The sequence below is a fragment of the Podarcis melisellensis genome (genome assembly GCF_964234715.1).
Source record: "Podarcis melisellensis genome assembly, chromosome: 1".
NCBI classification, from domain to species: Eukaryota; Metazoa; Chordata; class Lepidosauria; order Squamata; family Lacertidae; genus Podarcis; species Podarcis melisellensis.
Genome location: NC_138528.1, coordinates 5190577 through 5312472, shown reverse-complemented (window position 1 = coordinate 5312472; position 121896 = coordinate 5190577). Strand labels below are relative to the sequence as shown.

Genomic DNA, 121896 nt, shown 5'->3' with positions numbered 1-121896 from the left:
CAGTGGTTAGAGGATGGCCGGCGTGCATTCAAGCGGTGGCTGCAGCGGCCGAATTAGTATTGGAAAGCAGGAAATTGACCTTTGGGGGAGCACTGATAGTGCACAGCCCTCATCAGATAGGCGCAGTACTGACAGGTGCTGCACCCACCTGGATGACGGACAGGCGCCTAGTGCAATATGAAGGGATACTCAGAACTGGAAATGATATAACCATAGGGACAGATAGAAATTTGAATCCAGCGGAATTCCTAAGAGGGGAGCGGCAAGAATGGGAACTCGAGGAGCATGATTGCCTTAAGGATATAGAATTAATGGCCAAAGTTAGGGAAGATCTAAGCGAGGTACCTCTAACGGAAGGGGAAAGATGGTTCGTAGATGGATCTAGTCATGTGAGGGAAGGAAAAAGAAGGTCGGGATACGCAGTGGTCAAGGAAGACGGGGAGACGATAGAGAGTGGGGCCCTCCCTAGCACGTGGTCAGCCCAGAAATGTGAAGTAATGGCGCTAACCCGAGCCCTGGAATTGGCAACCGGGTTAGATGTGACAATCTGGACTGACTCAAGATATGCATGGGGAGTGGTGCATACTTTCGGTCGGACCTGGAGAGAAAGGGGCTTCATAAAGGCGGATGGGAAACAAATTGAACACGTTGCTTTACTCGAGCGGCTACTAGAATCCCTGATGGGACCTCGGAAGATAGGCATTGTGCACATCCTCGCCCACACCAAAGGACACAGTTCGGAGGAACAGGGAAATGCATGGGCTGATCTCCGAGCGCGAGAAGCGGCGGAGGGGGAACCAAGGAAGGAAATATTTAAACAATGTGTCCTGCAAGTACCTGTGATTGACCCGCAGGATGTAAAAGATTTAGTGTTCACTCAAAAGGAGAAAGAATACATGGAAAAGGAGGGATGGGAAAGAAAAGGAGAAAGTTGGGAGACTCCGGAAAAGCAAATGGTCCTTCCAAAATCAACTATGTTAAATATATTGGAGAAAATACATGAAGGAAGTCATTTAGGCACGGAGGGAATGGTGAATTTGGTGAAGTCAGTGTATTGGAGTAGAGACATGTGGCCGATGGCGCACGCCATCGCATGGAAGTGTCTGATATGTCAAAAGGTTAACAAAGCCCGGGCAAGGAAAACTGAAAGGGGTGGGCGGCCTCTAGCGGTATGGCCCTTCCAGAGAGTACAAGTAGATTTTACCGAACTGCCAGAAAGGGGGGGGGGCAGAAGTATTTGTTGATATTTAAAGATCATTTGACAGGTTGGATTGAGGCCTTCCCTAGCCGTAGGGCCACAGCTCAGGTGGTTAGCAAAGCCATTCTGGAACACATTCTTCCTCGGTATGGAATAATAGAAGTCATAGACTCTGATAGGGGAACTCATTTCACCCAAAAAGCAATGCAGGAGGTAATGAGAGCTGTGGGGATTATGTGGAGTTTCCACACGCCCTGGCACCCTGAGAGCAGTGGAAAGGTGGAACGGGCGAATGGGGAAATAAAAAAACATTTGACTAAGTTATATCTTGAAAATGGGCTGCCTTGGACGAAAAATCTCCCTTTGGCACTATTAAGGATGAGGGTAGCTCCCCGAAAAGACACTGGTCTGTCCCCTTTTGAGATGATGATGGGTCACCCATATTTGGTAGTATTAGGAAACCCTCAAATCGAGTTCAGGGATCAGTTTATCAGGAAATATTTGCAGTCACTGTCCCAGTCTCTGTTATCTTTCCACAGACAAGGCATACTAGCACAGCGGCCCCCGCTCCTGGAGCAACAGCACACCTTTCAGCCCGGAGACCTGGTCCTGATAAAGGCTTGGCGGACGGAGAAACTCAGCCCGAGTTGGGAAGGCCCATACCAGGTCCTGCTCACAACCGAATCAGCAGTACGGACCAGAGAGCATGGATGGACCCATTACCACCGGGTGAAAAGAGCTCCACCTGAAAATTGGACAGCAGTGACTAGTCCAAATAATCCGCTGAAAGTTACGCTTACCAAATCAGGAACCGGGATCCAGAAGGGCGCACCTAGACTGTGATGTGTTTGTTTTGTACCTGTGTGTGCTTTTTCGAGTGCTGTTGCTGTCAACATTGCGAAGGGTGTGTGCAGTGTGTGCATTGTACTGAAAGGTGCAGCATCATCTTTATAGAGGACGTTATACTCCAATATTGTGAAGTGAAATTAGGAGGGGAGGTAACGTGCCAATTAGCAGAAACCCCAACGGTGAGGCAAGCTTTAATCTATTTGAACCCCACACATGAAAGGTAACTGGCAAGTATTAGGAATAGTATTAATAGGATGGGCCACTTCATGGGCAACCCAATCGGAACCCCAGTGCACCGAATGCATCCAGACAACCCGAACAGGCAATAAAATCACACAGACCCTAATGTATTATAATATAGCCCCAGAATGTGTTCAACAGTTAGATCCTTGTGTTCACAACCAAACTCAATATTATAGATGTAGGGTAAAAGGAAACAAGACGGAATGCTATGAACCCCTGGCGGTGGGACCCATAACTTCCAGTATATATGTTTACGGATATAAGGGCGGAACCGCTAATCAAGCTGGTGAGGGGAGAAGTATGTTTTCCTTGGCCCAAAACCGACAGGGTTATGTAGCACATAATACAACAAGGGGAGAGGGCAGGATTATGGTCTGTTTTGATGCTTGTATCGCAATAGATAAAGGACAGGGCCCAAATGGAGGGGCAGGGGTCTGGTGTGGAAATCGTGGATGGGAACAATCATATTTACAGGAAAGAAAGTACCTTTTTCAGAGAATAAAAGGAAGCAACGTGGGGGCTGGGGCCGGGGTATATAATTATTGGTACACAGAGGGAGTTAATAAGCAGCCCACCTATAGAGGCCCTGAGGGAATAAATCTCACTAGGGGAGCTGCCTCCACCGACTGCTCCACAGGAAAATGCAACCCAGTATGTCTATGGGCGAGCGAGAGACCTTCTACTTCGCCTAAACTTGTGCACATAGGTATAGGCATTGATGGGACTGGAAAAGATCCTTATGGATATCTCATCATACAAATACACACAACTAAGGTAACGAGACAACCCATATCAGTATTCGAAGATTTTGAGGAAGAAGTACAGCATTTAAATACCCTTCCCCTACCCCCTAAAGCCCATAATATGTTCCTAAGTTTAGCTGAGACTATAGCCAAGGAATTAACGGTGAAAAATTGTTTTGTATGTGGAGGAACAAATATGGGGGATCAGTGGCCATGGGTGGCTCATGAAGTAAACTATACGGAGGTATATAAAACACAAAACAATTACACTTATAAGCATTTGGGTAACGAGGTATGGCAAATCTCTAATCACCTAGTTGGGACAGAATGCTTCACCAGGAACACCAGCCGAATAAATGGAACGCATGTGGGGACACTCCCTTGTATAGGACAATGGGAGGACAAACAGTGGTGGAGTCAAGGGAATAATAATAAAACTTGGCCCTCTCCCCTCGGAAATATTACCAATATGAGCTTTCTCCTAGACCCGGAGAACAGAATGCTAGAATGGAAAACCCCCGATGGGTTTTACTGGGCTTGTGGGAGCTATGCTTACAATAGGTTACCTTTAAATTGGGTCGGCTCATGTGTATTGGCAACCTTAAGACCTAGTTTCTTCCTACTCCCTTTGCATACTAAAGCAAAACTAGGAGTCCCAGTATATGATGAAATAGGACCACGACGAAAACGGGGAATCCATATAGGAAAATGGACAGATACAGAATGGCCCCCAGAGAGAATTATCCAATATTATGGTCCAGCCACTTGGGCAAATGATGGCACAGCCGGATCCTTTGGCAGAGATCCCATCTATTTGCTGAATCGCATTATCCGTTTACAGGCAGTTGTAGAAATAATTACTAATGAAACAGCCGCAGCGTTAACCAAATTAGCTAAGGAAAGTGCTAAAAGCCGAACATATATTATGCAAAACAGGCTTTCTTTGGATTATTTATTAGCAAAAGAAGGCGGGGTTTGTGGAAAATTTAATCTTACTAATTGTTGTATTGAAATAGATGATAGTGGGAAGGTGGTGAAAGACATAGCAGACCGTATGGTAAAGTTAGCACATGTACCGGTCCAGACTTGGGATGGATTAAATTTTAAGGATATGTTTGGTTCATGGTTCCCTAAATTACCTGGTCTGCAGGCCATAGTGGCCCTAATTGGGTTAATTGCGGCAGGATGCGTTTTAATTCCATGCATTTTGCCAATCTTCGTTAGAACTATCAATAATTCTTTGTCCCTCCTAGCAGAACGGAAGGTATCCACATATTTTATGAAGATGCAATATGCCTCAGTACCCACATCAGATGAGGAAGCAGAAATAGCAGCCCAAGAATTATTATGTGAGTTCGAGACAAGATACAAAAAGAGGGGGGATTGTGAGAAGGAGTAAAACAAAGTGTGCCTCGAACTCAGTTGTAAATTCCAGCGTTGGGTTCGGCTGCAGGGGAGCCAGGTCAACAAGATAAGGAAGTAGAAAGAGTCTCTAAATAAGGTTAGGTTTAGAGAGTGTAGAATGGATGATGTATTAGTACCATGTCTTTGATGATTAGATAGATTGTAAGCCAAGCTTCAAATGAAGGGCGGCAGCAATAGGGATAAATACACTTGCCCGTCCATTGTTCGGGGCTCTTCGTACCACCCTGGGACGGGGAGCCCGCCTTTGCAAACGCGTTATAATAAAAGGGAAGTAATAGACCTTATCTCGGTGTCTCCTTGTCTCATTGTAAGTCCACGTAAGAAACTTCTCACACAGGGGTTCTTTGACCTTTCACCTGGGGGAGGTGCGTTATAGGTTTATTTTATTATTGTTTTTATTATCTGTTTTAGGTTTCCATCTTGCATTTTTATGCCGCAAACCGCCCTGAGATTTATGGGTGGTATGTATGCACAGTATGTATGTATGTATAAATAAAATAAAATAAAATTTGTTTGTTCGATTGCAGCAAGCCTGCTGCCAATAAACACGCGGCTGTGGCTTTTCAATTTCTCATGCGTTTTATTATTTGTCAGCCACCTGCGCTTTTTAAATTTATCAACGTCTCTCTCTCTCTCTCTCTCTCTCTCTCTCTCTCCCCCCCCCCCCATCTGGTTGCCATGGCAACGCCGCTTCCTGGCGGGCAAGGCGGGAGGGGGCAGGAAGTAGAATCCCCGCCCGCCCCCGCCCCCGGGCTATCGAGAGAGGCCGGGGACGCCGCGGGGGCGCCTTCAGTCTCGGGCCTCTCTAGGCGTGGGCGGCTGGACGGATGCCTGCCTTGGAGGAGGATAATCACATGAGAGGGTTGGGAGGGAGGGGGGGGGGAAGAATAAGAAAACGGTAACAAGGACTGGCACTTTCCGCTCGCCGTAGCTCAAGCGACGTCTCCGAACCCTGCCCAGCTGCTCCTCTGATTGGCTCGGGGGCCGGTACGGACATGCGCGCTGAGCGGGTCTGAGGCCGGATTGAAAGGGAGCCGGGGAGGGCACCCGGGGGCTCTTAAAGGGGCCGCGCTGCTGAAGGGACTTGAGGGAAAGGCTGTTGCGGGAGCAAGATGGTGAGTAAGTGGGGATCGCTGGGGCGGCGAGGGGAGGCCCCGGCTGGCTCCTTCGCCGCTTCCACATTCCCGGGAAGCTTTGCGCCCTTAGAGTCCGAGGTGGGGTGGCTAAAAACCCCTCCCATGTCCCTGTTGGGGGTCTCCGTCGGGGGGGGGGGAGCTGGAGGGAGAGGACGACATGGCATTTTGAGCAATAAATGTGATTTTTGGCCCAAAAAAATAGATGTGGCGATGGCCTCCCGCTGCAGGGATGGTTTGGTATTTGTTTAAACCGTGTTCCTGTTCGTATCCTGGGGGGAGGGGTGTTGTTCTTACAGGTTTGTTTTGTTTTTGTTCTCATTATCTTTATTTTCTGTTTTTTTTATACGGCGAACTGCCTTGAGATCTTTGGAGGAAGGGCGGTGTGCAAATTTAATAAATAAAACAAGCACAGAAAGTTAAAACTTAAAACAATACATTTTCCCAGACTTCTGGGAAGGCTAGAAAAGACTCCTGTCCCTCAAACGAAAAAAACAAAACTGTGATGCTTCGTTGCAAAGAAAGGGCCAGATTTTAATGTTTTGATGTTGTATTTTAATCTTGTTTTCAAGTTGTATTCATTCAACTTGTTTTTATTCTTGTTTGTTAGCCCCCCTGAGCCTGGCCTTGAATGGGGAGGGCGGGGTATAAATAAAATTTATTATTATTATTAGTATTTTACCCACTTTGCATTTAGTGGGACTGTGCTTGGAAAAGGCGCTGGCCAGGCTGCCTCCCTGCCCCGCACCCTCTTTTTTTGTCTTATTTTTACTGCCCCACCCTGATCCACTCGCCCTCTGGAAATGGCAGAATAGGGGGTGCATTCCAAAGAATGATCTGGATTTGTTTCTCTTTGCCACGCTTAAATGCCATGCCCAAGTGTGTTTTCCTGTACTCCCTAATCCAGGACGAGTATACTTTATGTCTGTACTCACACCAGGAATGTGGATTAAATTTCCCCTCATCACTCACTGCAAGCATGAATAGAGAGGGTGTGGAGATGAGTGGCCGAAAAATGCTTCACTGGTGATAAATCCACATTCTGTGATGTGGAAAGTGCAGCCCTGTGTGTGCCTACTTGGAAGTAAGCCCTACTGAACTCACTCCCACATAGGTCTGTCCAGGATTGCAGCCTGAGTCCTTGTTCTTGTGATGGGAGGGGTTGATGGTAGGACTCTTCCCCCTTAATACAGTGGTATCTCGGGTTACATATGCTTCAGGTTACAGACGCTTCAGGTTACAGACTTTGCTAACCCAGAAATCTTACCTCGGGTTAAGAATTTTGCTTCAGGATGAGAACAGAAATCGTGCTCCGGCGGCACGACAGCAGCGGGAGGCCCCATTAGCTAAAGCGGTGCTTCAGGTTAAGAACAGTTTCAGGTTAAGAATGGACCTCCGGAACGAATTAAGTACTTAACCCGAGGTACCACTGTACATGTTTATTCCTAAAGTGGAGAATGTAATCTGCATTGTCCCAGAATACTTCAACCCAGTTCCCACTAATGGACTCATAGCTGTCCATTGAGGTGCAGGTCAATTCTGTCTCCAGGGCAGCTGTCTACCAGCTCTATTTAGTACGCAGGATGAGACACTCCCTGCCCGCGATCTGCCTCGCCAGAGTGGTGCATGCTCTGGTTATCTCCCGCTTGGACTACTGCAATGCATTCTACGTGGGGCTACCTTTGAAGGTGACCCAGAAACTACAACTAATCCAGAATGCGGCAGCTAGACTAGTGACTGGGGGCGGCCGCCGAGACCATATAACACCGGTCCTAAAAGAGCTACATTGGCTCCCAGTATGTTTCCAAGCACAATTCAAAGTGTTGGTGTTGACCTTTAAAGCCCTAAATGGCCTCAGTCCTGTATACCTGAAGGAGCATCTCCACCCCCATCGTTCTACCCGGACACTGAGGTCCAGCTACGAGGGGCTTCTGGCGGTTCCCTCACTGCAAGAAGCCAAGTTACAGGGAACCAAACAGAGGGCCTTCTCGGTAGTGGCGCCCGCCTTGTGGAATGCCCTCCCACCAGATGTCAAAGAAATAAACAACTATCGGACTTCTAGACGACATCTGAAGGCAGCTCTGTTTAGGGAAGCTTTTAATATTTGATGAATCATTGTATTTTAATATTGTTCCGGAAGCCACCCAGAGTGGCTGGGGAAGCCCAGCCAGATGGGTGGGGTATAAATAATAAATTATTATTATTATTGTTATTATTATGCATACTTGGAAGCTAGTTCTCTTGCCATCAATGGGTCTCCTTCATTTTAACTTCAATCTGGATCAACACCAATTGTGATTTTTCCCTGTGTGTCATTATGCACTTTAGCCCCCCTGGAAAATAATAACATAAAGAGCTGTGAGAGGATGGAATTTTTACTTGGTATATCTTCCAAGGCACACCCTTGCCTCGTCATTCTAATCTGCTTCCGTTAATGGTAAATTTGGAACCAGGCTGGCTGTTGTGTTTGGCTAATCTGGTGTAAAAGCTGGTAGTGTGTATGCATACATCTTAAGTTCCCTTTTGGCTCCTTCTGTCCATCTAATTGATCTCTTGGAGAAAGCTAAAGTAGAACAGTTGCACTTTTCAAAAATGGGATGCCTTCACTTTGGGAAATCCACCCCACCCACGACTGCCTTCTTTCCCCTCTTCCCCCAAACCCACTCATGGAGCCCAGAAAGGGCTGAATCTGCTATCTGCCTCTAGTCTCTTGGGCAGGTTCACACCAGTATAAACACCCTCTTGTTCCTTTTCTGCCCACCCATCACTTTTTATGTTTTATGTTTAACTCTCTGTTCACCTTCCAACCATCATCACGTCTTTGTTACTGTTCTTATTATGAATTTTGTGTTTTTATTTTGTACAGCGGTACTTCGGGTTAAGTACTTAATTCGTTCCGGAGGTCCGTACTTAACCTGAAACTGTTCTTAACCTGAAGCACCACTTTAGCTAATGGGGCCTCCTGCTGCCGCCGTGCTGCCGGAGCGTGATTTCTGTTCTTATCCTGAAGCAAAGTTCTTAACCTGAAGCACTATTTCTGGCTTAGTGGAGTGTGTAACCTGAAGCGTATGTAACCTGAAGTGTATATAACCTGAGGTACCACTGTATTTTTATGGCGTGAATTGCCCTGAGATCTATGGATGAAGAAGGGCAGTATGCATAATAATAATAATAATAATAATAATAATAATAATAATAATAACCATTCTTTGGAAGCAATCAGTGTCAGCTGGTGGGAGGGGGCTGGTGCTTGTGCAGGGAGGGCAGTTCAGTTAGATGGCCTTGGGTCTTGGTCTTGGCACTTTGGAAGCAAAGGAATCTGGCCCATCCCACTCAGCATTGTCTACACTGACTGGCAGCTGCTCTCCAGGGTTTCAGGCAGGGGTCCCTCCCAGCTACACCTGCATGTGCTGGACCTTTCTGTGTGCAAAGCAGATTCTCTGCCAGCTGAGCCACGGCCACATCCCCTTTGTAAGTTTTTCGCTCGCCCTGCCCAACCTCTCTTAAATTCTTAACTCCTTGCGATGCTCAAAAGGCTAGTTCTCAAGGAAATTGGCTTGTGTGCTGAAAGCCTCTTTCAACAGGCTTCAGTTAGACTTTAGAGGCCTTGAGCTGTTTTGTTTGTGAGAGCTCTTAGCCTTAAGTCTGGCTGTGAGTAAAAAAAAAAGAGAAAAGTAGGGCATGTCTGTCTTGCAAAACCTAATCCAGTTTTACTGTCAAGATTTCTGCCTCCTCCCCACCCCAGGAATTAGGTGCTTTGTGGGTTTGCACAGAAGCTGGAGCTCCTCTACTAGATTCCTCACTCCACTGAATAAAAATTATTTTTAGTTCCAGCAAAAGAAACAATGAGATGGTCCCTGCCCCAAACAGCTTACAGTTGAAACAGCAGTGGCAGAAGTGGAGTCCCTCTGCTCCCCACCCCAAAAAACCCTCTGGCATTTAAACAGGTTTAAACCATTGCACAGAAGTCATTCCAAATCCCCACACAGCAGGGAGATGTAAGCTAGAGACTTGCAAATGCCTTTCCTTCTCTTTTCCTTGGCAACAGGGCTGCAGTAAGCTGTTCTGGTGCTTACGGGTGCCTTGCTGGCTCAGGGCTTCCTATGATGAGCAGATGATTTCTGGGTGGTGCAAGTACCTGGAGGCAGCCTATTCAGGGAACTGGGCTGTGCCTCCGCCTGACACAATCGCTGAGCTGCATTTATTTGTGAGTGTAACCGCCAGGAGTACATTTTCACAAAGCTACTTGTAGGAGCAGAGAAGCTCAGGCTGGAATAACGAAGGACGTCTTTTGCGGCAACGATTTGCCTCTTCTCTCCCGTTTCTGCTCTTTGCGGTCCTTCCACTTGCATCAGCTTGGCCTTTCCATGCTGGAAATGACCATCTGAGATGCATTTCACTGCAGAGAGCAAAGGAGTTTGCAGGATAGGTTTTGTTTTGTCTTATCTGTATAGTGTAAGATGAACATTGAGGCAGTGATGTATATCCAGAAACTCTCTGGTGTGGTCTAAGTCCTGGCGGGGACGACGACTTCATCTTGTCCCTTTATTTGCTTATTTTTATATCCGAACTTTCATCCATGGAGGCATACACGATTCTCCCCTTCTCACTTTGTCCTTTTAGAAACCCTATGAGTTGCAACACCTTTGTTGTTGATGTTGTTGTTTAGTCGTTTAGTCGTGTCCGACTCTTCGTGACCCCCTGGACCAGAGCACGCCAGGCACTCCTGTCTTTCACTCCCTCCCGCAGTTTGGTCAAACTCATGCTGGTAGCTTCAAGAACACTGTCCCACCATCTCGTCCTCTGTCGTCCCCTTCTCCTTGTGCCCTCCATCTTTCCCAACATCAGGGTCTTTTCCAGGGAGTCTTCTCTTCTCATGAAGTGGCCAAAGTATTGGAGTCTCAGCTTCACGATCTGTCCTTCCAGTGAGCACTCAGGGCTGATTTCCTTAAGAATGGAGAGGTTTGATCTTCTTGCAGTCCATGGGACTCTCAAGAGTCTCTTCCAGCACCATAATTCAAAAGCATCAATTGTTCAGTGATCAGCCTTCTTTATGGTCCAGCTCTCGCTTCCATACATCACTACTGAGAAAACCATAGCTTTAACTATATGGACCATTGTTGGCAAGGTGATGTCTCTCCTATCTCATCCAGCATCAGTGGCCAACCAGATCACTTCTATTTCTGGACTTTCCCAGTGGCATGAGCAGAAAAGTCCTTTTCCTCAAGTTCTCCGCTTGCAGCAGGAATAGGGAGGCGTGCCTGGACTCCCGACTCCCGCCAGCTAGCATGACCAGTGGTTAAGGGAAAAGAAAACAAACCCGCGCCTGTGGATCGCCGCTTCTGCGCATGCACGTGACGTCATTTTGCGCGTCTGCGCATGCACGAGCTGCGAAACCCGGAAGTAATCCGTTCCGTTACTTCCGGGTCGCCGCGGGACGCAACCTGAAAACGCGCAACCTGAAGCAAACGTAACATGAGGTATGACTGTACTGAGCGGACAGACCAATGTTTGGACTTTGTGCAAGGCTGTTTCTTCTGTTCCCACTGCAGGATCACAGAGCTATGTCCCCACAAAGCATTTCAGAATACAGTGGTACCTTGGGTTAAGAACTTAATTCGTTCTGGAGGTCGGTTCTTAACCTGAAACTGTTCTTAACCTGAAGCACCACTTTAGCTAATGGGGCCTCCTGCTGCCACCATGCCACCGCCGTGTTATTTCTGTTCTCATCCTGAAGCAAAGTTCTTAACCCGAGGTACAATTTCTGGGTTAGCGGAGTCTGTAACCTGAAGCGTCTGTAACCCGAGGTGCCACCGTAGTTACTTGTTTCCTCTTATTAGTTTCTGGGGCTTTGCGCTTGCTCCAGACCTTCCAACAGCTGTGGATCAAAGAGCTGCGGCTGACTTAAATCTCTTAATAAGAATGTCTTATTCATCTCCCTCCTCGTCTCTCCTTCCCTCCCCCCCCCCCCCGCAGAGTGAATCCCTCGTGGTTTGTGACGTGGCCGAAGACCTTGTGGAGAAGCTGAGAAAATTCCGTTTCCGCAAAGAGACGAACAATGCTGCGATTATCAGTAAGACGTCTGCCCACCAGGGTTTCAAGGCCTTGTGCTGGGTTGGGGCGGAGAAGGATCTGCTGAGTAAGAGCAGAGGGCATTGCGGACTCTGCATTTGGCCCAAGGCTCCTTGCACTTTGCTTTCTGAGAGCAGAGTTGAAAGAACTTTTTCATTTGGGTGTCAGCAAAAAAAGAACAACCCCCCCCCCCTGTCCTAGGCAATTTGGAGAGCTGGTTGAGTGGCAACCTTTGTGTCTGCCACAGGTTACCAGCTCTCCTTGTGGATTTGTGAGTCTGCTGAGTGGCCGGAGGCAAGATGCAGGCACTCAGTCCCAACTTTGTATAGCGGGAGAAATGTTGTTGGAAGGTAGTGATCAGTGTTAGAAACTCAAATATGTAAGCTAGGCTGCAAATGGCTCCTTAAACCAAGGTTACGATTGCCAAAGTGGAATGCCAAGATGCCATTTTGGGGCCAGGCGGCTCGAAATTGGGCCCTGAAATTCATTCTGGTTTTACAGATAAAATACAAAATTCTATAGGACATGGTATTAGTGTGTGAAAAGAGCCAAGATTCAAGGATCCCCAGCCAGGTGCTTTCAGGTGGTGGAGAGATCAGGCGCTATATTGGCGCCCGGTCATCTTCACTTGGTCGCAAGTGGCCGATAGCCAGGTGCAAAATGTGCCCGGCGCCTGCCTAATTTCGAATGCTGGCAGTGAGAAGAAGAAGAGAGTTTGGATTTGATATCCCGCCTTTCACTCCCTTTAAGGAGTCTCAAAGCGGCTAACATTCTCCTTTCCCTTCCTCCCCCACAACAAACACTCTGTGGGGTGAGTGGGGCTGAGAGACTTCAGAGAAGTGTGACTGGCCCAGGGTCACCCAGCAGCTACATGTGGAGGAGCGGAGACGCGAATCCGGTTCACCAGATTACGAGTCTACCGCTCTTAACCACTACACCACACTGTACTGAGGTGGGAAGGGGAAGGCACAAGCCAGTAGTGGGCGGAGCAATTGCCTTTGTTCAGTCGGCCAGATTCCAGCCGTTCAAAGATAAGGGGGCTCTCTCACATTTGGTCTGCACACAAACACACATTGTGTCTACAGTGGTACCTCTGGATGCGAACGGGATCCGTTCCGGAGCCCCGTTCGCATCCTGAACAGAACGTAAGACGCGGCTGCGCATGCACGTGACGTCATTTTGAGCATCTGCGCATGTGTGAACGGCAAAACCCGGAAATAACCCGTTCCATTACTGCCGGGTCGCCACGGCACACAACCTGGAAATGCTCAACCTGAAGCATATTTAACCCGAGGTATGACTGTATATAAGCCTCATTCCATGCAAGCAAAAGGTATTCTTGGCTGGAGGACACAAGCCAGCCAAATAGGTTTGGGGACAGGGGGAGGGGCTTGAGGAGAGGGGGTGTGGCTTAGAGGGAGGCCTGAGGGTTGCCTCTGGCCCTGGGGTTCCCCACTTCTGCTGTAGCAACGCAGTAGGGTATTCAACGGCCAACAGAGTCTTGGAGGCAGTTTCTCCAAGTTGTCCCAAATTATGTCAACACCGTAATTAAGCTTCGGGTCTGTCTGTCCAGAGCTGACCTTGTTGGCTTCAGTGGCTCCTCCGTGGAGCCTCTTTTATCATCCTGAGGATCCCTTTACAAAGAAGAAATCGAAAGAGATTACTGCCCTCATGGTTACAAAGATAAGTGGATTTATCACGGCTTATGTTCTTTTCCAAATGTTTCTTCTTTCTCCTGATTCTCCTTCCCTGCCCTGGTGGAGCAAACGTCTCTTAACCACAAGAAACTGCCATCGTGGCATTTGCTATGGGTGGTTTGGTGACGTCGGGCAGTATTTATGTGTGTGTGCATGTCGATGAACTATTTATATCCCACCATAATAAAACACAAGTTACAAGCTAGCTAGCGAAAAAGAAAAGGGGGGGGGGGAATTGCTCAATAGCCACCAGGCAAAAACACATCTAAAAGCACCGTTTTCATCTGGTTCCAAACAGCAAGAATATCTTCCTGAAAAAAAGCAAGTTCTGTAACTTGGGGTACTGTGTCTGAGAAGGCCCAGTCCCTGCAGAAGTGTCCCCCATCTTAAATTTATGCACCTGGTTCTTCCTGCCTAAGTGCAGAACCTTACGTTTGTCCCTACTGAAATTCATTTTGTAACCTTGGGTCCAGTTCTCCAATCTGTTAAGGTCATATTGAATCATAGCTGTCAACTTTTCCCTTTTCTTGTGAGGAATTCTATTCGGAATAAGGGAATTTCCCTTTAAAAAAAGGAAACGTTGACAGCTATGTATTGAATCCTGATTCTATCTTCTGCGGCATTAGCTCCCCCTCCCAGTTTGGTGTCATTTGCAAATTTTATGAGCATCCCCTGTTTTCCTTCATCCAAGTCATTTATAAAGACGTTGAACCACAATGGGCCCAGGACAGAACCCTGTGGCACTCCACTTGCCACCTTTTTTCCAGGATGGTGAGAAACCTTCCCTTGTGGTAAAACAACAGAGCAAAGTCTTAATAAAAGCTTTTATTTTTTATTTTTTTTAAAGCATGTTGTTAATAGCAACCCATGTTGCTAATAGCACACAGTGAGTGCAGGTGGGTCGCCAGTGTTACCTGGTAATCACCCTCTGCCATAAAGACACTCCTTTTCTGATGCTCAACAGCAGGGGTGGGAAACATCGGACCCGGGGGCCACATTCAGCCCTCTTCTAGACCTCTCTCTCTGGCCCTTGGAACTCTTCCCTGGGCCTCATCCCTCGTCAGCCTTGCTTTGCACCCTCCCTAAGTGTTTTTGCCTGGCTAGGATTTGCCCTTGAACTTTGACAATTTCCCTTGCTTGTCTGCATGGAGGACAGAGAAGGGTTTCCAAATGGGTGTGGAAAATAGCCTCTTGTACAAAGGAAAACATACGCACCTGTCGCTCCTCCTCCTTTTGCCTCTGGCCCTGCCAACATCTAGCATTCAGCCCTTGGAACAGTGTCCAGAATCCTCTTGGTGGGTCAGCTGAGAGATGCTCCGAACACTGGCCTGTTAATTGTGCTACTGTTAATTGAATGAATGTATTATTTCAGTCACAGACCAGTTCCAGCTCACATACAAAATCAGGGAAGTCACGAAACACAACAGGGATGCATTTAAATTTGCAGTTCGGTATAACAGGGACAGTACAGATATAGCAGCAATTAAAATATATAAATTAGATCTTACTCACTAAAATATAACCTGAAGTCGTCATTTAAAACCTTAATCGTGATGGTATCACAGCTTGTTCCCTAAGTTTTATGGCAATCGCACAGAATTTGGCCACCTTTAACGTGATCGCTGGATCTTTGTCCTCTACTAGAGATTTTAAACATCGGAGTTCGGACCCATTTGGAGATTTTTACTGTTAATTGGCTACAGCCAGAGAGTAAGGCCGGGCGAGCAGTTTGTAAAAAAAGAAAGCAGTAGAACCATTGACATCAGTGGTCCCAGCTGAGTCGTGTTCATTAATTTCAGTGGGTTCATTTCAATTTCTTTCTCCCTTTTATTATAGTGAAGATCGACAAGGATAAGCAACTGGTGGTTCTGGATGAAGAACATGAGGTTTGTGGATGGTCTATTTATATGGTATGGATTTCGTTTCTTTGCCTCCAGCTACAAACTGCTTCAAAGCTGGGGCTGCAAAGATTTTCTTATTGCTGGATTCCGAAAGTGAACCGCTGCGCCATTTGGAAAGTCGTTTCTTTGTCTGTTTTCCACGCCACGCCACCTCTGCCCTTTGCAGCGCTGGTTCTTGCAGGATGCTCTGAAACCACGCCTGGGTGGTCTTGGCAGAAGTAGCAACGTCGCGCTTGGCATGTGTGTTCAGAACAAACCCCACTGAGTTTAGTGGGCTTTATTTCCTAGCTTTTGCCAACCTGGTGCTGTCCAGATGTTTTGGACTACAACTCCCATCAGCCACAGTATGAGTCGTCCCTGCTGGGTGGAGCTGATGGGAGTTGTAGTCCGAAATATCTGAACAGCACCAGGGATGATTTATTAGATTTATATACTGTTGTAAATAAAAATATGCCCTTTTCCCTTATGGGGTATCCAAGAGCCCATATAGAGACCTTACATAGGTTCCCTATTGGTAGGAGAAAATAACAGAGGCCAACCAGAGAATATTGAGAAGCAAAGCAGCTAGTAAGCTTGATCTTTATTGATCTGTTGCAACAGGGTGCTCCCCTCACCCGCAGGAGAGGAGGAGCACCCCCCAAAATGCTGTGCAAGGGCTTATAAAGACTTTTGAAATGCATTCATCACAGAAGGGGTGTAACCTAAGACCACCCCTCAGATAAGGCAGTCTAAAACAGAACATTTGCATGTTGTTTTCTCCTGTCGCTTTGTTTATTTTCTGTCTGGCAGGTTACTTGATTGGATTTCTTGGGGAGCCTGGCCAGTCTTTTGTAATGATAAGGCTCACACCCTTATTCAAACACAGACATACCCTTAAGACAGGATTTGTGAAGGAAGAGACAATGGGGAGGCTTTTCTATTTTGACCATGCAGAGAAACATTTGCTCAGTTTAGGAATCAAAATGGTTCCAGGTTGGCTTTCCTGTGCTGATCTATGTACGTGTGGTTATGAACGTTGCCATATATCTAAAACCATAAAATTCCTATCACAATACCAGCCTTCATCATAAGATATCAGGGTGGTTCACAGAATTAAATGGGCAAAGGCTCTTTAAGGGAACATGCTTTTATTATTATTATTATTATTATTATTATTATTATTAATATATTTATACCCTGCCCATCTGGCTGGGCTTCCCCAGCCACTCTGGGTCGGCTTCCAACCAAATTTTAAAATACAGTAATATATCAAACATTAAAAGCTTCCCTAGATGTCTTCTAAAAGTTTGGTAGTTGTTGTTCTCTTTGACATCTGGTGGGAGGGCGTTCCACAGGGTGGGTGCCACTACCGAGAAGGCCCTCTGCCTGGTTCCCTGTAACTTGGCTTCTCGCAGGGAGGGAACCGCCAGAAGGCCCTCGGAGCTGGACCTCAGTGTCCGGGTAGAATGATGAGGGTGGAGACACTCCTTCAGGTGTACAGGACCAAGGCCGTTTAGGGCTTTAAAGGTCAGCACCAACACTTTGAATTGTGCTGGGAAACGTACTGGGAGCTAGTGTAGTTTAGTTAACTTAGTTACTGTTATGTATACCATTTTATACAGCTGTTGGATATATCTGTGGATTCCTGTGTGCACAACCCTGTCTCTTGTTCTATTTTTAATTGTACCAGGGCATTTCTCCAGATGAGCTAAAAGACGAGCTGCCAGAGAGGCAACCTCGATATCCTTTTTTTGGCGGCGGCAATATTTTGCTTTAGAAGAACCCATTTCCGGTCTGCATATTGGTGCTTGCAAAAGCCTCAAGGTAGCACACCCGGCTCTGTTTGGCACGTGGGTTTGGCCACGAAACAGGTATACAAATCAATGGCGATTGATTTGATTCCAGGTTCAATCCCCACATGGGGACAGCCCCTGCCTGAAACCTTGGAGAGTGGTCTGCAGCATGTCTGTAAAAGTGCAATTAAAAACCCTACAGCGTCTAGCATGGCGCATTAGGTAAAGGTAACCCTTTACCCTGGATGGTTAAGTCCAGTCAAAGGTGTCTATGGGGTTGTGATGCTCATATCACTTTCAGGCCGAGGGAACCAGCATTTATCCACAGACAGCTTTCCAGGTCATGTGGCCAGCAGGACTAAATCGCTTCTGGCACAACGGGACACAATGCGCTTCTGGTGCAACGGGACACAATGACAGAAACCAGAGTGCACGGAAACACCATTTACCTTCCCGCCACAGCGGTACCTATTTATCTACTTGCACTAGTGTGCTTTCGGACTGCTAGGCTGGCAGGAGCTGGGACAGAGCAATGGGGCTCACCCCATCGTGGGGATTCGAACTACCAACCTTCTGATCGGCAAGCCCAAGAGGCTCAGTGGTTTAGACCACAGCGCCCCCCGTGTCCCTATGGTGTATTACAATTGCTACACTAGGCAGAAAAGCAGTTAAGTGGTCTGCCAAGAACCTCGGCCATTTTCAAGTGGTCCATGGTGTGAGTAGTTTGGGTGCCACTGGCGTAGACAGTTTTAAGATAGGTGGGCCAATGGTCTGGCTTGGTTCTTGCCCACTAGGGGTGAGAGGCTGTCTTTAGAGGGCCCATTATAAGCTAGGTAAGACCTGGGGCCTCAATGGACAAGCAGGATTCGGATGGAAATTGTTGGTGACAAAGGCCAATGGTCAGGATTAGGGGCGCTGTGGGTTAAACCACAGAGCCTAGGACTTGCCGATCAGAAGGTCGGCAGTTCGAATCCCCATGACGGGGTGAGCTCCCATTGCTCTGTCCCTGCTCCTGCCAAACTAGCAGTTCAAAAGCATGCCAGTGCAAGTAGATAAATAGGTACCGCTCCAGCGGGAAGGTAAACGGCGTTTCCGTGCGCTGCTCTGGTTCACCAGAAGCGGCTTAGTCATGCTGGCCACATGACCTGGAAGCTGTACGCCGGCTCCCTCGGCCAATAAAGTGAGATAAGCGCCGCAACCCCAGAGTCAGTCATGACTGGACCTAATGGTCAGGGGTCCCTTTACCTTTACCTAATGCGGTTTTAAACAACCGCAGCCTCACCCCAAGAATCTTGGGAAGTGTAGTTTGTTAAGCATGCTGAGCATTGTTAAGGGGACCCCTCACAGGGCTACAGTTCCCAGAGTGGCTTAACAATGCATCTCTCTTCCAAGGGAGCTCTGGGAATTGTAGCTCTATGGAGGGTAATAGGAGGCCTCCTAACAGATCTCAGCACCTTTAAACTTAACAAATCTTAAATTTGCAGAGGAAAATATTCTCTTGACTTATATACCTAATACATGAAACCTAATAAAGGGAAAATATGAATGGACTGTCCATGCCCTTACCAAGGCAAAAAGATAGGTATTGATGAACTGGAAAGATTTAAATGCAGCTCTCTTCAATGAGTGGATAGAATATATGTACAAACCTGCAACACATGAACAAGCTGTGTACAAATGTGGACTCGCCATGGACAAATTTAACGATATTTGGAATTTGGGTGGCACTGTGGGTTAAACCATAGAGCCTAGGACTTGCCAATCAGAAGGTCCGCGGTTCGAATCCTTGCAACGGGTGAGCTCCCGTTGCTCAGTCCCTGCTCCTGCCAACCTAGCAGTTCGAAAGCACACCAGTGCAGGTAGATAAATAGGTACCGCTCCAGTGGGAAGGTAAACGGCGTTTCCGTGCGCTGCTCTGGTTCGCCAGAAGCGGCTTAGTCCTGCTGGCCACATGACCCAGAAGCTGTACACCGGCTCCCTCGGCCAATAAATCGAGATGAGCGGCGCAACCCCAGAGTCGGCCACGACTGGACCTAATGATCAGGGGTCCCTTTACCTTTATTAGGTTAAGTTTTAGGTTAACTACCGTAACAATCATGTAATGTTTATAGTTTTTTGTTTTTTACACGGGTGTTATTTTGTTTTATTTTCACATTTTCGTTTAACTGGTGCACTTAAAAATTTGTACTTCTTATTTTTTCGTAAAGAATATAACAAGCAAAACTGCATTTCCCAGTGTTCCTTTGGGAGAAGATGTGACTGTTTTAAAGTGGGATGATTCTGCTTTAAATGCATAGTGCGAATGAGACCTCAGGGTGGAAAGCCGGGGGGGGGGCAGGCGGGGAGGCGCTGCTCAGACCAAACAAGGGTCCCTAGGAAGTGCTTTCAACTGTCTGATACTATCATGGCCGCCTTTAGCCAATTTTAGCATTTCATTGATCCGAACATATCAGCCCCAGGTATAAACTGCCCCCCTCACCTGTAAACTCTGCTTAAAAACTCAGCTACACTGAGCACATTGAAACGGGCAGGTTTCAAGATCCTATTACCCAGCCCACTTTCTCCCATTTTCCTTAACTCTGAGAAAACGTTCATCGTCTACAGCTACAAGTACCAGCATGACGACGGGAGAGTCTCTTACCCGCTCTGCTTCATCTTCTCCAGCCCAGTCGGTAAGTCAAGCTCCGGCTGGATGATGGGGGCAGTTTCTCCCATACAAATTCCTGCTCTGCATGACCTTTTGAGGGCCCTTCCAGCTCTCTACAGTTCTGCGAAGCTGCCTGCTGGCCTTCAAGATGGAAACGGCTGATTGCCATAAGGAACAGCAAGTTTCGCTGGGAGCCATGTTTTGATCAGACGGGACACAAACATGTCTTAGGATAGCTCTAAGAACACCACATGGGGGCGAGGTGGTGTTGGTGAAGCTTGTGAATTGCCCTTTTCAGGACCCCCAGGCTCTCAATTTTAAGTGTTTACACTCGCCTTCGTTGTTCCGGCGCCCTCCGGAAATTGTTGTTGGACTACAACTCCCATCGTGCACTGGCAGGGGCTGATGGGAGTTGTAGTCCAACACCCTCTGGAGGGTGCCAGGCCAACAAAGCCTGGCTTAGATTTTGGAGCCCATGAGGTGCAACGCTTAAGAGTGTCATGCTAGCACCTGGTTCAAATCCCCACTGGGTCACGAAGCTCATTGGGTGTGCCCTTAGGCCAGTCATTGGCTTCTCTTAGCCCAGCCTGAAGGAATGGGTTTCTGTGTAGTCAGTTTGAAACCCCCCTTTTCTTCTTTCTCCAAGGGAGCATTTCTAAAATGCATTAACTTGAGCTGTTGAGCAAATGCATAACAAGAACACAGCTGTATAAACAAAGCTCTCTCCTTTATCAGTCACGGCAAAGGATGACCTTGGCTGTTCCAGTGGAGAAGGGATGCCATGTCTGGGTCTTATCTTACCATACTCTGACACACAGACCTAGTCTGGGAACAGTGCCAGAGTGTGTTCTTGGAGTTGGTGACCTCTTGCTCCAAGATAAGAGCATAGGAACAGGAATACCCTTTTATGGTCAGGAGTACAGGAAGGAAAACCCTTTCATGGTTAAGAGTACCGGAGCAGGAACATCTGTGATGTCAACCTGCGTGTACAAGCTGATGTGACTGGATTCCTGGGGAAGGGGGAGAGGGTGCCTGGAGGACATATATACTGCATGAAATCTCTCATTTCTTTGGACTTGCTGTGAACTGACCGCGCAAGTGCCTCACAGTGTCGTCGTGGGGCTTAAATTGGGGGGCGGAAATGGCGTACACCACCTCGAGCTCCTTAGAGGAAATGGTGGGATATAAATGCAATCAATTAATGAATGGAAAGGGGCAACTTGTAAGGGACGAGACTCTGGTGGAGCAGCTTTTGCCAACCAAGTGCCCTCCAGAACTACAATTCCCATCAGCCCAATGGGAGTTGCGGTCCAGAGCATCTGACGGGTGACAGGTTTAGCAGAGCAAGGAGCTGGTAGCGAGTGGGGATTGAAAAGCAGGCAGGCAGTAAAATGGCTGGCCTATTCCATCTGTACCCCTGCCCCGTTCCTCCTGAACAGACTGCCTTAATGCTGGTCTTGCTTTGCTCCTGATCCCGATTCCCTCCCGATAATTGCAGGGTGCAAGCCTGAGCAACAGATGATGTACGCCGGCAGCAAAAATAAGCTCGTACAGACGGCGGAACTTACAAAGGTAAGAGTGGAAGGCGCCCAGAATTTGCTGGGTACGAACTTCTGGCATTGTGGGAAAGGGTTGTGGCTTAATGGGAGGGGGAGCGGAGGCTGCTGACTGACTCCAGCTGCAAAAGCTGAGGCTGCTGAAGACCATCTTGGCTGCGAGTCCTGGAAGATCTGCTTCCTGCTTGCAGGCCTTTTCCCACCTGGCCTGGAGGGCAGGATCTTGACTGAGTCCAGCTGCAAAAGCTGAGGTTGCTGAGCAGAATCTTGAGCTGGGGTGTTGTTTTGGATTCTTTCTTGGGTGCGGGTGCTGTTGTTGTTTTGTATCATTTTCAATCGTGTTGTGATATATATACACAAATTGCTCCTTTTGGTTGCATACAAATGATTGATTTATTGTTCACGGCTACTTTTGTTACGTTGCAGTGACATGTCCCCCCCCCCCCCCATGTTGTAAGCTACCTTGAGCATGGCTTGAACTGTGGAAAGGTGGCGTACAAATGAAATTATGTATGTATGTGTTGACGAGCATCTGCCTTTCGTGCAGAGGGGTCCTTGGTTCAATTCCCGACTCTGGAGAGCTGCTGCCGGTTGGTGTAGCCAGCACTGAGATTGATGGACCAATGGCCTGATTCGTCGTAAGGCAGGCTTCCTATGCTAACTTGATGCTTTCCCCATTGCCTAAACTCTTCTGTCAGTTTTAAATACCGTATTTTCCGCTGTATAGGATGGACCCGACCATAGGACGCACCTTGTTTTAGAGGGTGAGAACAAGAAAAATTCTCCCCCTCTCTGCGCAGCGCCCCTTCAGCAGGAGAAACGGAGGCCCTTCCATTTCTCCTGCCACTTCGCTGAAGGGGCATTGCGCAGAGAGGGGGAGATTTTTTTTGTTTGTTCTCCCCCTCTAAAACAAGGTGCGTTCAAGGTGCGTTCATTCGCCTTCAGTGAAGGCAACCCGAAGCCTCTGGAGCGCGGCAGGAGTTCCCACTGCACTCTGAAGGCTTTGGGTTCTTTCGACCTGCTCTTTGGGGCTGGCGGTGGGGGAAGCCCGGCTTTCCCCCACCGTCAGCCCCAAAGAGCAGGTCGGGGAGCAGCGGAAAGGCTGCGCATAGCCTTCCCGCTGCTCCCCGAGCTTGTGGGGCTGGCGGGGGAAGCCCGGGTCCTCCCCCCCCAGCCCCAGGGACCACACACTTGCTCCATAAGACACACAGACATTACCCCTTAGATTTTAAGAGGAAAAAAGTGTGTTTAATGGAGCAAAAAATACGGTGCTTCCAATATCAGGGCGTGTGTGTGTGTTAATAATAATAATAATAATATCTTTATTGTCATTGCCCCCTCTCGGGGACAACGAAATTACTTGGCTGCTCCATCCACCCAGGTAGGGCACTCCACACAAAATCAAAACAACTATAAAAACACTAATTAAATCAATACAGTATAATGCCGCAAGGAAGATTAGATGACTTTCAAAGTCCAGGCTTCCCATTCAGGGCTGAGATCGCTCTGGAGAAGAAGCTGTTCTTAAGACGGCTCGTTCTTGTCTTCATCGTCTTGTATCTCCGTCCCGACGGCAGGAGCTCGAAGAGACAGTGACCAGGATGCGATGGATCTTTTACTATGTCCAGTGCCTTCCTATGGCACCTTGTGGCATAAATCTGCTCTAAGGTGGAGAGTGGGCAGCCAACAATGCACTCTGCTGCCTTAACAACTCTGCACAACCCCATCCTGTCCTGGGTAGTACAGCTTCCGTACCACACACATAAGCCATAAGTGAGCACGCTCTCAATGGCACAGTGATAGAAGGCAAGCAGCAGTTTCTGCGGAAGATGGTTTTTCCTTAGAATTCTCAAAAAGTACAGTCTCTGCTGCGCCTTCTTCACAAGCCCCCTTGTGAAGTGTGTAATGTGGTGCCCATAAAATTCTGTGCTAAGGGGAAAACTCAACTTTGTAGCCTGTGCGCAGTATACAGATCTGCCCCTATAAATTAGACAAAATTACTCTACTCTGCTAGTTGTGCAGAGAGGCAGAGAACTGGCACTGAGTCACTGTCTCTTTTTGTGCAAGAGATCCTCTGGCATGTGGAAGGAGAGGCATCCTGTGGCTAGCGTCAGACTTCACTGGGCTTCCATTTCCTTTTTTTAAAGGTTATTGGAGTTTATAAAGAAAAATACAAAGATTATTGTCAAGTAGCTCCTTTTTTTTTTGTCCAAACTAAACCATGGATCCCCCGGCAAAAAAGAGATGGAGAAGAGGGGTGGGGGAACTAGAGAGAAAGAAAGAGAGAAGGAGGGAGGGAGGAATAGAAAATGAATTAAAAGACACAGTGGAAGGAGAAGAAAGAGAGAAAAAAGTTAAGAAGTTGGGTTTCCATTTCCAGTTTCATAAGGGCTGGTCACTGAGCTAACATGCGCATGAATGCACAGGTGTGTCGGGATGCTGTGTGCTTTGTGGTTTGAGGGATGGGGACACCCAGGCATGCACACGGGCAGCCCTGCCCGATGGCATCCTTTCACCTCTGGATAACCCTTGTAAGTTTCAGATGGGTTGGGAAGGCGGGCAAGAGAGGGGCACCCGCTCTCGCCTGCCTTCACGCCTATTCAGGGCAGACAGGGACCAGTGCAAGCTGTCTGGCTCACAGTTTTGCAGAGCAAATCTGGTGTGGAGAACTGGATTTATAGCTGTGTGCTCCAGCTTCCAAGGGAGACAAGAATTAGATCAGCCTTCTCTAACCTGGTGCCATCCACATGGTTTGGACCACAGCTCCCCTCTGCTCCAGGCATCTAGGGCAGGGCGAACTAGACTTCCAGCTTATTATACCCTTCAGCTTCCTACTGTGCCCTTAATCCTCTGAGCTGGCCTGTCTCAGGCAGGGTTGTGTTCTCCTGCCTGGTCCTTCCATCGCTCCCCTGAGGAGACTCTTCCTTCCACCCCACCATGTTTTCCATAATCATCCTACTGTGGTTTTGAGTGCAGTAACTAATCTGTACTGTGTGATGGAGCTTCGCTCCCCCCCCATCTTTCCGTTTTACATTAATGCATGAATCAATAGCGGTCTGAGCTGACATCTCTGTCTGCATTCAGAGGAAGCATTAAATAACACCGCAGTCACTAATGCACCCCTCTTCTGCTCCCCTGTTCTTCAGGCAATTCCTAGGGCAGGGCAGCAGCTGCAGCTCTTCTTTTTCTCCCCCTCTGAGAGATCCTGCATAGAATCATAGAATTGGAAGAGACCACCAGGACCATCGAGTCCAACCCCCTGCCAAGCAGGAAACACCATCAGAGCACTCCTGACATATGGTTGTCAAGCCTCTGCTTAAAGACCTCCAAAGAAGGAGACTCCACCACACTCCTTGGCAGCAAATTCCACTGTCAAACAGCTCTTACTGTCAGGAAGTTCTTCCTAATGTTTAGGTGGAATCTTCTTTCTTGTAGTTTGGATCCATTGCTCCGTGTCCGCCTCTCTGGAGCAGCAGAAAACAACCTTTCTCCCTCCTCTATGTGACATCCTTTTATATATTTGAACATGGCTATCATATCACCCCTTAACCTCCTCTTCTCCAGGCTAAACATGCCCAGCTCCCTTAGCCGTTCCTCATAAGGCATCGTTTCCAGGCCTTTGACCATTTTGGTTGCCCTCCTCTGGACACGTTCCAGTTTGTCAGTGTCCTTCTTGAACTGTGGTGCCCAGAACTGGACACAGTACTCCAGGTGCAGATCAGGGGTGGGTGACTCTCAGGCCAGCGGGCCAGTCTTGACCCACCCACAGGGTCCAAGTTGGCCTGGGAGGCTTATTCTTTCAAACCACACGGCCCAACAGCAGACGTCTCTGGATTAAGTATCAGGGATGTGCTCAGTGTTTGTCATTGGCCTCCCTCTGTCTCGAGAGACAATGGAGTGTGCCTCCGAGGGTGAAAGTCGAACCTCTGTGTTAGCAGCACCGAAGTGACGTCCCTGGGACACAAGCCTGGGCAGGGTGTAAGGAGGTCCTGGGCTGACCAGATAAAGAGGAGAAGAAGAGTTTGGATTTGATATCCCGCTTTATCACTACCTTAAGGAGTTTGGGGAAGATAGACTAAAGGATTCCGCCCAAGGCCTGATACCGCCAAAGTTGTGACGTTTTGCTGCGGGAAAAGCAAACCTGCCAACACGGGAATTCCTTTCTGGCCCTTCAACAGCGACCTTGACGTAGCAGCGTCAGCGTACCTGTGGAGAAAAGGTTAACCTGCAAAAGAAGTCTTAACTGAGGGTGGGTAGGGTGGGAGAAGCTCTGGAGCCAACTGACGGTTCCCAGGTAAGATCCTCCCCCAGTTGTGTGGGCAGGGTGGTCCCTCCCCCTACCTGGCCTGATCACCTTGGCAACGCCTCCCCAGGCAGGGTTGGATAACTGGCTGAGGTAGGCGGAGACCTCCAGGTATCCCACCTGGGGAAGGCGAAGCCAAACCTGTGCTAATGGTGCTGCATAGGGTCCAGGGGGCTGCGCGCGACCACGCAAAGGGTGCCCCCATTTAATGTGGGGAGCGGTCACTACATAAACAAGACACAAAGAAGAAGAAGAAGAAGAAGAAGTAGTAGTAGTAGTAGTAGTAGTAGTTTGGATTTGATATCCCGCTTTATCACTACCCGAAGGAGTCTCAAAGCGGCTAACAATCTCCTTTCCCTTCCTCCCCCCCAACAAACACTCTGTGAGGTGAGTGGGGCTGAGAGACTTCAAAGAAGTGTGACTGGCCCAAGGTCACCCAGCAGCTGCAGGTGGAGGAGAGGAGACGCGAACCCCGTTCCCCAGATTGCAAGACTACTGCTCTTAACCACTACACCACACTGGCTCTCACTGATGGGGTCCAAAGGAAAGCAGCACAAGACATTTGGCACCAGCTTGGCTGCAGGAGTTGCCAGGAGGAGGCACTCTACTCTAGATTTACTCCTGAGCCTTTTTATTCTCCTGAAGGGAAGCCAGTGTTTTCTTTCTCTTATATTGGCTGCTTTCCCAGGTTAATGAACCCCACCTGCCCCTCACTTCCCTCTGCAGCATGTGCAGGAATTGCCTTCTTGACTGTTGGACCAACTCTTGGTCTCGTCCGCTCAATCCTGTCTTCGCATGCAGGTGAAGTCCCAAGTCACCGAGGGTTTGAGACCCATCGGCTTCCCTCACCCGGTTTAGCAGGCCAATCAAATCTGTTCCTGGGGTGTGTTGTCACATGCTGACAGCTTACCAAAGCGTTCTGCCTGTGCAAAGGTTTCACTGTTGTTTAGTCGTTTAGTCGTGTCCGACTCTTCGTGACCCCATGGACCAGAGCACGCCAGGCACTCCTGTCTTCCACTGCCTCCCGCAGCTTGGTCAAACTCATACTGGTAGCTTCGAGAACACTGTCCCACCGTCTCGTCCTCTGTCGTCCCCTTCTCCTTGTGCCCTCCATCTTTCCCAACATCAGGGTCTTTTCCAGGGACTCTTCTCTTCTCATGAGGTGGCCAAAGTACTGGAGCCTCAGCTTCATGATCTGTCTTTCCAGTGAGCACTCAGGGCTGATTTCCTTAAGAATGGATAGGTTGGATCTTCTTGCAGTCCATGGGACTCTCCAGAGTCTCCTCCAGCACCACAATTCAAAAGCATCCATTCTTTGGCAATCAGCCTTCTTTATGGTCCAGCTCTCACTTCCATACATCACTACTGGGAAAACCATAGCTTTAACTATACGGACCTTTGTTGGCAAGGTGGTGTCTCTGCTTTTTAAGATGCTGTCTAGGTTTGCCATCGCCTTTCTCCCAAGGAGCAGGCGTCTTTTAATTTCGTGACTGCTGTCACCATCTGCAGTGATCATGGAACCCAAGAGAGTAAAATCTCTCATTGCCTCACATGGAGGCAGTTTCAATGTTAGGAAAACATAATTTAAGACACAGATAAAAGTTCCTGGAAGCTTTAAAGAGGGTTCCAGATTTTTTTCTTTAGTGTGTAGGAGTGCCACTCTAGGTGTCAGCTGGAGGTGCAAATAAAGGGAGGAAGTTGCAGGCTGTAATTTCCGCATGAGGAAAGCGCGCACACACACACACACGTCAGCACACACGCTGACAACAAGGTTGGAAGTAAGACAATGTGTGCTGCTGATACTGTGAGTTTTGCTGTGTCGGGATTGTTAATTACTGGACTGAGATTATACCGTGCTGGAGAGAGAAAGAGGGTATGTACCGCATTTTTCGCTCTATAAGACACACTTTTTCCCTTCTAAAAAGTAAGGGAAAATGTGTGTGCATCTTATGGAGCGAATGCAGGCTGCGCGGCTAAAGAAGCCAGAACAGGGAGAGAGAGCGCTGCGCAGCGCTCCGTCTTGCTGTTCTAGCTTCGGGGTTAGCTGCGCAAAGCCTCCAGAAGGCAGCAGGATGAAGGCACTCCGCTGCCCTCCGGAGGCTTCACGGGCTGTCCCAGAAGCCCCCGCAGGGCACGGGGATGAAGGCTCCCTGTGCCCTGCGGAGGCTTCGCGCAAAGCTATCCCAGCGGCTATCCCAGAAGCCAGAACAGCAAGAGGCTATCCCAGAAGCCAGATCCCTCTTCCTGTTCTGGCTTCTGGGTTTCAGAATTCCCCCCCCCCCTTATTTCCTCCCCCCTAAACTAGGTGCGCCCTATCAACTGGTGCGTCCTATAGAGCGAAAAATACGGTAAATAGCCTGTATATGATAGTAACAGAAATGCCTGTGCAACCAGTCAAGCAATAAAGAAGCTCTTGACTGTGAATTTGAGTATGACTCCTGTCCTTGTCCTCTGCCTCCGGGGAAAACTCTGCTACAAACAGTAAGAAGTGGTTTTAGCGAGGTGCCACCAAACAAGCTGAAAAGCGCAGCAGAATTGTGTGGGCGGTAACCTCTAATATTCTCTTACGTTATATTGGCCAAGACCATAGTTGCTAACACAATACTTTTTCTTTTTCTCCCCCCCCCCCCTCTTTTTATACTTAAAGGTATTTGAAATCAGGAACACAGAAGACCTCACTGAGGAGTGGCTTCATGAGAAGCTTGGCTTCTTCCATTGAAAGACTCTTTAAGCATTCCAGCCTGGTGTGAACTGGAACCAGACACGGCGACTCCTCCGACTCCTCCTTTTTAGACCCACAAAGGATGCACTGTATTTATAGTCGTTTCCTGCAGTGTGTGTATGTATGTACATATATATTTTTGTGCGTGCAAAGTTTATACAAGTGTGGGGAGATGCGGCAGTTCCTGCGTAACCAAACTTTGCCCAAGGGGTCGTTTTCCCTTCCCTCTCTTTATTAACGGTTTTAAAAGGGAACAGCTCTCCTGCAGGGGCAATTCCACCTCCCCTCCCTCTTGTGACTAATATTTCTATATGGCTTAATCTGGAACTCGTAACTGTGACAGGTAATGTGGCACAGTCTCCCTCCCAGGAATGCTTCTTGCGCAAGCCCCGCTTAAGATGAATGGGACCCTCTGTATCGCTCTTGCTTGTGTCCGTGGGATCTCTTTGCAGGATCTTCCCAGTCAAATGCGTAGCCTTTTCTTCCCCCTTCGCCCGAGCTGCAGAGGCATCCTTGTTGGACAGAAACTGGACACTTAATGGCTTGTATGTGAAAACAGCATTTTTCTTAAGTGACTTGAATCTTCTAGACATAAAAGGGTTTAGAACCAATCTCAAATGCAATTTTTCTGAAGTATTAATCACACCCTCGCTTCTTCAGTTTTTCAGAATGGACCGCTTCCTTTCCTCTTTAAAATTTCAACGATATTCTTAGTTGATCTTGCGTCAACGTAATTCCATTTCGGGTCAAAGGTTTGAGCCGTCTATTTTTCTTCTCTCTGTGTGTAGTAGATAGTCCCTCTTTTTTTCTTTTACTAGTCCAAATGGAAGTAGATTTCTTAAAAATAATAATCAAAAAATCCGTAAGGGCTCAGTAACACTCTAGTGAACATCCATTCCTTAAGTCTTTATACGCAGTTTTTATTAACTGTTCTCTTGTCTTTTTTATACAAGCACTTCTCTGTGTGCCTTTTCTTTTTTTACATTTCTTTATCTCTCCATTGATTGTAAGAGAATCTTATGCTGCCAGTTTTTAAACACTAGACTTGATACACACCGGCCGACTCTGCCTAAAAGAAGAGGCCACGCGGTGTCTGATCAATTTCATCTGCCGGGGCAGATTCTGTGGCTGCTATTGCCACGATTTAAAGCGGGGTGCTTTGCCTGGTGAAAACCCAAAAAGATCCACGAAAACAAACCCTGCTCCTTAGTATTTGAATGTCCAGCACATCTCTGCTCTGGGCTCCGTGACCCACGGACAGGACTGTGTAATACATGCTGCGATTCTGCAGGTAGCACACATTCAGAATTCCGCTTGCAGAATTCCTGACCTGTTCCTCTTTCAAGCTAGTCACACTCCCACCTTGGTGCTCTCCAAATGTTTCAGCCTATTGCTCCCCTTAAGCCTAAAACCGGCTAGCTCGGCGGTCAGGGGTGATTGGAGTGGCAGTCCCAATAGCACTTGGAGGGCACCATGTTGGGGAAGGAATGCCCCTTGCAGCTGCAAAGGCGAGCGTGTCGGAAGCATGTGGGGCAGTGCTGGCTTGCCTCTTTGAGAACAGTGAGGGAGAAGCCGAGGGTATTGGTCCCCTGCACATTTCCTTCCTTTCCTCCTAGGGTTGAGTCAATTGTGCGCAGGTCACAGCAGCCCACCTTTGTCGGCGCACAACTTGAATTGCCTGGGTGCAGGACTCGGCGCTTGAACTTTTAATCGCCCTGCCTGCGGGAGGGGTTGGCAACAGAGAACACTGGCCTGGCTTGCCGGGGCGTTTTCCCTGTCTGTGCTGTACGGCCTTGACCTGCTCTTCTTAAGGTCTGGGATGAGCAACCATTCTCAGGCCACTGACGGGAGGTATATCAGCTCCCTTCCAGCTGATCCAGCTCTATACCTGGGGGCAGGTGTTGCTGAACGCAAATCAGCGCTTGCTTTAAGGCTGTCCCCGCTACCCTGTCTGCGCTTGGGGACTAGCTTAAAGCGCTTCCCTTTGCAGCAAGCAATGGGTTGGTAGGAGGGAAAGAATCTACATTGTACAGGTTCCTTTAAGCTTTTTTGCTCTTGCTCGCTTGAAGGAGAAGGCCCTGCCCATCAGCTGACATCACCAGCTATGTCATCGGATGGGTAAATTGGGGACTGTTTGGGGAAAATGAGCTCATCAGCCAGAGTCACCCTGCTGGCTGGAGGTTCTCCACCCCTTGACTACAATTCCCATCATCCCCTCCCCGTTGGCCACATTGGCTGGGGGCCAACACCTTCAGGGCCACAGGTTTGCCATCTCTGTTCCACTCGGTGCAACTCCCCTGCAAGCACTTCGCACCATTTCTGGAGCAGCGTTCTCCTGCATGGCAGAGGGCATCAATAGATCTCTCTTGGTGACACAAAAATGTGAAATCTCTCGTTGACTTCTGGGAGCAAACTGGCTTTTCACCTTTGGTTTGAGACGGCAGGAAACTCTTTTGCCTAGCGTTGCTAAAAACTAGGCAGGGCCACGAGTAGATGGATCTGGGTCGGGGGTTGCCAGGCAGCAATCTCCTCTGTTTCCAGGGGTAGCAGGAAACTCAATAGTCTTGGATTTAGCCCACGGGCCATAAAACTGCTTACCCCTGCTTTGGAGAATGGAGGAGCTGCCCTTCTCTTGCACCTTCCTGGAACCTTGCCCAGCTTGGCAAGATAATCAGGCAGTTAAGTTGCTGTTGGGTTTGAGCCCCTTCTGGGCTGCCTAATCCTGCAAGTTTTTGAGCTTGTGCAGCAGCTGATGTTTCATCTGAGCTGTCAAAACACTTGAGAGCAGTTGACACTGGTGATAAAAACGAAGCCTGGTATTTTCCTTTCTCTTTAACGTTTAGGAGACCTTATTGTCCTTTTCGTAAATGGCATTATTCTAAAGTGTTGTGCTGAGCATCTTTCTTTCCTCCTTCTTTTTTTACTTTTAGACTAAATGACAATCGTCTAACTTGGTTCAATTTGGAATATTCATTCCAGCCTTGGATTTTTAGTTTTTGCATACCTATTATCAACCGTGTTAAGAAAGACCAACACACAAACACACAATTGGGGCAGGGCAGGGAAAACAGTCGACATTCCCATAAGAAAACTATAATTTTTCTAACGGAGTAAATAAATTAACCTTTCTATTGACAGCGTGCCCTTTTTAATACGGTAGTAGTTTAGGATTCCTCTTTGCTAGAGATTAACCGAGTCTGCAAAAATTACACTTTTTAATAGTATTTCGATTTATAAACTTGGAAAAGATTTATTGAGGAAGCATTGCCTAAAGCTGCCCTGAGTTCCCCTGGTGGAAGAGCATGGTATAAATGCAAATAAATAATAAAGAGAAGTTTCCATGGGAAAAAACCAAAATGTGTCATGGAAGTTCTCATTCTCAAATTGAAAAGCAGGCTGTAAATACCTGAAATAAATCTTGTATGCTCTGAAGGAGTGATACGCTGGTTTTCTTTATTTGATGATGTGAAGCGAACACAAAGGATGGATAAGCTTGTATTTGCAGAATGCAAAAGTCCTCTGCAAAATTATTGGTGGGTCAGTGGGGCCCTGGTGTGGGTTGAGGGAATTTGCAAGAGGTGTCCCCAGCAGACCAAGGTTGGGGGCTTCACACAAGCACATTTAGTACCAGAAACTTGGAGCTAAACTGGCCATTTCCAAGTGGATTCTGCTTTTTGGCCTTGTGAAGCAGTTGGCCTCTGATCGTCTTGGGTCTCCACAATCCATGTCCTAACTGCTCATTTATCTTAAAAAGCAGAGACATCACCTTGCCAACAAAGGTCCATATAGTTAAATCTATGGTTTTGCCAGTAGTGATGTATGGAAGTGAGAGCTGGACCATCAAGAAGGCTGATCGCCGAAGAATTGATGCTTTTGAATAATGGTGCTGGACTCCTGAGAGTCCCATGGACTGCAAGAAGATCCAACCTATCCATTCTGAAGGAAATCAGCCCTGAGTGCTCACTGGAAGGACAGATCCTGAAGCTGAGGCTCCAAGACTTTGGCCACCTCAGGAGAAGAGAAGACTCCCTGGAAAAGACCCTGATGATGGGAAAGATGGAGGGCACATGGAGAAGGGGACGACAGAGGATGAGATGGTTGGACAGTGTTCTCAAAGCTACCAGCATGAGTTTGACCAAACTGTGGGAGGCGGTGGAAGACAGGAGTGCCTGGCGTGCTCTGGTCCAGGGGGTCACGAAGAGTCGGACACGACTAAATGACTAAACAACAACAAACTGCTCATTTTAATCTACCATCTCTGTTCTCTGATAACCTTCGTCAAATTCCTTCCACACACACCCCTTTGGTTTTTTGCTAGGTAGCAAGAAGTACCATATTTTTCCGTGTATAAGACTATATATTTTTTAGTTTAAAATTGGGGGTTATCTTACACACGGATAGTGCATATGGGGGATTTCTTTATTTGGAGCCCCCCAAAATAGGGGTTGTGTTATACATGGGGGAGTGTTATACATAGAAAATATGGTACATTTTGTTACTGGTACCAAATCTTGGGTTTAGTTTGCAGTGACTTTTTCATGGGGCAACAACCCCAGTTCTTCCTTAAACCTTGGGCTGTTTTCTGTAATTCAAAGCTGAAGAGCGTCTGTAAAAAGAAATGAAAATATAACCTTCCAATGGCCTGAGAAATTTTGGCAAGAGGTGTGTGTTGTGCTGCTGAGAGCTCCTTGGATCTGCATTTTGTGTGGAATGGGGTTGTTTTGGGAAGTAACTGAGGGATGCTGTAGACTTTCATCTTAACCTTTGGCTTGGAATCAATTTGATTCCCTCCCCCTTTCTTTTTTCCTTTCTCCTTCTGTGTTGGAACTCCTATTTGGGGACTTCCCTGGCTTTTTTCTGGCCCATGTAGGACCAGTCTGGATAGTTGGCCTTGGTGAAGACTTGACATTTTCATTCCCGAAAAAGTTTTTGATTGAGTTCCACTGAAATGAGGCTGCATTTTAATGTTTTAATGTTGTATTTTAATTTTGTTTTTTAAGCTGTATTCCAATCAATTGTTTTTATATCTGGTGTTAGCCGCCCTGAGCCCAGTCTTGGCTGGGGAGGGTGGGGTATAAATTATTATTATTATTATTATTAACCCCGTTTCTAAGATCAGGAGTAATGTGGAGGATTGCAGTCTCCTCCTGCCCTACTTTTCTTTCCCTTAAATTAATTAATTTCCATCCATTCCCAGTGCAACCTTAACCATTCTTTGAAAGGTGTGAGGGTTTTTTGTTTGTTTGTTTTGCTATGATGAGAAACCATAGAATCATAGACTTTTAGAGTTGGAAGGGACCCCAAGGCTCATCTAGTCCAACCCCCTGAGATGCAGGAATCTCAACTAGGTCATCCATGACAGATGGCCATCCAACTTCTGCCTACAAAACCTCCAAGGACGCAGTCTGCCACCCCAGACTGCCAAACAGCTCTTACCACCAGAAAGTTCTTCCTGATGTTTAGTTGGAATCTCCTTGTAACTTGAAGCCATTCGTTCGAGTCCTACCCTCCAGAGCCTAGTTAAGGCTAAGTGGAATTCTCGACCTGGGTTTGAATGTGTGGAATCCTACTTAAAATTGCTGTTTTCCATTGCTTCCTCCGCCTCCCGTTCACTGATCCCCAGTTTGCCTTGTTTCCCAGCCTGCTCGGAAAACGTTTCGACCTAGAAACATCAAAGTTGTGATGCAGATCAATAGACAGCATCGAACTACTGGCATGTTGCAAACGAAGTGTGGTGTGCAAACTGGCTACTTGCAATGCGGTTGTGCTAGTTTCCGAAAGTCTGTTTAGGGCAGGCTTTTGAGTTCATATACTGGGGATATGGCATAGCATATTTTTTAAGGGTTTGTACATAAAAGGGGCAGGGTTCCTCTCCCGCAGGGGTTATTCAATTTATACATTGCTCCCCTCTTTAAAATAAGAAGTCCCAAAGTGATTTACAACCAACATGAAACAAAGTCAATTAAAATACACATGAATGTTATCAAAAATAAAATTTAACCATATCATATAATTGGTGCTGAAATGAGGGCAAGGGCTGGTGCCAGTCAAGTCTCCTTGGGGAGAACATTCCTTAAATGGGCTATTGCAGAGGAGGCCATAGCTCTGTGGCAGAGGGTCTGACTCTGTATACGGCAGCATCCTGTGGCTCATTCTCTCATCACCACCTTCTGGACCTGCGGAAGAAGCAGGTGGTTTGGGGCCTCGAGTGATGGTATGGTATGGGGAAGAGACTGCATAGGCCAACCCCGTGAGATGCAGGAATCTCAACTAGATACGTGAAGGTGACCCGGAAACTACAACTAATCCAGAATGCGGAAGCTAGACTGGTGACTGGGAGCGGCTGCCGAGACCACATAACACCAGTCCTGAAAGACCTACACTGGCTCCCAGTACGATTCCGGGCACAATTCAAAGTGTTGGTGCTGACCTTGAAAGCCCTAAACAGCCCTTGGTCCAGTATACCTGAAGGAGCGTCTCCACCCCCATCGTTCTGCCCGGACGCTGAGGTCCAGCGCTGAGGGCCTTCTGGCGGTTCCCTCCCTGTGAGAAGCCAAGTTACAGGGAACCAGGCAGAGGGCCTTCTCGGTAGTGGCGCCCGCCCTGTGGAACGCCCTCCCACCAGATGTCAAAGAGAAAAATAACTACCAGACTTTTAGAAGACATCTGAAGGCAGCCCTCTTTAGGGAAGCTTTTAATGTTTAATAGACTATTGTATTTTAATATTCTGTTATAGGTTATTGTATTTTAGTGTTTTGTTGGAAGCCACCCAGAGTGGCTGGGGAAACCCAGCCAGATGGGCGGGGTATAAATAAATAAATAAATAAATATTTATTTATTTATTTATTTATTTATTTATTTATTTATTTATTTATTTACAAGACCTAGACTTTTGAGATTCCAGGATGAGGCCATCTCTGCTGTGACTCAGGCTGGCATCTGGTTTCTCCCCTGGCATCTGCAAGTCCTTTGATCCAGGGCTGCATTTGACACAGTGGCCTCTGCGGCAGTCAAGACTTTGGGTCCGCCCTTTAGAGAAATTCTAGGTGAAGTCCAAATTGGCTGTCACTTTCCCAGGAAAGTAAGCTTGGGAGTCACACTGGGAAGGGGGAAGTCGTCCCTGTGTGCTGGGGGAGTGAAAAAGGCAGTGGGGGGAGTGCTCCTGCCTTGCTTTCCTGCAAGAATCGGGTGGGCTCCTGTAAGAATAGGATGCTGGACCCAGGGCCGCATTTAGGTTTGATGAGGACGTGAGTGGCGCTGTGGGTTAAACCACAGAGCCTAGGACTTGCTGATCAGAAGGTCGGCGGTTCAAATCCCCACGACGGGGTGAGCTCCCGTTGCTCGGTACCTGCCAGTGGCGTAGCGTGGCTTGTCAGCACCCGGGGCAAGGCAAGTAATTTGCGCCCCCTAACCCGTGAATTTGCGCTCCCTAACCTGTGGATTTGCGCCCCCTAACCTGTGGATTTGCGCCCCCTAACCCTAACCCCCAGATGTTGCGCCCGGTGCGGCCGGCCCCCCCTGCACCCCCCACGCTACGCCACTGGTCCCAGCTCCTGCCAAACTAGCAGTTCGAAAGCACATCAAAGATAAATAGGAACCGCTCTGGCGGGAAGGTACCGTATTTTTCGCACGATTGGACGCACCGGACCATTGGACGCAGCTAGTTTTTTGGGCGGGAAATAAAGGGGAAAAAAATTCCCTTTATTTCCCCCCCAAAAGCAGGTCAGGGAAACCAAACCAGGTCGAGGAACAGAGGGATAGTGGTGCTGCGCCTCCCTACTGTCCCCCGAGCTTGTGGGGCTGGCTGATGTCTGCCTGGCGCGCGGGGCGCTCTGCTTCAGCGGGCCCCATCCGCCAGGCAGCAGGCTGCTATCCGCAGCGTGGGGATCCCTGCGGGGAACTCCTGCAAGGCTCCCCACGCTGCGGATGTGTTCCTGAAGCACCGGGCGCTCTGCTTTCAGGGCGCCCGACGCTCCGGGAAGCAGGCTGATATCCTCAGCCTAGACACAGCTAGCGGAGCGCTGCATTAATCCCGAAGCTTGGGGCGTGCGGAGCTCAGCGCGCCCCAAGCTTCTGGGTGCCGGCAAGGTCTAGACGGCTAGCGGAGACCTTGCTGGCACCCAGAAGCTTGGGGCGCGCTGAGCTCCGCACGCCCCAAGCTTCGGGATTAATGCAGCGCTCCGCTAGCCGTGGGAGAGCTGGGTCTCCCACGGCTAGCGGATAGCTTCCTGAAGCCTGGAGAGCGAGAGGGGTCGGTGTGCACCGACCCCTCTCCCTCTCCAGGCTTCAGCGAAAGCCTGCATTCGCTCCATAGGACGCACACACATTTTCCCTTGCTTTTTAGGAGGGAAAAAGTGCGTCCTATGGTGCGAAAAATACGGTAAACACCGTTTTCGTGCGCTGCTCTGGTTCGCCAAAAGCAGCTTAGTCATGCTGGCCACATGACCCGGAAGCTGTACACTGGCTCCCTCGGCCAATAAAGTGAGATGAGCGCCGCAACCTCAGAGTCGTCCACAACTGGACCTAACAGTCAGGGGTCCCTTTTCCTTTTAAGCTACTGAAGGTAATGAGGCCCTTGATATGTCCACCTATGTCAACAACAACATCAAATTGTTGCTGTTTTTTGTATTGAATATATGCAATATGGTAAAACCTAATAGGTATCTCAAGCCATTTGTCCGTGTTGCCATGCAATGGGGGGGAAATCCCTGGATGTACGGTACATTTCCAAAATATAAGATAAAAAACAAATAAAATGAAACCTACATACAGTAACTGTGTTTTGTGTTGTGTAGGCTCCTATGATGTAAGTCATGGGCCCCGCCTGCTAGCCTGCTCCCTAAAATATCACTGGTTTGCTCCTTTCTATATACAGGGTGCCTACATTCTGCATGGACTGGTTGCATGCAAACATGTGCAAATGGCTCGAGATACCTATTAGGTCCATAAGTTACCATACAGCATATATTCAACACCGAAGACAGCGCACAACTTGTTGTTGAGAAAGGACAGCTGGACATAAAAAGGGCCCCGTTACTTCCAGTAGCTTAGGGCCGCACTGAACCTCAATCCGGCCCTGGTCGTGAGAAACGGGGACAGCAGAACAAAAGCGTGTCCGGGCGGCGCTGCAGTTCCGGCGCCGGCCGCCAGTGGCCGCTGCGGGGCGCCTTCGAGGGAGGCGCGGGGAGGCAGGCGCCGGGTGCTGTCACCGTGGCCCGCGCGTGCGCAGTGGCGCTCCCCTCTCGCCGTCGCTGCCCGGGCTCTTGGCGGCCGCCCTGAATGATCCGGCCCGGCATCCCCCGCGCGCCGCTCGGCCGGGGCCTCGTCTTCCGCCGCCGCCGCCGCCGCCGCCGCCATGGCCTTCACGTTCGCCGCCTTCTGCTACATGCTGGCGCTGCTCCTCACCGCCGCGCTCATCTTCTTCGCCATCTGGCATGTGAGTGGACGGGGGGGGAGGGGGCTGTGGAGGTGGGGGGGGGGTCCGTGGGGAGAGAGGGGGGGCTGTGTGAGGGGCAGCCATGGGGGAAAAGGGGGCTGGGGTTTTTTTGCATGAGGGGTCCATGGGGTGAGGGGGACTCCTCATGCGGGCAGGGAAACGGGGCTGTGAAGGTTAGGGGGGGTCCGTGGGGAGAGAGAGGGGGGTTGTGTTAGGGGGCAGCCATGGGGGAAAGGGGAGCTGGGGGTGTTTGCATGGGAGGGGGTCCATGGGTCGAGGGGGCTCATGAGGGGAGGGAGGGGGCTATGTTAGGGGGCAGCCACGGGTAATGGGGGGCTGAAGTGGTTGCATAGGGGCTCTATGGGTCGAGGGGGGCAGGGAAATGGGGCTGTGAAGGTTAGGGGGGTCCGTGGGGAGAGAGGGGGGTCTCCTCATGAGGGGAGGGAGGGGGCTATGTTAGGGGGCAGCCATGGGGGTGTTTGCATGGGGGGTCTGTGGGTCGAGGGGGGCAGGGAAATGAGGCTGTGAAGGTTAGGGGCGTCCGTGGGGAGAGAGGGGGGTCTCCTCATGAGGGGAGGGAGGGGTCTCTGTGTTGGGTGCTGCCATGGGGGAAAGGGGAGCTGGGGTGTTCGCATGGGAGGGTCTATGGGTCGAGGGGGCAGGGAAATGGGGCTGTGAAGGTTAGGGGCGTCCGTGGGGAGAGAGAGGGGGTCTCCTCACGAGGGGAGAGAGGGGTTGTGCTAGGGGGCAGCCATGGGGGAAAGGGGAGCTGGGGGTGTTTGCATGGGAGGGGGTCCATGGGTCGAGGGGGCTCATGAGGGGAGGGAGGGGGCTGTGTTAGGGGGCAGCCATGGGGAATGGGGGGCTGGGGTTTTCTGCATGAGGGGGTCCATGGGGTGAGGGGGGCACCTCATGTAGGCCGGGAAATGGGGCTGTGAAGGTTAGGGGGGTCTGTGGGGAGAGAAAGAGAGGAGGGTCTCCTCATGAGGGGAGAGAGGGGTTGTGTTAGGGGGCAGCCATGGGGGTGTTTGCATGGGGGGTCTATGGGTCGAGGGGGCAGGGAAATGGGGTTGTGGAGGTTAGGGAAGTTGGAGAGGGGTCCGTGGGGAGCTCCTCATTAGGGGACAGCCATGGGGGAATGGGGGGCTGGGGATTTTCTGCATGAGGGGTCCATGGAGTGAGGGGGACTCCTCATGCGGGCAAGGAAATGGGGCTGTGAAGGTTAGGTTAGGGGTGTCCGTGGGGTGAGAGGGGGCTGTGTTAGGGGGCAGCCATGGGGAAAGGGGAACTGGGGGTGTTTGCATGGGAGGGGGTCCATGGGTCTAGGGGGTTCATGAGGGGAGGGAGGGGGCTTTGTTAGGGGGCAGCCATGGGGAATGGGGGGCTGGGGTAGTTGCATGGGGGTCTATGGGTCGAGGGGGGCAGGGAAATAGGGCTGTGGAAGTTAGGGAAGTTGGGCAGGGGTCCGTGGGGTGAGAGGGGGGCTTCTTATGAGGGGGCTGGGGTTTTTTTTGCATGAGGGGTCCATGGGGTGAGGGGGACTCTTCATGCAGGCAGGGAAATGGGGCTGTGAAGGTTAGGGGGGTCTGTGGGGAGAGAGGGAGGGGTTGTGTTAGGGGGCAGCCATGGGGATGTTTGCATGGGGGGGGTCTATGGGTCGAGGGGGGCAGGGAAATGGGCCTGTGGAGGTTAGGGCAGTTGGGGAGGGGTCTGTGTTAGGAGGCAGCCATGGGGGAAAAGGGGGCTGGGGTTTTTTGCATGAGGGGGTGCATGGGGTGAGGGGGACTCCTCATACAGGCAGGGAAATGGGGCTGTGAAGGTTAGGGGGTCCATGGGGAGAGAGAGGGGGGCTCCTCATGAGGGGAGGGAGGGGGCTGTGTTAGGGGGCAGCCATGGGGAATGGGGGGTGGCGGTGGTTGCATGGGGGGTGTATGGGGTTAGGGGGGCTCCTCGTGAAGGGAGGGAGCGGCTATGTGTTGGGGTTGAGGAGGAGCAAAGTAGGGTCCTCACGGGATAGAGCTTGGTGTGTGTTGGGGGGAAATAAACGGGTCTATGATCCATGGGGTGAGGGAGACGGGGGGGGGCGCAGCTTGGGTTTGGGGGTGAAGTGGGAAGGAGGAAGGGCATTCTGGGTGTTTGCATTAGTGGTTGACCCATAGCATTGCATAGGGAATCCGTGGGGCTTAGCAGGCGAGAGCTACGTGTGTGTGGGGGGGGGGATAGGTGCTCCTCCCGGGGAGGGACAAGGCAAGTGGACTTATAAGTGGTATGTATTTGGGGGTGAGGAGATAAGAGAGGGGAAAGTGGGGTGCGTGGGTGATTGCATGAACTTATGAAGTGATTTCAGAGGGGTTCTGGGTGGGGAGAGAGTGCCAGAGATGGATGCATATTTGGTGGGGGGGGGGAATAGGACCTGTTCGCAGGTGGTAAAAGGAAGGAGTTGTTGTGGGGCACTGAAGTGGTGGGTTCGAGGTATTTGGGTCAACCAGGAGTTGCCAAACCAGAATCTTGTGGCAATTTGCTGTTCTATTTCTCTCCTAATACTCCATCCCTGGGGTGAATTAACGTGACTTTGCCCAGGTATTAGCAAAAGGGAGATGGCTTTTTTTGTTGCCCATCAGAAGTGAGCTTGCTCAGGAGGTTGGAGCCTGATAGAACAAAGGGCACTTTCCTCCCAGACCTCCCCCCCCCCTTCTTCCAGTTACTACCAACTTCTTGACACGACTGCAAAATCTGCTTCCCTTCAGCAAATGTTTGGCTGGGGTTACACTGTGCAGAACTGGGAAGCGTTAACTAAGTAGCATCAGGATAAAATGTGTCCATGTGGCTGGGTCATGAGAGTGCTACGAAATAGCCGTACTGTTTTTAGGAATCTTTTGCCTATAGAATAGATGTCGTTATCGTATTTCACTGGACTAGCTAATTGTGTCAAGGAGCGTTGCCTGCTTCCAAGTTAAAGGAGAGCTTGTGCTTTCCCTCTCCTCTTTAGCCCCAGAAACCGGATGAAGAAACCTGTGAACTGAGCTATCTTGCGCAGGTCAGGGAGTGTTTTTGTGGCGACAGGAAATGTCTCTTGAGTTCTTTAACATTGTGTCCAGACTCTGCCTAGCTGTTCCATACATTTAAAGAGACTAGCTGGCTGGGATCTAACCCTTGGGAGGGTTTCCTGTAAATTTGAAACTAGGATTTTGTCACTTCAGGGCGTGGTGCTTTTGAACAGGGAAACATTCCATTTGAGCTGTTCTCACCCTACTGTCCAACTGTTCTAATTTTATTTTAGATTATAGCTTTTGATGAGCTGAAGACCGACTACAAGAATCCCATAGACCAGTGTAATACACTCAACCCTGTAAGTTTACGTGAGAGAGATCTCCTTGCATTCATTCTTAGCCAGGTTTTTCGTAATTAATATTGACTTACGATGCATTAGTAAAATGTTGCTTGATAATATGTAATAGATCTAAGATTTCTTGGCAGATTTCTTTCTCTTTTCCTCTAAGCTTGAAGTTCTGACTTGCTTGTCTGCTGGTGATCTTGTCAGCTGTCATACTAACATTCTTTCAATCTGCTTTTTACATTTTCGGTACAAAGACAGTTGAAAAGGTTAAAAAGATTAAGAGAGTCAAAATTGCATTAAAGGTGTGTACTGCTTTTTAGTTTAATGTTTTAATGCCACTCTCTACTTTTCATTTTGTTAGGAACATCTGTATTATTTCTGTTGATTTCTTTTTGTTCGGTGTGCTTGCTCATTTGTCTGTCTTGTCTATTCAGGGGTTGTAATAACTTCATGGACTTTGTGCGTTGTGAGTTGGCTTGCTTAATAAGAGATGGGGAAAACTGTTACATGCTTAAATTCTTCTATAACTAAGCCAGGCTGGCAAGAATCCAATAGATTTGACACTTGTTGTTTAACGAGGAAAATGCCAGGTTTCCTCTCAACCAGAGTTTGCAAATCTAGTTCAAAACATGGCTTCAAACTGTGGTTCTGATGTGGACCCTGTTTAGTGTTGGTGCAGATCACAAAACCATAATTATGGGAATGCACGTTGGGGAGTCGGGGGACTGGAATACAGGAGCGTGCTATTCCAAGTCCGGCCCCTTGATATATTTTTTTCATACATGGGGTTGTGTCCAGTGCCAGTCCTCCTCAGAGTAAACCCACTGAAATTAAGACAAGACTAATTTATGTCCATTAAGCTCAGTGGGTGTCCTCTCAGTTGGGCTTGCATCGGGTACAGCCCAGGGTTTGTAGTAGCTGCTGTTACATTTGCACCAGACCTTAGTGAGAGGCGTAGTCCATGTTCTTTAAAAGATTTTCAGTTTAAACCAGAGCTGGATAACCTGCAGTCTGTGGACTCCTAATTTGAGGTGGCCCTTCCTCGCGTGGGATTTAATCCCTACATTTTGTGATTTAGGAGAAATTGTTGCCACAGCCTCAGGAGATGTTACTGACACTGCTGTTAGCTGTTGGAACAGGCTGCACTGTTTAAATAGAGAGCAAAAGATGGCCGGCACTCATTTTATATATGTAGCATTTCAACTGTACATGTACTTGCTTAGCAGATTCGAGAGCTAAAATAAATGAAACAACTTCTCAGGTGTTAACCTCTGCCTTCACTCAAAGTGTTTCCCTTTTGCCTTCAGCTACTCCATTAATCAGGGGTGCTTGAGAAAGTTGGGGGGAAACAACATTCAGCGAGAGCCGAAATTGAGAATCTCTGGTCCTCCAGATGTGTTTGGGCTCCATCTCCTATCAGCCCCAGCCAGAATGGCCATTGGGCAGGGATCCTGATGTAAGCAGAAGCCAAGCAGCACCTGGAGGGCAATGGGGTTTTACACCTCCAGCTAGATGATTTTTCAGTATTGCCCTGCTAGCTTTGAGCCAGTGGGTGTCAGTGCTGAATGTAAACCGATCAGCTAGAATCAGGTTATGGGCTGTATGGGTACAACTGCTAGAAGCTGTTTCCACAAAGCAGATACGTGGAATTGAGAGAATGTCGCAAGCTTGGATAGTGGTTGCGCATGGAACAGTTTACCCTGCTCGGTCATCTCTCATTTGATTTGGGAGGGTGAGAAAATGTTCAGTACATGTATGCATTCCCTTATCACAGACTTTTAATCAAAAAGATTCTACCATATGCATGTTGGACAACTATGTTTTAAATATACAGGTGAGAGTCTGCAGACTTTCTTGTGACTAAAGAGCGTACTTATAAATGCTTTCCTCCCAATAGGGATGCAATAGGTTTAAAGGAATTGCAGGACTCTTAAAAGCAGGAATAACGTGCAAGATTAGGAAATGGCCAGCAAGTTGACAATAATTTTAGCCACAAACTGGTCTAGTTTTTAATGCTTTGTGGCTGAATGCTAGTAATAACTTTCGTGTTTGGGTCTCCTATTGCTTAGCAGGCAGACAGCTGGAATATCAACCTGTATTTGGGGACATGCAAATTTGAATAGTCTGTGTTAACTGCAGTGCTTCCTCCTTTCATACTGCATACAACAATGACTGCAAGTTCAGACAGAGTGAGGAATATCAGATCAACAGCAGTATCTGTTACCATCTGTGGTTGATGGTTTCCAGTTTTTGTTGGCTACAAACTGTTGTCTATGATAACAGGCTCCCATATAAACAGGGTACACTGTCTTCGTAGGTTTTCACTGGAAAGCATGATGGTTAAGAAGTGAATATATTAGAAATGTAAATTGCTTTTCGTAGAACGTAAGAAATGGGCCTCCTATTAAGTTGATTCTAGGCACTGTTTGTTCCCTTTTGCACAGCAGGATTTGTGCAGTTTATATTTGTGTACATTGTTTATGTTAGAGTATTGGTCCTATCTCTGCACAATTATTTGTAAAGGAAAAAAATGCTTTTTAAAGAAAACATTTGGTTTATAACAACCACAGCATTTTAGAGTTCCAGGATTTAGACAACTAGTAGTACACAGCTTCACCTGAATAGTTTGGGACATCCAAAATTTGTAGAAATGGAGCAATAGAAGGTTAGCAAGGAACTGTGCAGTTGTTAAGTCTTGGTTTAAATACAGAAATTCTCAGGATTTTATGTAAGTTTCTAGTCCTCATAATTTGGAGATGTAACTGAGGGAGCCTGAAAGTGAAATTTTCTAAAACCACAGAGTACAGAAAGCAAACAGAGTTCAGAATTGCTTCTTAATCAGCTAAATTGATTTTGAAGGGAGAAGTTCATTGATGAATTTCAAGGAAATAAAACTTAGTTGAGTGAGTGTCCACCTTACTTGATTAAACAATGCAATGGGCAAGACTTGAGATCTCTGTGTCCACCCCAAATAAAATATAAAAGAAATACCAAACATCCTCCTCTTTTGCTGTATTAGACTTGCACAATTTCCACCATTCCCGACAATTGGGCTGATGGGAGTTATCTCAAACAGTTGGAGGGCACCTGGTTAGGTAGCTGAAATCCCACCTGTAAATTGTGGTTTGGATGTAGCTCACTAGAGGTAAGCAGAAATCGTTTGGAGGGTTGCTGTAAGGCCATCTGCCAGTCTAATATGAAGACAGGTGGGCATTGCCTGTGGAAAATCTAACTTTCCCTGGGATGTAAGTTGTAAAATGGAAGATATATACGAGTCCTCAGTTTAAGTGATGACCCTCTCGAAAATATGCAAACTTGCCTTTTTTATTCTCATACCGCAGATTGTATAAATGGTATTCAATGTGAGCAGTGACCAGTTTTATGCAAATTGTACTAAGTATTGTTTGCACGTTTTACACACTCATGACACAGTACGTTGAAACTATTATGTTGGCTTCTCTTGTCTAACGCTGGCTTTGCTTATTGCCCCTTACTTTTCCTTTTGATGCAGTACACCCCCTGTCACTGTAATGCAAGTAAGATACACTAAATGTGGAAGCAGAACTGCCTTGACTTGTGTGTCTTCCTTTGCAGCTTGTGCTTCCGGAGTACCTCATCCACGCTTTCTTCTGTGTTATGTTTCTGTGTGCAACAGAATGGCTCACGCTGGGTCTCAATATGCCGTTGTTGGCTTACCATATTTGGAGGTAATGCTGGGCATGGCTCAGTCTCAATTTATTCATGGAAAAGCACTTCTTACTGTACGGTTTGATGTAGACTTCCTGTGGAAATTAAGCCTGCGGAGGAATTGGGTTAACGATGCAGCTGAAGCCTTTTTCTCATACGATTGTCGAAGAATGAATAATACAACAGCCAAAGCTGTTCAGTGTGTATGTTGCACATCGATTGGGCTCTGGAAGTCTTGGCCTTAATCTAAAGCAAAACAAGTTTCCACTTCTTATTGTTGGGAGAGAGGAAATCAGAAAAGGAGGCAAGCTTGGATCTAAATTAAATCTTCAGTGTCCTACATGGTTCTCTGCTATTTCCATGACTTCTGTTTGCAAAGTAGAGGGAGATTCCTTTTTCTGATACTTAAAGCACATGGGTAAGGCCTTAACTTAAGAAGATAAACTCTGTAGTTCTGCCTTGAGTCTGCTTTCACCTTCATAAATGTGTAAAGAGCTGTCCAAGAATTCATCTAGTCCAGTGCTCTGTCTGCAATGGTAGGCAGTTGGATAGAGAGTAGGATGGAGATAACCCATCTGCTGCTTGTCCCTACTATCTAGTATGTTGTACTTAGCTGTTGCAGATGAATGCAGTGTACAATTATACCTCGGGTTGAATATGTTCGAGTTGCGCTCCGTGGCAACCCAGAAGTAACGGAGCGTGTTACTTCCGGGTTTCGCTGCTTGCGCATGCGCAGATGCTCAAAATGACGTCATGCGCAGAAGCGGCGAAAAGCAGCGCATGCATGCGCAGACGTGCCATCGCTAGTTACGTTTCCTTCTGGATGCGAACGAGGCTCCGGACCGGATCCCGTTCGCATCCCGAGGTACCACTGTATATACTGTTAGTATCCTGCTTTTTTTGCAAGGGACATTTTATTTTTCACTGTGAAACCAATAACAAAAACAAGTCAAGATCAGAGGAATCAGGTCAGTAGCTAGTTGTTGAAGCTGAAATGTCTGGCACCACCTCCTTCGGTGCGATCTAGATATGTCAGCATTGCAGTGGATCACAGGGAATGTTTTGGTTAGGCTGGATTTTGTCATGCACTTCACTAAACTGGTGCAATTCCTTTAGGCTTAGGCTTCTTCTAGGCTGCCTTGGGCTCCATACTGGAGGAAAGGTGGAATGCAAGTCTAACAAATCAATACATTTTGATAAGTGGAAGGTGGAAGGAGGTGAAGAGAGATCTTCCAATTCCATGAATGCAGCTGCATTTTTATTTCTTCTCATTGCTGAATGTCTGAATACCAAAATTTCTTTCCTTGTACCTTTTAAAAATGCAAATTTGTTTTTCCAGGTATATGAGCAGGCCTGTAATGAGCGGCCCAGGACTCTATGATCCTACAACCATCATGAACGCAGATATTTTAGCATATTGCCAGAAGGAAGGATGGTGCAAACTAGCATTCTACCTTCTATCTTTTTTTTACTACCTATATGGGTAAGTCACAAATTTCATTATTATTTTTTGTTGCAGAACTTTTCATACTGTCTTTTCCAGCAACTCAAGGCGCTTGACGATTTAGGAAAGTAAGATAAGCATGATACAGAATTTCTTATTAAGTATCAGTAGTTGGGTTTTTAAAAATTACTAAAAGCCCAGGCATCTCATATGTGTCTCAAGGTTATCCAGAATTCATCTCATGACCTGCCTCCTTTTCAGCAGGGGGCGGGTGGAGTTCCATAATTGGATTAGTGTGACTGAGAAGGCCTTGCCCAGAGTCTGCATGAGAGATGCCTCTTAATAAGCTGTGGCCTGGAACAGGGCCTTGCCACTAGATCCCAAAAGGCAGAGCAGCTCTTAACTAGAAAGCAAATCCCTACCATTTAGATGCATTTTCTGAAATTGCTATCTGACGTGGAATTTGAGTTGTACGAAACTTCATTCTTTTAAAAAAGTGCCATGCTCTTCAGATAGTTTGTTGCTTTAAAATGTAAGCAAAGTAAAGTTGTGCACAACGGTTGCTTAAATTGCCAGGAAAGCATGTTTTTGCTACTGCCACTTGAGTTTGTCTATTAGAACTGTACTAGACCTCGACAAAAGAGACAAGTTTGCCAACCAGAGGCACCAAGTTGTGAACGTCTGTGGTTTTTGTGTTGAGGGCACCAGGCAATAAATAACCTGCAAGCACTCCGTTTTTAATAAGAGTGAGTGCCAGCAGCAGTAACAACTGTGTGCAGATACCTACTTCCCTTGTGGTTGCACCAGTGAGTATCTGGCTCTGGCTTATGGTGGTACATAATGAGCTCAGTGGTAAAGGCTGGAAACAGAAGGTACTCCTAGTATGCAACAAAGCAGAAATATTTCTGCTAAATTTAATAGATATGTATATATTACTCTGTTTATCCTTCTTCCAACAGCATGATTTATGTCTTGGTGAGCTCTTAAAAGATGGCATCCAGCAGACTTGGTTCCAGCGAAGTGCATGCAGAAAAGCCACAAGACGAAAGGATTGTTTTCAAAGAAGAATCTAGTATCAAGATTTAGCAGTGGAATCTGACGATCACAGTTGCAACTGGTGGGGGGAAAGATGACTCCTCCATCTTCTTCTCCTGCCCCTTTAAATTGTGCCCATACTTTAATACTCATGGAAAGATGTTTTCATTTTCTAAATTTTACTGGGATGTTTAAAGTGATGAAAATCACATATAAATTAATGTAAAGCGGTTACCTCTGGCTTTGGACAGTTTTGACCCTGCACTCCATAAGGAACAGCCCATTCCCTCAATTATAATAGTGTTAATTGCTGTCCTTAGTATAATAGAATTTTGTTTTTGTTCAATTGACTTCGTAGTGGATCATTTGGGTTGTGGACTGCCATCTAGCTGTCACCTGTAGGTACCAAGTGCTCCTGAAAGACTGAATGCTTTTCTGTATGTTATCTCTTAGGTAACCTCTGTGTGTCTTATAGATGAATACATGACAACAACTGCAGGAAGAATTGTAGTTCTATTTTTTACCGTTTGGATATTACCTCCTTATAATGTGCATGGCTCAAACTTCCCATATTTACGGCAAACATTGAATGTCCCTTGCTTTAATTTTCTACACTAAGTGGATATGGTAGGGGAAGAGGGGATTACTGGTGAAGAGTACATATTAAAACCACCCTATATATAAAAAAAAATACCTTGTGTAGCGGTCTCAAATTACCATACAACCTGGGTCAAGCGTGGTAATAAAAATAGTTTGTGAGTTTGCAGGTAGAATTGCATACAATTTGAGACACTTGTTCAACGAGTTTGGGTGAATATCCCTGCTGTTCCTTAGTGCAATACAATAAAAACTTCAAAGACGGATAAAACTTTATTTTCTTCTACTGCTTTGGCTTTTTCAAAGTGCTTTGGAACTGCTGACTTTAGCCAGCCGCTACTAGGTAATACCGTTCTAGTTTTAAAGGTAAAGCAATTGCTTGAAAAAGGACACCTTCTGCTAAACAGCAAAGGTGATTAGAAGCTAGACCAATGCCCTTCGGGGGCAGCAGGTCAGTTTCTATTGGATTCTTGCAAAGCCAGACTTCTGGCCTGATCCTGGAAAATACTGTGTCTGTTCTTAGGCAGGAGCAGGGACAAGCTAGGTTTTTACTATAAGAGATTCCAAGTATGGAGTCTTGGTTTGTAAAGCAAAACACTTTGGATCTTTAGAGGGGAAGTCAATCACACCAGACTGAAACTGGTCACTCCTTCTGTTGAGCATCTTCTGCCTATTGCTGGTGGAAGTCAACTCTGCCTCAAGAGCTGCTGAGAGGTTCATGCTCCTTGGAACAAAGGACTTCAAGAGCACAACGGAGCTGCTTTTTATTCACAAACAGGTCGGTTTTATACCTGTTATAGGTCCAAGGAAGACAGCCATGAGCATTGCCGACCTAAGTCCATAGGGGTGGATGAAATAAGAATGGAAATTAAGAAATTTCAGCCAGTCCTTACCTCATATTCCAAGTTTTCAAGATCTTGTAAAACATTTTCTGCTTGCGTTGTACAGCTATGAAACTTGATTTTAAAATGAATTCAGTGCATCAGGATACCAAGAAGCTGCAGGTTCTTATACTGACAGCTGTGCAGTTTTAATTTGGCATATTCAAATCCATCATTATCTATTGGCGACGAGTGTCACATGCTTGCTTAGATTATGTTCAGTTGTTCCTGCATCTCTCGCTTTAGTATTTGCTGAAGGATCTGAAATTGTGCCTGTCATCGCTTTAATGGCATGCAGTGTCCATAGCAGTATGTTCACGTAAAAAAGATTACCTATTACTTTCTGTGTTGTGACTGATATTTTACATGATCTTTATACAGCTGGCAGCCATATTAGCTCCTTTTAGTACGTGTGCTTTTAAAACAGCAAACGAGGTTTTTGCCCATGATGTGTGCGTAGCATTTGTTTTCCACAACTTCCTCTAGGAGAGAAACATTAAATTTGTGTACAAGATACTGATGCTGTCACCAAACTGCCTCTGCCTCTCTTAAAATATGTCGGCTTTAATTCAAAGCTTGCTTTGTGGTCCTTTTTACATACAGTGGTACCTCAGGTTAAGTACTTAATTCGTTCCGGGGGTCCACTCTTAACCTGAAACTGTTCTTAACCTGAAGCACCACTTTAGCTAATGGGACCTCCTGCTGCTGCCGCACCGCCGGAGCACGATTTCTGTTCTCATCCTGGAACAAAGTTCTTACCCTGAAGCACTATTTCTGGGTTAGCGGAGTCTGTAACCTGAAGCGTATGTAATCTGAAGCGTATGTAACCCGAGGTACCACTGTATAAGGTACTAGCGTGTGAGTGTAGGAGAAACTGCAGAGAGGTGTGAATCTCTTTATAATATACAGGTATCCCATAAACAATATACAGGTATCCCATAAACAAGGGACGCGGGTGGCACTGTGGGTTAAACCACAGAGCCTAGGGCTTGCTGATCAGAAGGTCAGCGGTTCGAATCCTTGCGACAGGGTGAGCTCCTGTTGCTCGGTCCCTGCTCCTGCCAACGTAGCAGTTCGAAAGCACGTCAAAGTGCAAGTAGATAAATAGGTACTGCTCCAGCGGGAAGGTTAACGGTGTTTCCGTGCGCTGCTCTAGTTCGCCAGAAGCGGCTTTGTCATGCTGGCCACATGACCCGGAAGCTCTATGCCGGCTCCCTCGGCCAATAAAGCGAGATGAGCGCTGCAACCCCAGAGTCGGTCACGACTGGACCTAATGGTCAGGGGTCTCTTTACCTTTACCTGTCCCATAAACATGGGATAGAGATAATGGCTCCTCAGCTCTGATATCTCCTGGGTTTTTTTTATTGGCTTTTGTTTTTTTTGAAGGTCAGGTAGCAGTTTATGGGAAAGAACTCTTGAGACCCTCGAAATCGACTGCCAGTCAGAGTAGACAGCAATGGACCAGGTGGATGGATATACAGTACGACCTGCATATGTAGGTATCTCTGAGGCTGAAACAAAAAAAAGCACCTCCACTTCTACAGAGGCTTCCAAAGGCGCAGCCCATCCAAGCTAACATCAACCAGGGTTGCTGCCTAAGCTTACCTTCGATACGGCTGACTACATCAAATAGATCAATATTGCCCTTGATGATTTTAGACTGGGGGAAATTCAAATGGAACAGGAGGTACTTCTGGTTTGACAGGTACCAGCTGGTTTTTAGAAAGCCTCCATAGCAGTAAATTGTTTCAGGATAGGGGATCACTGGGGGGCAAGTCAGATTAGGCAATCATGCAAGCTTGGAGGACGATCACTTTAATACACACTGTTTCCTAGCAGTTACGGGAACAGCCACAGGTTTCTAGAGAAGTGAACAGGAAAGTAAGGTGCAAGCTTGCAGGGGCAGTATTTAGTGCAATATTTGTTCAAACCTCGTGGGAGAGAGACATTTGGAAAGGCAGCCCATGTTAAAGACATCATCCAGAATGCCAGCTGTTGTGGGTGTGTCCTAGGACATAGCAGGAAACCTTTTGACGCACCCTAAAGTTTAAAAATGCGGGATTCTGTTTTCTTCTGTAGGGCTTCCCACAAACCAGGGAGATGCAAGAACAGAGAACAAACATGTCCTACCAAAGCACAGAAAAGATGTGGGATGGAGAGTTAAAAATATGAACAGAAGGTTTGAAACTAATCATATTTATTGTGAATTCAACCACATATTGAGAATATTACGTTTCAGGAATCCATCGACAAATGTACCCTTTAAAACGCGAATTTATGCTGTGAAAACATTATAGTATTGCTCTTGCTCTCAGAGAACCCTCACAGCTTACATTTGTTGTATTTTGCATCAGACAGCTTGCCAGGTAGATAGTGCCAGGATAACTTGACTAATTAAGTTTCAATGAGACGTTGGAGACAGGTGCGTTTTCACCTGCATGCACCAAGCAAAGGCAATTGCAGCATGGTCATGTAAGAAGCAGCTCAGTTCCACTGCCGCTGTTTTATCGTGATACTGATCTTGCTGTTGCACCTTCTGTTGCTAGATGGACAGCCAGAGTCTCTTGAAAATCATGCAGGTAGTTGTATTGCTGCAAGGGAAAGCAGGGTGGATAAGCTGCAGCACCTGTTCTCTAATCACAGATGCTAAAATGAGTAGAGGACAGTTGTGAAAGGTGGTTGTGAGTATAGATTTCTGAAAGCCCAAAGGAAGTACTCCTGACTCCCTACCAATCCACTTTTTAGCTGTCAAGCAGATCCCCTTCCTTTCTCAGGTTCCTCAAAGTGTTGTCTGTTGGGAGTGCAGGTACCTAGAGTCTCTTTCAATTTCTCCTCCCTCCCAGCTGAACTTCCTAAGAGAGACCAGGTCCAGGATCCTCCTAATCTGCTCACATGTCCTTGATTTTTTGCAGTCCATTAAAAGGCAAGCTCCCTGAATAAGAGGACAGTGGGAGATGCTGGGTAGGATTCACTAAACCAGCACCATCAGCAGAAGCCTGGTGCAAGGACTTCCATTTGTGCAACAGGAATTTCCCACCCTCTCACCTTGAAATTGGCTTCAAGGGGGTCCAGTGAACAACCCACAGAACAGCACATGGGGGAGGATAGGAAAGGGGGGGCGGTTGTTCCGTCTGGGAAGCTGCAAGGCTTGCACAGATGGAATGACTGGAAGAGCACAATGTTGAATTCCACCTAAGAATAATAATAATAATAATAATAATAATAATAATAATAATAATAATAATAATGCTCTGTAAATATTCAGGGCTTATCCACACTTTTGCTTGTCTTGTATCTAGAAAGCCTGTTTTCTGTAAGGGCAATGCAGGATTCTGGTATGGCCTTGTGGTCAAGAGCAGAAATGGTGAATTACGGATACTGTCACCAGCAGCACTGATATCCTGCTTTAACTCTTAGAAAGCCAGGAAAGATTTTCAGTGCCAAACAAAACACTGCCTTTACTCAGCTGTTGCCCTTTAACTTGTCCTCCCACTGCCAAGCCGGCCCATCATGGCCTTCCCTCATACCTTTATGGTTTGTATAGCTCCTGAACCTCTCAAGTCTCGCAGGCTGTCTATGGCCTGCTGTGGGCCTATTGTGTCAGATATCTGAAGCAGGAGACAAGCTGCTACTGTAAAAAAAAGAAAAAGAAAAAAATCCAGGAGATTTTCTGCTTAAGGAAACCAGTTGTATTTAGTGAGGAGGCAGAACCTGCTTGAAAGCCTGAGTGAATAATCCTAATAGTAATAGTAACGATGATGAGGATGTTATAATTTCTACCTTGCCCATCTGCCTGGGTTGCCCCAGCCACTCTGGGCAGCATCCAAAATATAAAAACACAGTGAGACATCAAACATTTTAAACTTATACAGGGCTGCCTTCAGATGTCTTCTAATAGTCATGTAGTTGTTTATCTCCTTTTCATCTGATGGGAGGGCATTCCACAGGGCAGGCGCCCTCTGCCTGGTTCCCTGTAACTTCACATTAATATGTTTTAAGATTGCAAATCCTATATGCGTTTACCTGGGAGCAAGTCCAACTGAACTCAGGGGAGATTACTTCCGATTATATATGCCAGGGATTATGCTGCATGTGAAGGATGAGCAACATCTGGCTGTCCAGATGTGGCCAATTGTTAGGAATGGAGGGAGTTGTAGTCCCAACATCTGGAGAGCTGTATGTTCTCCATTCCTGCTGTACATGCTCAGAGCACATTTTCTTGTGAAGCATTCCTTACACTTGTTGAGGCTGAAGCTAAGAGAGTGGCTTGCTTAAGGAACCCCAGGGAAGTCACAGCTGAGCTACAGGACAGCACAGAAATATCATATTATGCCTTCTGCATTTCATGACCTTTGTCACCAGTGGGTATATAACCTGCGAGCTGAGAATAACTGGTCATGAAAGCTTCTTCCATAATACATCTGTATTTCAGGTGCCACAACAATCTTTGAGCTTTAAAGCAAGGACTTCTAGCTCCAATCTCATACTGTTCGCCATGACACAGGTCTTGCAACGGAGTTCCACTTCCCTCTTTTTATTGCCCATCTTGGCTCTTTATGGGCACCTCAGTAATAAAAAGAAAAGATTAATAGGTCTCGCAACTTGCAGGAAAAAAATTGTGCTCTGCCAATGATGCTCTTCTTCCAGAGTTGTTGTTTTTATACCTAGGGAGTAGAAGGCCTGGAGAATTCCTCCAACTCAACTGTGAAAGAGCCTTTTACATCTGCAAAGATGTGTCTGAGACTACTGGTGGAGAAAACTGTGTAACATACTAGAGGACATAGGTTCACCATCAGATGGATTTATGCAGGAAAATGACAATATTAAACTAATTAATGCTTTTAGAAAAAGTATTTACTTACTGAGACAGGATCTTCCAAGCCCTCCATAACAGCTGAAAGTGGGGAAAAAAGGATTGGGCATTTTTTTCTTCAAAAACAGAACAAGTGCAGTGGTACCTGGGGTTACATATGCTTCAGGTTACATACCCTTCAGGTTACAGACTCCGCTAACCCAGAAATAGTGCTTCAGGTTAAGAACTTTGCTTCAGGATGAGAACAGAAATTGTGCTCTGGCGGCACGGCAGCAGCAGGAGGCCCCATTAGCTAAAGTGGTCTTCAGGTTAAGAACAGTTTCAGGTTAAGAACGGACATCTGGAACGAATTAAGTACTTAACCCGAGGTACTACTGTACATTGTGATAGTATCAAGAGTCACAACGAACCAGCTCTGTCTTGTTCCAGAAAAAGGTTTCCAATCTGATATTGAGAGGTAGTATCCTTAACACAGCCACCCCAAACCTGGTACAGTTCAGATGTTTGGGCATTTGACTTTCATCAGCATCAGGTTGGGGAAAGCTGCCCTGACATAGGCTTGTTAAGTGTAGCTCTGTGTTTCTTGAGCTCCCCTTCAAAAGCCCAGTCCTAGCCTATGATAACTGTATAACGGCTCTCCAGTTTTCTTATAATGAACCCTTATTGTTGCATAGGACAGAAGCTTCTCTGTGGCACCATTTTTTCAAGCTAAGCGAATCTGGGTGCCACATGGGAGAGTGCTGGAAATCTTTTGAATGCTGCCTTTAAGCTTCTTACACTTTGCACTTCAATCGGGAGAAAGCCGCACTCGCAGAGCTCAGGCGATGCTGGATTTCGCCAAAGAAGACAAAGAAGAAGAAGCTTCTTAGAGCAAAGGCAGGATAAAATATAATTACTAAGAGTCTAAAATCAAATCTTGGGAATGGCACACATCTTCCTTCACAAGCTCACTGATGATAATAATAATAATAATAATAATAATAATAATAATAATAATAATAATAATAATACCTTTATTGCCAATGTACAACCTGTGTACACCCAATCTCATTGCATTCTGTGTGCTTGTCACACAACACACACAACACACCAACCCCAAAAGTCAGTTGCACTATATTATTTTCTGTTCAGCAGTCTAACAGTCCATGGATAGAAACTGTTTTTTAGCCTGTTGGTACGACTGATTATACTTCTATATCTCCTGCCCGAGGGTAGAAGATTAAAGAGGTGCTGGCCAGGGTGTTAATTGTCCCTGAGAATTCTTCTTGCACTTTTCCCTAAAGCAGGGGTCAGCAAACTTTTTCAGCAGGGGACGAGTCCACTGTACCTCAGACCTTGTGGGAGGCCAGACTATATTTTTTTTTTGGGGGGGGGAATGAACGACTTCCTATGCCCCACAACTAACCCAGAGATGTATTTTAAATGAAAGCACACCTTCTACTCATGTAAAAACACCAGGCAGGCCCCACAAATAACCCAGAGATGCATTTTAAACAAAAGGACACATTTACTCATGTAAAAATACGCTGATTTCTGGACCATCCATGGGCCAGATTTAGAAGGCAATTGGGCCGGATCTGGCCCCCGGGCCTTAGTTTGCCTACCCATGCCCTAAAGCATTCAGTTGTAGGATTTTCTTGATTTAGGAAGATTCTCTAGGATGAGGCACATCTGCATTTTATTTTGTCCCACCTACATGGAAACAGTGGCAACATTTTTAGGGGGTGGCAGAAGCTGGGAGGCAAATTTCTGAACTGTGGTGTTAGCAGGAAACTAAGGTGGATGTATGCAGGTTGTGACCATCTTTACTTGTGGAGAGAGGACAAAAGACCTGGCGCACTGGAACTCACTGTATTAAGGTTTTCCGGTCGCCTTCGAGGCAGCTCCTCAGTTCCTTTAGAATCAGGCAGCATTTGGCTATGTCTGGAGTGTCTCCATCAGGTATAGGGTGATGATGCACAGCAATCCCTTGGCTCTGATAAGCCTCTAGGAGGTGTGGGACACGGTACTTTGAAAGCTCTCCTCTGGTACAAAGGACAAAGACATCCTGCACCCCGTAGCTCTTCAGTTCATCTGCAAAGGAACGAAGCTGTTCGCCTTGTTAAAATGCTACATGAAACCATAAAAGCCTTGCGAATCCTAACTCAGAAAGCAATTCAAATTGACTTTACAACAAGGAATTTGTGTGTTCCATGACCTGATTATTAGGCAAACCACGGTTGCTCGCCTAATAAAGCTCGCCTAATTTTAGTAACTGAAATTGCAGCACGGCCCTGGAATTTGATACTCTGGCAGGGTGGAATTAGTGCTCGGCTCAGGATACAAGGAAAATAAATGTTCCAAGGAGAGCAACAACATTTAATAATTTATTAACTAATTTTTTAAAAAAATGATAAATAAAAAGGTGTCCCCAATTAGACACTAAATTCTTAAAATGCTTAAATCATTTTTTTAATTGTAATTTTTAAAAATTAAAATGTAAAAACAATTCATTTAAAATAAAAATCTTAAATCATTCTTAAAGCAATAACGTTATACAAACTGCAGGTGGCAAATGCCATCTTAAGAGCTATTCTCTCAAGTGAAAGGGAAGAGGAAATGTCTCTTCTGGAACACTTTATCAGGAAAGATGTTACACAAAGAAGGGGGAAAGGAAAATTAAGAACACCAAAAATGCTTATCCCAGAATCCTATGCCAGTTGCAAGGCATAAGAAAAGGTAAACATGGAGCAACCAGGCGTTGAAGGAAGGCTGAAAGATCCCCAGGGCACTGATATATAATTACCTATATCTTTCTGAAGGCTTCTTCTAATACTTTTGAATCGGCAACCTAAAATGATGCAGTGTGGATGCATGAAATAACATATCAAGTACTGCTAGAAATATAACAAGTATTTGTTAAATACAAGACATCTCTGTCTATTTACCACCAACAGACCACCTTATTCAGTTATGTTTCATTTTACCTCCCATGGAGTGACATAGACAGATTAATGTGAGGTGGGGTAAGTTAAGATTTTCCCTCTATCAAATGAATGAGCTTTTAAATAGGTTTTTAAGCTGCTATTGCATACCTGGTAGTGAGCAAATTCCCAGAAATTGGGAATAGGTTGGTGATAGGGCTAACCTATAGAAAGAAACAAAGTTAAAAACCTTTACAATGGCATGCAAATTTGCAATCAGCAAGCTCTCTTTACAACTACAGGTCTGCTACATCGTCAGCAGGAGAAGAGTTTAAAATCTAGCTCACAATTTCTCTAGATGTCCTTTTAATTGCACATGCATAGTTTGTGCTCATGATGCTATCGGGGTGGTTACATGTGACCCCATTTTCAACACTGCTTGAGCCTGCAACAGTTCTGGGGACGGTCACACTGCTTCATTTCCAGCCTATCACACAACATCCTGCTGAAAACCTGTAACATTTTATATCCCAGAAGTTTTAGCTGATCTTTGTCCCAGTATTGTTGTGCAATAATGTGGAAGGATTGGGGAAGCCAGGCTGACAAGAGGAGGAATGAACACGGGGAGGAATGCTGCGAGAACAAACGCCATGGTGCATCTGCAGCAGTGAACCGGCTGCCTTCATCTGCCCCAACTGCAACAAAACATGTCTCTCCCGCATCAGTCTCTACAGCCACAGCAGATGCTGTAACTCTCCAACCATTTGACTTCACCCTCAAAGGCGCACTCCTCCATTGTCTCCCGAGACAGATGAATGCCAACAACAAATTGAGGAAGCACCACAGAACAAGCTAAAGCAGAATAACACACCCACCCCAACTTGTTGTTGTTGGCATCTGTCTGTCTCAAGAGACAATGGTGTGTGCCTCGGGGTGAATTCATTAGCGGTACTGAAGTTGTCCTCTCCGAGGTGCAGTGTGTACAGACGACAAGACACACACCCCAGACTCACTGATGTGGTCCAAAGGAAAAGAGAGCAAAATGTTTGGCACCAGCTTGGCTGCAGGAGTTGCTGGAAGGAGGCGTACAAGGTTTCCTGGGGACTCCATTTTGGGCTTGTGTAGGGTTTACTCCTTAGCCTTTTCTTCTCCCGAAGATATCCCATAAGGCAGCAGAGGTTTAGGACCAGTGTTTCCTTTCTCTTATATGGGCTACTTTCACAGATTAATGAGCCCCACCTGCCCCTCACTTCCCTCTGCAGCATGTGCAGAAACCCACTCCTGGTCTCGTCCGCTCAATCTGCCAGAGCCTGTCTTCGCATGCAGGGGAAGTCCCTAACTCACTGTGGGTGTGAGACCCATTGGCTACCGTCACCTGGTTTAGCTAGCCAGACGAAGTTGTTCCCAAGGTGTGGCCGCTGTCTCATACTGACAGTTTCCAGGAGCTACAGGCGAGAGCTGAGTGCAAGGTGCACGGGAACAAAGGTGGACAAACTGCCCCAGAATGAGCACAACTAAGGTAAAGGTAAAGGGACCCCTGACCACTAGGTTCAGTTGTGACCGACTCTGGGGTTGCAGCGCTCATCTCACTTTATTGGCTGAGGGAGCCGGCGTCCAGCTTCCGGGTCATGTGGCCAGCATGACTAAGCCGCTTCTGGCGAACCAGAGCAGTGCACGGAAATGCCGTTTACCTTCCCGTCGGAGCGGTACCTATTTATCTGCTTGCACTTTTGACGTGCTTTCGAACTGCTAGGTTGGCAGGGGCTGGGACCAAGCAACGGGAGCTCACCCCGTTGCGGGGATTCGAACCACTGACCTTCTGATCTGCAAGTCCTAGGCTCTGTGGTTTAACCCACAGCCCCACCCGCATCCCATAATGAGTGCAACTATCCCTCCCCTAACACACCATATGAAGAAAATTAAGAAAGCTATGAAACGTGGTGTTATGTAGTGAAGTTCCCCCTGGGCCGGCAGGGGGATACTGTAGATAGTTTTCACTCAGGTCTGTAGATAGTTTTCACTCAGGTCCACGTCAGTTATTTTAGGTGGGAAACTCTGGGTTGTTGTTGCTACAATGTTGACAGCCGGCTGCCTATAAAAGCAGGCTGGCTGAGCTGTTTGCTGTTCCAGCTTACAAAATAAAGAGCTGCTTTGGAGACATCGCTGTGTTGTCTGCCATGTCTACCCACTGTTCTACACGTGGCTAGTGGCAAGAATGCTAAACTGCTCCAAAGGAATTCTGGAAGGGATCCCCTGAGGAAATTTGGACCTACCAGGATACTTGAAAGGGTACCTGCTCTTCCTCCGAGGGTTCTTCGTCCGATGAGTCGAACTCGTTTGCCTGCATTGCAAGATTTTACAACATCAGCCCACTTACTGCACACACGACACCTCGGGGTACAAATCAACTACTCCTTCCCGCACGTCTATTGCTCATTCTGGCTGGCCAGGAAATGTGTCATGAAAGGCTACAGATAACTGGCTGCCATCTGCTAAAATTAGGATTGTAACCTGTCCAGCTGTTGGTGTTTCTAAATGCCTTGACCAGAATTGTGGTGTGTTTTTTTTACATATCTACCTTTATTGTGGCATTTAGTCTAGTGACATGTCCTCCAGCATTTAAGCTGAAAATAAGGACCCAGTGTCATCACAGGGTGATGGGTGAGGCAGGTCCAGGCCCAATGAGCAGCAGGGGGAAATGGGTAGAGTCGTTTCAGGGAGCAGGAGATCTTCAGGCATCAGAGGGTGATGGAGCAAAGATTTAGGGTGGCCATGGGGTCTACTGTAAAGAGGACTGTCCTATATATTGGTTTTAATGTATCTATGTGGGGTTTATTGCCTGCTTGGTTGTAAGTTACTTTGGGTTGCTCTGGGCTAAAGCAATTAAGAAATTTAAGTCATAATAATAATAATGATATATGAAGTGCTGTTTGGTTTAAAGCAGGCATGGCCAAACTTGGCCCTCCAGCTATTTTGGGACTACAGCTCCCATCATCCCTAGCTAACAGGACCAGTGGTCAGGGATGATGGGAATTGTAGTCCCAAAACAGCTGGAGTTTGGCCATGCCTGGTAAAGATAAAGAACTCTAAGAAGGAAGATCACCATGTGCCTTGAAGTTGCAGACTGATGGACAGCAGAACAAACAGGTTCCTTGGGTCACTCACCCAGTTTACCCCCACTAGGATAAAAGGTTACAGTTTCTCCATTTAATTATACTGTCGACTTTCAGATGTTGCAACTGTACATTTAAATGGCCATGTGCAAATGTTACGCGTGCCCTCGTCCTATTTTTATTTGGCATTGCGTAAGTGGCCACCCTCCAAATGTAATTGGTGGCACTGCAAGGTGATATAAGAGCGGAGAGACGAGGCCACGAAGGGAAGGGATATATCCAGCCTCATATAACCAACATTTGTTGTTGTTGGTTAGTCGTTTAGTCGTGTCCGACTCTTTGTGACCCCCTGGACCAGAGCACGCCAGGTACTCCTGTCTTCCACTGCCTCCCGCAGTTGGTCAAACTCATGCTGGTAACCTCGAAAACACTATCCAACCATCTCGTCCTCTGTCGTCCCCTTCTCCTTGTGCCCTCCATCTTTCCCAACATCAGGGTCTTTTCCAGGGAGTCTTCTCTTCTCATGAGGTGGCCAAAGTCTTGGAGCCTCAGCTTCAGGATCTGTCCTTCCAGTGAGCACTCAAGGCTGATTTCCTTCAGAATGGAGAGGTTTGATCTTCTTGCAGTCCATGGGACTCTCAAGAGTCTCCTCCAGCACCAGAATTCAAAAGCATCAATTCTTCGGCGATCAGCCTTTTTTATGGTCCCGCTCTCACTTCCATACATCACTACTGGGAAAACCACAGCTTTAACTATATGGACCTTTGTTGGCAAGGTGACGTCTCTGCTTTTTAAGATGCTGTCTAGGTTTGTCATTGCTTTTCTCCCAAGTAGCAGGCGTCTCTTAATTTCGTGGCTGCTGTCGCCATCTGCAGTGATCATGGAGCTGAAGAAAGTAAAATCTCTCACTGCCTCCATTTCTTCCACTTCTATTTGCCAGGAGGTGATGGGACCAGTGGCCATGATCTTTGTTTTTTTGATGTTGAGCCTCACACTTAAGGCTAATTAATGGATGATGGGGTTAAGACCATGGAATAAGCTATCCTGCCAACCTTCGCTAGATCACTTCCCCTCACCTTGAAAGTAATAAAGCTCTTGGGTCTCCCACTTTCCACCTTTGTATGCTTTGTTGTTGTTATTTAGTCGTGTCCGACTCTTTGTGACCCCATGGACCAGAGAACGCCAGGCACCTCTGTCCTCCACTGCCTCCCGCAGTTTGGTCAAACTCATGCTGGTAACCTCGAAAACACTATCCAACCATCTTTATTATTATTATTATTATTATTAGGGATTGAGTAGTTCCCCTGATTATTCCTCCTGCACGAGCCATAAATCTGTGTTGAAGGCATGGAGTGGATTGTGTTAATGATATATAAAACTGAGCACCTGCATACTGTATCATGCATTTCATATAACTACCCCAACCCTGACTTTAATATTAAATGCTTTAATTGTTTTTTGTGGGTTTGCTCTTTTACATGTAAACCTCCCTGGAGAATTCTACCCACGAGCACAATAGAAAATGCTGCAATAATAACAATTAATAATACAGTAATAGCAGTTCCTGCAGAAATGGTTATAGCAAAAATAAATCCCTTTACCAAAGCGGGTTTTTTTTGGCCACCATCCTCCCGGAGGTCATGCGTTGGGCACCCCCCCTTAGTTTCTGCTTTCCTAGAAGTGCCAATAATTTGTGGGTCTTGGGAGCTACAATCTTATAAATTGGGTAGAGTGCTTTTAATGCATCCCTAACGTGGGTTTTTTTAGGTTCCTTACGTGGGTTTTTGTTTACCTGTTTACTTGCAAATCACTCTGGGTCGCCTTGGACAATATAAAGCGACCGACAAATGTAATAAATAAATAATATATATGTGTTATATATATATATATATATATATATATATATATATATATATATTTGCTTTCGTAGATTTTCACGGGTACAGGAATGCAGGTTTTGGTGTCCTCGGGTGTCTTCCCGTGTAAAAGTTGGGGTGTCTAGGCGACGTTTCGACGAGGTCTCACTCGTCATCTTCAGGCTGGTGCTTTCGGCTTCTTGTTACTGGAACAGAGCAGGATCTCAGTGTTTGAGTTCCTATAAATACTGTTGAGGGGGTGTGGTGTATAGCCTCCAATGTTCTGGGCAGAGAGGAAGTTCCCAGGCTAGTGTGCCTTTTCTTCTTTTGTTCCTTAATTACTTGAGGGATATCTTGAGTGATTTCTTGAGTGATATCCTGAGTACCACTAATCCACACCTAATGACCCACCTAAGTGGTACTCAGGATATCACTCAAGAAATCACTCAAGATATCCCTCAAGTAATTAAGGAACAAAAGAAGAAAAGGCACACTAGCCTGGGAACTTCCTCTCTGCCCAGAACATTGGAGGCTATACACCACACCCCCTCAACAGTATTTATAGGAACTCAAACACTGAGATCCTGCTCTGTTCCAGTAACAAGAAGCCGAAAGCACCAGCCTGAAGATGACGAGTGAGACCTCGTCGAAACGTCGCCTAGACACCCCAACTTTTACACGGGAAGACACCCGAGGACACCAAAACCTGCATATATATATATATATATATATATATATATATATATATATATATAAATTTATAATAATATTATACACACACACTATTTATTACATATAAATATAGGTCCCACAAGCCTGTGAGGGGCGCATTAACACTGAATAATTTTTGCCTTCTGTCTCCTTTCCCTCCCTACCCCCCTTAATTTCCAATGTGCCGGGTAACGCTGAGGTAAGTTCACTCTGCACATGCTCAGAGGCACCCTTAAAGCGGACGGCGTGGTACGGGGAGGCGGGGAGAGGCTGAGAAGAAAGGGATCCCATTCGCCCCGCGCTCAGTCCGTCACAAGAGAACGAGGTGGGGGCAAAGCCCCTTTTTCCCGCCCAAAATACAGAAAACGGCGCAGGATTGGCAGTTCCCCTCCCGCTCTCCTGCGTTGCTAGGATACAGCCTCCCCTCACCTCAGCTGCGCGGACTCGCGCCATCCTCTCTGCTGAAAAAACAAATAAACCGCCGCCGGCCGCCAACGGTTTCGAAAGAGAGAGCTCGCGCCGCAGCCGAGAACGCGGATTGGCCCTTTTTTCTACCGTCCCTTTGCCGGCGGCCTATCAGCCGGCGGGGAATAAACAAAGCTCCCGCCTTGCTAAGGCATCTTGGAAGGACGCTTCTTATTGGACAGTGGCTTTGAAGAACCCGCCCCCGCCTGCTCTTAACTCAAAGCGGTTTACAAGTATAAAATAATAATAATAATAATAATAATAATAATAATAATAATAATAATTATTATTATTATTATTATTTATTTGTACCCCGCCCATTTGGCTGGGTTTCTCCTTTCTTGCAACTTGAATAATAAATATTATAATAATATTATAATAATAAATTTTATTTATACCCCGCCCTCCCAGGCCAGAGCTGGGGAACACCAGTAAAATTACAGTAAAAACATAATAGGGGAAAAAACCAATTTAAAATACAGGTTAAAATGCAATCTAAAACAACCAAAAACGAAAAGATAACAGCACATAATTAAAATCCACAATGAAACAATTTCGGTTTTTCACATTAAGTATCAGTGAATTTTTTTTCTTTAAAAGGTAGTCACAGCATCACATTAAAATTCCATAAAAATTAAAAATATACATTTCATTATGTCATATTTTTCTATGATTTCTCATAATTCAGTTGCAGAATCAGTTGCTGTTGTGAAATGCACTTGATTTTACGAGACAGTTTCAGGCCCCTTGCTAGCACAGAGGATCTAAGATATAAATAAGGCAATGTGTTAATTCCATGTTTTTATGAATAAGGGATTTATTCCTTGGAGTGCTCCCCTCCTTTCGTCAATAGACAACTCAGCCCTATACATGCTTACTCAGAATTAAGCCTCGTTGAGTTCAACAGAGCTTACTCCCTTGTCAGTGGGTACAGGACTGTGAGGGAAAAAAGGGAGTTTTAGTAAAACACGATTGCAGCAGTAGAGGGCACCCTTGCTTTATAAATGCAAAACGCTCTCTTAAAAAAATCTGCTTTGTACAAATATGTTTGTTAGCATCACATTATGCACTTGCAAAATAATAATGTGATCAATAAAGCACCACTGACGGTTAGCCTTTTGCACATCATGTACTTGAAATGCAGGGTGTAAAAACTGGAATGGTTCATGCATACCTATATGAGCCTGTTTGTTTCCTCCTTTGTTAAAAAAATGTTACTAGAATCAGCATGTGAGAGTTTGAAGGGACACCCAGCGGTCATCTAGCCCAACCCTCTGCCATGCAGGAAACTCAGCTAAAGTTTATTATTATTATTAAAGCATCCAGGACAGATGGCCATCTAAAAACCTCTGCTTAAAAACATCCAAGGAAGGAGAGTCCACTACCTCCTGAAGGAGACTGGCGAACAGCCTTTCCTGTCAGAAAGCTTTTTCGTATGTTTACTCCCCTTTCTTGCAACTTGAATAATAAATATTATAATAATAAATTTTATTTATACCCCGCCCTCCCGGGCCAGAGCCGGGGAACACCAGTAAAATTACAGTAAAAACATAATAGGGAAAAAAATTCCAATTTTAAATAAAGGTTAAAATGCAATTTAAAAAGCAGCCTCATTTTAGTAGTAGCCCATAAATCAAAACAAAAAGGGGAGGGAAACATAAGGGTCAGACTGAGTCCAAACCAAAGGCCAGGTGGAACAGCTCCATCTTGCAGGCCCTGCAGAAAGATGTCAAGTCCTGCAGGGCCCTTGTCTCTTGTGACAGAGCATCCAAACAAGTCGGGGCCAGTACTGAAAAGGCCCTGGCTCTAGTTGAGACCAATCGAACCACCTTGCAACTTGGAACCTCCAGAATGTTGTCATTTGTGGACCTTAAGGTCCTCTGCGGGGCATACCAGGAGAGGCAGTCCCATAGGTACGTGGGTCCTAGGGCTTATATCACATTTAGCTGGTGATATAGTACAATGCTAAAAACCAGATATCACCCAGCCCTACACCACCTTAGCCCATATCCAAAGTCAGAACTGTTGCAATTATTTTAAAAAACTTGTAAAATCAGTTGAAGCCATTGGTTCGAGTCCTACCTTCCAGATCAGGAGAAAACAAGCTGGTTCCCTCCTCCATGGGACAGCCCTTGAGATATTGGAAGATGGGTATCATATCTCCTCTCAGTCTCTTTTTCCCCATGTTAAACATACCCAGCTCCCTCAACTGTTCCTCATAGGGCTTGGTTTCCAGACCCTTGACCAGGGGTCAGCAAACCTTTTCAGCAGAGGGCCGGTCCACTGTCCCTCAGATCTTGTGGAGAGCCGGACTATATTTTGAAGGGGGGGAAATGAACAAATTCCTATGCCCCACAAATAACCCAGAGATGCATTTTAATTAAAACACACATTCGACTCATGTAAAAACATGCTGATTCCCGGACCGTCCACAGGCCAGATTTAGAAGGTGATTGGGCCGGATCCGGCCCCCGGGCCTTAGTTTGCTTATCCATGATCTTGACTGTCTTCCTCTGCTCACACAGAATCGGCAAAATCTCACCCAAAATTGCTGCCGATGGAGGGAGAATTTCTCTGTCATGGTGGATGGAACAGGGCGGCACAGTGTGATGCAGCAGCAAAAAAGGCTAATGTTATTCTAGGCTGCATCAACTGAAGTCTAGTGTCCAGATCAAGGGAAATAATAGTACCACTCTATTCTGCCTTGGTCAGACCACACCTGGAATACTGCGTCCAGTTCTGGGTGTTGTAGTTTCTGTTGTGCCTACTAGATCAATGCCACCTTCTAAAACCAAGCACTCCAGTAATGGCGGTTCAGAGGCTTCTAGCATTAGTGTATAAACACTTGATTGATTGATTGATTGACTGGCTTTTCTTATATGCTGTTTTCCCAGAACTTGTTGTTGTTGCTGTTTATTCGTTTAGTCGTGTCCGACTCTTTGTGACCCCCTGGACCAGAGCACACCAGGCACTCCTGTCTTCCACTGCCTCCTGCAGTTTGGTCAAACTCATGTTTGTAGCTTTGAGAACACTGTCCCACCATCTCATCCTCTGTCGTCCCCTTCTCCTTGTGCCCTCCATCTTTCCCAAATCAGGGTCTTTTCCAGGGAGTCTCCTCTTCTCATGAGGTGGCCAAAATCTTGGAGCCTCAGCTTCAGGATCTGTCCTTCCAGTGAGCACTCAGGGCTGATTTCCTTCAGAATGGAGAGGTTTGATCTTCTTGCAGTCCATGGGACTCTCAAGAGTCTCCTCCAGCACCATAATTCAAAAGCATCAATTCTTCGGCGATCAACCTTCTGTATGGTCAAGCTCTCACTTCTGTACATCACTACTGGGAAAACCATAGTTATAACCAGAACTAGTTGTGTCCAAAGCAGCTTACTGCAAACATTCAAAACATTCAAAGAGAGAACATTGAAAACGCAAATATACAAAATGCAGAGCATGTCAGTAAATTCAAAGTAACCAAAAAACAACAACACTTGCATGCAGTCTGTCTCTCTTCAAGTGTCTTTGGCGCCTGCGTTGCCAATGGAAATAGTTTGGGCTACCGAAATGGTTAACAATACCATAATCCCAAGTCAGCAAGCATAAAATCGACTTGAGCTGTGGATGTGATTCCCCAGTTTGCAAGACTTTTCCGAAAGGAGTGAAAAAACCATCCATTCTGGCCACCCAAGGGAGGGAGGGAAGGCGAAAGAGAAACAAAAAAACGATAGGATGATCTGAAGTGTTTTTAAGGACACGTGCTTTAAGAATCTGTTTGAAATAGTTGAGCTATAATGTGCTTAAACCCAGGGCTGAAAATTGTGTGCAAAGTTATTTTCAGAGAAGAGACGAGTGAAGTATTTGGAAACAGAAAGGCTTTAAAATGATACCCTCCGCAAATATCTGAGAGATCACAAATAATGCACAAAAGACATGTTGTAAAGAAAGCTCAGAGAAGGCACTGGCAGGTTCTGCTTTGTGGTTCATAAATCACAATCCTGTTCTCCATCCTTCTTGCCTCTGAGGTCAGCTTTGATTCCCAAGCCCCAAATCCCAAAGGATGGCCGATCCTTCTGTTGGCAAGTCTGCATCTTCATTCCCCCAGGCTGACTCTGCCAGTCCTGCTGTCACCATGACCCATTCTTATCTTAATCTCTTTTACTGCCTTAGGTTGCTTCTTCCTGGAGCCATAGGGAAATATAGAGCCAGGGCTGAGATGGGGGGGGGGGGAGGAAGGCAGGGGGTGCCCCAGAGAAGACAATTGCAAGCAGATTAATTCCCAGAGATGCTTATCAAGCAAGGTCATCTGCAGTAAGGGCTCTTCCACCTTCATGGGGACCCCGCTGGCTTTGTGCATTCATCAGCAGGTGAGACATTAGACCCCTTTTCAAATACAAATCGTATGTTCCAAACCTGTTTGTCTTTTTTTGGGGGTTGGTGGAATCATACAGCTTCCATTTGCACTATTGAAGAATACTCCCTTTCTTTCCTAAGCGTGCTAGGCTATTATTATAATTTGTTCAATATAATTATTATTCATTAGACTTCTACACCACCCTTCCTCACAAGCTCTCAGGGCGGTTCGCAGGATAAAACACAAGGTAAAAACACAAGTTAATAGTTAAAACAGAAACAATAACGCCCCCTTTCCACAAATGCATTTAAAAGCTGCAGAATATTCTTATATTTCTCCCGTCCCATCCCAAATAACCCCAGCATTTATTAATTTCTATGCTTATCCTAAGTCTACAACAATATTAATCAGCCCAAGGCTTGGTTGAAGAGGAATGTTTTTGCCTGGTGCCTAATGATATATAATGAAGGCGCCAGGTGAGCCTGCCTGGGGAGAGCATTCCATGAACAGGGAGCCACTACAGTAAAGGCCCCGTTCTTGTGTTGCCACCCTCCGAACCTCTCATGGAGGAGGCACACAAAGAAGGGTCTCCGATGGTGAACACAGAGTCCAGGTAGGTTAGTAAGGGGAAAGGGAGTCCTTGTGGTATTGTGGTCCTGAGTCATTTTTTCTTTTTAAAATAATTTTTAAATTAAATTTTCTGTTTAACAATTTAAAATACTCATTTTAACATCCTTATAATATCAGTGACTTCCATTCTTCTCTTTCCATGGTTCATTTTACATAGCATGAATCCCTGCATATTTTACAAAAACGAAACCGTTCAGTATTCAATTATTACATCGATCTAAACTTATTTACACTGTTGAATTTATCTTAATGCTGCCAATGTTATCAGGTGTGCACAATTTCCCTCCATATGTTCAATAAACATTTTCCAATCTTCTCTAAACGTATGTTCTTCCCGCTCTCTTATTCCATATGTCAAGTCTGCAGGCTGTGCATATTCTGTCAACTTAAGTTGCCATACTTCTTTAGTTGGGACCTCGCTCGTTTTCCATTTTGGGGCTAACAAAACGCGGGCCGCAGTAGTAGCATACATAGATAACCTTTTGTGACACCTGGGAATTTCAGTCTGCATTATCCCCAACGAAAAGGACTCTGGTTTTTTTGTGGGGTTTTTTTTTTTTTTTGAGAAGTACTTTAAAAGTGAGGCATGGTGGTGGAAAAAGGAAGTATCTGTGGGATTGAGTGTGGGTATGTATGAGTCTTTTTAAGGATTGTATAAAAAGTATGTTTGTAATATGTATTAATGTTGAATTATTTTAATAATAAAATAGCTGTGTTTAAAAAAATAAAAAATAAAACATTTTTTTCAATTCATTGTGGATTTCCCCCCAATACTCTTACCTTTTTTTTGGTCCTGAGTCATTTAAGACTTTACAGGTCAAAACCAGCACTAGGATACAACCCCCACCCCCTGCCACAAATAAAACCTTGGGGGGGGGGACTTAGCAAAATATCAGATTAAAAACATAAGACGAGCCTTCTGCTAATAGCCACTGGCAGAGGAAGGGGGGTGCGGTGGGTGCGGTCTGCCCCAGTGTCATCCCTGGGTTGTGTGTGTGTGTGTGTGACATTGCCACACTGCCCCCCATGGATGCTCACCGCAAGCGGCACCCACTGGGACGCTCGCCACTCGCGGCACCCCCCTGGGACTCTCATCACAGCTGGCACCCCTGGGACACTCGCCGCGGGTGGCACCCCCTGGGATGATCACCGCTTGCCATGGGCGGTGCCCCTGCGGGCAGCTAGCCCGGCCGCAGTGGTGGCTAGCTGCCCCCGGGTGCACAGCATGTGTGCCGCTCCAGTTGCCGGAGCAGCTAGCTCCACCTCTGCCAATAATAATAATAATAATAATAATAATAATAATAATAATAATAAATTATTATTTATACCCCGCCCATCTGGCTGGGTTTCCCCAGCCACTCTGGGCGGCTTCCAACAAAACACTAAAATATAAAAACCTATTAAACATTAAAAGCTTCCCTAAACAGGGCTACCTTTAGATGTCTTCTGAAAGTTTGGTAGTTATTCTTCTCTTTGACATCTGGTTAGAGGGCGTTCCACAGGGTGGGTGCCACCACCAAGAAGGCCCTCTGCCTGGTTCCCTGTAACTTGGCTTCTCGCAGCGAGGGAACCGCCAGAAGGCCCTTGGAGCTGGACCTCAGTGTCCGGGCTGAACGATGGATAGCCTATCTAGTTCAACATCCTGTCCTCACAGTGGCTGAGCAGTTGCCTGTGGGAAACCAGCAAGCAGGATCTGAGCACAGGGGTCCCCAAACTAAGGTCCGCGGGCCGGATAAGGCCTGAGGGACTCGTTTATCCAGACCGCAGCGACCCCCGCTGCCGCCGCCTGCTCTTATCGGCGCTGCGCTACATGGCTGCCCATTTCTGGGTCAGAGGAGCACCGGAAATTGCTTGTGCGCATGCGCAAGTGTTATTTCTGCTGCACATCCGGGTTGGAGGAGGCCCGTGCACATGCGCAGAAGCGAGTTCCGGTGCTCCTCCGACCCGGAAGTGCACCAGAAAGAGGGTGTGCGCACGTGTATGGGCACGCGCTCCCCTGCCCTTTGGCCCACCGCGCGATCGGCGCTGGAGACACTGGCCCGAGGCATGGTAAATGTGCTGACCCCTGCACTAGAGTAACTCACCCTTCCTGTGGTTTCCAGCAACTGATTTTCAGAAGTGTCGCTGTCTCCAGCTGCGAAGACAAAGCAAAGCCATAGTGGCTCATAGCCCTTGACTGAGCTAGTTGGAATAATAATAATAATAATAATAATAATAATAATAATTTATTTGTACCCCACCCATCTGGCTGGGTTTCCCCAGCCACTCTGGGCAGCTTCCACAGAGACCAAAAATACACTAAAATACCACACATTAAAAACTTAACTGAACAGGGCTGCCTTAAGATGTCTTCTGAATGTCAGGTAGTTTTTTATTGCCTTGACATCTGATGGGAGGGCGTTCCAAAGGGCGGGCGCCACCACCAAGAAGGCCCTCTGCCTGTTTCCCTGTAGCTTTGCTTCTCGCAATGAGGGAACCGCCAGAAGGCCCTCAGTGCTGGACCTCAGCGTCTGGGCAGAACGATGGGGGTGGAGACGCTCCTTCAGGTATACTGGACCGAGGCCGTTTAGAGCTTTCAAGGTCACCACCAACACTTTGAATTATGCTTGGAAACGTACTGGGAGCCAATGTAGGTCTTTCAAGACCGGTGTTATGTGGTCTCGGCGGCCGCTCCCAGTCACCAGTAATGGCTTGACCCAGAACAAAACAGTTCTCCTACGCCTGGAGAGCTTTACTGAAAAGCCTTGACCAAAAGGGTGTGCGCACACCCCGCTAGATGGTGCCCGACTCCATTCTCCGCAGCCTCATGCTGGAAGCGGGACGGATCTTCGTTTAACGTTATTGCAATTAAGCTTTTGCCACCATTTCCCCCCGGGTGCCGTGTCATTCAGACCACGCTCACATAGACTGTGCAGCCCCTTTTCACTCGGCAGACACCAAACAGAAGAAGACAGGGACAGGGAGAGAGCGGCAAACAATAAGCCAGCCATGATAAAAGGCCTCCTTCCATTTACAGCTTTCTAAGAAGTGGGAAACAGCTTTATGTCACTTTCCTGGCAAAAGACCCAGGAAGCCTCTTCGTTAATGAGCGAAACGCCTCTTGTCCCTTGAAGCTTGGCTCTGGTTTTGCAATGACAGAAGACAGGCCCAGGGGGAACTCCACAGGGAAATTCCACCATATTAATTATCCTTCTTATCGCTGGTGTATTATGGCGAGTGTTCCGTCCCCCCCCAAAATATATACAGTGGTAAAGGTAAAGGTAAAGGGACCCCTGACCTTTAGGTTCAGTCGTGGCCGACTCTGGGGTTGCGGCGCTCATCTCACTTTATTGGCCGAGGGAGCCGGCGTACAGCTTCCAGGTCATGTGGCCAGCATGACTAAGCCGCTTCTGGCGAACCAGAGCAGTGCACGGAAACGCCGTTTACCTTCCTGCTGGAGCAGTACCTATTTATCTACTTGTACTTTTGTGCTTTCAAACTGCTAGGTTGCAGGAGCAGGGACAACAGGAGCTCACCCCGTGATGGGGATTTGAACCGCTGACCTTCTGATCCTAGGCTCTGCGGTTTAACCCACAGCGCCACCCACGTCCCATATATACAGTGGTACCTCGGGTTAAGTACTTAATTCGTTCCGCAGGTCCGTTCTTAACCTGAAACTGTTCTTAACCTGAAGCACCACTTTAGCTAATGGGGCCTCCCGCTGCCGCCGCGCCGCTGGAGCACAATTTCTGTTCTTATCCTGAAGCAAAGTTCTTAACCTGAAGCACTATTTCTGGGTTAGTGGAGTCTGTAACCTAAAGCGTATGTAACCTGAAGTGTATGTAACCTGAGGTACCACTGTATAGCTATGGGGCCACTTAATTAATCCCCCTACAGTGGGATGGCTGAGGAAAGAGAGACCCCTAGCACTTTGCCAAAAGAGACAGCCATGGAGCTTTCCTTGCGGGTGCTAAATGAGGGAAATGTAACAGGATCACCGGATCACAGAATTGTCGGGTTGGAAAGGGGCCAAGGGGTCATCTAGTCCAACCCTCTGCAAACGCAGGATGACGTGGAAAGGAAAGCGAACTGCTGGAAGAAGGAGACCACACAACTCTCACAATGGGGGTGCAAAAGTTTCGATTGCACGGAAAGAGACACTGAAGGCCACTGACCTGGTTTGAAATTCTCTTTTGGAGGATCAAATTCATGGAGGAAAGGCTATCAATAGCTACTAGCCAGGCTGGCAATGCTCTGCCTGTTATGTATTGAAGTTCTCATCCTGGGCCAGCAGGGGGATACTGTGGATAGTAATGCAGATAAGTGATTGAAAGTGATATTCAGTGATTGGATAGTTTTAGAAAATTGTTACAGTTACGTTGTACTGGAGCTCTATATAAGCAGGCTGAATGAACCCTTCAGTTCAGTTCTGTTCTGGCCTGTGAAGTGTTCTGGTCATTTGAAGTGGCATCATAGTGCTTTAAATGTATTCCAGTGTCGGTATACATTCAACAATGTCAAAGCAATGATTCTTCAACATCAACTTCGTTGGACTGGTCATGTTGTGTGGATGCCTGATGATCGTCTTCCAAAGCAACTACAGTGGTACCTCTGGTTATATACTTAATTCGTTCCAGAGGTCCGTTCTTAACCTGAAACTGTTCTTAACCTGAAGCACCACTTTAGCTAATGGGGCCTCCTGCTGCCACTGTGCAGCCGCCGCCCGATTTCTGTTCTCATCCTGAAGCAAAGTTCTTAACCTGAGGTACTATTTCTGGGTTAGCGGAGTCTGTAACCTGAAGCGTCTGTAACCCGAGGTACCACTGTACTCTATTCCAAACTTTAAAATGGAACGCGTAATGCTGGTGGTCAACAAAAGAGGTTAAAAGACTGTCTCAAGGCAAATCTTTAAAAATGTAGTATAAACACCGACAACTGGGAAACACTGGCCTGCGAGCGCTCCAGCTGGAGAACAGCCTTTACCAAAGGTGTCATGGGTTTTGAAGACACTCGAACTCAGGACTCAAGGGAGAAACGTGCTAAGAGGAAGGCATGCTTGGCAAATCCACACCATGATCAACTCCTGCCTTGAAACCTACGTCTCCACTGTGGAAAGACGTGTGGATCCAGAATTGGCCTCCACAGTCATTTACGGACTCATTGTTAAAACCGTGTTTATGGAAGAGAATCTTACTCAGCTACGAGTGATCGCCAGAGAAGACGACGTTGTCTACGTCTACTGCTTTGGATATCGAACGAGAATGAGTGGAAAGTGTGTGGCCTTGGGCAGAAAACGGGGTCTGGCAGCCACACGTTCTTCCCCTCCTCGGGTGTGATGATTAGGATGAAAGATTTCCCGCCTGGAAACTGCAGCCGAGAGAGATACATGGACTGCATGCCGCATCTTTCAACAAAGAACATGGCTTCCAGCGTCGGCCAAGCCTTGAAACCCACCCCTTTGGAAAAAAGACATCTGCAGACTCCCAAGGGGGTGGCAGTTCAAATCTCTCTTTACGCAGCCATTTCATGCTGTCAAATCAATGGGTGCTTTAAAAAATGAAAATAAAAATTACATTTTTTTAAATAAAATTTTTTATTAAGGTTTCCACAAAATTAAACATAACAAACAAGACAAAAGAACACAATAACAAACAATAAACAATAAGAATACAAAGGTCAAACAAAAATATATAAATTCAACTCTTAATTTCATGTAGCTTACTTTCCCGACTTCCTCACACCTCCCTTTTCTGTGTTCCAATTTCCAAATTACAGTAGTTTCAGCAAATTCTTCCACTATTTTGACTGGTTTTAATATTACTTAATTTCTTTTAAATTAACCATTACCACTGCTATCCACTTATCTTCTAATCCCCATCCTTGGTTAAATTTTGCTATATTTCTTTACTTGTTACTAAAAAACATCTTTTCACATGTCTTTCAACTTTGTCACTAATGCCACATTATCTCAATATCCTGCATCACTTTAACACTCAAATAATTTACAATGTTGTTGCATTTTAATGGGATGGGTGAGCCACAGCTGTTGGCTGTTCTGTTATGGTTTAAAGGTCCGCACCTACCAAGCACTGTAATTATCACAATTTCCCCCGCACAGATTGGGCTTATACCTGCCAAGGCCTCTTTGCACCTTACACAAGGGCTGTTCTGGGTAGGGTTAATATTTATACAGCACTGTCTTGGAAACACTTTGCAAGCACTCCTTTGTTATGCAGCCATGAAACAGGTGAAGGAGGCAACATGAGAGAAGTCTGATGTAGAATATTACAGAATATTATTCATCTGAGCAGCTGAAGACATTACAAAAAAAGCAAGATACATAGAACAAAACAAAACACACCACACAGTTAAAGTAATTACAGTACTGGAACCAGGCAAGAGGTTGCTTCCATGAAGAATTTGACTTCGCATCTCCACAAACTTTTCTCCTTAAAATTGCCATTCTAAAGGCAAAACAGGCCACTTTTTCAGAAGTGCAAAGAGACTTGTCCCCTGGTAAAAAGTCAATCAGATACCCAATTGGTGTCTCAGTTTGGAAATTTAAATTAAAAGAAGATTTCAAATCCTTTTTGATTCAGCACACCAGTAAGCAGTGGGGTAAAATCTTCAGGTTCATTACTTCCACTTTGGCAAACTCTCTCTAGAGGTTTATAAAACGATGTCTGGCAGGGAGAAAGTGGATCGTGAAAAGTTTTCTCTCTCATAATACTAGAATTCATGGGCATTTAAGGAAGCTGAGTGCTGGAAGACTCAGGACAGATAAAATGAAGTCTCTACCCATGAGATCTGTGAGGGAAGCTGCCCCCAGAAAAAAAAGTGTTTTGGGGAACTATAGTACTGCACCTGCTTTGATAGAAAACCTATCTGTGAAGAGGTATAAAAACTGCAAAAAGAGTGTGTAGAAGGATGCTGTTATACTCAGAAAGTACGGTGGTACCTTGGTTCTCAAACTTAATCCATTCCGGAAGTCCATTCCAAAACCAAAGCGTTCCAAAACCTTTCCCATAGGAAGTAATGCAAAATGGATTAATCCGTTCCAGATTTTTAAAAACAACCCCTAAAACAGCAATTGAACACGAATTTTACTATCTAACGAGACCATTGATCCATAAAATGAAAGCAATAAATATACTGTACTATAAAATAAATAAGACACTATTGTAGATGATAAAAATTAAAATTAAGTTTTTTTTCTTACCTGCACTGATGGCAGTCATTGTTTGGATGGGAGGCTTTTATCCTTTTCCTCAGTCACACAATCAATCAATCAATCAATCAATCAGTAGCTGGACTGGGTTCCACACAGTCACAAAAACAAATGTACCGAAAAAGCCTCAGAAACAAAAACGCAAAATAAATAGCAAAAACAAAGGAGCCAAACTCAATCTGCTCCGGAAGTCCGTTTGACTTCCGAAATGTTCGAAAAATAAGGCGCAGCTTCTGATTGGTGCAGGCGCCCTGGAAACAATAGCCAACAGGATGTTTGGCTTCTGTTATGTACTGAGTTGCATAGGATCCAGAATGCAGCAGTCTGATTGGTCCAAGAACAATAGGATTCAGAATGCAGCAGTCTGATTGGTCCTAGAACAATAGGATTCAGAATGCAGCAGTCTGATTGGTCCAAGAACAATAGGATCCAAAATGCAGCAGTCTGATAGGTCCAAGAAGAATAGGATTCAGAATGCAGCAGTCTGACTGGTCCAAGAACAATAGGATTCCGAATGCAGCAGTCTGACTGGTCCAAGAACAATAGGATTCAGAATGCAGCAGTCTGATTGGTCCAAGAACAATAGGATTCAGAATGCAGCAGTCTGACTGGTCCAAGAACAATAGATTCAGAATGCAGCAGTCTGATTGGTCCACAGGAGCCACCCAATCCAGCTCCAAGTGGAAGTGAATCCGCAACCTGATTGGCCTACAGGAGCATCCTGGAATTATCCAATCACATGGGGCCCATCGTGTAAATAATGTATATAAAGCAGACATTCTGGGGGAACCTCCATTCCTTCTCACCACTATGAGCTGAATAAAGAGCATGAAATCCACTCTCGACTCCGAGTAAATGTCAGCTCCCGAAAAACATTTGAAAATTGGAACACTTACTTCTGCATTTTCAGCATTTCGGAACCAAGGCGTTTGAGTACCAAGGCACCCCTGTGTTATGAATACAGGAAAAGTTCAGCCTTGAGCTCGCCTTGAGAACGTCCTGATAATGCAGGCATGCTTTTCCACTGAGAACACGGCTTAATTTCGATGCACGCCGAAAGCCAAGGGCAGGGAAGGCCTCTCTAGAAGACTGTGTAATTTAATAAGCCTGCGGAACCCACTTTTGTTCACCAGCAGCCACTGGACCAAGTCCCCTCGAACACCACCATACTGCTCAACTGTCTCGTTTTAAGCTTGACACCCCAGATTTACAGAAGTCGCCTTGGCATCTGATCCTAATCCCAGATGTTCTCTTTCGGTTCCCATGCTTCCGCTGCACCAGAACGCAGGCCCCAAAGACGCAACTTTTTGGTCCGGCACTGTGGTGCCAGTCAGTAGGCTCACACCAGAGCGTGGGACCAAGAAGTGGACCAAAAAGACGTGCCCATTTAGTTTGCCCCCAAGCACTGCCCACTCTCCTTCCTCCTTCCGCCCCGGCTTTCCAGTCAACGTACTTCTGGAAGCTGGCACTGCCTTTTTTCTGATGCCCCCACTGCTATGGAAGAGATCTGCAAGAGGCTGAGGATAGCTCAGTCAGCAGAACACAAGACTCTCAATCTTAGCAAGAGTAATAAAAAGAAATTTAGGGGATTTTAATTTAATTCTAAATTATATACCGGAAATGTGGGCCAAAAATATATATGGATGTATCGTGCCATATTGGAAGCAAAAAAACTTGTCTTGATGAATTGGAAGAGCCGCAAAAAGATCCCATTGAGCACATGGATTGACAATATGAACAGACTAGTTACCTACGAACGAATTGCATATTGATGCAAATTAAGAACAGATAAATACGAAGAAATCTGGAAGGAATACTGTTATGTACTGAAGTTCTCACCCTGGGCCAGCAGGGGGATACTGTAGATAGTTATGCAAATGAAGGATCGAAAGTGACGTTCAGTGATTGGATAGTTTGTATGCAAATGAAGGATCGAAAGTGACATTCAGTGATTGGATAGTTTTAGAAAGTTGCAACAGTTACGCTGTTCTGGAGCTCTATATAAGCAGGCTGACTGAGCTCTTCAGTTCAGTTCTATTCTGGCCTCTGAATAAGCAAGAGCTGTTGAAGAATCGCTGTGTCGTCTGATATGTTCACCCACAACTTAACAAATACTTAAGTGATAAGGCGGAAAGTGGTGGGAAGTAGGGGGAGGAGAGGTGGGGAAATATTGTTAAAAAGGTGTAGTTACAGGTATATCAGTACTCAAATCTGAATTGTTAAATTGTGTTATTAGTGTTATTGTGGTTTTTGTTGTATATTTTTGTTGTTGTTTGTATTGAAAAAATGATTAAATATTTTTTTTAAAAAAGACTCTTAATCTCAGGGCTGAGGGTTTGAGCCCCACATTGGGCAAAAGATTCCTGCATTGCAGTGGGTTGGACTGGGTGACCCTTGCGGTCATAGCTGTCAACTTTTCCCTTTTCTTGCGAGGAATCCTATTCGGAATAAGGGAATTTCCCTTTAAAAAAGGGAAACATTGGCAGCTATGCTTGTGGTCCCCTTCCAACGCTACAACTCTGTGATCTATGAAACAGGTGGACCCAAGTTTTTCAGAAGTCCTTAAACACCTTTGACGGACCATTCTTGAGAAACTTTGTCGCATTTGCGGGAAGAATGCCACAATACTATGCTATGGAGTTTGTCTGCTTTTTTGAAATATGTTCTGGGTTTTTTTTTGTAACGCTGATTTTTATTTGTTCAAAAAAAACATTCTATTTCATCTTCGTGGTTTAAGCTGCTTTTGATGGCCTCTGCATAGAAAAGCAGCGTAGATTTTCTTTGAAAATTAAATAAATAAACAGTCCATTTTTAATAATAATAATAATTTTAAAAATCATGTAGTGATTAGAGTGTCAAACTGGGACCTGCGAGAGATCAGGGTTGGGTTCTCTACTTGGCCGTGAAGCTGACCGGGTGACCTTTGGCCAGTTACTGCCTCTCTCAGCCTATCCTACCTCGCAGGGTTATTGTGGGGAATTAAATGGGGGCGGGAGAACCATGCACCCCCCCTAAGCTCCTTGGAGAAAAAGAGGGCTATAAATGCAATGCAATGCAATAATAAAATAAAATAAAATAAAATAAAATAAAATAAAATAAAACGAAGCAGCTTCCTACGTAAGTGTGGTGGCTTGCACACCTTTTGTTTTGTATTTGGCTCTCTCTTAAGGGACGCGGGTGGTGCTGAGGGTTAAACCACAGAGCCTAGGACTTGCCGATCAGAAGGTCGGCGGTTCGAATCCCTGCGACAGGGTGAGCTCCCGTTGCTTTGTGCCTGCTCCTGCCAACCTAGCAGTTCGAAAGCACCTCAAAGTGCAAGTAGATAAATAGGTACCACTCCGGCGGGAAGGTAAACGGCGTTTCCGTGCGCTGCTCTGGTTCGCCAGAAGCGGCTTAGTCTTGCTGGCCACATGACGCGGAAGCTGTACGCCGGCTCCCTCGGCCAATAAAGCGAGATGAGCGCTGCAACCCCAGTATCGGTCATGACTGGACCTAATGGTCAGGGGTCCCTTTACCTTTACCTAGCCAGAGTGGTGCAGTGGTTAAGAGCGACAGACTCGTAATCTGGGGAACCGGGTTCGCTTCCCTGCTCCTCTACATGCAGCTGCTGGGTAACCTTGGGCTAGTCACACTTCTCTGAAGTCTCTCAGCCCCACTCACCTCACAGAGTGTTTGTTGTGGGGGAGGAAGAGAAAGGAGAATGTTAGCCGCTTTGAGACTCCTTAGGGTAGTGATAATGCGGGATATCAAATCCAAACTACTACTACTACTACTACTCTTCTTCTTCTTCTTCTTCTTCTTCTTCTTCTTCTTCTTCTTCTTCTTCTTCTTCTTCTTCTTCTTCTTCTTGACTCTGAAACATTCCAGAAGAAGTCGCCTCTGTTTCCACAGCTCTTTAGGGACTTATCTCCCCAGGAATACCCAGGAGATTGCTCTCTTAGCTCCAGAGGAGGAAGCCGCCCCCCCCCCGCCCATGACTCACATGCCACTCTCAGCAGATGAGGGCAGTGAAGGGGGAAGCAAACTCCCTGCTTCTGCCAGATCCTCTTCAGAAGAGAGCAACTTGCCAGATTCCTGGTCCTCATGGAGATAACAGCAAGTGGGCAGTTACGTTATCGGCTGTCCACGTTTTTCAAATAAGTGGGCTGCAATTCAAGTCAACACCAGTTGAAAAACCAGTTTAAAAAATGACTGGAGGGTTATGCAGGGAGGAGGAGAAGATGGTGGTCTGGTAAAGTTTTCTGGCAAATATAGACTCAGGCAGGGCCTGAATTTCCCACTGCCCCCCTCAATTACTCCACCCTTCACCTCTCATTTTGCTTTGGGGGTACGCCGGCTCCCTCGGCAAATAAAGCGAGATCCTAGGTCCTTTTTCTTGCCAGAATGTTCTGTGCCATGAAGATGTAAACAAAAATTGCCCTTCTTCCCTTATGGGGTATTCAAGAGCCCATATAGAGTTCTTACATAGGTTCCCTAGTGGTAGGAGAGAATAACAGAGGCCAACCAGAGAATATTGAGAAGCAAAGCAGCTAGTAAGCCTGATCTTTATTGATCTGTTGCAACAGGGTGCTCCCCTCATACGCAGGAGAGAGGAGGAACCCAGAAAAATGGCATGCAAGGCCTTATAAAGACTTTTGAAATTGCCCCCCTGTAGATCAAGACCACCCCCAGAAACATCATACATACATCACAGAAGGGGTGTAACCTAAGACCACCCCTCAGATACGTCACACCTACATCACAGAAAAGGCGGTCTAAAACAGAAATTTGAATGTTGTTTTTCTCCTGTCATTATTTATCTCCTGTCTGGCAGGTTACTTGACTGGATTGCCTGGGGAGCCTGGCCAGTCTTTTCTAATGATAAATACTTAGTTCCTGGGCCAGGTCACAGGCTCACACCTTATTCATACAGTGGTGCCCCGCAAGACGAAGGTGTGATGGCCTGGGATTCCGATTCAGAGGATGAACCAGAGGAATCCCAGCCTGCACAGGAGTCCCCGCCTCCAGGGCCGGCTGAACTGGGGCAAGGCCTAGATGCTGAAGAGCCTGCACCTGTGGCAGAGCATCAGGAGCTGGCCCCAGGTGAAGCCCTTCTGGCCCCAGAGGGGCTTGACGACTCAGTGGCCACAGGTGAGCCTCCTCCAGGGCCCAGTAACCCTTCGGCCTCTCCTGATCTGCAGAGGCTTAGGGCAGAGAGGCAAAGGGAACTGGTTGCCCCCAGGAGGAGTGCTCGCCTTAAGGCCAGAGGAGGCGGGGCTCCTGGGGGCCGGGACCGCCCCCGGCCTTAGAAGAGGATAAAAGCCCAGTCAGCCCGGCCCCAGGTTGCGGGAGCAACGTCGTTGTTGGCTTCGTACCTTCCTGTGTTCCTGATCCCTGCTCGGCCTCCTGTTCCTGTTCATCCGGTGTTCCTGTTCCCTGCTCAGCCTCCTGTTCCAGCGTTCCTGTTCCTCGCCCGGCTCTCTGCCTCGGACCTCGCCCCTCTTCGTGTGGACTCTGCTTACACCCACGGTACCTTACCCCCGGGACCAGCACAGAATGCCTCGCAAGACGAAAAAACCGCTAGACGAAAGGGTTTTCCGTTGTTCGATGCGCTTCGCAAGACGAATTTCCCTATGGGCTTGCTTCGCAAGACGAAAATGTCTTGCGAGTCTTGCGATTTTTTTTTGCTTCCCCCCCTTTTTCTAAGCCGCTAAGCCGCTAATAGCCTTTTAGTCGCTAAGCCGCTAAGCCTTTAATAGCCGCTAATCCGCTAAACCGCTAATAGTGCTAATCCGCTAATAGGGTTGCTTCGCAAGACGAAAAAACAGCTAGACGAAGAGACTCGCGGAACGGATTATTTTCGTCTTGCGAGGCACCACTGTATCTTAAATGTGCCCTTAAGACAGGATTTGTGAGGAAAGAGACAACGGGGAGGTTTCCCACTTTGACCTTGCAGAGAAAACATTTGCTCAGTTTAGGAATCAAAATGGTTCCAGGTCGGTCTTCCTGTGCTGATCTATGTACGTGCTTGGTTGATACGTGTCACGGCCACCCAGGACGGGTCCCAGCTCACCAGAGACCTCACTCCGTTGCAGTTTATTTACAGGAAAAGTTTATTGAAGATTTCTGCTTCTCGTACAGTTCAGCATCGTGGCCGTACGTCTGTCACGTTAGACCGCTGAAGTCCCCTCTGACTCCTCCCCTCTTCCACACCAACTTAATAGCCTGGCTCTAGACCACCTCTTCCTCTCCTTTCTTTTCCGCAGGGTCTTCCTGCCCCCCTGGGTTCCCTCTCTCCGTGACTCGCCTGAGGCTGAATCCTCTGCCGCCTCTTCCCCCCTCCTTCTGGCTTTAGGGCCGGGCTCCTCCCCTGAGCTCTCTCCACTTCCGCGCGCCTCTACGTTTGAACTTGGCGCGCGTACGTTGCTGCTGACCTTTCTTTCGACCGCTACACCACCCCTTGTTCTGCTCTCCACCCTTTCCGGCTGAACACCTTGCTCCAACCCCCTTTCTCTGTTCTCTCCTAATCCTGCTCCCTCCGAGAGGCTGACGACTCCACCCCCTTTTCTCCGTTCCGGCTGAGACGCCTCTTGCTGCGTCTGTCTTCCACTGGGCTCCTCTCCGCTTCTCCCTTCTCCTCCCTTTTGCTTGATTAAGGTAACCCCCTTTTGAGAATCCTCTGACTCGCTGCTCAGACTCGTGGATTCCCTCAGAATTCCGTCATCTTCTTCCTCATCCTTCTGCCCCTCCTCCCACTCGCTCTCCGTCTCCTCTGTCATCTCCTCCTCTCTCCCAGAAACCCTGACATCCATCCCCCCCTCGAAGCCCCCCCTTCCCCCCTCCCGCTCGCCGGGTGCAGGTTGAGGAAAACGTGGTTCTTCCGGGGTCGGTTCAGGATACAAGTTGTCCACTTCAACGTTCTCCTCTGTCATCTCCGTATATGTGTGTTCGAACTCGGGTTCCCCACCCACAGACCTCACAGTCTCTTCCTCCATCACTGCTTCTCCTGGCGCTGCCTGCCAAGGACCTACCATCCATCTCTGACTCCATGCCTCCCTTGGCTGATCCACCCACCAACAAGGGCCTGTCTCCTCCCCCCCCAGTCTCGGATCCCTGGCCGGGCTTGTTTCGGGCGTATGGCCCTCGGGTGAGGAGAAACCCTCGAACGTGCTGTCTGACAAAGTGGGCGTGAAAAGCCAATCATCAAAATACTCCTCGGGCATGGGCTTGTGCGGAAAAAGTGCATGGAACTCCTCCTTCAACAGGGGTTCGTCCAACGCGTAACCCGGCACCCAGCTATTGGCAGAGGCCGGAGTGCCTTCCCTGGCTAGAAAATATTCAACCCCCTCCTCCCCCCATCTCGAGTCCAGTATCTCTGTGACCTCGTTAAGAGGTTCTGGTCTTGGCGATTCCCCCCCCTCAGGCGCCCTCCTACGTGGCTCTGGGAGTGCTCCTGACTCTTGAAACCTGTGTGGGGTTTTGTAGGGAGTGAGCACCGACCTATGAAAGACCGGGTGCACCCTGGAACCCTCCGGAAGGGCTAGACGAAAAGCCACCGGATTGATCTTAGCCTCAACTTGATATGGCCCTAGCTGCCTGTGTCCTAACTTCTTCTTGGCCAATGACCTGGCCGGCATCGCGTGGGCTGCTAACCACACCCAGTCCCCAATCTGGATGTCCTCTCCCGCCCTCCTGTGCTTATCGGCCTGCACCTTATACGCCTGTTTTGCCAGCTCCAGATGTCTCCGCAGCTCCTCGTGCACCTCTTGCAACTCCGCTGCAAACTGGTCGGCATCTTGAGGCCCCCCCCCTCCTGGTGCCGCAAATCTCGGGAAGGTTCTGGGATGACGGCCATTGTTCGCGAAGAAAGGCGTCACCCCGGTGGATGCGTGTTTCGTGTTGTTGTAGGCGAATTCAGCCATCGGCAGATAGTCCACCCACGCCGCAGGTCGCTGGTTGGCGTAGCACCGCAGGTACTGCTGCATGATCGCGTTGACCCTCTCCGCTTGACCGTTGGTTTGTGGATGTCTCGCCGATGTCAGGTTGATTTTGACGTGCAAGATGCCCAGAAGCTTTCGCCAGAAAGTGGAAACAAACTGGCGCCCCCTGTCGGACAAGACGGACTGCGGAAGTCCATGCACTCTGAAGACGTGATCGATGAAGAGCTTTGCGGTCTGTTCTGCCGTCGCCACCTTGGCACAAGGGATGAAATGCGCCATCTTGGTGAACAAGTCCACCACCACTAACACCGCCGTCTTACCTCTGGAGCTGGGCAGGTCCGTAACAAAGTCCAACGCTACCCTCTCCCACGGTTGCTGCGGTGTCTCCAGCGGTTCTAGCAATCCCGCCTGCTTCTGGTGCACTGGTTTGGACCTCTGGCAGATATCACACCTGGCGACGTAGTCCGCCACCTCTCCTCTCATCTGGGGCCACCAAAAGTCTCTAGCCACCAACTCCATCGTCTTCTCTTTGCCGAAATGGCCTGCACTAGGGGCGTCATGCAATTGTTGCAGAACCTTGGCTCGAAGATCGTCGGTGGGCACGTAAAGGGCACCCTTACGAGTCAAAAGTCCATCTTGCAATTGGAACTCATCGTTGTCTCGCGACCCTCCGCGTAGCTCCTCCATCTTGGACTGTGCAAACTGATCCCTTTGCAACGCGCGTCGCACCGCGTCCAGGTCGACTGCGATGGTAGCGCACGTCCACGCCTGCGGTGCGAAAATGTGCTTTGCTGCGATTGGAGCTGCTTCCTCCAAGTATTGCGGCTTTCGGGACAGCGCGTCTGCAATAACATTGGAGTCTCCTGGGATGTATTCTATTTTGAAGTCGAAATCCGCAAAGAACTCCGCCCAGCGCATGTGTCGCTGGGTCTGTAACTTAGCCGTCCGCCAATACTCTAAGTTCTTGTGATCCGTGCGGACTTGCACCGTGTGCTTGGCTCCTATTAAGAAGTGTCGCCACGCTTTGAAAGCTGCATGAATGGCCAACAACTCCCTGTCCCATATGGTATAATTGCGCTCCGTCTTGCTGAGCTTCCGGGAGTAGAACGCACCCGGTCTCCAGTTGCCTTGCGAATCCTCTTGCAAAAGAACGGCCCCAACCGCTCTGTCTGACGCATCGGTCTCTACCCGCATGGGTCTGCCGGGATTCACGTGGAGCAGCTGCTCTTCGGAGGCGAAAAGACCTTTAAGCGTCCGGAAGGACCGCTCCGCTTGTTCGGTCCAGACGAACTTCTTCTTCTTGGAACTGAGGGTGTCAGTGATAGCCGCCGTCGCGTTCGCAAAACCTTTAATAAACTTGCGGTAAAAATTGGCAAAGCCGATGAACCTCTGGACCTCTTTCCGATTTCGAGGGCTTTTCCAGTCCAACAGCGCTTGAACCTTAGCCCTGTCCATGGCCAGTCCCTCGTCGGACAACTTGTAGCCAAGGAAATCAACCTCTCTGACATCAAACTGGCATTTTTCCAACTTGGCGTACAGCCTGTGGTCCTTCAGCCTCTGCAGGACCTCCCTCACGTCCTTATCGTGATCCTCCGACGATTCCGAGAAAATCAGGATATCGTCGAGAAAGCAGACACACTTCTTGTAGAGGAGACCTGCTAGCACGTGGTGCATAAATGCTTGAAAAACGTGGCTGCCATTTTGGAGACCGAAAGGCATGACTCTGTATTCGTATGTGCCCAGAGGGGTGAACATGGCGGTCTTCCACTCATCTCCTTTCCGGATGCGGATGAGATTGTAAGCTCCACGTAGGTCCAGCTTGGTGAAAATCTTGCCCCTCCTGACGGTCGCTAAAAGGTCGTCAATCTTGGGCATGGGGAAAGCTTTGGGCTTAGTCAAGCTGTTTATGAACCTGTAATCCACTATAAGCCTTTTTTGGGGCGTGTTTTTCTTCTTCACAAAGAACACAGGGCTGCCACCCGCTGCTTTAGATTCCTGGATGAAACCTCGCTTGAGGTTATGGTCTATGAACTCCCGAAGCTCTTGCATCTCGTCTTCCGACATGGAGTACAGCTTGGCAGCAGGCAGTCGCGCCCCTGGCACTAAATCAATCGCGCAGTCGTAAGGTCTGTGAGGCGGCAACTTGTCAGCTTCCTTCTCACAGAAAACCTCCAAGAAGTCCTGGTACTTGTGAGGCACTGTTTGCACCATACCCAGATGCAACTGCTGCTCGGCTTCTCCTCCCTGATCGGTCTGAAAGCAATGCTGAGCACAATACGATGAACAAAAGGTGATCTGCCGCTGGTACCACGCAACCGCGGGACTGTGCCTCTCCAGCCAACTCATGCCTAACACGATGGGTGTGTCCGATAAGTGGGTGACATTGAAACTAATAAGTTCTCGATGGTTGCCAATCTGCATCATCATGGGAGGGGTTTGCTGCACCACTTGCCCCCCCAGCAACTTCCTGCCGTCTACCGTGACCACGTTTAGAGGCGTCGTTGCAGGCAGGAGCGCCATGTTGTGCTGCTTAACGAACTGCAGTCCCACGAAGTCGGCGTTGCTTCCCGAATCGATCGTTATTGGAACCTCGAGGAGTCTCCCATCAGGCAACTGGAGTGTTGCTGTGAGCAGAACTGCCGGTCTGGGAGGCAAAGGGTCCACGCTCTGCAGTGATGCTGGGGGCTTGTCTACAGATCCGCCTGGCTGAGCCCCAGTAGCTCTGCTTCCAGCCAGGCACTGTCGTTTCCCTGAAGCTGCTCCCCTGGTTGCACCTCTGCTGTTACAGTTGCCAGTGCTGCAGTGTGCTTCTGGAGCCTCTGGGGGCACTCTTTCGCCATATGGTGCGCACTGTCACAGATGTAACACTTCCTGGTTCCTCTAGGAGGCTTCGCTTTGGCTGCACCAGGGACAGGGCTCTGGGATGGCTTCTGAGCCCTAGCACCACCAATCTCCATTGGCTCCTCGCTGTCCTTCCCCATTGGCGAGGGGTGCGCACGGCTGAAATCCCTGTGCACAAAAGGGAGAGTCCTCGCTTGCGCACGCGCTTGGGACCCGTCCTCCTCGTGCCACGGACGTCCCTCATGTCGAATTCCAATAGCTAAAGCCCGTTGCACCACGTCTTCTAGGGTCTGGGGTCTGTCCCCCCTAGCGATCTCATCCTTGATGGGGGGGCTCAATCCCTCCCAAAAAAGATCTCTGACCGGCTTACTGTCCTTTGGCCAATCTAAGGCGGTGAGTAATGCAAAAAATTTAGAGTGGTATTGGCGCACAGTCGCTTTCCCCTGCCTCAGCCCGTGCATTTGACGGCGCGCAATGTCCACATCCACAGAGGATTGAAAACAAGAATCCATCGCTTTGATGAACGCAGTTGAATTGCGACGGGCCGGTCCATCTTCGCGCCACAGATTGCGTAGCCAAGCCCTGGCCTCCCCATGCAGGTGCGAAACAATGAACCCCACTTTCTCCTCCTCATCTTTAAAATCGTGACGGAGTAAATGCAGTGCATATACGACGTCCGCTCTGAAATTGGGATAGTCTTGCAAGTTGCCATTAAAATGCGGAACCAGGGCACCCCCCCTCCGTCCAAGCGCAATGCCCTCCGCTCTGGAACCTGGGGCCCCCGCCCTGTCCGCGTGTTCCCACCTTGCCTGCAAATCCTGGCACGTCTTCTCCAAGTCGTCATTCTTCTTCTGCGAAGCAATGACTGCCGATGTGAGAGCGGTAACCTGATCCCGCAGTGCAACCAGCTGCTCCTCAGCGCTCATGGCTGCTCCCGGTCGTGAGCTTCGCAAAAAAATTTTTTTGCTTTCTGAGAGGGGACTTACTGTCACGGCCACCCAGGACGGGTCCCAGCTCACCAGAGACCTCACTCCGTTGCAGTTTATTTACAGGAAAAGTTTATTGAAGATTTCTGCTTCTCGTACAGTTCAGCATCGTGGCCGTACGTCTGTCACGTTAGACCGCTGAAGTCCCCTCTGACTCCTCCCCTCTTCCACACCAACTTAATAGCCTGGCTCTAGACCACCTCTTCCTCTCCTTTCTTTTCCGCAGGGTCTTCCTGCCCCCCTGGGTTCCCTCTCTCCGTGACTCGCCTGAGGCTGAATCCTCTGCCGCCTCTTCCCCCCTCCTTCTGGCTTTAGGGCCGGGCTCCTCCCCTGAGCTCTCTCCACTTCCGCGCGCCTCTACGTTTGAACTTGGCGCGCGGACGTTGCTGCTGACCTTTCTTTCGACCGCTACACCACCCCTTGTTCTGCTCTCCACCCTTTCCGGCTGAACACCTTGCTCCAACCCCCTTTCTCTGTTCTCTCCTAATCCTGCTCCCTCCGAGAGGCTGACGACTCCACCCCCTTTTCTCCGTTCCGGCTGAGACGCCTCTTGCTGCGTCTGTCTTCCACTGGGCTCCTCTCCGCTTCTCCCTTCTCCTCCCTTTTGCTTGATTAAGGTAACCCCCTTTTGAGAATCCTCTGACTCGCTGCTCAGACTCGTGGATTCCCTCAGAATTCCGTCATCTTCTTCCTCATCCTTCTGCCCCTCCTCCCACTCGCTCTCCGTCTCCTCTGTCATCTCCTCCTCTCTCCCAGAAACCCTGACAATACGCTTATGTACATTACCATATATCTAAGACCATAAAATTCCCATCACACCTCTGACTGACCCCAGGACATTTGGGACCAGATGAGCCATTGGCCTGATTCAGAAGCCTCTTCCTATTTCCTTCTGACCAGCCTCCTCTGATTAAGACATGGCATTGCAAAGCAAATGGATGCCGGGAATGAGCTCTGAGCTCAGTGTCAAAAGGATTTCACCATTCCCAGTGGTGGTGTGATTCCGGAAAGCGCTCTGGAAAAGTGGGAAGGCGGCTTATGCCAAGTCCTTCATCACTCGCCTGCAATGCAGCTTCCTTCCTGCTTTGTATAAATGACTTTCCCATGGCAGATCAAGGGGAAATATGTCACTCTGACAACCAAAACAGATAAGCGTATGTAGAGCAGCAAACCCAGCTGGGCTGCAAAGTTTGGCTCGCCGGAGGGAGCGTGGAAAATAAAAATCACCGGCTCCTTTAAGTGAGTTTTCAGATCCTCCAATCAACCGCGGGACAAAGGTGACAAGTTGAGCACTTCTCGGTCAGGGCTGCCTAGAAGCAAAATACAGGAAGCCACAAGGCAAATGATCCTTCTGACTATGGCAAAATATCATGTCATTAGCAGGCTCTCTCGTGAAGCTAGCCTGAAGCCCTGCTCAGTTGCAACTCGCAAGGTCCAAAGTGAAATGTGCTTGACCCCCTCTGAATTTTCATGTTGGATATTCTCCAGACAGGCTCTGGGTGTTTGAATATTTTCCCCCAAGCAGCCATAAGATATTTCACATCTTACGATTTTTTGTGCCAGTTATCTGCTGAATATTACTACCCTTTTTGGCAATGTAAGCTCCTGGGGTGAAATATACTCAGAGTCGAGAGTGGATTTCATGCTCTTTATTCAGCTCATAGTGGTGAATGTCCCCTCAAAGTATCTGCTTTATATACATTATTTACACAATGGGCTGCATGTGATTGGCTAATTCCGGAATTCTCCTGTAGGCCAATCAGGTTGTGGATTCACTTCCATCTGGAGCCGGATTGGGTGGCTCTTGCAAACCAATCATACTGCTGCATTGTTCTAGGACCAATCAGAGTGCTGCATTTTGGATCCTATTGTTCTAGGACCAATCAGAGTGCTGCTGTTATGTAGTGTAGTTTCACCCTGGGCCAACAGGGGGATACTGTATATAGTTTTCACTCAGGTCTGTAGATAGTTTTCACTCAGGTCCGCGTCAGTTATTTTAGGCGGGAACTCTGGGCTGTTGTTGTTACAATGTTGACAGCCGGCTGCCTATAAAAGCAGGCCGGCTGAGCTGTTTGCAGTCAGTTCTATTCCAGCTTACAAAATAAAGAGCTACTTGAAGAAATCGCTGTGCCGGCTGCTATGTCAACCCACAACTTAATAGCTGCATTTTGGATCCTATTGTTCTAGGACCAATCAGACTGCTGCATTTTGGATCCTATTGTTCTAGGACCAATCAGACTGCTGCATTTTGGATCCTATTGTTCTAGGACCAATCAGACTGCTGCATTTTGGATCCTATTGTTCTTGGACCAATCAGACTGCTGCATTTTGGATCCTATTCAACTCAGTACATAACATGGGGGCAGAGAAGTTGGTTCACATTCTTCCTCTTTACTATGAGCTGGATCCCGGATTTTGCCTTGCGCAAATGAAAAAGGCTGCTTGCGTCCACAGAAGGCTTTTGATCTGGGGAAGGAATGCCACTGCTACAATCATAGAATTGGAAGGAACCCAAAGAGTCATCTAATGAAAGATCACGACTAGAGAAGGGTGTGTGACTTTTATTTATTTACTTATTATTTTAACGCAAGCTTGTTTTCTCCTGCTCTGGAGGGTAGGACTCGAACCCATGGCTTCAAGTTGCGAGAAAGGAGATTCCGACTAAACATCAATAAGAACTTTCTGACAGTAAGAGATGGAAAAGTCTCCCTTGGGAGGTTGTGGATTTTCCTTCCACCGGGATGCTTTAGCTGAGATTCCGGAATAGCAGGGGGTTGGACATAATAATAATAATAATAATAATAATAATAATAATAATATATTATTTATACCCTGCCCATCTGGCTGGGCTTCCCCAGCCACTCTGGGCTTCTTCCAAGAAAATATTAAAATACAGTAATGCATCAAATATTAAAAGCTTCCCTAAACAGGGCTGCCTTCAGATGTCATCTAAAAGTCTGGTAGTTGTTTATCTCTTTGACATCTCGTGGGAGGGCGTTTCACAGGGCAGGTGCCACTACCGAGAAGGCCCTCTGCCTGGTTCCCTGTAACTTGGCTTCTTGCAGTGAGGGAAACGTCAGAAGGCCCTTGCACTGGATCTGTGTCTGGGCTGAACGATGGGGGTGGAGACGCTCCTTCAGGTGTACTGGACCAAGGCCATTTAGGGCTTTAAAGGTCAGTACCAACACTCTGAATTGTGCTCAGAAACGTACTGGGAGCCAATGTAGGTCTTTCAGGACTGGTGTGATGTGGTCTCGACGGCCGCTCCCAGTCACCAGTCTAGCTGCCGCATTCTGGATTAGTTGTAGTTTCCAGGTCACCTTCAAAGGTAGCTCCATGTAGAGCGCATTGCAGTAGTCCAAATGGGAGATAACCAGAGCATGCACCACTCTGGCAAGACAGTCTGCGGGCAGATAGGGTCTCATCCTGCGCACCAGATGGAGCTGGTAGACAGCTGCCCTGGACACAGAATGGAGCTGCACCTCCATGGACAGCTGTGTGTCCAAATTGACTCCCAGGCTGCACACCTGATCCTTCAGGGACACAGTTGTCCCATTCAAGATCAGGAGTCCTCCACACCCGCCCACCCCCGTCCCCCAAAATGACTCATGGTGTCCCTACCAACTCTACGATTATTTGATTGCCTTAATATTGTTCTTCTTAGCTGATCTTTGTTCCTTCCCCTGTGCACGAAGGAACGGCAAAGACATTTATGAACGACATCTCCGTCCACATTCCTCACTGGCTAATTCTTGCTCAAAGCCCACTGTGAGATTGTTTTTGCGAATAGGAAAAGGCAAATCCTTCATGTGGAATAAAATATAAGACTAAGTGGAGCTAAGCATCATATAAATGTGCACGGTAGATTTCACTTTGTCTGGCGCTCTCGGAGAAAGAGCTTTGACTCCCTGAGGGTGTTTAGAAAGCTGCAGTGACCTGTGGTTTGAAGGCCTCTGGCCTGAGAGATGAGGCGAGATCAAGTTTTGCCGGCCCAATACACATGAGCAGGTGAAGGAGGGAGTGTGGGCCAGCGCAGCTTCTTGGTCAATAAAGACTAAAAATAAATGTATAAAAAGTGCCAGAGGAAATGAATCATTTGTTACCAGTTGTTTTGGGTATTTTTTAAAAAAGCTCCCTGAACCTTTTCCTAGAAAATGAGGTAGAGAATTAGAAGGCAGTATCAATTTGGCTTTTGGGGAACCCACACAAGTGTGATGTTCATTGTTGGGAAGTAAACAAGTTCCACATTTTCATTAGGGGTGGGCAGGGTGGGCAGAGTGCAAGGCTGGTTCAAGATGTTTTGCCGCCTGAGGCAAAGGAGAAAAGGATGCCCAGGGAATGGCAATTGAATCTTACTTCATATCCTTGGTTGCACCTGAGCTAAGATCAGCTAAGAGGTGCAGGATATGCCACAAGGTGTATGCATGAACAGCTCTGTCCATTCACCACCCTCCAGTATTTGCCACCTGAGGCAGCTACCTCACCTTGCCTCCTGGGAGGGTGGGCTCTGTCTACAATGTTCTAACAAACATTTCCTCCACCCCCTTCTTTCCTCACGCAATTACATCAGAATACAGACACTGCATTTAAATCTCTTATTGGTTCATCTCTTATTGGTTTGTTACTGGAAAAGAGGAGACTGAGAGGAGATATGTTGTTGTTGTTGTTGAGTCGTTTAGTCATGTCTGACTCTTCGTGACCCCATGGACCAGAGCACGCCAGGCACTCCTGTCTTCCACTGCTTCCTGCAGTTTGATCAAACTCATGTTCGTAGCTTCGAGAACGCTATCCAACCATCTCGTCCTCTGTTGTCCCCTTCTCCTTGTGCCCTCCATCTTTCCCAACATCAGGGTCTTTTCTAGGGAGTCTTCTCTTCTCATGAGGTGGCCAAAGTCTTGGAGCCTCAGCTTCAGGATCTGTCCTTCCAGGGAGCACTCAGGGCTGATTTCCTTAAGAATGGATAGGCTTGATCTTCTTGCAGTCCATGGGATTCTCAAGAGTCTTCTCAAGCACCCGATATGTCAGCCATCTTCAAATATCTTAAGGGCTGTCACATGGAATCATAGAAAAATAGAAGAAGAAGAGTTTGGATTTGATATCCCGCCTTTCACTCCCTTTAAGGAGTCTCAAAGCGGCTAACAATCTCCTTTCCCTTCCTCCCCCACAACAAACACTCTGTGAAGTGAATGAGGCTGAGAGACTTCAAAGAAGTGTGACTGGCCCAAGGTCACCCAGCAGCTGCATGTGGAGGAGTGGGGAAGCGAACCCGGTTCACCAGATTACGAGTCCACCACTCTTAACCACTGCACCACACTGGCTCTCAATAGAGTTGTAGAGTTGGATGACCAAGAGTCATCTAGTCAAATCCCCTGCAAATCTCCTGCAATGCAGGAATCTCAACTAAAGCATCTGTGACAGATGGCCATCCAACCTCTGCTTAAAAACCTTAAAAAGGGTCAGATTAGATGATCCTTGGGGTCCCTTCCAAATGTACAATTCTATGGTTCTATTGTTCTATTGTTAGCAGCTGGGCTTGTTATATACAGTGGTACCTCGGGTTACATACGCTTCAGGTTACATATGCTTCAGGTTACAGACTCTGCTAACCTGGAAATAGTACCTCGGGTTAAGAACTTTGCTTCAGGATGAGAACAGAAATCGCGGGGCAGCAGCAGGAGGCCCCATTAGCTAAAGTGGTGCTTCAGGTTAAGAACAGTTTCAGGTTAAGAACGTACCTCCGGAATGAATTAAGTACTTAACCTGAGGTACCACTGTATAGCTTGGGTCCAGGCTACCGGAGACATCATGTCTCCCTATACAAACCCACCTGAGTTCTAAGATCCTCAGGTGAGCACCTTTTCTCACTCCCATTTGTTGGGGTTGAGGGTTGTATGCACTGCAGAAGCTCAGCGAAGCGGTTAAGCTCACCACAAAAAACAGCCGTTTAGCAGAGTTGTCTCTACTAGGCCAACACCAGCATGTGCCACTAATATACCACTATTTACAGTTGTTAAAAATAGTTTTTACTTTCTCTGATCCCAGAGAGGGTTCTTTGCATCAAAATCCTCGCTGTGATAAAGTCCACAGCAGATTCCTAAGCTGAGCTGCTTTCAAAATCCTGCAACTGATAGAGTTCTTGAAGTTTTAAATTGTTGTAGCCCACTCTGGGACCTTAGGATGAAGGGAGGATAAAGAAGAAGAAGAAGAGGAGGAAGAGGAAGAAGAAGAAGAATGTTGAAATGCTAACTTACTTATGCCCATTAGCTTCAATTGGTATACTTTGAGTAGAACTTAAGAGCTTCGTTGAATATTACCCTTTATCCCCAAATAAGCAGCCATTACTTGTTGGGTACAGAAATGCGCTTTGCACATGCTCTAATGGCAGCCATCACCCTTTCCTCACACATTCTGTGACTGAGCCCTGACACAGTTCCTAACCCGGAGAAAACAGGTCCTGTACTCAAATTAACATATTTTCTCGTGGGCCTTGTTAGGAACGATTCCCTTTCAGCGTGATGCACTGATAGAAATTACTCTTCGCTGCATCATTGCCTTTGAAAACAAGGTTCCTGGACTGAGCCAAGCCTTGCATTTTAAGCCCACTGGTGCCATCCATCATTACAGTTTTGAGGAAATAAGAAAAATAAAAATCCCTGATGGTCATGGTGGGTGGTGGGCCTTCTTAGAAAAACTCGTCACTCGGAGACGTTCGCAGACAGGCCCCAAATCCAGAAGGGCTCTCCATTCAGCCGCTCAACTTGTTAAGTGCCTCAGCTCTGCTAATAGATTTACCATCCTAACCGCAACAAAGAGCTGGAGATTTGAAAGAAACGGTGTTCTACCTTTCTCAAACGAGAAGCCCAGCGGACCAAACATTTACTCCAATCGCTCTGTATTTTCATTTTGTACTATTTTCATTTTAAAATATCTGGCCGGTCTTCCAAGTTTGGACTCAAAACTGTGCCCTCAAAAGACCTCTCTATAAAACAAAATATTTTTTAAACAAACTTAAATCACAGAGACCAAGGATCCAGCTAAGGTTCACTCAGAGTCGACCCGGTGAAATTAACGGACTTAAGTTAGTCATGCCCATTGATTTCAATGGACCTACTCTGAGCAGGATGAACGTTTGCGGATGAACGTCTGTGGCCACCCAAAGCACCTCTCTCTTTCAACAAGACTTCAGAAGGGAGAATTTTGCCCCAGGCAGCCTCACTATTGGATTCGAAGTTGTTTTAATTGCATTGACATGTGAAATTGTTTTATTGTGGATGTTTTCTTATTCCTAAACTATTTATTTAATAAAATTTATACACGGCTTGAATGTAATAATAATAAAAACACCTGCTTATGGGTCTCCTGGGATGCCTGGGAATACTGAAGATTGCACAAGCTTTTGTGAATAATGTAATGCACAACATATTCAGCAGATGAGAGCATTTTTTTTGGTGGGGGGGCCTGATACTGGTGCAGGTGATTGTGGTGCCAACTTGAATAAAATATTGCGTAAGCCCCACCCCAGGTAAGCCCCACCCTGCAAAATCGATCACATGATACGGTGCACACAGAATCATAGAATCATAGAATCATAGAGTTGGAAGAGACCACCAGGGCCATCAAGTCCAACCCCTGCCAAGCAGGAAACACCATCAGAGCACTCCTGACATATGGTTGTCAAGCCTCTGCTTAAAGACCTCCAAAGAAGGAGACTCCACCACACTCCTTGGCAGCAAATTCCACTGTCGAACAGCTCTTACTGTCAGGAAGTTCTTCCTAATGTTTAGGTGGAATCTTCTTTCTTGTAGTTTGGATCCATTGCTCCGTGTCCGCTTCTCTGGAGCAGCAGAAAACAACCTTTCTCCCTCCTCTATGTGACATCCTTTGATATATTTGAACATGGCTATCATATCACCCCTTAACCTCCTCTTCTCCAGGCTAAACATGCCCAGCTCCCATTTGACTAGCAATGCCCATCAATTCTGGGGAGCCTGACCCCTTCAAATAGTTTATTGGGGGGCTAAAGACCTCTCGGACCCTAGGAGTTGGCTTGTATGCAGGTGATGTTGGCTGTGTGAAAGGTAAGTAAGATAAAGGTAAAGGACCCCTGGGCGGCTAAGTCCAGTCAAAGGCGACTATGGGCTTCCTGCACTCATCTCGCTTTCAGGCCGAGGGAACCCGTGTTTGTTCACAGACAGCTTTCTGGGCCATGTGGCCAGCAGGACTTAACTGCTTTTGGCACAACGGGACACCAACGCGGCACTTTTGGGACACCATGATGGAAGACAGAGTGCACAGAAAGCCGTTTACCTTCCCGCCGCAGTGGTACCTATTTATCTATTTGCTCTTGCGTGCTTTCGAACTGTTGGGTACAAATGCCTGACTACTCAAGGTACGATAATCTTTCTTGTCATTGTCCCATACAGAACAACAAAATTGAAAAAATCTACATCAGACATTCAAAAACCAACAAGCCTGCTATCCCAGCTATCCCAGCCTGGTTAGCCCCCTAAAAACTCTAATATCCCATAATTAAATATAGTATACTCCAATAGAGACTACCTTACACTGTGTTTAAAACCAAAATTGCATTTGGATAGAAACTGTTTCTCAGGCGGCTAGTCCTAGTCTTTATAACTCTGTACCTTCTTCCAGAAGGCAGAAGCTGAAAGAGATCATTTCCAGGGTGCGCACTATCCTGCACTATCTCTGCAGCTTTCTTATGACACCTGGCAGCATAGATTTGATCCAAGGTGGGAAGAGTGCACCCAATTACTCTCTCCGCAGTCTTTACAACCCTGGACAGCATTGTTTTTTCCCTGGCCGTGCAGCACCAAAACCACACACACAGACCATAAGTGAATACACTCTCAACAGTACAATGGTAAAATGCCATCAACAGGTCCTTTGAGAGATTATTTTTCCGGAGGATTCTCAGAAATCAAGAGTCATTTTTGCAAATTTCTTTTATTTTCTTAGGCGGCTACCAAATTCACACATATATATGGGATCTCCGAAAGCTTCTTGATGTATTTTGATTCCATTTTATCTAACAATTTTTCGATATTTTTCGATTGTATCGCCTCAGCTATTATGGCACCCTTGGGGAGAAGACCATTAACTAATTTAATAAATCTGGGAGGAACAGGGAGTCTTGGTGGGCACTAAAGGGGGTTCCTGGTGGCACCATGTTGGGGGAAACTGAGTCGCAGAGCTATTTAGCAGTCCACATCTGTGACGGAGGTCAGTATGAGAGCTTTCCAGGCGGGGTCATTGTGGGACTGGACCAGGAAAACTTTCTGAAAATCCCTTGCTGGAATCATGTCTGAGAACCCAGCTGGTTCCTGCTGACATTGTGCCACTGAAGTCACCAGCTGGGAGCACTGAGGCAAGACTTTTAAGGAAAACACAGGTGTGAGGTACACCATGATGAGAGGTCAAACTAGCTTAGATCACAGAGAAGTCTTTGGAGACCATGTGAACATCACCTCTTTTGACTCTCTCACTCATATCACCACCGGTCACACATGGGAGATGAGGATCTAAGAGCATCTTTGACCCTTACTCGCCCAAGGTGGAGTTGCAGCCCAGAATGAGTGCGGTCAAGAGCAAATATCTCAAGTCAGGTTTGTCGGCTCCCTAGCTGTGAAACCTGAGCAATTCAGTGGCTTTCGCCTGCTTCACTCCAGGAAGTGGCAATATTCAATCTCGGTACAATGCGAGTATAGAATTGCTCTGCCCCAACTTTACACATAGGGACATAGGGAAGCGGGTGGCGCAGTGGGTTAAACCACAGAGCCTAGGACTTGCTGATCAGAAGGTCGGCAGTTCGAATCCCCGCGATGGGGTGAGCTCCCGTTGCTCCGTCCCTGCTCCTGCCAACCTAGCAGTTCAAAAGCACGTCAAAGTGCAAGTAGATCAATAGGTACCACTCCGGCGGGAAGGTAAACGGCATTTCCGTGCGCTGCTCTGGTTCGCCAGAAGTGGCTTAGTCATGCTGGCCACATGAACCAGAAGCTGTACGCTGGCTCCCTCGGCCAATAAAGCGAGATGAGCACCGCAAGCCCAGAGTCGGCCACGACTGGACCTAATGGTCAGGGGTCCCTTTACCTTTTAACTTTACACAATCTTCCTTCATACATGTGGAGACAATGCATACATGGGTAGGATTGTGGCTTGTGTGTATGTGTGTACAGTGGTACCTCGGGTTACATAAGCTTCAGGTTACAGACGCTTCAAATTACAGACTCCGCTAACCCAGAAATAGTACCTTGGGTTAAGAACTTTGCTTCAGGATAAGAACAGAAATCGCAGGGTGGCAGCAGGAGGCCCCATTAGCTATAGTGGTGCTTCAGGTTAAAAACAGTTTCAGGTTAAGTACGGACCTCCAGAATGAATTAAGTTCTTAACCCGAGGTACCACTGTATTCTGTGCATATATAGCAGGGGTCAGCAAACTTTTTCAGCAGGGGGCCGGTCCACTGTCCCTCAGATCTTGTGGGGGGCCGTACTAGATTTTTTTGGGGGGGAAATGAATGAATTCCTATGCTCCACAAATAACCCAGAGATGTATTTGAAATAAAAGCACACAATCTATTCATGTAAAAATACCAGGCAGGCCCCACATATAACCCAGAGATGCATTTTAAATAAAAGGACACATTTTACTCATGTAAAAACACGCTGATTACTGGACCGGATTAAGAAGGCTATTGGGTCGCATCCGGCCCCGGGCCTTAGTTTGCTTACCCATGGTATATAGATAAACAAATTTTTCGGCTTCCTATAAGTTCAGCTGCTTTCCCCCCCTCTCTTATTGGCTTTGCCACTCTTTAATTTTGGATGTAAATACTGATTTAGTTAAATGGTTTTGATTTTCTTTCACACACAAAGGTCACAGGAAGAAACACTAGGTAATATATATTAGGTAGTTTGGGAAAATGTAATAATGCGGCATATTTCCTAATTAGTTAAATAAAAACAAATCAGTCAAGATTCAGGTTCTCATTTGTTTTTCCTTGGGGCAGTCCATGATCATTTTTCTAACTATTGTAAGAAGAGCTCTGCTGAATCAGACCAAAGACCTCTCCAGTCCAGCATCCCAGTCTCACCATGACCTAACAGATGCTTATAGCAAACGTGCAAGCAGGACATAAACTCAGCAGTGCTCCCCGATAATTCACTTCTATCAACTGGAATTCAGAGCCAGAGGATGGCACGGTCCATGGCACACTAGTGTTCATGAGAAGGGCATGCAACCTGAAAGACAGCCAGCTTTGAAATTTGCACCTCTCTGAATTTTGCAATGCAGTCTCCCAGCCAAGTGATGATTTCGAGATGTTGCAAAGGGATTTTAATGATGATGATAATAATAATAATAGGGACGCGGGTGGCACTGTGGGTTAAAGCACAGAGCCTAGGGCTTGCTGATCAGAAGGTCGGCGGTTCGAATCCTGACAATGGAGTGAGCTCCCGTTGCTCGGTCCCTGCTCCTGCCAACCTAGCAGTTCGAAAGCACATCAAAGTGCAAGTAGATAAATAGGTACCGCTCCAGCGGGAAGGTAAACGGCATTTCCATGTGCTGCTCTGGTTCGCCAGAAGCGGCTTAGTCATGCTGGCCACATGACCCAGAAGCTGTATGCCGGCTCCCTCGGCCAATAAAGCGAGATGAGCGCCACAATCCCAGAGTTGGCCACGACTGGACTGGTCAGGGGTCCCTTTACCTTTACCTTTAATAATAATAATAATAATAATAATAATAATAATAATAATAATTGCTTGGCATTTTCTTTCTTTTTTTTTTTTTTATAAATATTTTATTAGGTTTTTAATAAACAAATTTCCACTTTCAAATACATACTTCCATGAATCCAATGGACTCCCCCCATCTCCCGGGCACTGCATTCCCTGTGTAACCAAAACCTCAGCAATTTGTTAACTTGTTTTATACATAACAATATATCTTCCATTTTATCGTGTTATCTGATGTAAACATTTCAATACAATTGCATTAATTTTTAATTTCCACACAATAAAAATATTTCGTTACCTCACTTCTGTCTTATAGTGTCTTATTTATCAATTCAGAAATTTGCCGATACTAAAGCTATACCTTCCTAGAGAGGAGCATTTTTTAACATTCATACAACTTATAATGCTTTTTCAAATAGTCCTTAAGTTTTTCCCAAACTTCCTCCGTTTCTTCTTCTCCCGAGTCAATTGCTTGGCATTTTCAATGGGAGGACTGTGCCCTCCTCTGAGATGGATCTTTAGCTTGATCTAGCACAGTGGTTCCCAACCAATTTTTGCCCATGCCCCACCAAAACATCTCTAAAATCCTCATGCCACCCCTGCGACATATCATTCTTATTATTCAAAAAGTGAACTCCTACTCACGTCGAGGAAGCCTAAAAGGCTATTCACTGTTAATAACTCATTCTTCGATTTGCCCCCCTGAAAAATCCAATTGCCCCCTGTGGTGTGTGTGCCCCACATTGGGAACCCTGGAACTAGCCGGTCACGATTTCCCTCTCCTTTTCTAAGAAGCAGATCATAAATGCAACAAAAGAAATAATGCATAACCATTTCTTTTGGTTTCCTTATCCCAGAAAGCCCCAGCGTATTCCCAAAGTTCTTCTCTCTGCCGTTTTGTCCTGTGGCGAATTCTCCTCTATTCCCGACTCTGGTTGAGAGGAGCAGATGATTCAATTAACAGGGCAGAGAAAGAGAGAAAGAGAGAAAGAGAGAAAGAGAGAAAAAGAGAGAGAGAGAGATTGCCTGTTGTGACCACCTATTTTTCTGTGGTGCAGCTCCCCTGGGGGGCAATGGGGGAGAGTCAGAGGGACCCCTCGCACATGTGGCTCTGTTTTCCCCTCTTATTTGGAACACACAGGCCTAAATGAGTAACAGTTCCCTCCAGGCTCCTGAGGGGCTCTCGATAAGAAGAGCTGCCCTCTTTGGTGTGGGGGGGGGGTAAGATACATTTGCTGGGGGAGGCGCATGGGGGGTGGGTGCCCACGCAAGCCAGAAAAAGGCTCTCTGGGAGAGATGCACTTGATTCCTGACCTTTGTTCAAAGGCACCTGTGTCAGCTATTAAAAGCCCACCGACAGCAATTATCCACTTTCGGCATGAAGTGTTTAAACCCCGGACCACATTAAGGGAGCTTAAGGTGTAGGCATGTCATTGCAGACTTCCTGATCAGGTGGGCGGGGGGCAAGGAGGGGCAGACGAGAGAGAGAGAGGGGGGGAGAGAGAGAGATGGAGGAGGAGAAGAGAAGCCTTCTTGACGCAGCTGACAGAGAGTTTGGGGATGGAATAGGAGATGAATCAGGTTCTCCATTCTGACAGCTTCAGACAAAAGAGGCCTTTTGAACCACCTGGTCTGTGTCTCCTGCAGCTGCACCGAGGGTGGGGAGGGGGACGGTGACACAGGGGGCTTTGTGCTCTCTCTCCTTGATCCTTTTGTCTGCAGGTATCTGTCTGCAGCCACCCTGGGTCACTTAATAGCCCTTCAGAGGGAGACAAAAGCCGGGAGGATTCACAATGGATAATTATCTCCCCACCTCCCCGCCTCCCCGTACACCCACCCCAACCGTCCACCTGACATGAAGCGATAACCCTTTTTCTGCAGAATTACGTGGGTTTGTTTTATTGTTGGGGGTGGGAGTGAGGGGCTGGATGGCGGAAGAAAGGAGGGGTCTCCTTCGGTCTGGGATCAAGGTGATTCAAGGACCCTCCACCCGCTTGGGGATAAGAAAGACACATGGACACAGTATATTAGGCAAATGGGCTAAAAAAGGCCACAAGTTTATTGATTACAGCATGTGAGAGGTATTGGCTTAGGCATTGGATAATCAATAGAGCATGACTCCACCCCCTCAGGGAGGGGTGAGTCTAACAAGGGTTAACCACCAGTGGGAGGAGCCTGTTTATGCAAATACCACTGGAAGCTCCCCCTGATGTCACCGGGGGTCGTGCCATGGGCCTAGCCACCAGCAAGGGCGTCGGGCCGGATCCACGACCTCCGTATTCCTTTACCGGAATACCCATAAAGTGGAGGGGTAGGTGATGGCCACACCCTGCCCTCCAATACACAAACATATTCCAATGCCTAACCGCCGATACCTAAAAGTTGTGATGATTTGTCACGAAATTAAAAGAAGCCTGCTTCCTGGGAGAAAAGCAATGACAAACCTAGACAGCATCTTAAAAAGCAGAGACATCACCTTGCCGACAAAGGTTCGTATAGTTAATGCTATGGTTTTCCCAGTAGTGATGTATGGAAGTGAGAGCTGGACCATAAAGAAGGCTGAGCGCCGAATAATTGATGCTTTTGAATTCTGGTGCTGGAGGAGACCCCTGAGAGTCCCATGGACTGCAAGAAGATCCAGCCTCTCCATTCTGAAGGAAATCAGCCCTGAGTGCTCACTGGAAGGACAGATCCTGAAGCTGAGGCTCCAAGACTTTGGCCACCTCATGAGAAGAGAAGACTCCCTGGAAAAGACCCTGATGTTGGGAAAGATGGAGGGTGCAAGGAGAAGGGGACGCCAGAGGACGAGATGGTGGGACAGTGTTCTAAAAGCTGCCAGCATGAGTTTGACCAAACTGCGGGAGGCAGTGGAAGACAGGAGTGCCTGGCGTGCTCTGGTCCAGGGGGTCACGAAGAGTCGGACATGACTAAACAACTAAACAACAAAGGTGAAAAACCAAGCGGCCAGTGCCAATTTGCCACAGTTGGATAAAAATTCCTACCAGGCCCCTTGGACAACTAAGGCAACCAACCACAGGTTGTTAGGAAATCTCTAGCCATATCAGAGGAATGTGCCATTCTCCAGGCACCCGGCGTCAAGAAAGAAGAAGCTATTTCCTTTTCTTCACACGTTAGAAAGCATGCACCACTATAGCTCCCCTTCCATGCAATGGGATGAAATCCTGACCACAGCCTCCCCCCATGCTACCACCACCGCTGAAGCAGCCAGGCCCCCAGAGATGATTTGGGCAAACTCCAAGAGATATTAGCAGCTCCGACGAATTTCTCGGATCAAATTGCCAAGGCTGCTGAAAGCTTTGGCCGGCTGTTTCAAAGGGATCGTCAAAATCTTTCTGGGTCTGGATTTTTTTAAAGCGTTTCTCATGTCGAAAAACAAAACCCTCCAGCTGCCGGCCCTTGCGCAATCCCCATATGCTGCGCTCGAGGCCTGTGATGGCTAATGCATCCCAGGGCAGCCTCTCTTTCGGGGGGAACTTCGCCGGGCCTGATTCCGACAGGGAGGCAGAGAAAGCTCTCTTGACCGAGTGCCAGGAACCCCTCTCGAGCAGGCCAGCTTGTTCATACCCTCCAACATTTCTCCAGTGAAAATGGGAACATCCTATTCCACATCAGGAAGCTTCTCCCACAATGGATCTCGCCCAACACATAGACATCTTCTTCTTCTTTGGCGATCACTCGTAGCTAAGATTGTCTTCCGTGAACACAGTTTTAACAATGAGTCTGTGACTCCAGTCAAGCTCGCAAAAATATACCATTTGTCTGATAATAAATGTTGGAAATGTAAAGAAACTGAAGGAACGTTCTTTCACCTCTGGTGGACCTGCCCTAGAGTTAAGGCTTTCTGGGAAATGATATATAACGAGTTGAAAAAGGTATTTAAGTATACCTTCCTTAAGAAACCAGAGGCCTTCCTTTTGGGCATCGTCGGCCAGAGGGTGTTAAAGAAGGACCGAACATTTTTTATGTATGCAACAACAGCAGCAAGGATACTTGTCGCCAAGCACTGGAAAACCCAAGATTTGCCCACACTGGAAGAATGGCAGATGCAACTGATAGACTATATGGAGCTAGCAGAAATGACTGGCAGAATCTGAGACCTGGGAGAAGAGGCTGTGGAGAAGGACTGGAAGAAATTTAAGGACTATTTACAAAAATATTGTAAATTGTATGAGTGTTAAGAAAGATGTAAGATTATTAACAATATGGCACCATTAAGCTAGTTAAAAGGAATATGAAGATAAATGAAAATATAAGAAAAGATAAATTTTGGATAAATATTATGCTAAAATTAAGCTTTTGAGGTTTGGGTAAAATTATCTAAAAAATATTGGAAAATTATAATATAAGAATTGAAGCAAGGTGATAAATTGCTGGGTAAAGCTCGAAAAACTTGGAACACAGGAACGAGAGATGTGAGGAAGTCCAAAGAAGTGAAGAAAATATGGTTATTGTAAAATTATATGTTATTTTGTTTGTTTTTTCTATTGTATTAAGAAAATCTTTAATAAATATCTTAAAAAAAAACAAAAACTATGAGTCTGTGACTGTGGAGGCCAATTCTGGATCCACACGTCCTTCCACAGTGGGGACATGGGTTTCCGGGCGGGAGTTGATCATGGTGAGGGTTTGCCAAACGTGCCTTCCTCCTAGCATGTTTCTCCCTTGCGTCCTGAGTTCAAGTGTCTTCATAGCCCATGACACCTTTGGTAAAGGCTGTTCTTCAATTGGAGCACTCGCAGGCCAGTGTTTCCCAGTTGTCAATGTTTATACTACATTTTTAAAGATTTGCTTTGAATCTTTAAACCTCTTTTGTTGACCACCAGCATTACGCTTTCCATTTTTAAGTTTGGAATAGAGTAGTTGCTTTGGAAGATGATCATCAGGCACCCGCACAACATGGCCAGTCCAATTAAGTTGATGTTGAAGGATCATCGCTTCGACACTGGTGATCTTTGCTTCTCCTAGTACACTGACCTGAGTTTGCCTGTCATCCCAAGTGATGTGTAACATTTTTCAGAGACACCGTTGATGGAATCATAGACATCACATACACATCAACATTGGTCACCTTGAGCCAATGACAACCTCCCAGCCTACCTCTCAGGGTTGTTGTGAACAAAAAAAAGTGTAAAAGGAAAGGGATTGTGTACAACACCTTCCGCAGTTAAATGGAATTAAATAAAAACTTTTTGGTAAGCTAACTTGAGTCCCTGTCAGGGAAAAAGCTGTGATATAATAATAATAATAATAATAATAATAATAATAATAATAATAATAATAGAAACTGTGAGAATGATCAGGAACATACCAAAGAGGAAATCCTATTGAGCTCAGTAGGACTTTCTAAGAGAAAATGCTTAGGATTGCACTATAAGGCTGCCCAGTCTTTACCCAGTTACCTGGAAGAAAGCTCTCTTGAATACATTGTGACTTACTTCTGAGTAGACATGTAAAGGCTTGCAGTGTAAGGCTCAATTTACAATACAGTGGTACCTTGGTTCTTGAACAAGCTTGGCTGCCGAACAAATCGGCTCCAGAATGCCAAAAACCCGGAAGTGAGTGTTCTGGTTTGAGAATGTTTTGTGGGAGCTGAACATCTGACATAGCTTCCGATTGAGTGCAAAAAGGTCCTGCTGCCAATCGGAAGCCACATCTTGGTTTTTGAACAGTTTCGGGAGCTGAATGGACTCCCAGAATGGATTATGTTTGAGAACCAAGGTACCACTGTAAAGGAATAAACACTCCACACATTTCCTAAAAATGCCTGGTTGCTGAAGCTCATCAATTAAAGAATTTAAGGTGGATTGGTGACATTTTCCTGCAAAATTATAGGCAGGGCCACTTTTCCACACTTTTCCTGCAGCTGCTCAACACTCAGTGGGCCAAATGTATCTGAAAACATCATCCTTCTTCTTTTTAAATTTCCATTTCTTCTCTCTTTTTTGGTTTCCCTTTGGTGTCTTTCTAGCTCTCTGTTTTTATTTGCATTAGTTTCTTTAATCTTCTTGTATTATGAAAACGTTTTAATGAAATCTTATTTAAACAACAACAACAAAAAAAAAACACCATAGGGATTGCATTCTACTGTATTTTTCGCTCTACAGGATGCACCAGACCATAGGACGCACCTTGTTTTAGAGGGGGAGAACAAGAAATTTTTTTTCTCCCCCTCTCTGCTCAGCGCACCTTCATCGAAGTGCAGGAAAAATGGAGCCCCTTCCATTTCTCCTCCCGCTTCGCTGAAGGGGAGCTGCGCAGCTCTCCCTCTCTGCTGAAGCCAGGAGAGTCTTGCTCTCCTGCCTTCAGCAAAAGGAACCCAAAGCCTTCGGAGCACAGTTGGCTATCTCTGTAGCCTGGAGAGCGAGAGGGGTTGGTGAGCACCGACCCCTCTCGCTCTCCAGGCTTCAGCGAAAGCAACGCGAAGCCTCCGGAGCGCGGAGGGAGCGCTCCCTCTGCACTTCGGAGGCTTCGCGTTGCTATCACTGAAGCCAAGGATCCTGCATTCGCTCCATAGGACACACACACATTTCTCCTTAATTTTTGGAGGGGAAAAAGTGCGTCCTATAGAGTGAAAAATACGGTAATTTCGATTCACTCGAAAACATAACCTGACAACCCAGTTTGCCAGTTGTGTTCCTATGACCGTTACCACGTTCAATACCACCGCTCTATCCAGTGCTTTTTTCTGGGGGCACACGGGGGCACACATACCCCAAAACATTTTGTGAATCTTTGTACCTTGGCCCATTTACCATATTTATTTTTCTTGATGTGAACTCTTAAAATGGTGATTTTTCTTGAGTAACCCTAAACATGTTTTAAGAAAAACAGCACCGGCTCTATCCATCATTCAAACCCTGCAAATTCCCCCCCGCCCCCTCTTGCTTTTCCTCCTCCTTCCGCAGTGCGGCGAGGTGTGCAGAGATGGAGTTTGGTGCGCCGAGCCTGGGAAGGGGAGAGAAAACAGGCTGCCAGTCCGGACGCCGAGCCAGCAGGATGAATTACAGTCAGATGAAATGCAGCTGATGTCGAGAGCTTGCCAGCAGTCGAGGAGGAGAGCTTTGCTCCTTGCAAATTAAACATCTATTATTTACAACGGGATGGAGGGATCTGCCAAAAGTTGTCTGAACAATAGCAAAGGCAGGAGGATTTCAAAATTTGAAATAAGTGGCGTGTTCTTTTTATAGGGAAGGTAGGGGGGAAAACCACCCATGCTTCTGAAGGAGGAAAACTCTTGCCATCGGAGGATGGAGGGCGGGCTACCCTAACTATTTCCCACAGTTGTTCTCATCATGATACCGCCTGAAGATATTTTGGACAACCGTGGAGGAGCAGAAGGAGGCTGAGGCAGCATAGGGGGTGGTTGGGGGCAGAGAAGGTGGCAGCAGGTGGCGATGGCAAGACTCTTCTTCTTTCACGATCACTCGTAGCTGAGTAAGATTGTCTTGAAAGACCTACATTGGCTCCCAGTACGTTTCCGAGCACAATTCAAAGTGTTGGTGTGGACTTTGAAAGCCCTAAATGGCCTCGGTCCAGTATAGCTGAAGGAGCATCTCCACCTCCATCATCCTGCCCGGACGCTGAGGTCCAGCACCGAGGGCCTTCTGGCGGTTCCCTCCTTGTGAGAAGCCAAGTTACAGGGAACCAGGCAGAGGGCCTTCTCGGTAGTGGCACCCGCCCTGTGGAACACCCTCCCACCAGATGTCAAAGAGAAAAAATAACTACCAAACTTTTAGAAGACATCTGAAGGCAGCCCTGTTTAGGGAAGCGTTTAATGTTTAATAGGTTATTATATTTTAGTGTTTTGTTGGAAGCCGCCCAGAGTGGCTGGGGAGGCCCAGCCAGATGGGCAGGGAATAAATAATAAATTATTATTATATTCCATAAACACGGTTTTAACAATGAGTCCGTAGATGACTGTGGAGGCTAATTCTGGATCCACACGTCCTTCCACAGTGGGGACATTGGTTCCTGGGCGGGAGTTGATCACGGTGTGGATTTGCCAAGCGTGCCTTCCTCTTAGCCCATTTATCCCTTGCATCCTGAGTTCAAACATCTTCAAAGCTCATGACACCTTTGGTAAAGGCTATTCTCCAACTGGAGCGCTCACAGGCGTTTCCCAATTGTTGGTGTTTATACTACATTTTTTTAGATTTGCCTCGAGAGAGACTTTAAACCTCTTTTGTTGACCACCAGCATTACGCTTTCCATTTTTAAGTTCGGAATAGAGTAGTTGCTCTGGAAGACAATAATCAGGCATCCACACAATCTGACCAGGCAAACAAAGTTGATGTTGAAGAATCATTGCTTCAACACTGGTGATCTTTGCTTCTTCCAGTATACTGACATTAGTTCGCCTGTCTTCCCAAGTGATGTGTAAAATTTTACTGTTGATGGAATCTTTCAAGGAGCTGGAGATGGCATTTATAAGTGGCCCATGTTTCACAAGCATATAGTAAGGTTGGTAGTACAATAGCTTTGTAAACAAGCATTTTGGTTTCCTTGCGAATGTCCCAGTCCTCAAACACTCTGCACTTCAATCGGGAGAAAGCTGCACTCGCAGAGCTCATGATTGGAAAACATGGAGTTTGGGAGAGTTATGAGCAGCAGCATCAGATTAAGACCTTTTGGTGCCCCCATATACCGTATTTTTCGCTCTATAAGACGCACCAGACCACAAGACGCACCTAGTTTTTGGAGGAGGAAAACAAGAAAAAAAAGATTCTGAATCTCAGAAGCCAGAACAGCAAGAGGGATCACTGCGCAGTGAAAGCAGCAATCCCTCTTGCTGTTCTGGCTTCTGGGATAGCTGTGCAGCCTGCATTTGCTCCATAAGACGCATACACATTTCCCCTTACCTTTTAGGAGGAAAAAAGAGAGTCATAGAGCAAAAAAATACGGTATATCTAATTCAAAATGTGAACAAGAGTAAACAATAAAATAAAATTTTATTTTTCCAAATGAATCAAGATGGAAAATAATGTTCATTTCGGTATACAACCACTTTACGTATATCTGAAAATATTTCACCTACATTTTCCAGTTGCAAAGTCTCTGATCAGATCCTCCAAACCCAATCTGACGTGAATGGATCACAAAACTCAAGGACTATGCAGAATTGGCGAAGTTGACAGCAAGAGTGAGAGGCCAAGGCAACTGACTTTTTATTGAAGAATGGAAACCCTTTCTGGAATATTTGAGAAAGAACTATAGTCAAATGAAATTGTGGACAGGATTCAAATTATCAGCAGTGGATCGAGAATGACAATAAATGCAATGGAGGAAAAATGTATTAGATTAGCAGGGTTGGGAATAAAAACACCACAGAGGTCAGGGTGGGAAGACACCTTGTTCATTTTGCAAGATGAAACATATATGCACACGTTCTTTATTATGGTCCAAAGACCCGCAGAAATACAGAGAAGACATTACTAGGCAGCCACTGTGTTTTATCCAAGACATGTTGATTTCTAATTCTTACTACCTCCAAAAGAAATTTTGCCGCGGCCAGACTTATATCATTTTTCTTATTGAATTAGAAGTTAATGTGTTTATGTTTTCCAAAACCGAATAAAATTTATTATAAAAACAAAACACATCTGCTTCTATACTTAGTCAAGATAAGGCATCCAGCCGGCCTTGTTGCATAGTTTTTCTGTTGGGTTTTTCAATAGACTTCAACTGAGAAAAAGGAACACTCAGCTAAGAAATTAATTGGTGACTGTTAATGTTATGAGCAGCAGCCATGGGCAGCGCTAAAATTTGGTGCCCTTCCTCTCGCACTCCATTCCGCAGCATTGTTGTGGCGCCCCCTGCAGGGCAGTTTCTGGTGCGGCCAAAGAGGCTGCGCTACCCGAAAATCACTTCTGTGGCAAGTGGCGGCGAGCGGCAGCAGAGGAGGCCAGGGATGCCGCCTGAGGAGGATGTTTCACCGTGCCTAATTGAAATATACTCGGAGTCGAGAGTGGATTTCATGCTCTTTATTCAGCTCATAGTGGTGAGAAGGAATGGAAGTTCCCCCAGAATGTCTGCTTTATATACATTATTTACACAATGGGCCCCGGCCCCATGTGATTGGCTAATTCCAGGATCACCTGTAGGCCAATCAGGTTGTGGATTCACTTCTACCTGGAGCTGGATAGGGTGGCTCCTGTGGACCAATCAGACTGCTGCATTGTGAATCCTATTGTTCTAGGACGAATCAGACTGCTGCATTGTGAATCCTATTGTTCTAGGACCAGTCAGACTGCTGCATTCTGGATCCTATTGCTCTAGGACCAATCAGACTGCTGCATTTTGGATCCTATTCAACTCAGTACATAACACTAATTATTATTATTATTATTATTATTACCCCACCCATCTGGCTGGGCTTCCCCACTCTGGGCAGCTTCCAGCAAAAGATTAATAACTTCCCTAAACTGGGTTGCCTTCAGATGTCTTCTAAAAGTCAGAGAGTTGTTTATTTCCTTGACATCTGATGGGAAGGCGTTCCACAGGGTGGGCGCCACCACCGAGAAGGCCCTCTGCCTGGTTCTGCTTTGGCGAAGCTTCAATGTTTTGTAATGTTCTGTTGCTGTCATCTTCCCCTAGGAATGGGGGAGAAGATGGATTCAGTTTTTGTTTAAAGTCAGACTTCCCAGATCTACCTTTTTCGAAAGATTCTGCAAACTGAAACCACTCTCCTTTGAAATTTGTAATGCAGTTGTCCGGCCAAGGAAGACACATGTACAATGGTCAAGTCTGCCTACGGATGTGCACATTAGTGAAAGTAAAATGTAAAAGTGTGTTAAATGTGAAAACATGTGTATACAGTGGTACCTCGGGTTAAGAACTTAATTCGTTCTGGAGGTCTGTTCTTAACCTGAAACTGTTCTTAACCTGAAGCACCACTTTAGCTAATGGGGCCTCCTGCTGCCGCTGCTCCACCGCTGCACAATTTCTGTTCTCATCCTGAAGCAAAGTTCTTAACCCGAGGTACTATTTGTGGGTTAGCGGAGTCTGTAACCTGAAGCGTATGTAACCTCAGGTACCACTGTATTCTGAAAATTCACACAAAAAAGCTGTTTCATGAGGACTTTTCCTTCTTAAATAAACGCATAAAATGATGTAGCGATGAGAAGAGCTTAAGACAGGAAAAATGAGAAATTGAGAGAAACTCAAACAGGCATAATTGCCCACACCCCTGCTTCCCCCGAGCAACGAGGGTGTTTGCGAACATTCCATGACGTCACAGCAGGTCAGCCAATGGCAGTAAGAGGAAGTCAACCTCTCCACGGGTTGCATGGAAAGCCCTGGTCTTACTTCACTTTCCACCTGCCGACGTTGTGTCTGCTCCCTTCCATTTAGCAAGCTGCTCTTTCTTTTTCGTTTTCCTGGTGTTGATGAGGGCATGCACACACACACACACACACACTCCACATCGCCAGATGTCCGCTGTGCATGACATCAGCACGGGTGGAGCCTACCCTGGGACAAAACAACGTCCGTGCAGCGTACGAGAAGCGTTCCTGCTGCACCCCTTTGCCGAGCTTTGAGCAACAGAGCGCCTTAATAATAGACTCCTCATGCTGAGATCACTCTCCTCTTAACCTCTCGCTGCCAAGGCGGGTTCTAAAATAAGCCCAGCTGTGACTGCTAAGTCCATTGAACGGAGGGCTGTTTTGCATTTTCGAGCTCCCCCCTCCTGCTTGGTGCACCCACCCCGTCCTTCCTCCGGGTCTGGCTCTCTTTGTTTGGAATGGTCCTTGTCACAGCGGAAGGTGCCAGAACCCAGCTGTTCCTCCCCAGACTTCTGGGAGAAAGAGAGGGCGGGGGCCTGAGAGGCCTTGTGGCCGCAGCTCCTTCCGAATAAATGCAAAATCGGACGAGTCTCTGAGCCGGGCCGGTCGCAGCTCCTGTGGCAAGAGTGTCATTGGAAACAGACGTTGGAGGGGGTAATGTGTGGCGAAGAGGCCAAGAGCAGACCGAGACCCTTGAAACCCTCCTCAGGAAGACCGCCTGGTGTGAGAGGAGGAGGAGGAGCACAGTGTGTGTACTCCAGTCAGAGATGTTTCCCTGCCGATCGCTCTTGTTCCCGAGCCAGGCTGAGAGAGAGAGAGGACAGCTTAGAGGAACGGCAGATGTGGTTCTTCTTTCCACGGCCCCCTCCCCAAGGCATACATGTCATGAAATGCCTTCTGGTATCAGAGGGAAAAACATATTTTTTGCACATTTCCTTCTTATTTGTGGTGTATGGTTGTATGACTAGCATTCCAAGATAGGTAGATAAAATAGCACTTTTTTAAAAAAAAGGGGTGTTTTTTTGCACCAGGGACAAGAAGATGCTTTCCCTAGAAACCAAATGAATGTGCCTTTAGTGGGGAGGGTTGTTATGTACTGAGCTGAATAGGATCCAAAATGCAGCAGTCTGATTGGTCCTAGAACAATAGGATTCAGAATGCAGCAGTCTGATTGGTCCTAGAACAATGCAGCAGTCTGATTGGTCCTAGAACAATGCAGCAGTCTGATTGGTCCTAGAACAATGCAGCAGTCTGATTGGTCCACAGGAGTCACCCAATCCAGCTCCAGGTGGAAGGGAATCCGCAACCTGATTGGCCTACAGATGAATCCTGGAATTAGCCAATCACGTGGGGCCCATTGTGTGAATAATGTATATAAAGCAGACATTCTGGGGGAACTTCCATTCCTCCTCACCACTATGAGCTGAATAAAGAACATGAAACCCTCGACTCCGAGTATATTTCTTATTGGGAATCTAGAGACAGCCTTGGTAGCTGATACATAGCATCCCTGCTCCCCAGAGTTTCTAGAGTGAAGGCAGAAAGCACAGCACACGCACTACTTGAGAAAATCTGGAAAGCGTCTATTGACTATACAATTATAAAGGCTAATACTTGCTCCCCCACCCTCAAAAACCTGCAGCAGCCTTTCTCAACATTTGAGGACCAGATATTGCTGGACTAGAACTCCTTCCGAGGTGGGAGTTGTAGTCCAGCAACATGTGGGGACCCAAGGTTGAGAAAGGCCAATCTAGGCTATGAACCTTTGAGTTAACTTTTCACCCCATTACCCTCTTGCAAAGAAATCCCCGTGAAGAAAATCTGAAGGAGAAAGAAAGAATTTGGATTATCGGAGGCATCTTAAGTCTGTTGTGTTAATAACTTACCATTTGCATCTCTTTCGTTGGATTCATTTCTAAGTTGTGTGTTGTTGTTGTTGTTTTAAAAAAAGTTTAATAAAGAGGAAGAGGAAGGTTGAGAAAACAAGAGAGAAGAAAAACAAGAAAGAAATGTCAAGGCCAAAACAAAAAACGACACCGAAACACCGGCCCAAACCCATTAGCCTGTCTGCAGAAAACTATTGTCAGAGCAACTTAGAAAGCCGCAGATTTGGCAGAGGCGTAACAGGATGTTTTTAAATTTTTATTTTTCAAAGCGTCATTGTGGCCCATCCTTTTTCAATTATTAATATTTTGAGTATTCGTTTCCCCTTATTTCCTTTCTCACTTCTTCATCTTTGTAAGGAAAGGGGGGGCGCGCGTAACTGTTTAGCCTGTAGTACAGGGGTAGGCAAACTAAGGCCTGGCGGCCGGATCCGGCCCAATCGTCTTCTCCCCCCCTTTTTTTTCATCCTCAATTTTTTATTCCCTCCCTGTTTTCCCCTCCCGCCTCCCAAAAGAAAAGAAATAACCCACCCTCTCACCCACCCCTCCAGAGACTTCCCTCAACGCCTCTCCCTGGTTTTTCAGCACATGTTAGTCTCTGCATATTATTAAATCGTAAAGATTTTTAATTTATCTATCTGTATGTTACCACTGCCTGGCGTGCTCTGGTCCATGAGGTCACGAAGAGTCAGACACAACTAAATGACTAAACAACAACAACATGTTACCACTGCAGATGGTGACAGCAGCCATGAAATTAAAAGACGCCTGCTTCTTGGGAGAGAAGCAATGACAAACCTAGACAGCATCTTAAAAAGCAGAGACATCACCTTGCCAACAAAGGTCCATATAGTTAAAGCTATGGTTTTCCCAGGAGTGATGTGTGGAAGTGAGAGCTGGACCATAAAGAAGGCTGAACACCAAAGAATTGATGCTTTTGAATTACGGTGCTGGAGGAGATTCTTGAGAGTCCCATGGACTGCAAGAAGATCCAACCTCTCCATTCTGAAGGAAATCAGCCCTGAGTGCTCACTGGAAGGACAGATCCTGAAGCTGAGGCTCCAGGACTTTGGCCACCTCATGAGAAGAGAAGATTCCCTGGAAAAGACCCTGATGCTGGGAAAGATGGAGTGCGCAAGGAGAAGGGGACGGCAGAGGACGAGATGGTGGGACAGTGTTCTTGAAGCTACCAGCATGAGTTTGACCAAACTGCAGGAGGCAGTGGAAGACAGGCGTGCCTGGAGTGCTCTGGTCCATGGTGTCATGAAGAGTCGGACACGACTAAACGACAACAAATGTTACCCATAAAAAATTGGTGGATGTTTATTCAAAACCTGCCAAGGAGTCCAATTCATTTTGTTGTTTCTTTAAATACTTTGTAAAAGGTTCCCATTCATCCTTAAAATCACAGTTGTCCTTATCGCGTAGTTTATGTGTCAGTTTCGCCAATTCCGCATAGTCCATCAGTTTCTCTTGCCACAGTTCTTTGGTCGGGATTTCTTCATTCTTCCATCCCTGTGCTATTAAGACTCTTGCGGCCCAATTGCCTTCTGAATCCGGCCCGCGGATGGTCCAGGAATCAGCGTGTTTTTACATGAGTAGAATGTGTTGTTTTATTTAAAATGCATCTCTGGGTTATTTGTGGGGCATAGGAATTCATTCATTTTTTCTCTCTCTTCAAAATTTACTCCGGCCCACCACATGGTTTGAGGGATGGTGGACTGGCCCATGGCTGTGTCACAGTTTGTACAAACTTCACACACACACACACACACACACACACACACACACACACACACACACACACACACGCACAAGCTACGCTTCTGTTATAAATTCATAGAAAATCAACCATACATCGGATTTGCACTGTTCCACTTTTATTTTACTCCATGAAGGAAGGACTTCAAGGGGAAGGTTTGATACAGGCCAGCCATAATCCCTTGATCATACCAGCACATACACAGAAGCCCTGCCCAGTTGCTATTCCAACCCTGATGGTCCTAGACAGAAGACCATCAAGGTCACAAAGAACTTGCATATAGGAGTGGATTCAGCACGGACTGGAACAAAGGAAAATCTTCTCTTCTCAGGAGGTGGCCAAAGTATTGGAGCCTCAGCTTCACGATCTGTCCTTCCAGTGAGCACTCAGGGCTGATTTCCTTAAGAATGGATACGTTTGATCTTCTTGCAGTCCATGGGACTCTCCAGAGTCTCCTCCAGCACCAGAATTCAAAAGCATCAATTTTTCGGCGATCAGCCTTCTTTATGGTCCAGCTCTCACTTCCATACATCACTACTGGGAAAACCATAGCTTTTACTATACGGACCTTTGTTGGCAAGGTGATGTCTCTACTTTTTAAGATGCTGTCTAGGTTTGTCATTGCTTTTCTCCCAAGAAGCAGGCGTCTTTTATTTTCGTGATTGCTGTCACCATCTGCAGTGATCATGGAACCCAAGAGAGTAAAATCTCTCACTGCCTCCATTTCTTCCCCTTCTATTTGCCAGGAGGTGATGGGCCCAGTGGCCATGATCTTTGTTTTTTTGATGTTTGGGGGATTAGTAACTAATAAAAGTTGGGGTCTTCTTTTGTTCTGGGCTTCCATTTTGCTTCATCTTGTTGTGGGTGGGAGTCCGGTCGCGACAGTTTCCAATAAAGGCCAAGCCTACAGGCTGCTTTGCTCCAAATTGTCCTGATTGGTGTCTTTGTGTTTTGCCCAAGGGAGCCCTATGGATTCCTCCGTTAACAGCTGAAAAAGGTTGGTGACCCCTGATTTTGGGTGCACCTTGTCCCATGGCCACCTCCCCAGCACTTCAATGCAACCCCCCCGCTTTACAATGTGTCTCATTCCTAGTACGGCCAACACACACACACACACACACACACACACACACACACACACACACACACACACACACAGCTCCTCATGCTGGTATACAGCTTATCTCCCTCCTGTTATTTCTCAATATCAAATCGCAGCAAGAAAAATGATTTGCTTGCCTTCAATACAGGTAGTATCCCTCTTGGGGAGCGTTAATGACTTCAGCAAAGATGTTTCCACCTACAGGGCGAGCGGTTTGATCGCTTTGCCATCTGCTCCAGCCAGCCGATGTCGAAATCCAGGTTTTTTTTAACAGATCACATCACCTGTGGCTTTTAAACCTCTCCAGCTTTTTCAAACACCCCCCCCAAAAACACACACACAGCCGCTCGCTCCCCGCTCCCCCCAAGGTGAAATGCAAAAGCAACAGCAAAGAAGGCTTGAAAGTCGAAGAGGGAAATATTTTCTCCGGTTCAGCGAGCAACTGGGAGAGCCTCCACTTTCTTTTGACTCGGATGGTCCTGAGTGGGTCAGCCGTGGGTCAAGGAGGGGTCAGCTAATTTAAGTTGCAGCTCATTCCTCTGATGTCCTCCCCCAGCAGGAGGGGGAAGTCCAAGCCAGCAGGTGTCATAAACACCCGTTTCCCCAAATTTCACAATCACTTAAGATCTAATTACAAACCCAAACGTGCTTTTTGACTTTCCCTTCAAAATGTCCTGGCAGGAGTATCTCCCACTGTGAATGAGATGGGCTTCCGTGTCCTCTGTGTTGTTTGGGGGTTGGTGATTTTTAATATAGGGTAGAAATTCAAATTGTTTTGCATTCATGTGCACCTACCCACCCCTATTTAAACTAATTTGTTAAGAATACAGTGGTACCTCGGGTTAAGTACTTACCTAGGCTCTGTGGTTTAACCCACAGCGCCACCCACGTCCCATATATACCTTGGGTTAAGTACTTAATTCGTTCCAGAGGTCCGTACAGTGGTGCCTCGCAAGACGAAAAAATCCGAGTCTCTTCGTCTAGCGGTTTTTTCGTCCTGCGAAGCAAGTCTATTAGCGGCTTAGCGGATTAGCGCTATTAGCGGCTTAGCGGCTATTAGCAGCTTAGCGGCTAAAAGGCTATTAGCGGCTATTAAAGGCTTAGCGGCTTAGCGGCTAAAAGGCTATTAGCGGCTTAGTGGCTTAGAAAAAGGGGGGGAGGGAGTGAAAAAAATTGCAAGACTCACAAGACGTTTTCGTCTTGCGAAGCAAGCCCATAGGGAAATTCGTCTTGTGAAGCGCATCGAAAAACGGAAAACCCTTTCATCTAGCGGGTTTTTCGTCTTGCGAGGCATTCGTCTTGCGGGGCACCACTGTACTTAAGCTGAAACTGTTCTTAACCTGAAGCACCACTTTAGCTAATGGGGCCTCCTGCTGCTGCTGGAGCACGATTTCTATTCTCATCCTGAAGTAAAGTTCTTAACCTGAAGCACTATTTCTGGGTTAGCGGAGTCTGTAACCTGAAGCGTATGTAACCTAAAGCATATGTAATCCAAGGTACCACTGTACCAAGTTGACTTTAGGATATTATTGGTTTCCATCAGAAGCCGTGGACTTCTGCCCCACCATCTTGGAAAGCCTGGGGCTAAGATGGTGATGTGGCAAATGGAAGAAAGAAAATCTGCAAATTGGGGAGAGGTCTTCTGGCAGGTGGAGACAACGTCTCCATGTTCCCATAAGAAAAGCCCTGCTGGATGAGGCCCAAGGCTCATTTAATCCAGCATTCTGTTCTCACGGTTGTTAGCCGCCCTGAGCCCAGCTTCGGCTGGGGAGGGCGGGATATAAATAAAATTTATTATTATTTATTATCACTATGGCTAACCAGCACGGTGAGTGAAGTTTAGAGAAAAGGTGCATAACCAGCGGCAAGATGGACGTTTATAATGTTATGTGTGGCATGGTCAAAGCAGAGAGCGAAAGGTTTTTCTGAAGGACCAGATGCGCAGCCTGGGAGTCATTCTGGACTCACAGCTGTCCATGGAGGTGCAGGTCCATTCTGTGTCCAAGGCAGCTGTCTACCAGCTCCATCTGATACGCAGGATGAGATCCTCCCTGCCCATGGACTGTCTCACCAGAGTGGTGCATGCTCTAGTTATCTCCCACTTGGACTACTGCAATGCGCTCTACGTGGGGCTACCTTTGAAGGTGACCTGGAAACTGCAACTAATCCAGAATGCGGCAGCTAGACTGGTGACTGGGAGCGGCTGCCAGGACCACATAACGCCGGTCTTGAAAAACCTACATTGACTCCCAGTACATTTCCGAGCACAATTCAAAGTGTTGGTGCTGACTTTTAAAGCCCTAAACGGCCTCGGTCCTGTATACCTGAAGGAGTGTCTCCACCCCCATCGTTCAGCCAGGACACTGAGATCCAGCGCTGAGGACCTTCTGGCGGCCTCAGTGCGAGAAGTAAGGTTACAGGGAACCAGACAGAGGGCCTTCTCGGTAGTGGCACCCGCCCTGTGGAACGCCCTCCTTTCAGATGTGAAGGAAATAAGCAGCTATCTTCTCTTTAAAAGACATCTGAAGGCAGCCCTGTTTAGGGAGTTTTTAATATTTAATGCTGTATTGTTTTAAACACTTGATTGGAAGCCACCCAGAGTGGTTGGGGAAACTCAGCCAGATGGGCGGGGTATAAATAATAAATAATAATAATAATAATAATTATCCGGCACTGAGACTGTCAAACCCTTAAACTGTTTCCAGGTGGGCTCTGTACACTTCTGTGCAGATACAAAGCTCATCCAAGAGCAGTTTTTTATATATATATAAAAAGTGGACTTACTTGGAGTTATGCCTTCCTTCTGCTGTGTAAGGGGACGGCTCTTGTTTGCTAGCGGCCAAGTCTTAGTGGGTGTGCGCCGAGCATGGATTTCTCATCTGTCCGCAGACATGTTGTCCTGGAATCGCGAGTCCCCGTCGTTCCCACTTGCTTGCTCCAAGCTTACGTGGCCACACAGGAGAAATGGCATTAAAGTCTGTCTGTGGCAGTGCTGAGCCAAAATGGAGGGAGTCGGGTGTCTTGCATAAACACCTCTTTCTCCCTGCTCCCTGCCCCAAAGTTTTATCAATGTTCAAGGTAACCATGTGGATGGAGAGATATGTGACGTTCTTTCATATGTGGTGGACCTGTAAAAGGGTAAAAGAGTATTGGGAAATAATTTATAATGCATTGAAAAAAATGCTTAAAGGCACTCCCCCCCCCAAACCCAGAGTCCTTTCTGTTGGGGATAATTCAGATGGAAATCACCAGGTGTCAAAAATAACCTTTTTGTGGCATACTACCGTAGCCCCAAAATGGAAAACGAGCGAGGTCCCAACCAAAGAAGAGCGGCAACTTAAACTGATGGAATATGCACAGCTTGTGGACCTAACTCATAGAATAAGAGATCAAGAAGAAAATACGTTTAAAGAAGATTGGAAAATGTTTATTGAAAAAATGGGGGGAAACTGTGTACATTTGAAAACATGCGCAGCATTAAGATGAGTTTACAGTGGAAATAAGTTTTGATGGATCTAATAATGCATTACTGAATGGTCTAGTTTATATAAAATACCATCATACCTCATGTTACGGACACTTCAGGTTACATGTTTTTGGGTTGCAGGGAAGTTTTTGGGAAAGCTTCCCTAAACAGGGCTGCCTTCTAAAAGTCTGGTAGCTGTTGTTCTCTTTGGCATCTGGTGGGAGGGCGTTCCACAGGGAGGGCGCCACTACTGAAAAGGTCCTCTGCCTGGTTCCCTGTAGCTTTGCTTCTCACAGTGAGGGAACTGCTAGAAGGCCCTCGGTGCTGGACCTCAGCGTCCGGGCTGAATGATGGGGGCGGAGACGCTCCTTCAGATATATTGGGCTGAGGTCATTTAGGGCTTTTAAGGTCAGCACCAACACTTTTAATTGTGCTCGGAAACTTACTGAGAGCCAATGTAGGTCTTTCAAGAGTTATGTTGAGTCCTTCCAACTCTACAGTTCCATGATTCTATGAGCTACCACTGCTTAAGAGGTTCAACAGTTCTTTATGATTAAGGTCTGGATTTCTACCTCAGACAACATTCAGGAGAGCCAAAATCAGGGATGCGTGCATCTGTTGACCAGAGATGTCACAGATCTGGCATATTCTACTTCCAACTCCATCACATGTTGTACAGATCATACCACACCTTCTCTGACATACAAGGGAAAGCAAGGGCAGATGTACTTTAAATCTGATGAAGCTTAAGCTTTAGGGCTCCTAATCTTAGAGAGGTCCCAGAAACAACTTTAGGCCACATTGCTTAAGTGCAACTCAAATTGATTAATTTTTTGTTCTATGTATTTCAACTACCCCAAAATTTTGAATGTGGAGTATTGCAGTAAGTTGGCTGCTCTGCTGTGGCTAATGCACTCTCCCTCTCCTCTTTTTAACAGAGGTCAAGACCCTAGAGGAATAACAATGAGTTAATAAAAGTACTTAAAATGGATACCCAAAAATGCAATCTGATGGAAAATTTGTGGTGATCTGTCAAGGAACAACTGAAGAAGATAACAGTGGTTATTTAGACTTTGTTGCTGGTTGTTGAGAGACCCCCATAATAGTTCAAGCTTCGGGTCCCCCCAAAACAAAGGTCCACCACTGGGGGAAAGATTAAGGTTTCTCAAGGACAGCTTCCTTGGTGTCAAATACCATTTATGCAACATTTTCTAGGGCTGTATAATATGGTGACTATAATCCCACGCTTTAAGGATGAAGGAGTGCGAAAGAAGGAGAAACGATTCCTCAAAAGATTAATAATGGGGAAAAGATGGACCACACGGATGCTTTGAAAAATGAAAATAACGTCCCTGCTCCTGCCAGTCTTGTGGGTTTCTGAGTCACCCTGACAATGGTTTTCTGTAGAAGGGCTAATGGGTTTGGGATGGCGTTTCAGTTCTGCAGAAATCACAAAATGGCCGGGCAGAGAACATGTGCTTTCCATTCCAAAGAGAGCAGTAGAACAAATGCTACTCTCTAGCAGCAGAGGCTCTTCCAGTGGGACTGGGCTTTTGCCCTGATGGTCTCTCTGCTTTGGGGGCCACCCAGAGAAATTAATTTCTCTACTATGGAAGAGCGGGTGCTAGATCAGATGGAAAAGTCCTGTGTTCCTAAGACCTGTCACACATCATGCTGTTTACCCATTCCTTGAAAAAAAATTTTTTTCCCAAAAAGCCCCAAAAGGTTATACACTATTCTCTCTTTAGGGAGCAGCCTTTCTCAACCTGTGGCATAGCTGTCAGTGTTTTTCTTTTTTTAAGGGAAATTCCCTTATTCCGAATAGGATTCCGCGCATGAAAAGGGAAAAGTTGACAGCTATGACCTGTGGCTCCCCAGATGTTGTTGAACTACAACTCCCATCACCCCTAGCTAGCAAGGCCAGAGCTGAGGGATGGTGGGAGTTGTAGTCCAACAACATCTGAGGACCCACAGGTTGAGAACTGCTGAATAGGGACATCCTATTTAACAGCAGAAGCAGTATAAAAACATCATAAAATGGTAAACATTATAAAAACTTCCCTACCCAGGGCTGCCTTCAGATGTCTTTTAAAGGTTGTATATTTACTTATCTCCTTGGCTCAGGGGTTGCATAACTCCATACCCTCCAACGTTTCTCTGATGAAAATGGGGGTGTCCTAAGGAAGAGCAGGACATTCCCAGATCAAATCAGAGACTCGCACAGCTTTTGTAAATCTTGGACTGGAAAATAGGGACACTGGGAGGGTCTATTAACAAACTGGATCTGATGACAATATACTGTTATACAGTGGTACCTCTAGATGCGAACGGGATCTGTTCTGGAGCCCTGTTTGCATCTAGAAGCAAACGTAACCAGTGATGGCACGTTTTTTTCCAGGGAGTCACTTGGGATAGACATGACCAAAGGTGTTGTTGGTCCATCTAGGACAGGGGTCAGCAAACCTTTTCAGCAGGGGGCCGGTCCACTGTCCCTCAGACCTTGTGGGGGGCCGGACTATATTTTTTTGGGGGAAATGAATGGATTCCTATGCCCCACAAATAACCCAGAGATGCATTTTAAATAAAGGCACACATTCTACGCATGTAAAAACACTCTGATTCCTGGACTGTCCGTGGGCCAGATTGAGAAGGCGATTGGGCTGGATCCAGCTCCCGGGCCTTAGGTTGCCCCCCTCCTTCGGGAATCCTCACAGAACTCTAGCCCAATGGTTGCCATTAATTTGATTTTGAATTGATTTTAGAATGTATTTCAATTAATTGATTGTGATTTTATGTATACTGTGTTACTTTTACTGTTGTCAGCCGCTCTGAGCCTGGCTCGGCTGGGGAGGGCGGGATATACATAATTTATTATTATTATTATTATTATTATTATTATTATTATTATTATTATTCCAGCTGTGTTATGTGTTATGTTGAATAGGATCCAAAATGCAGCAGTCTGATTGGTCCTAGAACAATAGGATCCAAAATGCAGCAGTCTGATTGGTCCTAGAACAATAGGATTCAGAATGCAGCAGTCTGATTGGTCCTAGAACAATGCAGCAGTCTGATTGGTCCACAGGAGCCACCCAATCCAGCTCCAGATGGAAGTGAATCCACAACCTGATTGGCCTACAGGAGAATCCCGGAATTAGCCAATCACGTGGGGCCCATTGTGTAAATAATGTATATAAAGCAGATAATTTGGGGGAACTTTCATTCCTCCTCACCACTATGAGCTGAATAAAGAGCATGAAATCCACTCTCGACTCTGAGTATATTTCAAGCTGTGATAGCTCAGTCAGTAGAGCATGAGGCTCTCAATCTCAGGTTTAGGGGTTCGAGCTGCGCATTGGCCAAAACATTGAGAGCCAGTGTGGTGTAGTGGTTAAGAGCGGTAGTCTCGTAATCTGGTGAACCGGGTCCGCTTCCCCGCTCCTCCACATGCAGCTGCTGGGTGACCTTGGGCCAGTCACACTTCTCTGAAGTCTCTCAGCCCCACTCACCTCACAGAGCATTTGTTGTGGGAGAGGAAGGGAAAGGAGAATGTTAGCCGCTTTGAGACTCCTGAAGGGGAGTGAAAGGTGGGATATCAAATCCAAACTCTTCTTCTTCTTCCCGCATTTCAGGGGGGTGGGGGGTGGGCTAGATCAGTGTTCCCCAACCTTGGGCCTCCAGCTGTTTTTGGACTACAATTCCCATCATCCTTGACCACTGGTCTTGCTAGTGAGGGATGATGGGAGTTGTAGTCCAAAAACAGCTGGAGGCCCAAGGTTGGGGAACACTGGGCTAGATAACTCTTGTGGTCCCTTCCAGTTCTACAATTCTAGAGGATCAGAGGAGAGGGCTCCTGTTGTTGCTGCCACCACCCAGATGTGGACACCCATTCTCTTGCTGAGGCGCATGCATGTTGAACCAGCAACATGTGGCCACAGGTTTAATTTTCGCAAACACCAGCGGCTCCCAAACACCCAAACATCCCGAACGAGAGCAGCAGCTTTTTCTCAGGGTCACGAGTCAGAAGACTTTCTTTTTTCCCTTCTCCCCTCTTCTATTCTTTTAGGCTTCTTTATTTGTGCCAAACAGATGCCGTTGGCCTGGCACCGATCCTTCCCTGGCACGGAGCGGGGAGCCCAGGGAACCGAGAGGTTCCGAGACGGAAGAGA

The 121896-nt window shown here is 46.9% G+C and overlaps 3 protein-coding genes across 6 annotated transcripts; 2 read left to right on the top strand and 1 right to left on the bottom strand.

The window, feature by feature from the left end:
* Positions 1 to 5368: 5368 nt before the first annotated feature.
* On the top strand, positions 5369 to 31693 carry GMFB (glia maturation factor beta). Its single transcript, XM_081916124.1, has 7 exons — positions 5369 to 5573; positions 11568 to 11664; positions 15197 to 15246; positions 16931 to 16980; positions 19623 to 19705; positions 21179 to 21252; positions 28187 to 31693. The coding sequence occupies exons 1-7, from the start codon at positions 5571 to 5573 to the stop codon at positions 28256 to 28258; spliced, it is 429 nt and encodes a 142-aa protein (XP_081772250.1). The 5' UTR covers positions 5369 to 5570; the 3' UTR covers positions 28259 to 31693.
* Positions 31694 to 37495: 5802 nt separating this feature from the next.
* CNIH1 (cornichon family member 1) lies at positions 37496 to 48073 on the top strand. 2 transcript variants are annotated; one of them, XM_081916031.1, is made up of 6 exons: positions 37496 to 37697; positions 40978 to 41046; positions 41289 to 41336; positions 44629 to 44741; positions 46061 to 46204; positions 47125 to 48073. In XM_081916031.1, exons 1-6 carry the CDS (start codon positions 37617 to 37619, stop codon positions 47150 to 47152), a joined length of 483 nt encoding a protein of 160 aa, XP_081772157.1. In that variant the 5' UTR covers positions 37496 to 37616; the 3' UTR covers positions 47153 to 48073. The 2 variants fall into 2 exon arrangements, with proteins under 2 accessions (XP_081772157.1, XP_081772158.1); XM_081916032.1 differs by lacking the exon at positions 41289 to 41336 and having other exon boundaries at positions 37500 to 37697.
* A 2785-nt stretch (positions 48074 to 50858) lies between these two features.
* Positions 50859 to 62653, bottom strand: CDKN3 (cyclin dependent kinase inhibitor 3). 3 transcript variants are annotated; one of them, XM_081915715.1, is made up of 8 exons: positions 62504 to 62653; positions 58668 to 58735; positions 56566 to 56618; positions 56277 to 56321; positions 55342 to 55564; positions 53541 to 53572; positions 52206 to 52306; positions 50859 to 51269 (listed from the first exon to the last, which is right to left on the bottom strand). In XM_081915715.1, exons 1-8 carry the CDS (start codon positions 62525 to 62527, stop codon positions 51183 to 51185), a joined length of 633 nt encoding a protein of 210 aa, XP_081771841.1. In that variant the 5' UTR covers positions 62528 to 62653; the 3' UTR covers positions 50859 to 51182. The 3 variants fall into 3 exon arrangements, with proteins under 3 accessions (XP_081771841.1, XP_081771840.1, XP_081771842.1); XM_081915714.1 differs by having other exon boundaries at positions 52206 to 52309; positions 62504 to 62649; XM_081915716.1 differs by lacking the exon at positions 56277 to 56321 and having other exon boundaries at positions 52206 to 52309; positions 62504 to 62651.
* Positions 62654 to 121896: the final 59243 nt, after the last annotated feature.

Excerpts from the sequence above, each read along its gene's own strand:
- GMFB (XM_081916124.1), top strand. Across the intron at positions 11,665-15,196 it reads GAACAATGCTGCGATTATCA|TGAAGATCGACAAGGATAAG; the intron begins GTAAGACGTCTG and ends CTTTTATTATAG. Across the intron at positions 16,981-19,622 it reads CTGCCAGAGAGGCAACCTCG|GTTCATCGTCTACAGCTACA; the intron begins ATATCCTTTTTT and ends CTCTGAGAAAAC.
- CNIH1 (XM_081916031.1), top strand. The coding sequence starts at position 37,617 with ATGGCCTTCACGTTCGCCGCCTTCTGCTACATGCTGGCGCTGCTCCTC. Across the intron at positions 37,698-40,977 it reads TCTTCTTCGCCATCTGGCAT|ATTATAGCTTTTGATGAGCT; the intron begins GTGAGTGGACGG and ends ATTTTATTTTAG. Across the intron at positions 41,337-44,628 it reads GAGTCAAAATTGCATTAAAG|CTTGTGCTTCCGGAGTACCT; the intron begins GTGTGTACTGCT and ends CTTCCTTTGCAG.
- CDKN3 (XM_081915714.1), bottom strand. The coding sequence starts at position 62,527 with ATGGCGCGAGTCCGCGCAGCTGAG. Across the intron at positions 56,619-58,667 it reads GTACCCTTTCAAGTATCCTG|GTTAGCCCTATCACCAACCT; the intron begins GTAGGTCCAAAT and ends TTCTTTCTATAG. Across the intron at positions 51,270-52,205 it reads GAGCTATACAAACCATAAAG|CAATACAACTACCTGCATGA; the intron begins GTATGAGGGAAG and ends TTTCCCTTGCAG.